The sequence below is a fragment of the Pezoporus wallicus genome, unplaced genomic scaffold (genome assembly GCF_028554395.1).
Source record: "Pezoporus wallicus isolate ANWC-B61680 ecotype Strahan unplaced genomic scaffold, APGP_CSIRO_Pwel_v1 contig_7722, whole genome shotgun sequence".
Lineage (NCBI taxonomy): Eukaryota > Metazoa > Chordata > Aves > Psittaciformes > Psittacidae > Pezoporus > Pezoporus wallicus.
Window position 1 is genome coordinate 1,061,038 of NW_026635420.1, and position 144,179 is coordinate 1,205,216.

The 144,179-nt window shown below is 41.0% G+C and overlaps 3 protein-coding genes across 6 annotated transcripts; all 3 read left to right on the plus strand.

Moving 5' to 3' along the window:
• The first annotated feature begins 858 nt into the window (after positions 1 to 858).
• On the plus strand, positions 859 to 63,055 carry POC1B (POC1 centriolar protein B). Of its 4 annotated transcripts, none has more exons than XR_008974145.1 (12): positions 859 to 979; positions 1,173 to 1,257; positions 9,738 to 9,909; positions 10,304 to 10,483; positions 11,786 to 11,893; positions 12,821 to 12,936; positions 13,287 to 13,420; positions 14,133 to 14,201; positions 17,682 to 17,834; positions 24,126 to 24,209; positions 39,241 to 39,314; positions 47,020 to 47,146. XR_008974145.1 is itself a non-coding variant. In XM_057423802.1 (12 exons), the coding sequence occupies exons 1-12, from the start codon at positions 965 to 967 to the stop codon at positions 62,494 to 62,496; spliced, it is 1,359 nt and encodes a 452-aa protein (XP_057279785.1). In that variant the 5' UTR covers positions 859 to 964; the 3' UTR covers positions 62,497 to 63,055. The 4 variants fall into 4 exon arrangements, 3 of the variants coding, with proteins under 3 accessions (XP_057279785.1, XP_057279794.1, XP_057279775.1); XM_057423802.1 differs by lacking the exon at positions 39,241 to 39,314 and adding an exon at positions 62,437 to 63,055 and having other exon boundaries at positions 47,020 to 47,202; XM_057423792.1 differs by lacking the exon at positions 39,241 to 39,314 and adding an exon at positions 48,411 to 48,653 and having other exon boundaries at positions 866 to 979; positions 47,020 to 47,202.
• On the plus strand, positions 1,747 to 3,626 carry GALNT4 (polypeptide N-acetylgalactosaminyltransferase 4). Its single transcript, XM_057423780.1, has one exon. The coding sequence runs from the start codon at positions 1,766 to 1,768 to the stop codon at positions 3,515 to 3,517; it is 1,752 nt and encodes a 583-aa protein (XP_057279763.1). The 5' UTR covers positions 1,747 to 1,765; the 3' UTR covers positions 3,518 to 3,626.
• Positions 63,056 to 86,232: 23,177 nt separating the features above from the next.
• Positions 86,233 to 91,083, plus strand: DUSP6 (dual specificity phosphatase 6). Its single transcript, XM_057423822.1, has 3 exons — positions 86,233 to 87,162; positions 87,750 to 88,187; positions 89,581 to 91,083. The coding sequence occupies exons 1-3, from the start codon at positions 86,760 to 86,762 to the stop codon at positions 89,886 to 89,888; spliced, it is 1,149 nt and encodes a 382-aa protein (XP_057279805.1). The 5' UTR covers positions 86,233 to 86,759; the 3' UTR covers positions 89,889 to 91,083.
• The last annotated feature ends 53,096 nt before the right edge of the window (positions 91,084 to 144,179 follow it).

Below are 144,179 nucleotides of genomic sequence, written 5' to 3' on the forward strand. Positions count from 1 at the left end.
TGGCAGTTCTGCTATCACAGCCCTCCCTTTTGCTAACTGATGTCAACCCTGGTTCTACTAGCTCAGCTATTGGAGCAGCACTTTTCCAGCAAGATCGGTTCCCTTATCTAGCACGAGTATTCACAGCACTGCTAATGCCAACCTTTCTGTGTTGGACTGGCTTTTTTTTTTTTGTTGCTGTTGTTTGCGGTTTTTGAACAGCTCGTTGTACTTTACTACAGCATTAAAGGAGTGATTACAGACAACTCTGTAGGATACAAATGTGAATGCCGACTTGGAAATCTAGAAAGTATTAATGGGCAAAGAATCAACTGGGAAAAAAAAGACAAAGAGACAAACTACCTAAAGTAATGTAATACAAAATCAGTCTGAGGTGCTAAACAGAGCTATCCTGCATCAATTTCCCAGAACCACAGCATAATTAGGGTCGGAAGAGACCTCTGGAGATCATCTGGTCTAACCGCTGCCAAGGCAGGGCCACCTAGAGCAGGTCACACAGGAACACGTCCAGGCAAGTTTTCAATGTCTCCAGAGAGGGAGATTCCACCAACCGCCGCGGGCAGCCTGTTCCAGCGCTCAAAGTATAGCAGCTCTTCCTCATGGTGAGGTGAAACCTCTTGTGAGTCACAAAACCGAGGTAAGATCTCCACTAGCTCTGAAGGCTTTGCCTCTTCATGTTTGCCTCCGGCTAAACTGCAGTAAGAGGCCTCAGGCACAGCGGCTGCCGCCATGCCCCGAGGGGGTCACTCCGCGGCCCTACGCCTTTAAGAGGGAGCCGAGCACCTACCCCGCGATGTGCGGCCCCGCCCCGCGCGGGGCGCCTGGCGAATGGGCGACTCGAAGGACGCGGCATTGGCGGTGCGGATGAACTCGGGGCTCTGCCGGCCGCGCCTGGAGCGCGGGGTGTTTGACGGGCTGCCGTGCCGCTCCGGCACTGCCGTTCTTGCGGCGCCCCACTCCGCCCATGGCCTCCGCGCTGGTAAGGGCTCTGTCCCGGGCACGGGCGGTCCTCGGGTGTCGCCCGGCGCCCTTCGCCCCGGCGGTGGGAGCTCTGAGGGTGCGGGGCCAGCTCGCCGCCCAGCTTTTGCTGCGTGCGGGACGCTAACGGCTCCCGAGAGGGGGGTGCGGGGGGCGCCCCTCCCGGAGGCTGACGGTACGCACCCTCTCCCCAGGAGGACCCTGTCTTGATTCGGCCCCTCCGAGGCCACGGAGCGGCGGTGACGGGCGTCGCCTTCAACGCAGACGCCGCGGGGCTGGGTGAGTGCTGAGGGCCGGGCGCTGTTTATCTTTCAGAGCGGAGCAGTTCGCTTTCTCCTTCCTCCTTCTCCCCCTCCTTCCAGCCGGGAGGCGCCGGGCAGTTCCGGGCGCAGGTCCGGGGTGGAGGCTGGGCGGGCTCCCCCGCCGGCCGGGCGAGCCGAGGAGTCTCTGCCCCTTCCTTAAGCGACAACTTTTAGAGCAAACCACAAGGCGGGAGGAGGGGTTTGTCCCGCGGCGAGAGAGGAGGAGGAGGAGGAAGTAAGTAAGTGAGGGGAGGGCCGAGGCCGGAGGGGCGGGGGGCTGCTTCGTGCCGCCCCCCCCCGCCGCTGCTGCTGTCCTGCTCCCGCCGCGGTCCCCCGGGAAAGCTGTGGGCCCGGTACCGGAGGAACGGGCTGCGAAGGAGGGAGGAGCCCAGAGCTGCAGCCCGCTCCGTCCTGGGGGCGCGGCGGGGAGCCGGCGCTAGTTCACGGAGCTCCTCTCTGCTAGGAGCTGCTGTTAATCGCCTACCATGAGGATCCGTCTGGCGAGAAGATGGACGTGGGTCCGCAAAAGCTGCGTGTTTCTTGGCTTCTTGATGGTCGCTTACTTTGTGGTCGAGCTGTCGGTTTCTTCCTTCGGTGCTTCTCTCGCCGGGGAGAGCATCACCAAAGGGAAATGGGAGAGGCACTTTTCTGACAGAGCAGAAGAAGCTGTGGATTTGGCTCGCCCAGTTTATGACAAATCCGCGCCTGATCCTTATGCCCCAGGAGAATGGGGCAAGCCCTCTCGCCTGCAGCTGAGTCCTGAGGAAAAGAAACAGGAAGAAGATCTGATTGAGAAGTATGCCATTAATATTTATTTGAGTGATAAAATCTCTCTCCACCGGCACATTGAAGATAATCGGCTGAATGGGTGTAAAACTAAGTCTTACAACTACAGAAAACTTCCCACAACATCTGTTATAATCGCTTTTTACAATGAAGCCTGGTCAACGTTGCTGCGGACAATACATAGTGTTCTTGAAACATCACCTTCAGTGCTTCTAAAAGAGATTATACTGGTAGATGACTTGAGTGATAAGGTGTATTTGAAGACTGAACTTGAAAAATACATAAGCACTCTGAAAAGAGTCCGTTTGATAAGAACCAACAAACGAGAAGGATTGGTTCGTGCACGCTTAATTGGCGCTACCTTTGCAACTGGTGATGTCCTCACGTTTCTAGACTGTCACTGTGAATGTGTGTCTGGCTGGCTGGAACCACTGCTCGAGAGGATCGCTGAGAACGAGACTGTTATTGTTTGTCCTGTCATTGACACCATTGACTGGAAAACATTTGAATACTACATGCAGACAGCAGAGCCCATGATCGGAGGGTTTGACTGGCGTCTGACATTCCAGTGGCACTCAGTGCCTAAACATGAGCGTCTCAGGCGCAAATCTGAAACTGACCCAATCAGATCCCCAACTATGGCTGGTGGCTTGTTTGCTGTCAGCAAGAAGTATTTTGAGTATCTGGGTACCTACGATACAGGAATGGATGTCTGGGGAGGGGAGAACTTAGAACTGTCATTTAGAGTTTGGCAGTGTGGAGGCATGTTGGAAATTCATCCATGCTCCCATGTAGGTCATGTGTTTCCAAAGCGTGCACCCTATGCTAGACCGAATTTCCTTCAGAACACAGCACGTGCTGCTGAGGTGTGGATGGATGAGTACAAAGAACACTTCTACAACAGAAACCCTTCAGCAAGAAAAGAAAACTATGGGGATATTTCTGAAAGAAAGATACTAAGAGAGCGTTTGAAATGCAAGAGTTTTAACTGGTATTTAAAGAACGTATTTGCTGAGTTGCATGTACCAGAAGATCGTCCTGGCTGGCATGGTGCTATCCGCAGCACGGGGATAGCTTCAGAATGCCTTGACTATATCTTACCAGAACATAATCCTACTGGGGCTCACCTTTCTCTCTTTGGATGTCATGGTCAGGGAGGCAATCAATTTTTTGAATACACATCAAATAAGGAGATCAGATTTAACTCTGTAACTGAGCTATGTGCTGAAGTCCCTGAGCATGAAGATTTCATAGGCATGAGAAGCTGCCCAAAAGATGGTTCTCCTGTCCCAGAAATTATTATATGGCATTTCAAAGAAGATGGGACTATTTATCATCCTCATTCAGGGAAGTGCCTTACTGCTTATCGTACGACTGAGGGGCGTGCTGATGTGCAAATGAGAACTTGTAATGCTGCAGATAAAAATCAGATTTGGAAATTTGAGAAATGATCACTGCTGGTAGTACAAATTGAATGGACTGTAATCTCCAGGGGGTTTATGTGTGTGAGCAGATAGCAATTTTGGTTGTATTCCAAGGTATACAGTTATGACTTCATAACTGAACTTCACATCTGAAGACATTACACACTACGTGTTTGTAGTGGTGTAAAAACTATATTTTCTGTGGTGAACTGTATGGAAAGCAGAAGTAAATACTGGGGTTTAGTTTCTAAATCACTGAATACAGATCTAATGCCTTTTGGTTTTGTGAAATTTTGATCTATTGTTTTCTTACTTTGTCTTGATTATGGTAAAACAAGGGCTTTTGAATGGACTGAGGAGGGATTTTAATTCTTAAAAAAAATTACGCACATTACCTTGTAGGTTTAATGTTACATGAAAGTAAAGAATCTTTACTTACCAGAAGTTCAGGTTTTTGAGGTGGAATTAACTGACGTATGTTGCAGGTACATGATAACATATGTGTCTAATACCCCAAGTAATGCTACAGTAGCATGCAATTGAACCAACATTGATGTAGAAAGTTGACCTTTGAGCCTTTTTTGTATCCTGCAGTTTTCTGGGGATTTACATGCTCTTAAGGGTTTCAGAGTGACTGCTAGCTATACTGCAATGAAGAAAAGGAAGGCTTTTTTAGTAGATGGGCTTTGGCACTGCTTTGCAGTCATGCACCTGTTCTGGAAAACATAGAAAAATGTGGTAGCAGTGGAACCAAGGGCATGCTGGTGGTACTACAAATGGGAAGAAATAGGGATGACTGCAAATAAGAATTCTGTCTAAAGTTGACAAAAGAAAACAAGCACAGAACTGCATTAGCTCCTGCTGTTTCTTGGCTATATATTTAACATTTATGTTGCCTTTGTGTAAGCTTTCCCATGTTAAGCCTGGCATCCTAGGGACACATAGCTTATGTGACTAAGATTGGACTGGGCTTTGAGCAACCTGGTCTAGTGGAAGGTGTCCCTGCTCGTGGCAGGGGGTTTGGAACTAGATGTTCTTTAAGGTCCTTTTGAATCCTTAACTATTTTATGATTCTGTGACTATACCATGTATACTCTTTTTGTCTGTTAGTGGGGTAGAGGAAGGAGACAGAAGAAAACTTGGGTGTTTTTGTTTTGCGTTATATATTTTGGCATCAGCTTTAGGTGGAGTTTTGAAATAACACGGCATATGCCACCTCTTTCTAGTTGCAATAGTACCATGGAAGACCTTGAGGGAGGCTGGGAAGCTGAAGGTCCTGAAATGAGGGGAGTTGAAAAGACAAAGGGCAGCTTGGAGCAAACCAAGATTTGTCAGTTTGGTGGTTCAAAGAACAACTTATTTAGAATGTTTTCTGTACACTGTTACACTGACTTTTGAGGAATATTGGTTCTTGAATTGTATCACTAATCTGAGCGTGATTATAGCCCGTAGATGGAATCAGTGTGTTGTGTACTTGGAGAATTAAAAACCTTGTGTTAGCTAGTATCTGTGTGTTTTAGCTTTATGTGATTCAAGTTGAACGCCTTCATATTTTGGGCATTCCAGCTTTTTTGATTACTTTTCACTGAAGTGATTAATGTTCTTCAGTAGCCACAGTGTAATAGCTCTTGACATAGGACTGGTAGGTAGCAACTTGAGCTATTATGCATAAGAATCTGAATACTCAAGGAAGGTAGTAGGTGTGCATTTGCTGCAGGTCTTAGTAGGTAGAAGGGTTAAAAGGGAGAAGTGAGACATGGAATAAATGAAGATTTTCCAAAAAGAGTAAAGCAGCAGTAAATTCAGATGGTTTTAAAGAGTTGAGAGGTTTGGGTGAAAGTAGGGTAAGGTAGAAGGAGAACAAGAAGAAAATTTAGAGGTAGCATTGAATCTTGGTAAAAAATGCTCTCCACTGTGTGGCATGAGCTTTTTAAGTTGATAACTTATTTTTAGGAGGTTACTTGCAGTTTGATTATTTTTTTTTTTAAAGGGAATCTCTTTACCATATAAGGGAGACATTCCTGAAAAATTCCATTCTGCTCTGTAGCAAGGAATTCTTTTGTGGACCTACAAGTTATGAACCATTTATCAAATTTTAAAAGGCAGCCAGTCATTGTGTACTGGGGGCAATGAATTACATAAACTATGTGCTTTTGTGGAAAGCTTGCTGTAGACTGTTGCACTCAATAGACATGACAGGAAAAAGGCCTGGGTTCTCCTACACGGCAGAGCATAAGTTGTATGTGCAGTCCATGTTTCCTCAGATGAAAGTAATTAAATGGTGTGAATATAAACTATGCAATGTTTATACAATTAACTTTTTTAGCACTTGGCAAAGACTACATTTCATATGAAGAGCTACCTTCATGTAACAGCTGACATTCAAAGTGTTCCTTATCTATTTAAGCAATAATTCTAAGTAAATCTGCCTCTTGACCTTAACATTTCAAGTTCCATTAGTTCTGAACCTAGCTGCAGCAATTCTGCAGAAATGCTCCAATCCAGTTGTTTTACATGTGTACATATTTCTAGAAAATCTGAAACTGTGAAAGATTTTCTATTCTGTTAGACTTTGAAAATTTTGGAAACACTTGTATATATTTTAAACTACTGATTTTAAGTGACTTAAAATAAATTGAATATAAACTTAACACTGAATAAATGTGGGAGGGTTTTGGAGTTTCTTTTGAAAAAATAAATAAAATTCAGAATGATAATTAAATGTTGGCTATCATGCTGACTCTTTTCAGTTCTCTTCCACCTGTGTAACTACATTCAGCGTAAAATAGAAATGGCCATGAACTTGAAGTTATAGGAGTTATTAAAAGTTCCTTGTAATTTATCCACTGTGCTTACTATTCCAGATTGGCTCCTTTGATAGAGGTTCAATTAGTAATTGTTTTCCTCCAAGTAGGAAATCTTGCAAATCACTATTAAATGTGTTTGTACTGGGACGTTACACCTTATCACACTGAGATTTGCAGAGTTCCTGTTAAATGTGTGTTTTGGATTGGTGGTGGTGGTTGAATATTTACACACATACATCACTTACACAGTCCTGTACTGCATCTGACCTGTAATTCTTGCGCAGGGTTAATTATATTGGAGTGTCTCAGTATTTTGCTATGGAAAAAGGGTGACCAAGAGGTACATTTAGCTGTTAAAGCCTGGCAGAGTATGTCTCTTCTGATCTGTGTGCAGCTTTCATATAGTCAGTACTGTGTGGCATTGTGAGAAATGGGGGTGTAATGGTAATTCTATATTGTGGCAACTTGTGTCTTCATATGTACATGTGTACATCTGAAAATGTATGCCATCAGTATTCACAACTTATAAATTGAACTTTGTTTCACTGCTAATACCATAATTTTTTTTTTTCATGGCATATACGATAGCCCAGATATCTGTTTAAAGAACCGCAGCAAAGCCATGTACAAACTTGGCCTTTGCATAAGGCTAAGGCTATTCTTTGGTGTTCAATTCTGTTATGACTTATCACCAGAAAAGCAAATTAGCTACTGATGCGTCAACTATACTTGGGTGTGTACAGAAAACCCTGACTAAGAAAGAGGGGCAGGGGGGTGGGGAGAAAGGCACTGAATTTATAAAATAGATTACATTTTAAATTGGAGTCAGCTCAGACTTTTCAGCTTGCTTTCTAGTTATGTTTTGCAGTTGATCAAATATTTTCATTACTAGAGGTGAAAGACAATTTGTCTTTGCTGTAAACTTGATTCTGGTTATGTCGTGGTTTCTCCGAGGAGCAAGTGCAACAGACCCATTTGTGGTATGGCCCATCCTAAAGAAATTCTTCTGAACCTGTTTCTTTTGTTTCAATTCCAGTACTTTAAATTAGCCCTGAAGATCTGTTGTGGACCATTTACTGGTGGTCTGGTAATTGAAAGTTGGACTGTAGGTTGGTGGCGTACTTAGCAGGCACTGGCAGCTCATCAACTGGATCTGATCTGCATTGCTGTAAGATCTCATGTGAAATCTGCCCTGGATGGTCCTTGTTCTACTCCTTCTGAACATTTAAATGCATAGACAATGTGAACTCGAGAAAAATGCAGAAAGGATTGAGGAGCAATCCTTAAGGTACTGTGCTTGAGAAAACTGGGGAAGCAAGCATTGCTGGAAGTAGGGAAAAGCTCTTAAAATGGAATAAAAAGAGAAACAGAGAAGTTTATTTAATAATAGTAATAGTGTATTTTTCATGAATACAACTGTTTTTAAGATCAGTATTGATAATGGAAATGACCGCTGGCAGCATTATTGTCCCATATAATCTAGTGCCTACGGTTAGCTAAGATAAAATATTTGCTGTTACAGTACAATACTTGGGCATTAGCCATATGCATCAAAATGGATTTCAGCCTACTTGAAGGGGGTATGGCTTGTCTTGGCTGAGGCTTGTTAAGGGTAAAGGGTCCTTGTTTCCCTGGCAGGATAGGGCAAAAGTTGAATATAGATTCAGAGTTTTGTTTTAGACTTTCTTTGTCTGGATTAACAACATGAGAGAGGGGTACAGATACAGTCATATCAGCCCATGTGCCTCAGGAAAATAATTCCGCAACAGGTCTGTCAGTTATTCCCCCTTTCCTGTGCAGCACCCTTCTGTCTTCCGTCACCCCTGGACTGGGGTCAGTGGGACTGGAACTGCAGTATCGGAGATACTAGTCTTTGAGTGTCACTGAGCAGGTGGTTTCAAGAAAGAAACCTGCCTAAGGATGGAAAAGGAATGCTGCATGAGCCTAGGCAACAGGGAGCCCAGAGGGAGAACAAGGAAGATGTTTTCCTCTAGTTTTTGGAACTGAAAGCAAAGAGGGTTAGTATTACATTGCCTTCATGCAGTTCATAAGGTACCACAGGTACTTGGAAGTTCATGCATCATTTGTTTTGGAAACCATTAATCTTGTGCGTTCCACATTTCCAACCTGATGCCTTCAAATTCTCTTTAGCTTACATTTCACTTCTTCCTTTCTGTTTTATGCAACTCTAGGTCATGTTTTTGTGAATCAAAGGGGAGAAAGAAATCATTCAAGTACAATTAGAAGGAGCCTGCTGTAAAATAGAGTTCTGAAAAGTTGGAGGGGAGAAATATCCTGTATTTCTGTGTCAAATTTAGCCTTACTGGTGTGGGTCCAGACTCTCTCTATGCCCATATATTTTACCAGAAGCTAGTCTTTGGGGAGTAAAAATAGTATCTCTGTGCCAAATCCCTAAAGAGTTTAATACCTAATATTTCGTTTGAGGCTTGCCTTGACACATATGCTAATAAACAAACTTAATTCCGGTGTGCTGTGTTGGTGCCTGAAAGAGGGTTGGAAGAGAAAAAGCCATCATTTTAATGTCCTCTTCAACTTCCAGGAGGTTACTGTTCTTCCTCTGCATCCGTTTCTGTACTAGAGGTAGGGATTTTATAACAGCGGTGGGAGTGAGAATCCCTTGTTTTTACTTGTCCTGCATGCTAGCACTTAGCACAGATGAAGATAATAGGGGTGTAGAAATATCATGCTCGTCAGTTTAATTGAACTGCTCATTGTTATTGCTGCTTATAGCTTCCTGAAAATGATCGAGCTCTGGTAAAAGCTGTGCCTGCCTTCTCAAATGCAGATAGTATGGTCCACTTGTACAGTGACTGAAAAATTTCTGTTATTAGACTGACAACTTTATATTGTGTTTTGAACTAGACAAATGTTAGTATAAAAAATTGGTACTAAAATAGGATTATAGAATTTGGATATTCACTTCTGTATAGAAATCTGAAGTGTCAGAAATGGTATCTTGAATTTCAGTTGGCTTGTCTTTCCAAAGTTAAACATTTGATGCTTGAAACAAATTCCGTTTTGGAGATCAAACTCAGATTATGAAGAACTTGTCTGTTCTTAATATTTGGTAATGCTAAATCTGAATTCATACTTAATTACATGTGCATGATGTTCTGCTTTGTATTTTTTTGTTCTATATCTTTAAAGTACTTGTAAGCCAGTTTGCCTAACATATGGGAGAGCTACTTGTTAAGGATTGTCCTTTACTCCTCCCTGTCTTCTGATATCCCTCCAAGAGCCTGGTGTTGGCATTGCTGGCTGCCTGGCTGCTACTTTGGCCAAGTATCTATTAAAACACAGTAACTGCTTCCTCCCCTTAATACCCAGTCAGTTCACTGGGTATTCCAAATCTGTAGGCATTAGCCCTGATTTTTCCATAAAGAGTGAGCAGACTTATAGTATCTTTAATTTCTTGCCAGCTACCTCCTCTTTGGATAGGTTTCTTATGGTGTGGAGGCTGAAGGCCCAATGCAGAGCTTACAGATTTGTAGGCCATGCAGAAGCAGTGACCAGCATACAGTACTCGCCGGATGGGCAGCTGCTTGCTTCAGCTTCTCGGGATCGTACTGTCAGACTATGGATTCCTTGCATGTGAGTATAACTAGGCAATGCTGGCTATGTGTTTCATTAATGTGCAATATAAATAATTGACTCTTTACCCCAGAAAAGTTTCTGTCTTCTTCCCGCATCCTTGGGCTTTGACAGAAACAGACATTAGGGAGCATAAACAAGTATGGAAGCTAATGTTGCTAGTGAATTGCACCATTCTCCAAAATTGGTCATACAATTACTTTGATGTCTGTTATTCTAATAATTAATATTCAAATAAGGCAAAAATATTGGCCGAACTAAGATTAAAGCTGTATACATTGGTTTTTCATTTGCATAAGATGCCAAATATATTAACTTTGAGTCTTACGGGGTTTCAGTCAGTTCAATATAATTGTAGTTTGTGTCTTGGTTTTTGTTTTTTTTCCCCCACTAGTCATGGAGAATCATCGGTACTGAAAGGTCATACAGCGTCTGTTCGTAGTGTGAGCTTCTCTCAGGATGGCCACTTTCTAGTTTCAGCATCCAATGATAAATCAATAAAAATATGGAGTGTTTGCCATCCATGCCTTTTGTTTTCCCTATTCCAACACACTCACTGGGTTTGCTGTGCCAAGTAAGTGTTGTTTTTATTGTCTTTGTAAAGAAGCAGAACTACTAGCAAAGGGGGTTTATTTCCCAGGACAGAACTAAGAGAAGAAAAATCTGTGAATGATAAACAATGATTTATCACTAATAATGACATTTAAATAAATCAATTGTATGCACACGTGTTATATATATATATACCTATCTCCTGGTTGAAGTCCGAAAGCTTGCTCTATGTGTTAATATGTCTACAGGTTAAATCTGTTGCTGGGTGTTGATTCTTTAACTTTAAAGGACAAATAAGGTCTTCTGTATTCATTTTTAGTCTGTATCCTGTCTTTCTGCAGTCTTGTATGCTTCTGTGCTGTATTAACTCATTTCACAGATTCACTTGTTTTTAGATGTATTATGTGCAGTAGGGGTTTTCCCAACTATTCTTGGAACATAGCAGTATAAAGGAATGGTCATGAGTCAAAATGAGTTAAGTACGTAACTGGAAAAGGTAAAGTAAATGGCCTTTGTACTGCAAGTTAAGATTTGCACTCTATTTAAAGGCAGGGCAGCTCTTCAAAGACAAGAAAAGATTGTTCTTTGAGTTTAATTATTTTTCCCCCTCGATATTAGTGGAAAATCTGCAGCTAGGAGAGGCCTGATTTAAACATCTTGAGAAAGAAATGTAACACTAGTGAAGTGCAAAACCCTACAAAGTTCTGAAGTATCTGATTGTTTAAAATTAAAAGCACTAGGAAATTGGATGTAAAAGTTCTTGAACTGTGTTCTAATGTCCTTGTGCAGTTGCTCTCTATAAGAAATAATAATGGTTGGTGGAGTTAACACAAATTGATTTTCTTGTTTAAAGACCTAGTCTGCTAGTCTAGGAATAATCATGAATGTTTTGCTGATAGTTTGTAGGTCCAGAGAGAACTCACAGGGGAATGTATATGTAGGTTAAAATTGGAACACAAGGTTTTACTGTGTCCTCATTGTCTTTTTGCTTATGGTTTTCTATAACAATCTCTTTGCAGTTGAAGTGAGAACCTTAGGCTGCTGTTACCCACCCCTCTCTACAGCCCACCCCACCCTCTCTGCTTAGGGCTCTGTTTTTATCTGTAGTTGATTGTGAAATGAAGGGGGGAGGAGTAGGGGAGAGAAGCTTTTGTTTTCAGTTTTGTTACTCCATGAGAAATATGAGAAATTCAAATGTCCTTTAAATGTTACACATTTTTATTCCAAATGGGCTTTCTTGATTCTGGTGTTTTGGAACTTATGTCTCTAATTCTAATCTAGGTAGTATCAGTTGTGTAGTAACGTACACACTTGTATGCTCCAGATTTTCACCTGATGGAAGACTAATAGCATCTTGCAGTGAGGATAAATCTGTTAAGATCTGGGATACAAGAAATAAAACTTGTATTGAGAGCCTCTTGGATTATGAAGGGTAAGTGTTACTAGCAAAAAAGGAGAAATGAAAGGGTGTAATTTTCATGAGATTTAGTTCATGCTTTGTGATGTCAACATCTATATATGTTATGTCTGAAAATAGATCAACCTTCTGACACCCATGTAAACTAAAATAATTCATATCACATTTTCTAAAGAGTTTAACTAGCTGTTTTCCAATAGTCAAGAAATAAGCCAGAGAGAAGTCAGATTGTTCTTGGGTTTTTGAAGGTTTTCATGTTTTTGCTTTGTTTTCATAATGCTTTTTGATACTGGGTGCTTCAAGAGGAAGAGAAGTTTAAGAATTCTTCACTTGATGGAGACAGTGTTAGGTTAGCTTCAGTGACCTGCCTTATTTAGGTTTAGAAAACAATTGCTTTTACTTATCTGTAGTTTTCTTAAGCATCTTAGAGCCAGAGTTTTAATTAACAAAGGCAACAGAATATAAGTCTTTTATATTTACTTCTCTATTTTCATGGCTGCCCTCTCATGAGCAAAGAGCTGCAGAAAACTATCTTTTTTCTAGTCTAAAAGATTGTTATAGCTAGATATTCTGTTCTTAGGCAAAATTATTTTACTTTTTGCTTACAAACTCTTTGCAGCACTTCCTTCTAGGAAATTTGTACTCCAATACGACCTGTGAAAATTTGAGTCAGAATGATTATACTAGCTTTTTAACAAAAGCCAGGTTATACAGTCTGATTTATCATGCACATCTTGTTTCCTTATGCTAATTTCAGTTGCTTAAAATACCTTATTTGATTTCACACAAATCTGTGGCAAGTCAGTGTTAATACTGTGGGGGGTGTGTGTGTGTATATAAAAAAAATTATATATATGTGTGTGTGCATATGTATACACACTGCCCCCCCCCAATATTTCAATGGAAACATGCAATTAATCTGTTTTTGTTAATTGTATTTAGATTTGCAAATTTTGTGGATTTCAATCCAAGTGGTACGTGTATAGCTTCTGCTGGTTCCAATCATGCAGTGAGACTGTGGGATATTCGAATGAACAAGCTACTGCAGCATTACAAAGGTAAAAACAGTGGAGCTCTGTGCAATTAAATGTGATTTATTTAGATTATATGATCTTATTCCTTAATGGGGAAAATAGAGAAACAAGTCATATTGTAAATAATCTTTCTGTAGTCTGGCAACCCTAAAAATCCAGTTTAAATTGTGATTATTCCTTTGTAGCGATTTTCTTAATTCTTAGAACAGAACTAATCAATTACTTTGGAGAGTGCTATGCCCCAGCACTTTGGTTGTTTTTCTCTTAAGTTATCTAGTTTCTTCGTTGGGAAGTAGAAAAGAGCAAAGAAATAAAGTCTACATTTCCTGTTAGTAGGTATCTACAGTCTTTGAATATTGTCTTCTGTAAATTAGTTCACAGAGCAGGAGTTAACTGTATATCATTCCATCCTTCTGGTAACTATCTCATCACTGCTTCTGATGATGGTACCCTTAAGATTTTGGACGTGTTAGAAGGAAGGCTTATTTACACTCTTCATGGACACAAGGTATACTCAATAATCCTATTTAAATGGAGAACTTAATAGATTATTTGGTATCTTTTCAAAGGGAAGGTAACACCTATGCCATTGTGTCTTGTATCCTGCACTTTGCAGACAGCTTCAGTGGACAGCATAGAGTTGTATTTATACACTTTAATCACAAGTGCATAAAGAAATGCATCGGTTTTACCTATGACTGTGCAGTTAATCTGTCAATATTTTATGCATGCTTAATGTTAAGTAATATATTGCATTCTGAATTAATTCTTGATTGTCAAAATCAATTATTTTTCACAGTAGTCGTCTATTGAAAAATAGCACTAAGAACAAGGAGGCTTATGGAAAAGAAGTTTTATGAAGAATAGCAGATGTTTTCTCCCTTACTTTTTAATGCAAAACCCTACTTTTGATAATGAATCCCTGAAACACGTTGATAACTCATTGCAGAGTTAAAGCATAAAATCTAAGGAAAATGCCACTGTTTTCTTAGTATTGGTTGTAGTAATTGTAATACAGCATCTTTCAAAGGTAGGCAGTAGCAACTCTTCGGTCAAGTTGTTTTGTGAAAAGTTCACTCCAGTTAGATTGTTCCTTTATTAAAATTGAAAAATTTATTTATATTAGATAATGGCATAAGTCTTTTTTCTCATTACATCAAAATACCATGATTACAGGAATAGCATACCTTTACTGTATACATATTTTTTTTTTCTTTCAGGGACCTGTACTTTCTGTGGCTTTTTCAAAAAAAGGTGAAAAATTTGCCTCAGGTGGAGCAGATGCTCAGGTCTGTGGTATTGTCTCTTTAATTGTTGTAATGTTTGTTACAGTGGGTGGGAGTTAAATGTAGTATGTCACAGTACCGTGCTAATTACAGCATGCTGACCTGTATTTTGTCTGTCAGTGTTTTATATAGACTTCCAACTGGACGTTATGATGAGATGACCTTAATACTGAATACTTCTGTTCTATATATTAAAATAAAGGAGTGGTTTTAAAACAGAAATATTTTAAGTGTCACAATTCAGTGTCAACAAAGTATTGCAACTAGCATTAAAGCCTACTCTCTCTGTTAGGTTTTTACTTCTTTTAAAGTCACTACTCTGTGAGTATTAAGTTGTACTACTGGGAAAACTTTGCTAAAATTCAGGAAATTGTTGGCTTTGTGATTTCACTAATACAAATTAGCAAAGTATTAGATTTCATACAGGGAAGAGTTGTTTGAGCATTTAAAACAAAACAAGTTAAACAGCAAATCATACAATTAATCTTCATCTGCTGTGATAAATCTCATAATTACAAAAATACTATCAAGCTCGAAGTCATCTCAGGTCTTTACATTCCCCAAAGAGAAAAAACTTTTGTAGCCAAAGGCTTAGAGTTTCAGTCTGAATGTTTTTTAATATTAGTTGTCTTTTTCATTGTTTCCTGTTACGAAAAGCTAAAAGCCACACCGTAGAAATGAAAATCTTCTGAATTTACTATAGGTCATATTTATATTGTTTTGTGGAGTTTGAAATATGTTTCAGCTACTGACAGAGTCAGTCTTGAGATATAATAAATACTTTTCAATTAAAAACCTTATTATCATTACAATACAGTCTGTTTCTGGTTTTTTACTTGTCATTTCAGGCAGCACACTTTCTAGAATGAATTGAAAGCACTCAAAATAAAGAAAATAAAATTGCTTTCTATCACAAAGTGTTAGTAAGAAGCAGTGCAAGACTTGCAGTTATTGAAAAAGTGAAAACATTAGCAAACTTTCAATATTAATTTTACAAGCAGAAAAAAATACCAAGAATGGAGGAAAGGTATTTACTCCTTGAGCCGCTAGTCTGATCTTTTATTTTCTGTACCAAAGGGTTTGGCTTTTGGTTGTTTTTTTAGTGGGTTTTTTGTTTTTAATGAGAATTTTTCAGTTTCAGAAAGAAGCTTTGATTCCTAAGTAATTCTGAATTGCTTGCCTTACTTCTCATGAATACTCACTTTTGAGTTTTATGACAATTAGTATTATGACAATTATACTTGGGAGGAAGTGAAGTGCATGTATTACACTAGGCCACATGACAGAAGATCCATTTGAGAAGCCATGATGATGGAAGGGACCTACAGTATTAAACCTGACTCAATCTCTGAAATAAATGCCAACATACCCTAGGAGTGCCTGTCTTACTGCAAGGTTCCTTTGTATTTGGGATCCCCTGAATAACATGCATATTCAGTGGAGTCATGTCATTGCCTTTCTCCTGCTCTGAATCCATGCTGTAAAGCTGGTATGTGGGATCTTGGGGTGAGTGAGCATTATATTCCAAAATCTGTAAGATGACTCACATTTCTCAGCAGTTCAGTGTAGTGGTTTCATGCTGAATGCATGATAGGGAAGATCCAGTTTCATCAGGAAGTGCTTTATTAAAGCAAATGATGAATTAAAAAAGTAGCCAGGTCTTAGAAGGTCTAATAGTGGATCCTGGGTTTATTTACCTTACAGAAAGGCATGTTTTTATCTGTTGAAGTTTTGCCTCATTTTCCTGTGAACACTCCGGTGGGAGAGGGCTGCTTATTTTGGTGTCACTTTTGTCGTAATTTTGTATTGTAAGTTTTAAAATGTGCAGTGCTAACAATTATGTGGTAACTATCTATGTATATATTTTTATATATAGTAAACATAAGAACTTTATTCCTCAGCATCAATTTTCTATTGGTGTATGCACACGTGTACTCCACAAACATACTTTTTTTGCTGACCCATCCACAGTCCTCTCCCAGGCCTGACAGGAAAATAGTTGTGGGACTTTCTCTCAAATCGCTGTGATAGAATTGAGCTATTATTTGAAGACTATTACATTTTCAAACAACAGATAAAATCTGTTATTACTCATTAAAGAAGGAAAACCAGTATCTCTGCTTCTAGTTTCAAGTTTCTTTCTGGTTGGTGCAGAGCCAGCTGAAGGCTTTGCTCAGAAGCATGTTAAGTATTTGAAACAAGCACTGTTTCTTCCTGTTTCTTTCCTCAATCAGAAAAAACTCAAGCATGTAGAGCTCTGAAGTTCATGTTCATCACACTTCTTGGCTTGAGCAGCTCAAATGTTCCCCACTGATGAAAGGTCCTACCTGCCTATAGCTGCCTATACCCTTGTTTACAGTCAGCGCTGAGGAAAGTTCTAATTGCTAAATCAGCCAAAAGTTAGCCTGAAAAAATGGGGTAAATCCACATCAAAATGTGAATAACTTTATGGTGGACTGGGTGATGGAGGTAGTGGAACTACACAGTTAAGGAATGAGCTGTGAGTGAGCACAGTGAGCTGCTGTGAATGAACTAACCTAACACCTACCTGTTCCAGGCTCTGAGGCAGGTTTGAATAGTTTGTACTGAGATCCATGCATCCTACTTTCACTGGTGCTAATGTCTGAGATAGTTTGGGCCCATTTTTATAGGTGCACTGTGTCTCCCAGTGTGTATTTAGGGTCCTCCACTCAAGAGTCATGAAAATGTTGAACCTGAAATGAACTTGTAACAATGAAACTACTTAGGAATATATTAAGAATATGATTTAGTCACTTGGAATTTCTGTGACAAATCTGTGATTTCTGTTGCTTATGTCTAGTTTATTAATTTCTGGAAAATATTTGTAATGATTGTCAAAAATATTTTTGGCTGGACAGTTTTAAGTCTCATTGTGATCTCACATTTGTCCCCTCTAATTTAGAGAGTAGCTGTAAAAATCAATATTTTTGGAAACTGCCATCTTTTGGGCGTTTTGAACTGCACTGGGTGTATCTGACTGTTGTATGTTGTTTCTACCTTGAATGTAATTGAACAAAATTGAGAAAACGGATTCCTTTTGCTAAAACGCTGGAACAAAGTGCTTTAGAGTTGTATGGAACTCTATAATTTCTCTTATGCCCTCAAACTTTCTTGTTTGACCTGCAAGTTTTTAAAGTGGAAAGAAAATTGATAGTCTATGATCCCTTGATTTGGCAGAAAAAATAACTGTACAGTTCAGTGGGACAGAAATTTGCTTTGTTTCATGAGCATTGAGACATCTTTTAGATATATATATGTTTAAATAGATTAAACTAAATTTGTTAGGCTTGAAGCACAGGATACTTTGGGGAGCTGCCTGTGTTGTAGTAAAGATAGACTAAATGGTGATAGCAGGCTCATTCTGATGTTGTGATCTATCAGTAATAACAGACTTTGCTGAATAGTTACGGTTTGGTCACTGAATAAGTTTCAAGTAGTTACTAATATGACAGCTCCTTACAGGTATTACTATGGAAAACCAACTTTGATTCTTGGGATCATAAAGAAGTTCTTAAACACCATATTAGAAGAACAAATCTTGATGATCCTCCTCATCTTCTTGATATTTACCCAAGGTCACCTCATCTCCATGGTGAAAAAATTCAGTCAGTTGAGGTAAGTGCAATAAGGACTCAAATACAGGAAACCAGAAGCTTTGTAAACACTATCTAAATAAACATATTTATAGTTAAATATGTTCTGTGTATACCAGAGAGCTTTTTGTTGTTATGGTTGCCTCCAAAGTATTGCACATAACCTTAATGTGGATACATAAGTTACTAGGCTGTCTGATGCTGTCAGATTTATCCTGATGAATTCCTTTCATACTTCTTGTGTAAGTCTGTACTCTAATTTAAATGAAATGTAGCTGATAGTCTGGTTCCTGAAGTAACATGCCAACTGTTGCAGAAGGTACCTGAATTTTTGAGCTTTAAGATACTACTTGAAATATTTCATAAGCAGGACAAGGTGGCATTATTACTGAAAGTCAAATACTTGATTTTCAGAAGTTTGCCCTCTTTCCAAGACCTTTATAGTCTTGAGAAGATCTTGATATCTGTCTAAAAGTTTAGGAGGCCTTTCTTGGCTAGTAGTGTATGTTATGTCACTGTGTAGTCTGATTTCCTTATAATTTAATTCTTTGGCTACTTTACTGTCAAACCTTCTACCAGTAACCCTTGAAAGTATTGGGAATTGGGAAACTAAAGTGAAATGTCAAATATTCTGTGTCAATATTTGGAAAATCCTGTGTTTGTTGTGAAAGCTGTACTAAGTAGGTAAACAGTACTGTGCCTTAGATAATACCATTGTTCGTGCTAAAACCCCAGGGATGAACTTGTGACTGTTCTTAGTAGATCTGGCTAGCTTCTGCATGGTGATTACCTATGCTTTTACCTCTTCTTTGATATTCTCCAGGTGCCTCTGATGTTCAAGAGCTCTGTCTGATATAAATCTAGGAACTTTTTGGGTTTTGTCATACACCAAGAAAGTACTACAGACATTCACCATTACCTGGATTTGTTCATATAAAATGCAGATATTTGTGCAATGGCATTTTGTTTCCTGCTCAGACTTAAAAAATTGAGATTTGAGGATACTGAGCTTTTTTCTGTATTTCTTGTCTGTGTGCAGTATGAATATATGCAGTATGAGTATTATAAAGTTTGAAAATATTTTTGTGGAGGAGGGGAACCCTGATAGAATCCATCACTTAACTATTCTCATGTGTCTGATTCTGTTGTCAAGTTGGATGTGAAGCTTTCTGATGATTAACGTTTTGGTCAGAAGAAGAGCAGGACAACTGCATGTGTGACAAACTTCATAAACTTCTGTGTCAGACCATTGTAAGGACAATGAATGAAGTTTACTGATTAGTAGCCTTCAGTATAGGTGGTCAGTGCTGGAACAGACTCAATCTGCCAGCAGATTTAAACTACTCTTGCTGCATCAATAGCTTGTTTCAAGGCATGTTCAAACTGCAGCCACTTATAAAACATGCTAAAAAATGACAGTAGTTTTTGGCTGCAGGGGTTGTTGCTTTCTTTTCAGATCAGCTTTTCCAGACTTCTTCTGTTCAGATGCTTGGCAAAGATACGAATGTTTTCTAAGCAATTTTCCAGATATTTTCTGTTCTTGTCCCTGGTCTCAGGTTAATTGAGAAGCTCTGGAAAAGCGTTAATGAATTCCGGCTAAAATTAAACTAAGGCTAGGAAGCACCTCATTACCAATACTGAAAGGGCACATAAAGAAAACTTGATAGTTGAAGGTCAAGAAATTATTTATCAATTAGCTTTAACAGATTTCACTTTAATGTCTCTGTTTCTTCATGGCTGTAACCTTTGTAGCAGTTCACAGGCTTCAGAGTTAGCTGCTGTAGTAGTGAAAGGGCTTCATGGTTTTGTCACTTGTCATAGCAATGTTTTGGACACTTGTGGTATATTTTCAAGTCTGATTTCAGGATTTTTTTAAAAAAGGCTGCTGTGTTTAGTTTTCTGTTAACATCACATTTCCTGTAGGGTATCTTGGTCTCAAATAAGCATGTCTAGTTAGGGTGCCTTGAAGAGGGATGCAGATCCCCCAGTCACTCTGGGTGATCTATTCCATTACAGTGCAGCAACTGAAATGACACAGTTTTCCCTGTTATCTTCTCTACACTTCAGAGAAAATGCAGGACTGCTTGCTTTCTGTTTATTTTCATTTTCGTGATGAGCAAGGGAAGATGATTGATCTTAACTAAACTGAAGTAACTGTTTTAAGAGACTTGGTAACATATGCAAGAGTTACAGGCAGGCAGAGGAGGCAGTTCAGATATGGCATACTTAAAAGTATACGTGACCTTTTAAAGTTTGCTACGAGCCATTACAATGTCATCAAGACACTTGAGGTTTGTTATAATACATTGCCCTGAGTTATGCTAAGCTGATTAAGTTCAGTCACCTTTATAGCAGGAATGAAGATGGATTGCCTTAGGAAAAAATTCAAAGTGGTGGAATGCAAGAGGTTCAGCAGATGTACAGGCAAAACTCGAGGGAAGTGATTCTGTCTATGCTTTTTTAATTCCTAATGTTTCATGCCTCTCCAGGTTTCTTACGGCTTTTGGATAGTTACTGATTCTCTACCCCTGCTTGCCTAAATGTGGTAAGGTCCCTACTAGTCCAGGTCTTGATTCTGGGAAAATAGTATACACAAAATGGAGCTGGCTTTGCTCAGAATTTATTCAGCTAGGTTCAGAGAGATGGTTGTAGTGCTTTCACATACTGCCAATTGGAAATGTTGCTTTGAACAAAACAGCTTGCAAAAGGGCAGTAAGAATTACAGATGTCACCTGGTATTTTGTCTTCAGGGTAGTGACTGAAGCATGGAGCTTCAGTGTACTCTCACCTTTTCTCAAAACTTCTCCTGTTCACTCTTTGAAGTTATACACAGATCCATCTTCTCTATTTTTTTTGTCTCTCCCTGCCTGCATTTTGAAGCATACTTTTATATGAAGCAAACTTTTATAAGAAATTCCTTATTTGTATCTCCTCCTCTTCAGACCAGCAGTAGCCTGAATTTTAATGCAGTCATGTTCTTGACGTATAAATCTTTACAAATGTTCTCCAACTGCACTGGGCAATGTGATTCTTGAGTATTCAACTAAGTAGAGGTTTAAAGCTTAAAATCATTACAATTATTCAAACAGTTTAGAAATACAAGCAAATGACCCTGAAGGTGCCTACTTTTTTTCATTGACCATAGAAGTAATCTTAGGTGACCAGCTCAAAAAAGGTGTTTGGCAGTATGTCTAAATTTAGCTGAAATAAATCCCAGTCATTGTCTCCCTTTTAAACAGGGAGCTTTAGGAGATATTTGAAAATAATGTATGTATTTACTCAATAATGCAGTTTTAGTGCAGTATACCAAAAAAAATGTGTTCCACTTGATGCCAGCTGTATTTATTTCCTGTGTTTGTACATAATTAATCTTCCATGCACTAGAGACATCTTTAAAGTGGATTGAAGGTAGAAATAAATTTCCTTTAAAAACATAGCATTGAGGTTTGAACATATAAAGATATGTAGAGTTTCCATCTTGAGCACGAAAAGCTACTCTTGATTTAGTTTCATCTTAAAATTGTGATTTCAGCTGTAAATATCTTCTAGAGGAAGGAAACCCAAATATACACTAGGTGGCAGTAGAAATAAGAGTATACGGCTTGCTTGTCTTGAAGGCCCTTGTCTAGCACAGGGAATGGTGTTTAATCAAATTGAAAGCTAAATTTATCTTGGTATGTTTGGGCAGACTATTTCACAGCAAGCTACATCACTTTCCTAGGAGATACTTTATAGGAGTCATTTAAAACTTCATTTTTTAATTTCATTAGTTCTTAGGTTTTTGATCTAACTGAAACATTTTATGAAATGCATTATAAAAGTAAAGTGAAAGGGGTGTGTGAGGTTGGATATACTTTATTAAAATCAATACAGGGATAGCTGTAGGGGCATAAAAGTTTACTTAAAGCCTGTTGCTGAGAATCACATACTTGCTTGGGCCTGCTTCTTTTGTTCCTCCCCTAGTTCTCTGTCCTAAGCAGGGATCCTAATTCCTGCATCTCACTTTTTCTTTAAATGATATATTTTGATTTTGCTCTACTTCAGTCTTTAGAAAGCTGTAATTCCTTACATGAAAGGATCTGTAGAAACCTTTCTTCAGATGTATTTTCTTGTGTGTATCAAAATGTGCTAATTATAGCATCATGTTGGAAGAAGATAACAGAAATATATCAGTTTACCAGGTAATTAAAGGAATGCTTTGAAAGAGTGTTTCTGAAAGCCTTTAATACATGACAGTTCCCTCTACCTTGCCTTTTAGTATTCTATGTTTTCTTTCTTGGTTTTTAAAGTTAAGTTTCCAACTATGTTTGGTGTATGAACCTTAGCATCAGGGATTTTTGTTTGTGGAAGTAGCACTGAAGCTGTTACTGAGTGAGCAGCTTTGGCTGAGCCAGAGTTTTGACGGTCTCCAGGTGAAGTGGCAGGTACCTTCTCTGTGAAAATACAAAATAAAATGGCCCTTGTATCCAGTGAACTTTCAGCAACTAAAATATAGCCCTGTCACTAGGTAAGTGAGTTTGCTTTATTTTTTCACTTTCAAAGTTGGAATTAATGCTGTCTTGTAAGGCTGCTGTTGGATTACTGATAGAAGGTTGAAAAGAGAAAAGTTCATTTCTTTTTACTACACCAGACTTCTTGGTGATTTGAAAGTCATCTAGTACCTCTGTCAATTTTTTCAGTTTGGAAATATTATTCTTGTTATTTTATATACTCAGAAATACTCCTCAAATTCCTCATCATGCTGAGAGGGCAAATGTATTAGGCTGCGATACACCTAGGTAATACTATGGTAGTGATGTACATAAAAAAAAATTATAGGGGTGATATTCTGATACTTAAGTAAAACCATCAGATAAATAAAAGCAGCAGCTTTCTCGAACTTTATTGTCTCCTATGTTAATGTTTCACTTTCAGGAAAGGACATTAACAAAATATGGCTAAAATTAATAGATTAGCTCCTATAACCAGCAATAAATGAGTAGTCCAACTGTGATAGAAGGATTGCCAAATGGCAAATGTTGTGATGACATATTTGTTTGATCAGCCTCTGACTTTAACCCAGTAGAAAGCAGTTTTCCCTGTGTTTTTAGGAACAGCATGATTTTTGTTTGGCCCGTTAACTTATCACAGATTTCAGTACTACCTCCTACCTGTTTTCTGCAACAGAGTTTTTTTTCGAGCTATTTTGGCAATCTGAGCTGGCACATAAGAAATAAGCATGTCAATAATCTGTTTGTGAGAGATGATTTGTGGAACTTCAGTGTGAGTTGGGAATTGATTGATCTGGGCTGCTCAGTGTGTGCTCAGCTCACTTTCAGCTTTGGTGCTGATGATATACCCACACCAGTAAGGCAACTCGGGCTTCTGGGCTGGCTTGGTGCACACCTTCCTATGTATTACTGAGCCAGAGTGACTGCAACCACACTGACCCTAGCTCAGGCTGAATGGTAGTGGGATTTATAAGCTGCAGTATGAGACCATGAGTGAGGATGTGCCCTAAGTAAACTACAACAGGCAGGGGACCACTATAACATAAAGAAAGCAGTGCTGCATAGCTGTATATAGCAGCCTCCACAAGCAGAGGGCTCCTGCTGTCCTTAGACTGTAACAAGCTAATTGAGCATCGTTGCTAGAAGGCAGCTCTCAAGTCGTTACCCAGGGCAGTACATCACTTCTGCTGGGAACAGTCCTGGTGGTTGGAAGGGATAGGAAAGACAGCCTGTAACTATACCCACAAGTTATGGATGCTGGAAAGTAAAACTCAAAGGTGACTTCCAGGAGCCCTTATAGTTGTTGTGCATCTGCAAAAGCTTTCAGAAACATCTGGAAGTGACAGAGTTGGGAATTTGTTTGAATACTTCCTGTTGTTCAGCATTTCAGCAGCATCATTGACCACTCTGTTAATTGCATGGCTTCAGCCTTGGGCAGGTTTTTACTTAGTTGTCTTAGTAAATCCACTTCAAACTGGTATTTGTCACTTCATTTTTATTGATTTGTCATACAACTGAACTTCTTAATGCTCGCACCTCTTGCGGTAGGAATCCCCTGAGTTAGTTTTGGGTGATGGATCCCTATGAAGTATAAATTATATTTCTGTAATAAATGTGCATCTGGATTATCTTTATTATATGGGTATTTTACATAGCTTGAGGGTAGCACCCTACCTTTAGTTTTACAAATTTTAAAACCTGTTTCCAGTCCTTAGTGAACAGTGGTGCTTTAATGTAGGAAGTAGTCCTTTTTATTTCAGTCTTATTTCCCTTTATCTACAAGTGCTGAAATAATAACAATATTTATAACCTGTTTTCAACAGGTCAACCCTACCTTTGTGAGTAATACACAAGCACTTGACCCGCCTGTCATCGAAATTAGTTCCTCTTCATCTTTCAGTACTCCGGTAAGTTGCTTTCTGGAGGAGGGGAAAGATGGTATAGCTTAAACTAAAATGTTATTGGATGTGTGCTCTTTCTGTCTGTATAAACAAAATACATTTTTAAACCATTGACAACTTTTCAGAGCTCAGTATCCTAACTTCTCAGTTTAAGCGTTCCTTCACAGTTCCCAAGGCTGACCAGAAGATGGTGTAATAGCAAAGGTTTCATGTTATACTGGTCATTTTACCCATACACTAAGCAGAAATTCTAATTGTAAACCCATGCTAATTATATCTAGGCATTACTGTTAAAATTTGTGGCTTATTCTCAAACACTTTTTGTAATTCTCTCTCTCTTCCCATTATCTGCGAATAATGAGAAACCTAAAGAGTAGTTGTCTCATTGATAAAATTCCAAAGGTGATGTTTTAATTTTTCTCCTTTTAAGGACAGAAAAAAGAAACATTTTCATCACAGAATCATAGGATTAGATCCTTCTAGTGTTAGCTCTTCATATGACATTGGTATGGCATGTGGGAGGAAAGGAAGGCAATGTTTTAGCGGTAGTTTCGTAGGAGGAGAAATATGTTCTCCTGGTATGAAATCTAAAAGATGCACTGTTCTAGAATTAGGTTAAAATGAGAATTTTTCTTCTAGCTTTGAGTCTGTTCCTGTGAAGATATAAATTGTATCTTGAGCAATTTTAGTTACTATAAACGAGTTTGTGTGGCTGAAGGGTTAATACATATGAATAGGCAGAAGGCATAGTTTCTGCTATTCTATTTTGTCGTGAATGCTTTATGAAAAGGTATGTTGTTAAGGTACTTTATAAAATTCACAAAGATTATGATGTCTATGAGAAACCTTTTCAACACAAATAATTATATAATCACTTTTATTTGAGAGAGAACTTCATGTATTTTAAGGTTTAGCTGTTGTCATGTTGTGTTTTCACAATGAAAATATGGTTCCTTGCAAAGTACTTGTGACAGAATTTATCTTAGACTTACAGAAATCTCTTTAGTAGGCTTGACAGATAGTGGATTGTAGTGGATATAATTTATTGGCTACTTATCATGTTAAAATACTTCCTGATCTTAATACTGATGACAGAATTAAATGTACAGTTATACTGTAATTCTCTATTACATATCTATAAATTTGCCAGTCATTTTTATCTCCTTCATTAATTCTCTTGTTAAGAGAGTAATTTATAAATCTTTGTGTCCAGAACTCATAGTACAAATAACTTGACCCACTAGAGAAAACGTCCTTTTGATGGCTGGCTGGCTTTGAGTTTTCGTTACAAGAATGTTGCTTCAAAATTCATGCCTTTTGACTGTGTCAGTAATCACTACCTCTTTTTTCTTTTCTTTCATTATCTTAGTCTCCTGTTCTCCATTGATTCTTACCTTTCTGCACCTCAACATTCACCATCTGCATCGTTTTCCATCTGGCAACATTTCTGTGTACTTGTTACTCAGACTGCAGCCTTAAGGACTATGGCTCTGTCTGACACGCCACCATTGACACAAATCCAGAAACCATTTGCATGTTTTCTCTGCTACTAGCATCCTTCCTCTCCCATAGTAAAGAGCAGGTACATCAACTTTGCCAACCTATCTGCCAGATTTCCTCTTGATACTGTTGTCCGCACTTTGATGGATACTATGTGCATTATTTGTCTCTGTGTGTGTGTTCTGTTCAATCCTCCTCTAACTTGAGTTTACCAACTTCTAATTCATTTTCCTTCCCCATCCCTCTCCCTGATTCCAGACCCCTTGGGTTGCTCTTTTTATACTGGTTATCAAAGACAGTATCACTCTATGCTTCCCCCTACACCCCTCCCAAATTGTCAAGACCCATCTTAAAGCTGCCTACAACTTTTTGGTCTTATTTCTACTGGAAGAGCACTGTTCACATGATTAAAAATCTTTCTTTAATCAGGTTGCCAGGTTAATTATCTATACCTGCTTACTCTTTTTGAAGTGTTTTGTTCAAGCTGAAGCCGTTCTTCTCCCCTTCTGACATGTACAGAGAAAAAAATGCACTCTACACTTAGGTATCTTTAAGGGTTCTTGTTCTATATCTATTTCTCACGGTTGTGACACAGCAGGGCCCTAAGGGTTATTTACAAAATACTTTGGCAAGTCCCTGGACCACTGGAAGCAGCTAATAAACATGTTTAATTTTTCTTCTGAAGAAGAGAGATACAGCCTTTCTCAGATCACTGTCTCAAGTACTCAAAAGACCAGCTTCTCTGGGACAACTAACTACAGTGAAGCTTTTGAACATCTGTGATGAGTTCCCTAAAGCTCCCTGCAATCTCTTCAGGGAGATTGGAAGTCTGTACAAAACCTTTATAAAGTTTTGTTGAATGACTATCAAAATTCCTAGTGGTAAGTGTGCAAACTCCCATAGATCTCAAGCTACTCTTGGGAATGGGAGAAAGTGTTCTCCCTATTGAGAATATCTTCCTCAGCTATTGAAACTGTGTCCTGTACTACTGGTCATAGGAAATATGCTATTACTGCCCTTAAGATGACTTGTGACAGAGCAGAAAGGTATTCCTTTTCTTCCCTTCTCTAAAGATTTGTTAATAAAAATGATAGAGCAGTATAGATTGAGAGGGATGTCTGGAGTGATTTCATCTAATCCCCCCATTAAAGCAAAGACAACTTGGATCAGGTTCCTAAAGGCCTTGTCAGGTTCATTTGCTAATATGTGTATGAATGGAGATTCTACCACGTCTCTTGGCAGTTTGCTCTAGTGTTTGACTGGTGAAAATGGTTTTTGTTTTTTTTTCATAATATGTAGCTAGAATTTCCCATGTTCCAGCATGCCTGTTGCCTCTAATTCTATCACAGTGGTCCTCTAACAAGTGTCTGGCTCTGTCTTCTCTCTATCCACCCATTAGATGTTTGAGATGCAGTAAAATCTCTCTGTATTCTTCCTTCTTAAGGCTGAATAAACCCGATTCTCTGCTTTTTCTTGTATATCATGTGTTCCAGCCCCCTCACCGTCTTGTTTGCCCTCTGCTGGACTCACTCCAGGATGTCAGTGTCTCCTGCACTGAGAAGCCCAAAACAGGACGCACAACTGCAGATAATTAGGGTGCAGCTCAGTATCACTGTCATCTCTTCGTGATAACAGTCTGCCTGAAGATTTGAAAAACAAATATTTAAACATTCAACAGTCTTGATTCTTTATTGTGAATTCAAAATATATGTTTAGATATTTTCTTAGCAAATCATTTTTATTTTGAGCTTTATCTGTTTGAGGAAATACTGGTATTATCACTTCCTTCCACTCCTCCTTTTCAAGGAATTTTAATTTATTGCTTCATCAAACCCAACAGTCCGTGACAACTTCCACATTTAAAAAGCCTGCTTATGTGAGGTTTTTAAATTTACTTGCATTTTCTTGCTTCAGAGATTAAGCCAAGACATGCAGGTATGGATGTTCTCATAAGGCTTTTGCTAGCAAACCCTTAAATTATTAAACTCCCTGAACTCTAAACACCTTATCTTTCCAGCTTGTGTTCTAACTTAAAGCTGTAAGGCCAGTTCTTTTTGAACATGGTGAAAAAACAATTTTCATGTAATATTCACACTGAGGCACCTTCTTTTGTAAACTTAGTGAAGCAAATGTGGTAAATGGGCTGGTGGAAAAACTTCAGTGTAATTGTCAGTATGGAGCTGCTTTCTTCTGGACTGTAATACATAAACATTAAGAATTACTGTCTGTATTGTTACTGTCAGGAAAATAGCTTTGAACTTGATTCATTTATTTAGTTCTTGTATATGTTACTGAAACCAGTATAAAGACAAGCTATAAATGCTTAACTAACAGGTATTTGTGTAATGTCCTGACTTTTCTAACGGTCAGAGCCTTCATATGTGTTGCAGTTATTAAAAATGAGGTGTATTGTAGCCTTTTACACTCTGAAAATGTTCACTGAATTGGGGTCAAGGTTTGGGGGCTGGGTGTTGTATTTCTTTCTCCTTTCTATTTCGCAGCTGACTCTGAAAGCTTTAGTGCCTCTCTGTGTCAAGCAGCTTAATATTGCCTTTGTTTTCTGAACTATTGAAAAGGAAAAATTGGAACTCTTTGTTTCCCTTTGGGACTATTTCCTCCTGTTTCATTCTCTGATTTTACTTTTAGTTTTGAGGGAGGTTGGGTTTTTTCAAGTCTGTAAGGCAATACATCTGTAACGTCTGGTCCCTGATAAGCTGTTGGTAACAAGGGAAAGTTGATGATGTCTCAGTAGTTTTTACTGACAGCAGCAGGAAATCACTGTAGAGGCTCTCTAATGTTCCATCCCCTGACCTTGCTCATGTAAACAGGATTTGGAAGAAGCAAAGCAATGTACTGTAATCTGGAAGTCAGAATGTCTGCACTTTTTGGGAGATGTTTGCTGTTCTTTCTCTTCCAACGCTAGTTAACACTGAAAAAAAGACATGTTTATTGTTCATTTACAGTGCGATTTCTACAAAGTTAAGACTGGATTAATTATTGGAAGGGGAAAGATAAGGATTGTTCCTGTTTGGAGCCAAAGGACCATGCTATGTTTTAAAACAGAAAAATCTCCTCTCCCCCGCTCAACTTGTAAAATATGGTAAAGCAAATAAGAGCATGTGCAACTTTTATTTCTCAGTGTAATACACTGTTAGTTTACTGCATTTGTAGTGGTGTCTTGATACAAAACAAGTAGACATATCTGTACTCTCAATTTATCCTATACACACTTCTTCACCAGTATGTATTTCAGGGTTTAGGTATTTCTGACACCAGTTTTTCTGCCTTTGAGTACAACCAAAAAACCCCAAAACCCCTAATCTAAAAAGCACCTTATATATTTTGCAAAGACAGCAATTATGAATGCAAAATCTGCATCTGTTCTTCCATTTCTGTATACATGAAGTCTTACACAACTACTGATTTACATCCTTTCTTGGCTCCAGCCTTACATGGAAATAAATACCAACTGTCTTCAGTGAAGTTAAGGGGAGGGGAAAAGGAAGAAAGGAAAGAATAGGAATATTATACACAGATCATCTCCTCTGGGGCCCAAGTCTTAATTCAGAGGGGGAACAGCCAGTAGAATAAAACTCATATGGTACTTCACTGTGCATAATAGCTGCCCTTACTGCTTGTCACAGTTCATCCAAAAGCACAACAGCTTTCTGTAGTTCATGGATATCAGGTTTTCTTGGGACCTCAGACATTTAGCCTTTCACTTCAGCTGTGCTCACTGCATGATATTCATGCATTTTTCTCTACCAAAGGAAAGTTCTGGTGCTATCTCTTTGAGAGGAAGACTGGAATCATTGTCCTCCAAGAAAAAGAGAAAAACGTCCTGCTTGTGTTCCTTGTCCAAAACTCAATTGCCAATTAGAGTGAGCTCTGTATTGAGAAGTGATTGCACCAGTAGAAGGGCTTTGATAAAAATTGACAGGTCCTAGCATCTCCCATCACCTCACCTTCCTTGTTCTCAGATAGAGAAGTAAGAAAGGCCACTCCCTGAATAGCTATAGACTTTTTTCCATATACTGCCGTTGTTCTTATTACAAGTAAACGCATATTTGAATGAACTGCCAATTCCATGAGCTGAACTCCAGATCACAAACATGGAATGAAATTAGGGAATAATGTGTAGGTATCCTGTTTCTCCAAAGTATCCAAGATAAAACTGTCTGTACCTTTTCCATCGATTAGCAAAACTCTCAAACAGGCTCTGAATCTCTGATGCTAGGTCTTGAAAAACACAGAATAAATGCTATAATAGAGGAACTCGGAAGTGTTCAGTGCAGCTGAAGAAAAAGAATTTGTAAACTCTGCTTTTTTGTGTTTACGAATGAATCCTTCTTTCTGTCCGGTCTTGCTCTTGGACAAGCAATTTCTGATGTTATCGTGGCTGACAGCCCCCTCCAAGCAGACCTTCCCCACTTCTTGCAAGCTATGCATGTACAGTGTATGGGGCTGGGGGAAGAAGATAGGCTGCCTTCTCCCCACAGCTCTGCAGGTAAATGTTCAGCTGATCTCAGGGCAGGAAAGCCTCCTATGTTTCCTAAAGGCTACCACTGTCTCTACCACGAAGCAGTAGAGACAGCATTTCTGTTGCCTACTTATGGACCTTCCAAAAAATACATGGTGTATCTGAACAAAATAGCTCATTTTCTGTCACAAGTGCCAAAAGGGCTTTTGGTATATTGAACAGTGGATTTCGAAACTTGTATTTTGACCCTCTATGGAGGTGCAGGCATGTTTAAAAAGATTTGTGTACCTAATCTTAAAAGCAATATGCTTTGACACCACCAGCATCAAATAACGCTTAAAGATCAGATACATGAAGGTGAACACAACATTTATAATAAAAGAAGTATATGATCCAAACGGCCCTTGTGTTTTGCAGTGACGCTATTCTAACGCAGCGTGTAACTGCTGGTTTACAAGGAGAGAACAGGAAATGTGTTGTGCCGCTACATAATTGGGTAATAATACATGTCTTGATGTTCCTTAATAGGCTTCATTATCTTCTTTGAGTGAACTGGAGCTTGAGAGAGAGTCAAGCTTTTCATTGGAGACAGAATTCTGAATTTGGGCACTAGAGAGTGCAAGAATATAATATTTCCTATGCTATTTTTAGCCTGCTTTCCTGAGGAAATGTACCTTATGAGATTGTACTGTTTATTTGTCTGTCTCTATCCTATCTCCCTAATACTATTTTAATCAAATTGCTTGTGGGATTTTTTATTTTCTCTTTTGTAACCAAGTTTGGAAATGAGTTAGTAGAATAAGGAAACGTAGTGCTGCACTAAACAAAAAGCCAGTGGGATTTGACACAGGCTAGTTACTGGTAACTTGTCCTGTAAGAGTGTCAGAGCACATACAGAGGAAGCTTGAGTTGGTATGGGACATGAAACTCAGGAGACGGACCTAACAGGAAACTAAATCTGTGCACACAGAGTGCCAGTTTAGTTATATTGCTTTGGCCTATAGTGACACTGTGGGCAACTATCCTATGAAAACAGGCTGAGAGAGTTGTTCAGCCTGGAGAAGAGAAGGCTCTGGGGAGACATCATAGCAGCTTCCAGTACCTAAGGGGGGCCTACAGGAAAAGTGGAGAGGGACTTTTTACAAGGGCATGTAGTGACGGGACAAGGGCAGATGGCTTTAAACTGTAAGAGAGTAGATTAGTAGATTTTAAATACTATGAAGGTGGTGAGACGCTGGCACAGGTTGGCCAGAGAAGTTGTGGCTGCCCCATCCCTGGCAGTGTTCAAGGCCAGGTTGGATGGGGCTTGGAACAACCTGGTCTAGTGGAAGGTGTCCCTGCCCATGGCAGAGGGTTTAGAACTGGGTGATCTTTAAGGTCCTTTCCAACCAAACCATTCTGTGATTAAATCAACACTATTAACAGATGCCACCCCTAGACTGCTGGTACTGTTTTGTAAGATAACTAGCTCTTGTAGATGACTTTCAGAACTGGCAGTATTTTACTTTGCTAGGGTCTTAGTCATGGCAACAGTGCAGTACTTCAGGAATGCTTTTCAAGTTGATCCGTCTGTATATTTTCCTTTATCAAATCAGCATATTTCTGGGAACTCGAGGGATGGAAGTTCCAGGTATTATTTTTCTTTAAACTTCCTGAGATACTTGTATGAGTACGCTCTGACCTTGTCTGCCCAAGCAGTGTTTTCCCCTGCTCCAGCTGGGAATCTAAGCTGTATTCACAGTTCTCACAGCTGATTCTGTGGCACGCAGAAAATGCCCGACAGCTATCAGCCCACACATCCAATAACAACTGGTTCCTTCCTCTTCCTGGGGAAGAGTAACATCCTCTGAGAAGAAACGTCCCCCGAGGAATGCAGGAACAGCAGCAAGCCTTTCACACAGGAAATTACTAATATAGCACTTGTAGAAAAGTGTTTCTGTCACTTGGATTGTCAGCCTGTAATGAGCTTCCTGCTGACCTAGATGATGATTTACTACTGATCTAAATGCCATTTGTGAGTCATTTAGCTTAATGGAAGTTAATGAAGTTAGCATTCAGTAGCTCTGTTACCCTGTAAGCACCTGCCTTAACTTTTTTCGTGCAGGAGAACAAGTTAAGTTTTGCACTTCTTAGTGTTCACAGAACTTTAATAATAATTATGAGACTGCACATTTTGTGGGACTGAGAAAAAAGGGAATATTTAGTTCATAGTGTGTGACTCTATCAGGGAAGGTTGTAAGCCTTTATTTTTGTTTATCTTAAGTTGGATAATGAAGCTGAGCTACAAATCGAGCATGTCAGAAAACAAGATGCTAAAGCAAAAATACTGCCCTTCAGTTACCCTTTGTTCTTAAATACTACTGGAGCCTAAGTTTAGCACAGCATGCTTGCAACTGTGTGGTAGAGCCCTGAATATAGAGTGAAATATAGATATATATATCTAAGCCATATGTTATTCAAAATGGTTAATGAGAGCTTGTTAGGAAAGCAAACACTTTAATACTGTTTAAATCTTTTCTTATTTTTCCTAAATGACAGTTCTTGAACGAGGACTAGCAAATTCTATTTATCACTTAGATTAAAGTGGTCTCTAAACCCAGAGGGTGCTTTCTGTCTAAAAGCTTGTTTGAGCATTTTCCAAATACATCAACTGTTCTAATACAGCACATCTCTCCTTGCAAATCTTGCTGCATTGCTTTCTAGTTTGCTGTTAGAGATGCAGTTACTTGCTTCATGTGAGATAATGGAAACACTGAGTCAGATCCAAAAATGACATAGGTTGCTTAAAGCAACACTGAGAGACTGAGACTTTTCAAATAAAATTCGGCACCAAGGGCAAAAATGTTCCTTCATCAGATAGATGTTTGATAGAGAAAAACTTGGAAAGCATCTTGCATCATATCTTCCACCAGTGTAGTTTTGAGGAAGAAGTAGAAATTAGGGAGGACAGGATGATTTCACAGTCATTTTAACTTAATGACTGTTCTTGTCTGGTTAATTCCATCCAATTCCCTGATCTGCTCAGCTATCCAAACACTAATTCTAGCACAAAAGAAATAATGAGAAAAAATTATTTGGAGATTAAGTAGGAGATTAGTGGTGGCTGTAACCTAACTGAGGTTGAGCCATGTCCATGGAGCCATCTATCCAATGTGATTGTGCTGTAACATATACAGGTGTGTTACATGCATGACACATCTGAGCATCATTTTTCCTAAGATGCAGTGAAAAAATGTGAGCAAAGGAGGTGGTACTAATGGCTTCTTTTTGTTCAGGCAGTTGGTGTGTTGGATTCAGTTATTTTTTCAACCTAAGAAGGATTCAACTTGCTTTCTTCTGTTTGAATGGCTAAACAGCAGGTAACTGAGACAGGGGCTGAATGCAGGCAGCTCCGTCCTTCATGCTTGAATTTGAAGCACTGTAAAGTAACAGCTTAAAGTGTATGGCATCAGAGGAAAGCAAGTGAGAAGCAGTCTGTGGCTAGTGATTAAAGGTGTTCTTCTGGAAGAGAAACACTGGAGTCCATTGCTGTTATGCATTTTGTAATAAGTAGTATTTGAGGGGAAAAAGAAATAAAAGAAAAAAAGAAGCTTGGGTTAATGGGAGGAAGAGAGGTGGAGAGAGAAACATGAAGAAACGCTAGCTAGATAATTGACTTTCTACTGCATTGCAACCTAAAATATGTTAATAAAAATTGTAGCATACGTATTATGGATTAAAAAAAAGAAAATACTTCTGTTAGGAACAGTTTGACTAAATACTAGGGAGGTCTTTGCTTTGACAATTTCTTTTCTCAGCTGTATTGATTTGCTTGACATTAGGCCTTAAATCTTTGCTATATATGTCCTAAATCAACTTTTCAGTGTTTTTCTCTGACACAATTCTCAAGCTGACTGTGACCTATGACCACACAGTTACCCTGTTTATCCTTCCTAACTACTGATGGAATGTCAGCTTCCCCACTCCCCCTGGTATTTCTCCATTATTCCAGGATATATTAAAAATCAACATCATTAGCTTACTTGTTATTTCAGAACTATTGAGTTCAAACTATGTAAGCTGGGATTTAAAAAATATTTATATGCAGTGTAAATTGTTTAATAGTCTTTTTTGCTATGGTTGGAATAGAAGGTATTTTGCCAGAAATACATTTGCATTTTTATCTTCCAAAATGGAAGATAAAATGGAAGATAAAATGGAAGATAAAAATACTTCATTAACAACTTAAAAAAAATCTGTATCACTTTTTAACACCTCTAGCTAATAAGCATGCCATTGCTAGGACTTTTGTTCATGATACTTGTATAGTACAAATAATGCTCGAGTGACAGGAATTACGTATCCTTGCTTCCTACAGATCCATGTTTCATAGCTGGTTGTAAAGTTTTATTTGAAGCTTTTCCCTTGCTTTGAGGTAATTCTAAGTTGTTTCTCTCATATGCATCCTCTTGTCTCCAGTAATGTGTAAACTGATGTCAGAGCCCTTTTCCCAGTAGGAGTACTTACTAATTTCTCTCCTTGAGCTAGCAATCTATTCTCAGGAAACTTGTATGAAATCAGCTCCATCTAGAATGTCTTTTTGTCCATCAGGCCCCCTTAAATCTGCAACAAGTTCAAAACGTAAAAGTGAAGTGTGGGGACGAGCAGACAGAAATTGCCTCAGCATTGTTTCCTTAGGAATATGGGGTAAAATGTCCACTTTACTGCTTCTTATTCTAATGGCTATAGGGTTTTTGCTGAGGTCTTCAATTATCCTGATCAGCAGTGTTTCACCACTTCTAATTTATGGCCATTTGTATTATTTTGCCTTTTACAGCTGTAAAAAGCAGCAGTGTATTTTATCTGTGAAGGCTTTAAATCCCCAACAAGAATTTGGTATTTAGGACTGGAATGCCAGCTGTTGATCTGGGATTATAGTGCCAACTGCTTTCATTTCTGTTGTCATTTTAACATCAAGTGTGGAGTGTAGCACACAGTAGGGATATGCCTTCCTCCATATCCCAGTGTGTGGCGTTCACTTCTTGAGTAGACCACTGCCTGTCATAACTGATATTGTACAATTGATTGCTTGTTATTTAGCTCTTCTCTGCAGTTGCAAGCACAGAATCAGCCTTAATAAAATGAAACTTATAAAGGAGACATACAGTATGATATTCTGGTTTACATCTTTTAGCATAGTTGCATTCATATTTCTTACCTGTACCACAGTGGATAGTAGTTAATGCAGTTTTCATTAAGGTAATTTAGTGAAATGTGCTTTACTTTCAAAGAAAGTACCATGTGGACATGAGCACAAGGGAACTCGAGCACATTTCAGAATCTGAGCTCCAGTTCTTAGCAGGAGTATCTTATATGCAAGTGTTAATGTGCTTAACTTTATTGGTGTCTAGAAAAGATTTTTGTTAATGTTATTGCCTGTTATTATTAGAAATTGTTTTCCTGAAGATGCAGGGACATAGGTGACATGGGACTACTACTGATGCTGTGTTTTTAGCAGAGTATGGAAAATGGTACATCCTCTTGTACCCTGCATGGGCACACAGCTCCACACATTCTCGCTGTCACTAGGCTGCTGCTGGTGATAATAAATTCTCAAAATAATGTTCCTTTCAGAAGTTTTAAAAGGTCATAATATCAGTACAAATAAGGGACTTTTTTTCTACAAGCAGAAATGTTATAGAAAGGGTGTAACTGTCCTGGCTTAATACAGAGAGATATTTTATTCTTTTCTTTAATTGAATTCTGATTTTAATGAACTGACAGAACTGCAGAACATGTTCTTAAATCAGTAAGGTGTTTATTTTGGTTTTCTCAAAGTTCCAACTGTCACAGCTCAACAGTGGGAAAAAATTATGAAGCATTTCAAAGTAAAGCTATTATTGGCAACCTCAATGCTTTAACTGTAATTTTTAACATTGTGAATTCCTTTTTTTTTTTTTAATACAGCCAAGCAGAACCTTTCTACCTACCAATCTTATGTGCCAACACATTTAGCATTTTAATTGGTGCTGAATAATGTGTGTATTTTGACAGAAGTTTGTAATAGAACACTAATTAAAATAAATGATTTTTCGAGACTATGCCAGGCCACTCCAAAGTTAACAGTTCTTGGATATTTGTATGTGATTCTCAAATTTCTCAAGTTTCTGCAGTTCCCTACTGTGATTTCTATCACAGTAAATCATAAAACTCAACTGAAGTACAAAGTTATGCTAGTGCTGCTAAAGCAATTTTTGAAAATCCCACCTCTGAACTAAGCTCAGCAGCACTCAGTATTGTGTTCACCTGGACAAATTGGACAGCTTGTACTAATGGTGAGCATTGAAATAGCTCAGTGTAGGCTTTTGCTGCTTTTTCCAGGTATTACATGAAACCTAACAAAAGCACATATATTTGATTTTTCAAGTAAAATTTTGAAGCTTCATTTTCTCCTTATGGGATTTTCTGTGACACTGTTGTTCAAACCTTTGTTCATCATCCGCTATAGATGTAACATTTTATTAACAAAAACACTGGTCAAATGCTGAGGAACAGTATTCCTGTATTACATAATAAAATACTTTTTTCCTGGCTATGTTGTGTTTGGTTTTTTTTTTCTCCTCCCTAATAGTAGCATCTGGCTCTCAAGCAAAGTCTTCAAGTAGTTGTGCTGGCCCTGTTGCATACAACTTTAGACTCAGTAGAGCTGGATTGCTAACTTTGTTTCTAATGCTTTTTACTGCATAATATTTTCTTGTAAATAATTTGCATGAGATTGTTTGCTCCATAGAAGCATGAGTAAAACCTCAATCGCATTGTCAATAGCCACCCAGTCAAGCGATTTACCCTCGTGTTGTTACCTCTGCTCTGAAGGGAAGTCAAAGCTGCTAGATCTCAGCTAAAAAGCGAAGATTTCATGGAATCAGAATGGTTTGGGTTGGAAAAGACTTTAAAGATCATCTAGTTCCAGCCTCTTGACACAGGCAGTGGTACTCTCTACTTGATCAGGTTGCTCCAAGCCCCGTCCAACCTGGCCTTGAGCACTGCCAAGGATGGGGCAGCCACAGCTTCTCCGGGCAACCTGTGCCAGTGCCTCACCATCCTCATAATGAAGAACTTTTTCCTAATGTCTAATCTAAACCTACCTTCTTTCAGTTTAAAATTATTCCGCCTTGTCCTGTCACTACAGGCCCTTATAAAAAGTCACTGTCCAAATTTCTTGTACATCCCTTAAGGTATTGGAAGACAGTCTCCCCTGAGCTTTCTTTTCTCCAGGATGAGCAAGTCCAACTCCCTCAGCCTGTCCTTGTAGGAGAGGTGCTACAACCCTCTGATAGTCCTATAGACTTGCTCCAACAGATCCACATCCTTCATATGTTGTGAGCCCCCGAGCTGAAGTATTCCAGGTGAGGTCTCACAAGAGCAGAGGGGCAGGATCACCTCCTTCGACCCGCTGGTCACGCTCCTTTTGGTGCAGCACAGGATATGGTTGGTTTCTGGGCTGCAAGCACACGCTGAAGCCGGCTCATGTTCAGTTTCTTATTGACCAACACCCCCAAGACCTTCTCCATAGGGCTGTTCTCAGTCCATTCGGCCCCCAGTCTGTATTTGTGCTTGGAACTGCCCTGACCCAGGTGCAGGACCTTGCACTTGGCCTTGTTGAAATTCATGGGATTTGCACTTGCTCACCTCTCAGGCCTGTCCAGGTCCCTGTGAATGGCGATGTCACTGTGAAATCCTTGTGTAATGGGAGGCAAGCTAGGTTTGTCTATGTAATAAAGTTTTATTGGCATGAGTTATGTTGGTATGAAGTACCCAAAAAAATAATTCAAACCATAGCACTGACACTGTTACCCTGACAAAACCCATCGGTACAGGTGCGGCTGTGCCAACAGAAACAAGCTTCTCTTGGGTTTGATTATAACTTTTAAAGAAGGTTGTTAGTAGATAATGTATGAGTATATACTTACGTATGGGCTGGCAAACAGATCTTCTGTGCTGCTTTACACCAGGGGGCTCTGCTAACGTAGTATGTGTATGTGCACGAAGGGAGGCTTTGCGGTGTAGAGACTACACCAGTTCTGTGTAGCAGTCTCCCACCCTTGGGGAGCATCAGACCCCTGGGCTGTGGAGACTGGAGCACAGAGACCACAGCTCTTGCTGGCTTAATGCAGGGTTTAGGAGGTGGTTACTCACATTCTTCAATCCTTTTCTTTGTCCTGGCAGAGTCTGTCTTTTCAGGATTTTGTGTTCAGTAGTTTTTTGTTCATTCTTATTGAGATGTGGGGTTTAAGACAAAGTGTGTTCCTTTACCTCTTGTCATTGCATACAGTGTAACTTGGTCAAGATCAGCTTTGCCCCAACAGGTTAAGTAGAAGAGATGCTTGTCTAAAAGAACTCAACCACATATTGTAAAGTATATGATTTTTTTCCCTAGGCGCAAGCATGCCTTCAAGAATGAGAAATTCCTTTGGGTTTGTTGAATGATCTCTTTTCATTGTAAATTCATTTTCAACAATACCAATGAATATACTAGGTGACTTTGTCAGCTCTTTGAAGAAGATAGATGAGGTGCTAACCTTTATATATAATTTAAGACTCTGCATGATAAATCATACTGTTACCAGCTATTGTTTCTTTGTGAAGTTCAGTTAGACTTGCTCAGCTAGCTGTTGGTCTAAAGAAGAGACTTTCACTCAGTTTCTTAAGGAGGGGAAAGAGAACAGAAAGAAGTCAAGAGCAACCAATCCAGAACAGCTGGCATTTGTGTGAGTAGATGTGTTCCTGGTGAGGATGCTCTGCTCTCACTCACACTATGAGGTAACTCTGCCTCCTGCTCTCCATGTTTTTGATGCCCTCTCTAAACCTCCACAATCTACTACTTGGAGGATAGGGAGTTTGCCCACATGCTAGGAAAGTCCTTGGAATTTTTACTTCTCTTTCTATTCATTATCACTTGTAGTATCGAAAATAGCAGAACATTTTATTTATAGTATTAGAAAAGAGGCCTTGTCCATATAGGGTTATTCATTTGCTGTCATTATTTCACTTCTAGTATCTAATTCATTATGTTTCCAGTTAATGCTACAAGTATTCTTCTAGCCCTCCTTCAGCTTTTCCCTGCGCTAGTATGGATAAGAAAATCAAACACAGTATGTAATAAAATTTGTATTCGGACTCTATATAGGTAAAAAGAAGTTCTCACTTGAAACTTTAGTCTTGATTTTATATAAAATGTTCCCCTGGATGTGCACACATGCAATTTAAAGTAATTTATCTAAATTAAAATTGGCTACTTTATTTATTTTGCAATTGTGAATAGTGGGAATGTTCCTGTTCTCATGTTACCTGTCTTCAGCTTTTCAAAGTTTCTTGCTGAAGCTGCACTGAAAATCATTTATCACCTTCCTTTACCTTTACTCCATAGTGTACATATAGTTATTTTTAATGCCTGTGGAGCAAGTATTTCTATAATTTATGAAAGTTTTGAATATGGCTTATCTGAACTGTTATATTTAGAATTGACTTCCTGGCAGGGAAATTCTCACCTGTTGAAATTGAACCTCTAATGATTTCTATCCAGTTTGTGTTGCATGTTCATGACATTTATTTTTTTTTATTTGTTAACATTTCAGCAATATTGCTTGTTTTGTGGGGGAAGTCCTTCGTTTTCTCTGAGGGTAGTGGTTTAATTAGAACATTTGAGGGCTCTGTGTTTTTTCTCTTAACTTACAAGCTGTAGAGCTACTGTATTTAGCTGAAAATGCCTGTTTTGCTGAGGAATGCAGTCTGATAGTTTAGCTTGGTTTGTTGGCTATGAGTTTGTATCCTGATACCACTACTCATGGTCAGGATCTAAACTGAAGTATGTGCTGCCTTCAGCGATGATGCCAGTGCCACAGAGGAGGAGAGCAAGTATTTCCTTGTCAGATTAGATGAGGTGCAGTTACATTAAGTACTTTCAATTTTTGGTTTTAGCTTGGACATTCTTTTAAAAGCTAGAGAAGACTGAGGTGCTTAAGGAGCCATGAAAGACTGAATTAAGTATGAAAATCTGTGTTAGGAGTTGCTCTGAAAGAGGTTTGCTCAAGCTAGAAATGCTTGGTAGAGCTTTGTTTTAGATGCATTGCATAGTTTAACTATTTTACTGCTTGAATGCAAAGCTTTAATTAAACTTTGCAAATAAATTGTACCACAACTACCATGTCAGAGAGCAAGGAGCAGAAGGTTTCAGAGCCTGGCACATGGCAGGTTTTTGCTGTGCTGATTCATGTGTGTGCGAGAGGAGAGGAAATGAAGAATGCTGTCATCAGCTGAAACTACAGGGAAGTTTTCTTCAGTAGAAACCGATAAAACAGATTGTGATTTAACATACTCAGTGTTAGCCTAACAGATCAGAGACATTCTGTTTCATGTGGATCACTTACTGACTAGAAAAAAAAAAAACACGTTTCAAAGCAGTAGAAATGATCTGTGAATAATTATGGCCTAGGAAAAAAAAAAAACAGAGGGGAAAAAAATCTCCCAAACGATTCAATTTAGCTGATCCACAGTGAACCATTTTTGTTTCAGGGTAGGTTCACAAGATGGAGGAAAAAGCAGTGATAATGATAGTACTGTTACTTCTCCCGAGAAACTTCCCATGATTTCATATAGCCAAAACCCACAGGAACTCAAGGTCTGGAAGGGTGGGAGAGTACTCTGTTATGCCTCTGATCTTTGGTCTGTTTGAGCCTAATGCCCTACTTATGACTAATTGTTTGTAGTTGTTTTAATCACAGTATCAGAAATGTTTAGTATTAGTAGGCAAATGTACCATGTGTTCAAAATTTAGAGGATTATTTTTAAAAAGCAGACCATGCCAATTTTTGTGATTCATTAGGAAGCTTACCAATATCACTTTTTCATATAAGCCCATCTTAATTATAAGATCATTAAGATACTCATTTGGAAGTCGTTGTCTAAATTTTCTGAATTCAAAGCCCTTAGAAGACTAAAGACAAATGATTTTCAGTTGAGTGACAGAGACTTGTATTTTTTTTCATATCTTTTGAATATGAACAGGAGATTCTTTTTCTCTATAAATAAAACTGCTCAGGCATCTTTATAAATGGATGCATTTTACTCAGATTCTACTCTTAAACATCACAAAGTGAAGGGATACTAGGGTACAGTGTTTGTTTTTATCTGATCTGTGAATGCTTCATGGAAAAACATTTGGGAATAGGCAGGGGTGATAAGATTATGTGTAAGGATTTTTCACAAATTGATAAAGTACCACCCCCAGAGTTTTGGCTATTTTGCTTGACAGAAAACAAAGATGAACAATTATGGCTTGCTGTTTGTGACATCATTTATAAGCTAAATTTAATTTTCTACTGAACATCCGCTGGTAATGTCATGGTAATAACTTCCTATTGATTAATTAAATCTGTTCCTTCTCCTCCTTATTTGTAACTTGCGTGAAGTTGCCCGAATGTGAGTCCATTTTATTACCAACGGGCTGTGAATGGAAATACTGTACATATTTTAATTTTCTTCTTAGCTTTGCTCAGAAGTAACAATTTAAAATTGATTGCCTTTTTCAAATTTATTTTCTCAAGCTATAGCTCTGAAGTCTCTCAGAAGAGCAGTTTGGTTTTTTTTTTTATTATAAGGCATATTTACTACATTGCTGGCAACATAGAATTGTTGCTTATGAATTGGTAGTATTTAAAATACTTTAGAAAAGGGGCCAATTTGAAGGAAAGGGAACATCTAGTTCTTGAAATGCTGTGTAAAATAGGCTGTGGGGTAGAGTGAGTTTCCTTAAGAAGAACTTTCTTGTAAAAGGTTATGCTGAATGAAAGTGGTGGACATGAACTGATGGGTATCCAAAAGTAAAGGAAATCTAGTGACACTGGTGTCACTCCTTTATAACAAGGATTTGGCATTTGAGCGTTGCAATAGGTTTCAGCAGGTCTGGACTCTTCACTGATCTGGGGAAGACTGTAAATTTAAGTACTAGGGAAAGCAGGCACCTCAATGATATAGCAACATACTTGATGTCTGACAACATTTAAAAATCTCTAGAAACTTCCAGAAGATAAAGTAACAACCATTTTGGCACAACTTAGATTTCAAAATTTGAAACAGTCTCATTTCATTTCTCTCTTACTGATTTTGAAAGTTATTTGCTTATCTGTATTTGATCCTTTCAGATTTGACAAACATCAAGGCGTTTGCCTTATTTATATTATCACTTTCGTGTCATGTTGTCCCTGTAAGTCTTTGAGTATACAACAGAAGAATTTCAGTTTCCTGCTTAACCCACTAAATTACAAGATGACTTTTCCAGTACTCTGACTTGGCAATGTTGGTGGCAGTTTACTGAGCTACAAAGCATTTTTCACAGCCTATTTGTCTGATATATTGAGTTTTGGATCAATTTTACTGTAAGAAAAAAATGTTAGGTGAGATTTTTAGTAACTTAGTGTTTGCTCTGTTTACCTGAGTTGACAGCTTTCCTCCTTGAGCTGGAAGAATCTGTTTAGGTTGGCTTTAATAGCACAATTTGTAATCACTTTGTTGGAGCTTGAACTGAAATCTCAACTTTATTTTCACTGTGAAGTACAGCAGGCTTGTTTAAAAAGGAGCTGAGAAATACCAGCCTCGGAGTAGAATTGTTTTTAGAAGAACCTGTCAATGTCTAATAACCAGAGATTGTTTTCCTCTCTTGCTCGATTAATTTTTTTTAAATCCCAATACTTTAGATCACAGACAGCAACTTTTTAATTTGAGTGCCATTGAATGTTAAATCTATTGTTCATTATTTAAGTACTTGAGAATTAATAGATTATCCTTGGGACACTGAAAACGCCAAGCAGAATGCCTTTAAGCAAAATCAGTATCAGTTGAAGTTTACAGTTACATTCGTTTTGGCTGTGTTATTTAGTTACTTGTGTCATTCAAAGGGCAAGAAAATTAATGTATTTCTCAAAACATTAGTACAAGTATCTTTTCTGATATTAGACAAACTACATTATGTCTGTTTCCACTGAGCTTATTGATAATGGTGTCTAGGAAAACATGGGCTCCAGCCTGGATCTTTCTTGGACTTCTGGAACTCGCGTCCTTATTCCCCTTCAGAGCAAAGGGGTGTGAACTTCCAGAGCAGCGTTAACCTCAGGTGGGAAACTGGCAAATGGTTTCCTGAAGCTGTGAGGACCTTACTTACTTCTGAGACCCCTACCTCTTCATTAGGATTGATTAAAATCAGCAGAGTGCCAACATTTTCAGAGAACACATACAAGTGTCTACAAAGAATAATTACATAAGCTTTACAAGTTGTTCCTGCACCAACTGGCTTTTCATTGACACTTCCCTCATCAGCTGCCTGTGTTTCATAAAGTAGGTGATAAATGGGCAGGTTTACTGCTGCCATGCAGAATATATAACTCCTACCTGTCTTCCCTGCAACGTGTCCCATCTACCCTGCCTCCAATTTTCCTGAAGTTTGTCACAGCTTAATCAGTGAGGCTGCTACCTCACTGTCAGGTTTAGCTAATGCTGGTTGAGGTTTGGAAGCTTCTGGGCAAGCAGTCAAGATCTGCAGACAGAAGCAAGGTTTTATAATCTCACCATCTTTCTATAGAAATCTCATTAAGAAGTCTATTCTAATGGACTCTTCTGTCGTAATTAAATACAAGGATGTTCTTCATAGTATGATTGGGTATAAGGCAGGAATTCTTTAATGTGTTGCAAGACTCTTTAACATTTGAATGCCAAATTGAGCTTAATCTTTTCTGTGTTAATCAGCATTTGAGACTATATCCATCTTGTGATTTACTAAGTGTGCCCAAAAGCTTCCATTAATCCTATTTCACAAGGACCTCAGTTATAACTTGGTAAATCAGAAATAACACAGTGAATCTGAGCTCTTCTAGGATTGAACTAATGGTATCTCATATAATGAAATCTGCAAAGGGAAGATACAGACGGTCTGAAGATGCAGTAATCCTATATACTTCATGCTCATCTAAAAGTACCTAGGATGCATTGTGAGACAGAATATTCTGAGATACTTGGAACACTTTCCTTTGCAGACTTCTAACACTTTAAAGCAAGGAGCTAAAGCAATGTAAAATTAAATGGGTATTTCCTTTTCTGCCTACCTTGTCCCAATATCAAACCATTTGTATTCTATTTCATCTTGTGCTAACATAACAAGTGAGCCCTTCACAATGTACAATTCTTAGGAATAATTTCAAGTTGACATCACAAGATTTTTCATATTGAGAAGAAATTGAAATTCATGGTACTGGAAAGAAAGATGTAATTAAACCATCTAGTTAGGAGTGGGGAAGTTCTGGTTCAAATCCTTTCTCCTATTGAGTTTTTACTGATTTTATCCCCTTATGTATAAAATAAAACACCTCTTTATGGGAACAGGGCTTACCTGCTCCTGACTGAGCATCATACCCACTGAACTAAAGCTGCTTTCTGTTGACCAGTAGCAAAACTCCCAACAGATTGCTGGAGACAGTACCTTTTCTACCACAGTTTCACACCTTTAAAAGGCAACAGCCTGACTGACAAAGCATCACACTGTGAGCCATGAATTTAGATAGCTTTAGACTGAGAAGGCCAGTTCCCTGTAGTCCAATGCAAATGTTGTAACCTTTGGGATATTATGTAGAGCAGCCTCAGTTGTTTAATGTTTGAAATCTGTAGTTTGATGTCTAGCACACTTTTATTTTTTGACACAACCCAGTATGAGTACAAATCACTGATGGATTTCAGTAGTGGTTGCGTCAGCCCTTTATTACTTGACATGCTTAGTTCGTTTGCATAAATCGGTCAGCAAGCACAGAAAAGAGTGCTGAAAGGGAACTGGAGGTTTCTTCTAGTTCATTTAGCTGTTTCTTTCATCATAGTGAAATTAATGAAAGTGACATATCTTGGGAAGGATTTCATGTGGTTTTGTAGTGTTATAAGTTTAGTATAGTATAGAAGTATATGCATGGGTACCTTCCCCTATCCCTATCAGTCCCATACTCTGCACACCATGGGTTCTTGCTTGGAGGCTGACTCCTGTCTTTGAAGAAATGCACAATGGTGCGTTTAACCTAGAGAGGTTGGTGAGTCTTTCTTCTTTGCCCTCCTCTTCCTAAGATACAAAATCCTCTTACCCCACCACAATCTCTTCTGTCAGCTATTCTCATCCCTAAACCCATGGTCTTCTACTGCCTCTGTGTGTGTGGCATTTGTGGTTTGCTCTTGTGCTTTGCTTTTGAAATGGGAAGCCCTTTCAAGACAGATGGTGGACACCACTTGTCTCTTACTTAGTTGTCTCTCATTGACATAGATACCACAACCCCAGCACTTAGGGAAGAAAATATTTTGGAGAATCAGCAACAGTGAGTTCAGAGAACAGAGCTTGTTAATTGGTCAGGACTGTGCAGAATGGCACTGAAGACACAGGGATAGTATTGTGAATAATCCAGGACTACGAGTTCCTGATAATATCGATATAATTTAGAATTACTTATATTTAAAATCATTACATTATTGTAGTAGTAGTATTTCACCCACTATTCTATGATCCCACCTGATTCAAAGGCAGGGTCAACTACACATAAATCTTTCCTGACAGAAGCTCGTCAACGTGCCTAGGTAATCTTGTAAAGGTTTGTCACTAATTCTGCCTAGCACTTTACATTCTGCAAGGTTATTTTATAGACTTAGGAGATTTATTTTTTTTAATTGCCAACAATGATTTTAAGACTTTTTAAAATCTGTTCAGCTTTACAACAAAAATATATTCCAGGTACATCATAAAAATTGTGTATTTTAAATATGTCAGATAAGACTGAAACTTCCCCTTTGCATAGCTTAATGGATATTCTCATCACTTGTCATTAAGTTTCAGAGAAGCAGTTAAATTGTAACCATTTATAAGTTTCATAAATGTGGATATTGGAATTATAATTAGAGATAATAAAACTTGACTACCTCAGTTCATTTTAGTATAAAATTATCTAAAGGTATAAGAAGTTTTCAGATATATCTGAAAAAGTCATTAAGTCAGGCAAAGTTGTTATAAAGGACCTTCTAATGAATTAGTGATTATTTAACCTTTCGTGACTCAAAAGGTCCAGTAAGAACTTCAAGGCACAAACAGAACCCGAAGTGATTGGGAAGATTGTGCTCTCTCACTTACCCATGAGCAAAGTTTATACATCAAAGTTATTTCCCTCTTAACTTTGCATTGTGTGGGTCTTTTCTGTTGTTTTCTCCTCACTTTTTATGAAGGAATCAGTTTCTCAAAAAGTAATGTCACTGAGTAAACAACTAAAAACTACTTAATTCTTTTATGCTGAATGAGGAAGTTAATTCATACTAAACAAAGGTTTCATATTATGAAGCTGGATGGAACCCTCGTGATCTAGTCATATATGGATTTTTCATCCATATGACTGCTGTGAATGAATTCCTTTGTGAACTAAAGTTACCTTTTTGAAGAAAACGCCAGTCACCAGTAGTACTCATTGTAGCTTTAATTCAAGCTCTAGTAGTACAGCATGTAGTTCCTCAACCACATGTACCTGAAACATGTACCTAAAGACTGCTGAGATTTCTCTTGTTGCCTCGTCCACCACAGCTGAAATTCTCTCTTAGGTCCAAATGAAGTGCTAAGAATTAGATCTGGTACAAGACGCAAATCTGAAAACCCTTGTGTGTGTGCATCTATGTGTAAATAGATTATTTTTTTCTTTTTTTTTTAACTAAAAGCCAGACTTTCCTATCTTGTTGTATGATTCCAATTAAATGAAGACAAAGGAAACTAAATCTTCAAATGGTGTTTCTGTATTCAAGGATTATGTCATCAGTGAAGATGCGCAGAATCCCTCTGATTCAGTCTTGGCAACAAGTTCAAAAAGGAAGTCAGAGAATGAGAGTGAATCAGCTGTGCCTAATGTGGGCAAGCAAACAGGCATCTCCCCCTCTCTGGGTAACACTTTGGAGCACATTGTGGAGCAGCTGGATGTTTTAACTCTAGTAAGTATGCAATAACAGATAACACTTGCAGTGGGAAATGGTAATGCTGTCAATAGGCAAAAAATCCCATGAACCATGTTCCTAAACCAGAATATTAAAGGCTATGGGGTTATTTTGAATAGTTGTGTAGTCAGGTGACTGTTCTGTTTTTTTCCTTTCAGCAAATATTGATCACATTGTGTTTGCTACAGTAAGAGCTTCCTGCTACATAATCATAAATATTATTATTGTATTTCTAGCTCAGGAAGAAAAGACTCACTGTTTTTTAGTCGTGAGATCTAACATTGATTTGTCAGAAGCCAGTTCTTTAGCAGATTCCAGCTTGAACAGTCATGTGTTAGCAGGGCATGAACAAAACAAATTTGTAATGTACCATGAAATACTTTTTCAAACTTAGTGTTCAAGGTGTTGGATAGGAATCTAAGCAGTGGAATAATTCCTAGTGTCAATGAAACTGCCCAAATACTGGTCTCCAGCAATGACTCTGAGTCACTTGTTTGCAAATGCTCAATACTTCTTTTTTAGTAGTCCAGATTTAGCCAATCTGTGTTTTAAGATAATACTCTGTGGTCTGTCATATATTAACATTAAACCAAATGAAAAGGGAGTGACTATTGCAGAACTGTGTTGTTTTGCAATACAGAATAAGAAATACAGGGTAAGAAATAAGTTTTGGGAAGTACAAACTCAAGTCGTCAGTTGAAAATCATTTGTGTTGTAAATTGGATTAAAAAGAAACTGCCAGCCTGTGTCTAGAAACCTTTTCTGATGAGGGCAATCTCTTGGAGAATGCCTTTTAATAGTATATTTTTTTTTTCCTTACTTCCTGTTTTGGGGGCTACATTAGAAGTTTCTTTTAGGTTTTTGGAAGATATCATTTGGGGTCAACCCTGATGGCTGTTTTTCTGTTGAAATATGGATGCAACTTTCACTTAGTATTTCAGAGTAATTTATATAAGCACAGATATATTGCACGCTCTCCGAGAAAATATTTTGTGAGCACAATTTTAAACCTTTACACAATCTCCAGAGATACAAACCCATTATTTTTAAACAGAGTTGTAAAAGTGGAGTAGCTAAGGAAAAGCCATTTTAGGATATTTTTTCCTGTTGAGTTAGAATGATTCTTCTTATGTTACTGTGTTGCACGCTTGTAATAATGTGTGAGTAATACCAAACCCATTGAAATTCTTGCCCTCTTCATGCAGACTGTTTCAATCCTGGAACAACGTCTGACTTTGACCGAAGATAAATTGAAAGAATGTTTAGAAAATCAGCAAAAAATGTTACTTGAAGAAAGACAGGAAGCATGAAAGATGAAAACGAGCTGTACTGATTAATATGTTTCATATATTCACAAGGAAATAACAACTGTTACTTTGCTGGATTTTGCTCTAAGAAAAAATATATAAATCCTCCTTTTCTAACAAGTTAATGTAATAACTGACAGAAAAAAAAAGCACAACACATTTTAAACACTGGTTGCAAGCAGATAGTCTGTTTGTATATTTAATAAAGTGCAGCCTAGCCAAAACTTGTGTTTTCCAAAATCATTCCCATTGAGCATTGCAAGACTCTTATTTCAACTTAATAGGATCTTTGTGTACAACTAAGCAACAAACTACGTATTTTTAGATGAATAGCAATTATTATGGAAGTGCACTATGCTGTTTTTTTAGCTCAGGTAAGGATTGTCAAAATAATGCTCCTTGTGCTAAGGCAGCGTTACTCAAGCACCTAAATTAAATAAGACCTAATTAGCCCTAATTCCAAGAATGCCAGAGGTTTACTTTGTCCCTTACATACTCTCAAATATTTTACCAAAAGGTAGTGACAGTTACTCTCTATCTTCTAAATGTTTTAGTGACGATTGCAAGATGTGGTGTAAAAACTTTGAGTTACAACTATGAAAATGAAATCAAACTTTGAAACTATAACTGCATTTGTGAATTCAGCTGCAAGACTGATGGAGTCAAACACCTCCACTTATCTCACCCCATCAAAATTCATGTTTCATATTTACAAAAATAAAAAACAGCTTCATACTTCTGAATAATGTATTTGAACCAAACACAAAATGATGCAAAATCTATATCATAAATACAAAAGACTCTCATCTCTAAAGGACTTTAACAGGTGCTCAAATCATTAATCAGGAAAGACTTTCCAATGTATGATGATTTTGGTTTTATTTTTAATAAAAATGCAATTTTTAGAAAGACAATTGTAGGTCTTCTTTTTTAATAGAAAACATCTATGCTTCTTTATGTCTACCTATTATTATTTAAATGACAACTGCAGAAAACCACAAAAATCCACAGTCGAAACTAGGTAGTCATCCATTGCTGCAACTTCACATTTAGTATGTTGAAAAATAGGACACTTGAAATGGGGGGAGCACTTTAATCCAATTCTGCAACTGACCGTATATAGATAAAGCCCATTTCCCAGGCTGAACCTCATTAACATCAATAGAGTTCAGCTTAAGTCCAGAAGCAAACTGTGCAAATACTACAGTGGTTCGAGCCAAAGTAATGAGCAATCCATTTTTCTTTTATAGCTTTTCATTTTCTGTCACAGTAATCACCTTCAGGTAGCCAGACATCATCTCCCTTGGTAAATTCTGGGTTTTACGAGTGAGTACTACATAGTTGCAGCTCAGTCTGAAGTAGACCTATTTGTCACAGTGAAGAAGTCTCCTCTTACAAAAATTTTAGATGCAACTCTTTAGATGCAACCTTCTAGCCACAGATTTTTATTTCTATATAATCCAGTGTAAACAGCCTGACCTTTGATTATGCAATTGTTTATAATGGTATATAAGGCATAGTTATGTAAATACTGTCTTTTAGGTCAGATGTACTTTGCTTTATGTATTTGCAAATTCTGGTCTTTGCCTTTTCTTGGCTCTATTAGATGGCATAAAACCATGTACCTTTTGAAATCTTCTTCCTTGTTTCTTGCTTTCTCCGAGTGAACACACATATATATATATATATATATATATATGCTTTAAACCTGTACAGAGGTTTTTTGTTGTTGTCATTCTTAAGCTTTTCAGGATTATTTATCAACAAGATTTGGAAATTTCCTTCTGGGTTGTTTTTTTTTATTAAAATCTCTGCTGAAATTTTCCTTTCTGCCTTAGCTCCTACCACTAATCCTTCCTTTTCAGCACCTATTATCTGGAGCATTTACTACTTAATCCAGTTTATTCCTCTGCTGTTTGCAAATCTGGTGAACTAACATAACATTTCCAAATCAAGATATGTTCTTCTCATTCTATCAGGTGATTTCTTTATATTGAAATTCCACATGCATGACTCTTGGGGTGTGTGTAAAAATGGTTGTTTCAGATCAAGACGGAGGCATTTTCCTCAAGCTAAATGTCTTTTAGCTAAATTTTTGTCTTAAAGCCAATTATTTTTCCAATTCTAAAACTTAAATTTTTGGCTCTCCTAAACCACAACCAGCTTACATTATATTTCTTTTAAAGGAACAATGATGTGGGCTAGTTATCTAATTCTCTTGATTCATATAATCACTATAATATAATCATATAAGCTTCCTTTAAAAGCTCCTGAAGAGACTGGTTAAACTCAGAAGCATTTACTCTAGGCTTTGTGCTCTGGCAGATAACTGGTGACTTGACTGATTTGAATTATGTTATAGAGCTGGAGGAAAATAACCACTGTTAGCCTTAGTTGTGCTTCTGCAGCATGTGGAAACGTAACTGTACAGGTCTTTAAATGACTATGAAAAGTGTATCTGTATTGCGGGCTGCAGTGAGGTATTGAAAACCCATATGTGTTCTAAACAAGCTGAACCAGGTAATTGATGCAGTGCAGCTTTCCTCAAGCCGTTATCCCTCTGATAGTAAATGTAAATAGGCCACGCTGATAAAGAAAGAGTGCTTTCAGTGCCCAGGCCAGCTACTGCAAAGCTGGCTCAATTACTTATTAAAAGTAGTAACACCAATGTCTGAATGATGTGCAGTAGATCCTCCTGGGGTTTGGGTGGGGAGAGAAGGTGGCATCTGGAATAACCTCTCCTGCTGGCATCACTGGCATATCGTTTCTGGAGGAGCCCAACTACAGATTTTGGAGGTGTCAAAGTGTTATGCAGTACTTCAGCCACTTGTTGTACATTCTCCTGCAAGTATTTCAAACCAGAAATGCTCTTCCAAAGGAAAGAAATTATGCCAGTTACTACTGTGCCTTGAATTTTATTTGTAATTCCCATTAAAGTTTTGTGGAATTTTAATGGCATTTTTATCTTGGCCATTACCTAAAGCATGATATTGAGGTAATAAGGGTATTTTTCTCAGTTTTTCATTTTGGATGTCAATATGCACTTGCTTTAGGAGCACTCTTAGAGATTCCTAATTATCACCATGGGGGCAGACACTGAATGGCTACACCTTGCAGTGTTGAACTGTAAGGCATTTCACTTCTTTTCTTTTGATCAGAACTCTGAGATTTTCAAATACCATGGCAAAAGCTGACTGAGACATCAGTTTATGCCAATAACCCATTGTGCTTTATGGACCAACCTGACAACTCAAACTGTATTCTGAGATTTTTTCTATTTCTGGGGAGTTGTTTCATTCATTTTATTATTTTTATTTTTTTAACACACCACTACGTTCTCCACATTCTCTATTACTTTTTACTACTGCTGATACATTCTTTATAAAATTATGGGTTTGGAAAACTAGTTCCTGGGGAGGAATGCATCTGAACATCTCCCTTGTCTCTGAGGGATTATTTCCTGCTTTTACATATGTAAGATTATAATTTATTGCTTCATTATCTTTGTGGCAAGAAACTTAAACTGTACTTTAAAATTTTGATTCAACTAATCTGGCTGGAGAAATTGTAGCCCCAAAGGTTCTCCTCATGGCCTGAACAGATGGGTGTGGCATGAGGGATTTAAGAAATACAACTTCCCACCTTTACTTGTGTTTATTTAAATGAATAAATCTGCTGTACTATTTTTAGGATAAGCAGGGTGTTTTGTTTTTTTCTTCTTCCTTAAAGTCATATTACAGTGTTGCTGAATTATTTTCACTGCCATATCACAGCACAAAACCACTCTTGAGTCTTCACTGAGTGACAGTAGCTGGGATGTGAATGTTTTTCCAGGGATGTAGCTTTATATAACCTGTTTACCTTGTAAGACTTGTAAAAATCATAAACTCTGTGCTCCTTGCCCCAAACAATTAATGAATATGTATGTTCACGTTAGATCCAGGAACAGTATGTTCTTGTCAGAGTGCCCCCTCAGGGACTTTTGCATGCTTCGGATGCATAATACAATTGAAGCCGTTTCTTTGTGAGAAAATAGGTTAATGACTTGCCAAAAGGCAGAGATGTTAATTGGAAAAAGTGCATACAAGTCCTTTTCTTTACAATGTATATGGGTTGCATTTGTTATGACTTGCATCCAAGAACAGGTGCAATTTCAGTTGACTCAGCTAACAGGATGTGCTGAGTACACTCTTCACCAATTTCACCGAAAATTTTACACCCAAGAGAAAAAATACAGTTTCTAACCCAGTCAGTGACCAATAAACTGCATTTATTACCTGTTACAGAACATATTTATAACTCAGGGCTGTACTTAACATTTTCATAATAAGAAAATACGTTGAGTATTTGTTGGTATTGAAGAATTTTACTAGTACCTTATACAAGACAAAATGTGTCATCCCAAAATATTTCTTTTGGGAGAGAGTCAGCAGTTCTAGACAAGGTACCACCAGTGTATTTGTAAATGCAACCCAGAGCAGGAAAATTGCTTATTTTCACTAACGTGTTTCCTGCCGCAAAGCTACGCAATCAAATTCAGGTCTTCACCTTGCATCTCTTAATTTTCCCTGTCATCAGAAGTAAAAACTAATAAAAAAGTGAAAAAAAAAACCAAACCCACATCTTGGTGTATCAGGGTCAGAAGAGCTGTTTGATGGTTTAATAGTTTGATTCTAAAGATCTTTTGAGAGTTTCTAGGCTACTTATGAGTCCACTGGAGCATACCAGTGGGAGATTTCAGTTTGGATCCCTATGTCTAACCTAACCTCATCTTTCGAAAGTCCCTCTCTCTCACATGAAAAGGGCTGAGTGTATAATTCAGCTGTCTGGGAAGCAGCAGTTGTCTACACCAGTGTAGGAACATCTAGTTCAGGAACCCTCTGGGAGTTCTGACATTAATGGGGGTACTGAGTTGGCTGGCGACTGGGGTTACATGATTTTCCCACGTGTATAGCAGGGACCTGAGCTTCAGAGGGCTCTGTGCACTTGCAGAGGCAGGATGAGAAGGAATTCTGAGGGTCTCAATGCCACCTGAATAGAGGATTCTGCAACTCAGAGTAGCAGTTAAAGTTCCTTTATGCCTTGTGTCCTTACAGACCTGGCACAGAGGGACCCAACTGCTCTTCAAAGCCGCCAAAGAGGAAGCAATTGTCAGAAGAGAAGAAGAAAAATCAGCCATTAGCTATCATCTTTTTCATCCTTTTGTGCTTTGTATTGTAATGAAATAGTACGTCTGTCTCAAGATTTTTTTCCTCCTCCTAATCCCCAGAGGAAATCCCTGCTCCTTTTACAGAGATAAAACCTTAGGACAAAGTGAAAGTAGCAAGAACTGTAAGTCTGTGCTGGAGGCTGCTTGCTCACTGGAGCCTTGCCTGGCCACAGTGGTTGATGTCAAAGGCTTACAGTGCTTATTCCAACACCTGTATTGAACATCAGTTCTCTCATAAGATTCAGAATGAATTTTATAAGATTCATGAGCAAAGCATGCTTGCAGCAGTTTGCTGTTTACAGGGACTTTATGAACATGTGTCATAGAGACAGTAGTCTGGGAAGGACAAAGCAGCAAAATCCTTTCTCTGATTTCCTCTAAGGAAGATGTAGGTGAGCCAAGTGCAATGGATTGTGCTGCTTCATGCTACTTTCATCTTGCACATCTCATAAAGAAACATCTAAGATGTGTTGCATTTGGGTGACGAAAAGGACAGGATGCTCCCAGCAACAGTTCTTCCTCATGAGAGCACTTGCTGAACATTTTTAAATCATTCTTTTTATTAATATTTTCACCCTGTGATATGTGCTGGGAGCACAAGACCCAGAATGTTTGCTAAAAAGAGCAATTTGAAAGAGAAAGATGATATGGTTGGTGATGGTTTCTGACTATGTCCAAGTTGTGCACTGATTACTGGGGGTATTCTGTTAAAATTAAGTGATGCTACACCTAAAACTCAATTTTGTGAGGAAAAGCAAGGCTTAGCTCTTAATCTGTAAGACCTGAAAACTTTTCTATTCCATAAAACCAGCTTTCCCTTCTCAGAAAATTTCATAAATGTAATAAAATGCCATTAACTTTTCAGTTAAGCAGTGAGTGTAATCAGGCAAAGTGTAGTAGATTATAATATTTGATTGTATGTAACTGTGCTGAGTGGTTTCGGTCTGCACTGATGTTTCTCTACAGCTTCATTGCTGAAACACTGTCAGCTTTTGTGCAGCTTCTGCAATCTATTCAGTATAGACTTAGCCTATAAATAGCTGCATTATTGAAAGACTGTGAGAGGTTCATTAGAGCAGTTGTGACAGCCTCACTCGAGCCAGGGCTGATACAGTACCACTCCAAGTTACCAAAGAGCTTCAGCATGAAGCATGAAGCTGAGCTTTTGGCCGTGCAGCAGAGTTGATGCCCCTCCAGTTGTCCCCTCAATCGCCCCGGCTGCGGACTCTCACAGAGTACATGGCACTTCTTTCTGGCTCCTGGGACTCCTTTCCAAATGAAAGCACAGCATAGGGGAGCCTGTGTTCATGCCAACCTTATCCCAGCACAGAGCCAGGATGCCGCCAGGGCGTATGCCGGGGGCTGGGGCCGCAGGACATCCTGCCCAATGCACCTACCCAGCAGTGCAGACGCAGCCAGGGAGATTAGTCATCTTAAAATCACACGCAGGCATAAGTACTTTGCTGACTCAATAGGAAGTCGCTGGCTGAAACCAGTGGGACTTCTCACGTGACTGAAGTTACATTCTGAAAAATGTCTTAATTTTGTGCACTGTATTCCCATGACTGGAGGGCAAAGAAAGAAAATCTGAACAGCAGCTGTTGGTTGTTTCCCTTTAAAGGTACATGGAAAACAAATATAGTTATTGTAACTTGAGTTTCTAGCTAGTTTAAATGGGCACTTTGCTATTTCACAGATACCTGAATTAAAACCTCCCACTTCTGGCTCTGGCAGTCAGGTAAATGAAGAGTACTCAGGACTAGTCCCCAGTTTGTATGCAGGCCACATCCTACAGCCTTTTGGGTACTCTGTGGAAGGGATGGTAGAATTAGAGATGTTTCCAGTATCATTCAAAACCATAAAAAAGGAAATATCCTTCTTACAAAGAAAGAAGCTCTCTTCAGCTATCCCAAGCTGTGTCTCTGTGTTTTCCACATTTTTCTTTCTCTAAACGCTCAAGTTAGTAATTTCAAACGAGAGAGTTATGCCCTTGTTACATAATCTGAGTACTGGGAGGAAATTATCTCTATTTTTCTGTCTAATGGATTTGGAAGGAAAAGGGAGGAACAACAGTCTGTAATATCTGCAAAATGCTATTCGGAATGAAAACAAAAATGATGGGTACAATAAAATTGCCCTGTCCCCATCCAGCATCTCACCATTACTTTTACATTTGTGTACACTGCAGGGTAACAAAGCTGAGCCTTCAGCACTCCATCGTAAAGAACCAGACTGAATGCTTGAGGTCTCCTTTTCAAGATGTCACTTAGGAAGCAGTGTGTGATGTAGCCCATTAACGTTAGCTGTGACACACCCAGTTTCTTTTATTATTATTATTATTATTATTAAGGGATGGTTATGCCATAAGAAGCACTGGCTGGGAGATTTCCAACAGCACAGGTTTTTGTCAGAGAATGCCGATTTGTCATGAGCAAAATGTTTCGCAGAAGCGTCTCTGTTTGGATGAACTTCCGATGAAACACAGGCAGGTTTCCATCACAAGCCTGCCTGATTTCCTGCCAGCCTGCCTGGCAGCTCTCCAGGCTCCATGGCTCCGGGACGGCTCTGGACTGAACCTGGGATTCTTCCTGACTTTTTTTTTTGATTTTTTTTTTTTTTTTCCTTAATTACAGGGAAAAGGTCTTGGGAGAAACACACATTGGCTACTTCTGCTTGTTCAGATTTGGCTATTTTGATAATAAGGACGTCACACAGCCCAGTCCCTTGGTTTGTGAGATGGGAGACCCAGATCAGCCTTTCCTCCCTCCCAGAGAAGCTGCTCAGGTTAAACTGCCCTGCAATTGAAATACTTTTCATACCACATAAAGCTTCATTCTGGGTGTTTTCAGCAGCCCTCCTGGTGCCAATACTGTCTGCTCCTTTCTACTTTCTAAAACACCTAATTGCACTGCAGTTTCTCTGTACTAGCCGTGCCCTTCAGCACTGGCTCCTTCACCCACTTCTCCCAGGCCAGTTTCTGGTACAGAGGCTGCATCAACCCCTTTAGTGTCTTCTAGGTATTTGTGGCTGCTGGAATTGTGGATTTGCAGTAGTTTATTGGGACCTTAGGCACAGCCTCGGTGGGCAGCTGCTTGTGCTTTGACTGCTGCTCCCTGCTTTATCGGCTCCATCTGCCCTTGGAGCCAGAGATACTTCTCTGTACTTCAGTCTGATTCACCTGGGGGTGCTGGTTATTTAATTTTTCTTCTTTAATGTGGGGTTATCTGAGGGCAGGACCTTGTGCAGGCATCTGCCCAGGATCCTGGGGGCTCAGTAGGTGAAGCAAGCTGGGGAAGACAGATAGATAACTTCTCTTTCACCTCAGGGCTTATGCTGTAGGCAGTCGACTTTATCTGCCTTTGTACTCCAGATTCTCAACCTCAAACAACCCCCTATGCGGGTTTTTTTCCCTTTGGCCCATCAGTTGCATCAGTATGTTAATTGTGTCTGTGTACTGGGTTAACTTGGCTTTGAAAAGAATCTGGCTGAGAAGAAGCATTTGGCCAATATCAAGATCTGGTAATTTAAACTCTGACTTGATCTTGGTGTTACCAAACAACAGAATCCAGCCGCATGCATCACTTTAATATTCTCTTTAAGCATTAGAGTATCTCATTTTTTCCTCTCAGTTATGATGACATTTTCCCAAAACCCATTACATCTGAAAGTGGGTTGTCCAAGAGGCTAACGCAGCCCACAGGATCAGACTATTGCTGTCACAGCAAGGCCAGAAGCTAAAGAAAGAATGGCAAAAGAAAGGTGTGTGCCCCAGTGTAATTTTCTTGGTGATGTTATAAGCCCTGACAGACCCTGAAACCTCCAAAGAGAAGAGGCTTGAAGTGGAAGAGGCAATGCCAGCAGAAGCTGAATGCAGGCAGAGAGGTAGATAGAGGACAAACATGAACTCTGTTCTGCTTAAGTACAGCCTCTGATAATTAGGCCAAACAGTCTTCCCAATTGTACCCACAGTCTCTGCCTCCTTCAGCACTAATCCTTTATCCAGCCTATATTGTCTGTCCTACTGTAGCCCATCAGTTCTTTGCTTATCTCTTCCTGTGTTTTCACCCTCTCTTCTCTCCCATCCTTTTCCTCTGAAAAAATATTTTGTAGGCTACAATTAGTTCGCTTGGCTGAAGTCTTGTTGGGCATAGCAGGAAGTTTTCTGGATCACTCATGGGTGGAGTTTCCCAAAATCATCAATTTGTTATTAATGTATAAACAATGGGCCTGCCAAACCCTGAATAGCATGAGGCAACCTCAAAATGTGGTACCTCCTCACAGATTTCTCTCATGGGTTACCTAACACAGCACAGACACCAAGACCTCCCCAGTCACACAGCAAAAATGAGCATGGGCATAACCTCAGCACATGCTGGGCGGAATCTGCCTCATGTTCACTTGTTTCTTTTGCTTGGCCTGAAGCACTGGTACTGATACTGTCTGGTAGATGCCTGTTCAAGTAGCCATGAGGAGCCATGATGGATACACAGAAGTGCAGGTGCATTTTCAGTTGCTCATTTCTGCCAGCTGTCACGGGATAAGGAGCTGTGTAACAACAACATTGTTTGCAGCAGCTATGGGATCAAGTTTGAATCAGTACATTGTCTGCAAGAGGATTTTAAGTAAATAATACAGTTGATCAGCACTAATATGGCTTGATATACAGAATCACCTCACTCATTTGGGAGCCCTTGCTCCTGGTTAGGAAGGCGGTGGGCAAGAGTTCCTACAATTATTTCAACCACAGAGTAGGAGTGCCACAAACAGCCCTCATTTCCTGCATTTCTTTTTCAAAGAGGCCATTCCCACAAATTTCATATCTGAATGGAATTGTCCATGCTAGGTATCCTTCCAGGATCTGAAGAAACAGATAAAATGTGACCTCCTCCCCGCTGCCCTTTGGATGTTTGCTGGAGACCTTCTGGCACCAGAAAGCATACAGACAGCTGATGGGAGCAAACCAGTGTAGGAGACATTTCTTCTGAAAACATAGGCGGGCCACTCAGTGAAAGCTATAACAGAGAATGACCCAGGCCAGAAGAAATGTGGATGCAGCGGGATCAAGACTAGCTCAGCATGGGCACTGAGGCTGGGGTGAGAGAAGAGAACCACTGAGTGGATGGGGATGGTATAAGACAACAAGGAGTTTGAAGCAAGACTGAAGAGATTTGTAATGCTGGGAAAAGTCAAGCTTGGGACAGCAGGAAGAAATTACCCTTGTCCATTAGGCCCTGTTTCCTACTAGTTTGCGGAACAGCCTCTTGCTCAATTAAATGACTGTTGAGCCACTTGCTCGGCATCTTCCCCAACTGTGCACTTTCCCTATGGCACAAGTGGTAACACCCTGCTAGTGCAGTTGGTTGCTTCACCTGCTCCAGAGGCAAACATCAATGTGGTTAACTTGTAAAACACCAAGGAAATGCACAGAGAAAACTATCTGGAGGTCTGAGTTAAAATCATTTTACTAAGGCAGCTCTTGAGAATTGAATTTTATCTCTGCATCTGTATCATCAGCCTGGCAGCTGTACTCTGTGTAGGAAGCAGTGGGATGGAGATCTGAAAAAGGCTGGCAAGGAGGGGGTGTAAAACCCAAAACCTGGAGACTGTGAAGTTATAAGCAAATGGTTTGAATTCTTGGTTGAGATGTGAGAGATGCTACAGGGGAGAAAGCAACAGAATTAGAAGCAAGAGACAGTGAAAAGCAGTGCTATGGTTATAGATCCAGTCAATAGCTTTTGTGTCAATAGGAAGATGAAGAGGTGAGGGAAGAGCCTTTAGAGGGAAGGAATTAGTTCTGCATTAAAACTGTGAGAAGCAGAAATGTGAAAAGCTGCAGATGAGGTTGCATGCTATCCTGCCTGGGAAAAGGGTTCTGCTGTCTATCTAACCATGGGTTTATGAACCATAGCTCATGTTTATTTGTTGCTCTTCCTATTCGATTTTATGATGGTGAGTGCATCCTTTTGCATTTTTTAAATCAATGTGATGCTTGCAGATTGATTTGCCACACTAACATCCTCTCTTGATCCATTCAGCCTCTAATGAACAGCTCATGCTGACTTCCTCTCATGTGTTCATGACCCCGCTGACTCCAAGGCATTTTCCAGCCTCCTGAATACCCTGCGGCACTTTTCCCTTGCTCCCTTCTTGCTGGTGGCACTGAGCAGGTATCACTTTGGCTGATGTGCCTGCTGCTCTGCCTGTTGAAAGCAGGAAGTCCCACTCTCCAGCTAGATGCTTCCCCACATGTATCCATCAAGCACTGGAGGCTCTGTGCCATGGAAAGGCAGCGAGCTAGGCACAGCATCATCAGGGAGCCCAAAACGTTTGATCTCCGACAAAGCCCAGCACTGCCACTGAGAACACTTTACTTCAAGCTGTGTCTGCTGCTTCCCCAGTTTGTCTTCACCTGAAATCCCTGGCTGTATGGCGAGGGGAGACCGGGTTTGCTTTGCAGGGTACAGCAAGGGTTTGGAGCAGCAGCCTCAGGTAGGTGCAGGGGCAGAAATAAAGGAAACCTGCTCAGTGAACTAGAAATTCCCACACTCTGTTGTCAAACATGCTTGTTCACTGGTGTGGAAAAGGGAAGCTGAGGAGAAAAGAAATGAATTAGAAAGCATTTTAATTGGGATTACAGGCATATGGTGTGCTGCCATTTGTTTTCCCCTTCCTGCTCTGCAGTGGGGCTCTACCTTCACACATTTGCCTTTATTTGTCATGTCAAAAGGGGAGACAGCAAGCGTCTTTTTCCTCCCTCCTCTCTGGGGCCATGCTAGCAGCACTCCTTTCACCCCGAGCTTTGCCAAAGGGACAGTTGTGATTCTCAGCAAAGGTGTGGCCAGGTTGCAACAGCAGATTAAGCAGCTCCAATTTATTTTTATCCAACTTTACAGCTGTTGTTGGAGGGCCTTTGCTATTTCCCAGCAGCAGAAAGGGATGGATTCAAGGGGAGAGAGGGGACGTGATGTCCGCAGTACCACAGACACATAATTCACCAGCAGATGGATTGTTAGGTTTTATTGTTATGATAGTATATTTAGTGTTTTGTAAAAAGCTACTTAGGGAGCTGTTTCCCTTGTTGTACAGCAGTTTGTTAGCTGTAAGATTCAGACATAAGCCTTTAATTATGCCTAGCGTCTCCGCAAATGCAATTTCAGTTCTCTCCCCTGCCTCACGCAGCATCTTGGGATGCTCTGCATTTGAATGTGAGCAAGCTATTGTTTAACATGGCTTTAAATCATTACAGAAATGTTGTGTAGCATCCACTGGGAAAGCCTGCTCCCATCTGCCCTCTTCATTTCTCACAGTTGCTTTGGGAACCAGGGCCAGTAATCACAGAAATTCTGTTTAAAGGTCAAGTGCAGAGTAGCGTTATCTTCACACAGTGTGCAAGCTAATAACAGGTGAAGGTGTTGCTCAGAAACATTTAAAGAGGAATGTAAAGCTTAAGTACCTTTCACAGCCTTCACATAAGCGGCTTTCCATTCATTTCCCAAAACTGTATATGACACAGTATAGGCCTTGCATGGGACTTAGAAGTTAATGCCCACTTAAAATAAAATGTCTCTGCATGGTTAAGCCAAACTGAACCTCTCCTGCCTCCCCTGACATAAACCCTCTCGGTAGCCTTCAGTCAGCTCAGTGCCGTGGCATCCCAGCCTGACCTTAACTCTGAGCCTGCAGCTCCTGAATAAAAGTACAGCTTCTATTTTTCTTCTGAGAAATATGTATTTTTTAATATGGCTTAGACTTGCAGGAGTATAAAAGTATATAAAAGTTGCCTAATGTTATGCAGTATATCCTACATTTGATGCTCCTTTTGTCCCAGAGTTTCTGTTTCAAATAATGATGAAAAAAGTTGTATTAAATTTACATCAAAGGAAAGTTGGAGAAGCAGAAACATGAATAACAAACACATGCATAATGTGATTCTGAACAAAGAAACCTGTGCCGTCAGTGCAGGGATAGGCCACGTGGGAACACATGTATGTCATTGCAGCATATTGCTAACACATGTGGGGGTCACACAGATACGTCTGGGGGCAGCTGAGATCCCTGTTTGAAGGTAAATTTGATAGAATCTGGTTCGTAGGTACTGTGGCAATGACTGCATTTTACATCTTTATAGAGTGGTTACCACAGTCCTTTATGTGTTATCGTGTAGAGGTTTCCATAAACAGGGTGTGCCAAAGGGAAGGTATAAATACATAAATAGTCAGTGTAAAGATTCACTGGGATGAAAAATTACAGATGACAATGATGTTCTGAAAGTAGTTCATACACCTCTTTAAAATGAAGGAAAACAACAACAAAATCATGAAATTGTAAGGAATCTTGCCCACCCAGACCTCAGAGCTCCAAAGCAGGTTTTTAGCAGCTTGCTAAATTACCAGCTTCTCCAGTGGAACACAGAGCACAGCCAAGGGGCCATGGCTTTGCATAGAAGTGAGGATGCATTTGCCCAGAGCAAGTGTAAGGCTCTGGATTCAGGATCTTAGTTCAGAGTTCTTCAGCAGGAGCTGAGGACATGCAAGTCTTTTGCAAAGGTAATTCAGACTGTTCTGGAAGTGATTTAGCATTCTATACTCGTTACGCAGAAACAGGCATTCTTGACATTTGTTCGCAATACTCCTGGTTTGGTTTCACCAGGTATTTGTAATCTTGAGCAGACAGTGTCTATTATTCTGAATGCATTCCTGCTTTCCTTATTAGCAGCTCTGGCCGCTGTTCTGCTGTCCTTCATGTCACCCTGGAACTGAGGCAGCACTCCACTGACTGGCTGGTCTTTATCACCAGATTTTCCAAATGCTCAGCACCCGTAACACTGCAGCGGATTTTCAGGAGCAGGCAGCCATCAGCTATGGTAATTATAGTGAGGGCCAAATTCTCAACAGCGCTTAGCATTTTGCCCCAAATCTGGTCCCAGGCGTGGATACACAGTGCTTTCCTGCAGAAATCACAGCCCCAAGTTCGGGAGTCACCTAATTCTGTGCCCCACAGAGGAGTCCCAGCTGGGAAGTGTGTGGTCAGGATGAAGGTGGGAGGTAGGTGCCTTTCACACACGGTAATGCTGGTTTGTGACGCATGGGGTGCCACAGGACAGAAAAAATGAGAATCCAACTATTACAAAATGATAGTTATGAACAGGAGGAATCCGTAAATACAATATGCATTTTATGTTAATAAAATCATGTGACTGGCCCAATGCATATAGGGTTTGATGTGAAATAGCCACTTAAGTTTTGGCACATTATAGCTAAACATACTGGAGCAGGTCTTTAAACCTCGGGCCCCTAAATTGCTCTTAATGAATCTCCAAAAAGTACCTAACGAAACCAAGATTTAGATGCTAAGATCTTAAATTTCCATCTATATTACTACTGAAAGATGCTTAGAGCTGCACAAATTCAAAACAGTTGGGAAAAAAAAAATCACTGAAACAGAATTATAATCAACCTTAAAATAGTAGTTTTCAAGACAGTAATGAATAAAGGCAGTTGTAAAAGTAGGTTTTTTGAACTTCTGCCTCACCAAAGGCAAAGCCAAGGGTAAAATAATGAAATCACTGAATGCAGGATTAGGGTTATCTAAGGGCCTCTGTCCCTTCTAATTGACCCTTGAAAACTATCCTGCCTATTTTGGGAGCAGAGTAAATGAAGGCAGCTCACCAGTTCTGAGACTAATACAAACAAATGTTAAACAGACGAAAAAGAAACCCCAACGGAGCAAACAAAGAAAAAGTCCCCGAGCCAAAACCAAGCAAGCAACCAAAGACCCCTCCCAGTCCCTCAAGGTAGGCAAGGTTGCTCCTGATTGACAGGCAGGTGAAGCTGCTCCAGGTCAGATGTGATGCGGAAAGCCATGACAACACAGTGACGGACCACTCTGGCACGTGGGGCTCGGTTTGAGTACAAGCCCTTACTCCTCAGCTGTATTTCAGTGCTTTGCTAGCATGGCCCAGGCTGCCATCCCCCAGCTGTACAGGAACTGCGCTCGCAGTGTACCTGAATGCTTGCACAGCACCCAACCACATGGCAGTTGCTGGAGCTCTGCCCTGCCAAGGTCAGTGGGAATTTCTGTCACTGACTTTGGAGCAGGCAGGATTTCCCCCCATGGACACACACACCTCCTCCCGGATGCATGTGCATATGAGTGTTTGTGTATATACATAAGCTTTACAGTACAAAGTACTTACAGGAAGGCATCTTCTCTCTTTAAACATTTTACTTCAACTTCACGTTGTGTGAAGTCAGACCCTAACTGTCACAGCTGCATTTTCTCACAGCTTAATGGCATTACAAACCCTTCTTGCTCCGGACTGCTGCAATAACAATCAGGCTGGGAGGAAGGGGAAATGAGCAGTGTAGCACACGCTGTACCTTCCAGCCACCAGCTATTGTTAAGAGCACACTGCTCCAGACAGAGTGGCAGCGAGGCACAGGGTGGGAAGCAGGTGTAACCTGCCAGGAACACCAGTCTATCAACAGTTGACTTAATTCAAACAAGTACCACTACTTCTGAGCTGCCTCTTGCCACCAAGCTGAAAGAGGTTTTACATTCCTGTTGCTCAACACTTGAAAGTTTAACAAATGCCTTTATGGCAAACCAAGAGGTCATTTTCTCATGTCGGCACTTTGGTCATTCATCTGTAGAGTCACCAACCATAACATAGCATTTCACCTGCAACAGTTTGCTCTAGGAGGCATGTTTCCAGATGCTTTGCTATGGTTTGGGTTCTTTACAGAACTGCAATCTCTCCTCCTTGCTTGTCATGCTTGTCCAGCTTGTTCTTCTCCCATTCTCTTCAGAAAGTCCCACTAGCAAAGGCTGCCCAGGCCCGATGGAGTACTTTGCTCAAGCCAGTTCTACACAGGCACAACTGGCCAGGTTTGGACTGCTGCTGAGTGGTCCAAGCCCAATTCAATTACCTCACCCCCTAAATTCAATTACACTGTGGTGCTAGAGAACTAGTCTGCACCTGCTGAGCACCTGTGCTGTTCTGGGACACCCTCTAGGATGGTTTATAAACGTCAGTGTGATAGTCCTTGCCAATGTGCTTGAAGCCAGTAGCTCACGTTCAAACCCCTTCTTTGCCTTAGTGTGAGTTACTGTCCTGCACTGCAATATGAAAGCCTATTTGGATCAGGTTTTAGTTCACGGTGCTCTTGATCTGCAGCCTTTATTAATACCTTGTTTTTAGATACCTACTTCTGTTTGCTGAGCACTCACACACCATGCAGTGCAATATAAATGAGCGTGTTCTGCCCTACTGCCACACCATAAACAAGCATGATCAAAGAACATCACGTCTATGCCTGGTACTATCCATTAGGACATTACCTCTGCTCCTTTTCCTCCACTGAGGCCTGGAAATGAAGCACTGCCTCATATACACCCCACTCATGAAATGCCTTCCCTGGCTAGCTGTTCCCTGTCCAGGATTATCCATCAGCTTAAATTACCTTGCTTGGTAAGGTAATCACTGGACCATAAGAAATCCTGGCATTTTCTGTCCCTTACTAAGCATCTTCTCTACTTGTGCCTTACATTTCTCTTCTTCTTATAGTTATTGGTGCTATTTTACCACCCAATCATTTTAGGGAAAGAGAATCCACCCCTGTCTTCTCCTCCCCCTCATTCAGCCGCTTTCAACTCCAGTTGGACTCTGCTTGGTTTTCTTCAGGAGTTAGCTTCCAGCTTCCTCAGCTGCCCTTGCATCACATCCAAACAGGGTGACGCTGCCCTGTTCCTGGTAACTTGGTTTATTTGGGTGATGCTGGGAAAAAAAAAAATGGAAAATAACCCTCAGAAGTAGTGTTTCCCCCAAGGAAAATTCTCTTCTTTAAATAGTCCATTTGCATTTGGGAGGAAAAATACAATTTTAATCTCATTAACACACGATTCCCCAGTCATCTGCACTTCTGAGCTCTGTAGCTATTTTATCTTCGCTCCTAATACATGTGATTTAACCTGGAGCTATGATGTATAGATTCAGACTAAAAAAAGGAGTGGAAAGTCTGTCTCCACTTCGGCTTTTTTTCACTCAGCAGCAACACTGGACAACAATGACTTGCAAGCAGTTTTGCACTGAACAAAATACATCTGTCCCTGCACTGGAATGGAGACATCTGTCTGTGCCCCGAGAGCTGCTGTTGTCTCCTCATCTATCACTTCCCACTTGTGGCATCACTGCATCTAGTCAACAGTAACTCGCCGTCTGCACTGCCAAGAAACTTTGCAAACGTTCTGAATTTCACACCAGGAAAGGCCATAAGATGCATTTTGTATGTCAAATGCCTCAGAAACTGTTTCTGTGCTACTTTAAACCAAAATACATGCAGATACAGTTCTATGTCATTCGTTGTGTTTCTTTTTTGCTGTGTTGTTTTTGAGTACTGCCATAATGTACCCTAATAAATCATTTCACATTTTGCTTTGCACCTTTCAGCATTGCACTGCTTATGTCTGATTAAGAAATTAAATGGGAAGGGGTAAGAAGCCATATGGGACTGGGCTGGCACAGTCCAGGCCACAGCATGTAAACTCAGTGATGTAAAGTCCAGTCTCCTGTGTACTGTAAGTGTGCTTGTAAGAATAACAAACTTGCCTAATTCTTACAGAGGTATAATGACACCAGCCAGTCTCCCTAAGTCTGTTTCTATCCCAGTGTTGGGTCTGCTGAACCATCTGGGGGACACTGGAACGATGGCTCAAACCAGCTGGGATTCCTGGCTCAGGGGAAGCAAGCGCCACACAGATATGCCTGTATTGCTTCCCCAGAGCCAGATGAAGCAAGAAGTAAAATGGCTGTGTCCCTGCGGAGCTAAGCCCAAACCCATCAGCTCTACACAGAGCTGGCTATGACACAAGTGCCTGACCTTCCAACAGGGAAGCGGCTGGGACATGGGGCAGAGAAACCCAAGCTGTTTCCACTGTGGCTATTTTGGAGCATGAAACCTACATTGAGGGCAAGCTCTTCTTCAAGCCATTGAAGTGTCAGCGCGCTGCACTACCAGCCCAGCTACTGGAGGATTTATTATCTGGAGTGGAGGACCTGCCTGGGTAGCACTCGCTCACTGTCGCTGCAGGCAACACATCCCTTCAGAAACCAGAGTGCTGGGAAGGTAACATGGTGATGCCTTGAACTCTCTGTGAGAATTAGGAAAAGTTGTTCCTGTGTTGTCTGTATTCTTTCCATTACCAGGAGTAGCCAACCTCCAGTGAAGGAAATCCACATCATTTTGTAATGTTAGGAAAACAGACACTTAACTACAATAACCCCTGCACTGCCTACTCCACCATTATGCCCTGCAATTCAGGTATATCTGATCATAGATGACATGTATCACTGGAGAGATGCTTGCCCACAGCTCTCATCTTCACAGTATTTCTTTTTCAACTCCTTGTGCTAAATAGGAAGCTTCAGCACTGGGCTTACTAAAAGCACTCACATCTTTGTTGTGTTCTGTTCCCAGAAGTCAATGATTACTTCAGAGGGAGCAGTGATTCCGGTGCTGACTGTCTCTGGCAGCCCTTCCTCACGGAATATTTTAAGAACCTAAATGGCCAAAAAAATCAAATTTGACTTTTAAAAAATCAAATTATCTAAAATAATAAAAGGAAGTTATCAACTAACATCTTGCTCTGAAGCACTGTTTATAAAGATCAATAAAACATTTACATATTTCACAAATGAATTTCTGATGGGATTTCTAATTTGTAAGAAAATTTGTCACTAGTGTAGCTTGTCTAAATTGAAAGGAAAATGAATTTCAACATACTTAAAATCCCCCCAAAGTGGAAATTCCCGGTTCTAATCTACTCTGAAGAACACTAAGAACATTTCATATTTTTATGGCAGCAGATCAGAATGGCAGCATTCCTTTCTTCCATATGGCACGGATGATGCAAAATAATATCGACTCAGAAGAAAAAATAATCTGTGACTAGTTGGAATACAATGAAAAGAGCTTTGTTGAAATGGTCTTTTCAGAGCATCATCCCTCATAGCTCAGAACCTCACAGCGTGAGTTTGGCATAAACTGTGCTATGCCAAACTTCCGCCTTCAATGCTTCAAACTTCAGGCTTGCTTCTGCACTGCTGTCAGCCAGAGGTGCAGAATTTGCCCCTGGGCAACCTGCTCTGGCTGACCTTGTTCTTAGCAGGGGGCTTGGACTGGATAGTCTCCAGAGGTCCCTGTCAGATTTGGCCTACTGCTTAAACAGCCTCTTTTCCCCAAACCTTAATCACAGCTTACCTCCCCTTTGCTCTCTTCCCCGCTCGCCTTCTCTCCAGAATCCACTTCTCTGCACCTAGCTCAGGGAATGGTGGTGGCCACCAGTGTCCACTGACAGGGATGCCAGCATCAGGCTGCACCCCTCCACGCCCAGCATGACCTTCATGCTGCCTGGCTGGTGCTTGCAAACGGCAGCATCCCCCTGCGGAGGGGGTGGTGGTGTGCAGAGGCTGTGACTGCACTCCCCAAACAGTGAGCTTTTTGCAGCAAAATGGCTGGTTCAAATGGCCTTTTTTGCCAGTGAAGAAGGTCTGTGCTTCCAGGGCTCTGCAGGTGCAAGCGTGGCAGCCACTGAGGGAGCACTACTGAACCAAGCCACAGACCCCACTGGGCAGCACCAGAATAGCCAGTTACTTCATGGCCTATGAAAGAGGGAATGGCCTAAAAGTTACCCTGCACTATTAGCATCAGTCCAAGAGGCTGAGGTGAAAATTCATTCGCAAGAGGATTTTCGCATTAAAATGTCCTGAAATGCAAATGCAAAAGAAAAAAGGCTCATGAGATCCACTGTTCAAATAGTGACAAACAGCAGCCACTGTCTCGGAAGACAGAACTATGTAAAAAAAAATTTGTACAAATCTAAGCAGCTGCCCTGAGCTCACCATTTTTAACACAAATGAGACATCTTTTTGCCATGTTAGACCTCCAGAGATGCTGCTTCTGGTGTGCTCCTTTGTCAATTTGTGAGATGAATCTGGGACCTGGGACATCTCACCCAATCTGTATTCATTTTATGGCTGAGTTTAAAGCGTCTCTTGCTTATAGAGAAGGAACTAACTTCGTATTTTTCTCCCAATGATGTATTTAAGTACCCTGCACACCTATTTTACAATCTTTTTTAAATCAAGCTGTCACTGCCTTGACATGGCTACTTAGAATTAATTTTTCTTAGAACAATATAAACGGCATCATGTCTTTGCTTGTCCAAGGAGGGCAAGAACATCTTGTAAGCATAAAATTCCCAAGATCCTCCCACAGACATGGTTATCTACACCCTACAAGCAGTTTTTTGTGTTCTGCATTCACAGTGGGTTTGGAAGTTTATAGAGGCAAACCAAAGTGTGCAGCGATAGCGGTTTGTCTCCCTATGAGCATGCATGTGAGGATCAGATAATTAGGTAACCAGTGGACTAAGCATCTGGTATTTCTATCCATCTTGATGATATAAAGAAATAATTCAGTTTGAATTCCATTTCTGGGAAATTGGAGACTTCTCTGATCATAGAGTCCACTATGTAGTTCGTACTCTCAGGTTTTACAGTGCTGAAGGGTGCTGCAGGCCACGGAGAAGTATTTGATTTATGGGGCAATTACATACTTAAACAGTAGGAAATCACCTTGCATTTATACTAAAGCAAAGAAAAAATGCCATATGCATTATGCAATAAAAAAGTGAATGAATAAAAGCCCATACCCAAAGTACTGGGCTCCCTGAGAAGGCTGTTTCAAAACCGAGTGGTGCAAGTAAACTGATCACAAATCAAAGCTGCTGACTGGGAAGTGTTTTGCTTCAGATGCAGGGACTGAAAAGGCGTGCAGGGGTAGCTGTCACCCCTGTGACCGGCTGCAGAGCTGGGCCCCCAGTCTGAGATGTACAGCTTCAGGGCAGCACTCAGCACTCCCAGCACCCATCCTGCTCCTGCGCTAAGCTGTACTTTGTCAACCTTGAAGCAATACCCAGAAGAGGGTGGAGACTAATGTCTTTTCCATTACCTGAAGAGCTCACAAACACATCTTCCTTCCCTCCTCTCCCACACTCAGCAAGGCTGGAGGCTCTCTGGAAGGCAGCCTTGTATGGAGGGACATGGCAGCACTCCCAGGCCAGGGCTGGTAAACACCCACAGAGAGATGAAGGAGCGCCGGCGCACCGGATGTGCATCACTGGGGATTTAGGGTTGCATCCAGGGTAGGTGATCCAAGAGCCTCTGTAACTCCCATCAGTGCCTGTAAGGCCATGGGTGTTTATCTGAACAGCAGCGCTTTCCACAGGACCCACCAAAACAGAAAAGTTGTGCTCTTTGGGCTAGGGCAGGAGCCATCACTGCTGTGGCAGAACTAACTGTGAAGAGCAGTCTGGTGCGCTGGGGAAAGCAACATCCATGCCAAAAGCCCCAGCATGAAGCCAAACCACTGACACCAACCCAAACCATCCGCCTGCTATTTGCGCGGGGCCAGGCCCTACATCTGAGAGGATGAATCTTTTACAGTCAGTGAATTTTATGGCCTGCTGAATCGTTTCTGACCACATGTGAACACAAGTTGCACTACGTTGTTATTTCAGCTCTGAGGAAGTGTTTGACTTTGAAGCAGCACCGAGGAGAAATCTGCTGTGAAGGGTTTTACTGTCCCTGCACCTGGTGCTGCACACATATCCCACCACGTTTATCACTACAGGTGATTGACAATATGCGGGTTGCAATGGGAAACTCACATGCTATTTGAGGCTGCAAATTCTGCCAACACGTAGAAGTTCTCAGTGTGATCAAGCCCAAGTACCAGTATCCTTAATCCTCAAAACAGTACTCGATTTTAAAATTCACCATCCAAAAAATATCAATAACAAGGGGTATGGTCTACACGTTATGGTAAACTGCCTTTATGATTTTGAGATTTTCTTTTTTAGGCACAAAGGCTATAAAGACTGGTTTCAGATCCTTGAAAACCGAGATTGCCATGCAATTGCAAGCCTTGAGTTGCTAGGGGTTTAGCAGAAAACAACCTATGTCATGAGATTCACACTAAAGTTGGAAGTGAGCCAAACTGCAGTGTCACTGCAGCACAGGTGTGCAGAACTGCAGTAGCTTCATCATCATAAAACTAGTTATGCAGTAGAAATGTCTCATAAGCCTGTATTGTATTCCTTGCAAGTCAGAAAGGACATTCCATTACAGCCACAGAAGCCAGCCAACAAAACCTGTGGAGCCCATGCTACCCTCCCAAACTCTCCATACTACCAGTACAAAGGCCCACGGGAAGTAGCAGACAAGTGCCACTCAACGCTGCATAGAGCCTATGTTTTCGCAGGGAGTTTGTCCTGGGGATATTAAGAAATTTTTCCCTTCAGTTTCCATATCAGGTTTTCAGATCAGCGTTCTTCCCAGCCTCTCCTCCTCCGGGCTGCTCGCAGTGTGGAGTGCTCTTTTCCTGTTTACCCTCACATCCCTTTTTATTACCAGGCAGAGCTTTTTTTTCTCTAAAGCACACTCAGGCGCCTGCTTGTTTTTTCTGAAGCTCTACAGGGATTTGTTGGCGTCTTTTGCAGCAGGTCATCCTGTTTTCAGACAAAGTTCCTGTCCTGTTAAAAACAATCATTTCTGGATGTCTCTGTATACAGCTCCTGCTTTTAATCACCCTGAGTCCTTGAGCCATGCAATCTGCACTCCAAATATTTAGGTTTTGCTTGTTTGTGGCTAAAAAAGAGAAGCAAAGAATAGCCCACAGAACATTTTCAAGCTGCCACCCTTGTGCAGGACAGGGGACCTCTGTGCACTGCAGGTAACACACAGAGGCCAGCGGTGCACAGCCTGTGGCACACTCAGGACGAAGTCTATGACAAAGACAGCAGGAAAGACAAGCTCCAGCACCACCACCCAAAATACCCTTGCTGCTTTAGGTAGAACAAGCTGGCTTCAGGCTCCCGAGTCCTGAATAAGCACTGGCCAGCACAGCTCCCTGCAGCCACACTCAGCCTTGGGACCAGGGGCAGACCCACAGGGCACAGAGAGATGGGACAGGCCAAAGTACATCTTTTGGGCATAGTCTGCATTCTGAGCACATAGCAAAATAAAGAAGAGTAACACTGCCTTGTACAACAGCAATAATTTTGAGAGCAGATCAAAGCTCTGCATGGCTTTCAAACCCATAGATGGACAGTAATGGTGTAACGCTACATAACTTGTTGGGGTTTACTTTTATGTTGAGAGAAAAACTTAGACAGCCACATGTCATATTTCTTCTATTTTAATTCAGTAGAAGCCCCCTACTACTGCAGCAAGGGCAACTACTCAAAAGGCAGACCCATGCTGACAACACCTCCCGTGATGAGGGGACCAGTATCAGTTTAATTCCACTGAGACTAGGACAGATACTTTCCACAGCTTCATTTGGAGCAGAGGCAGGAGATTACTCTCCATGGCTCCTCATATAGCCAGCAGAAGAAGGCATTCTCTGTTAGGGAGCAGCTAGCACCCCTGAATTAGGATCCCCTCCTGAGCTCTGCTCTGTGCTGTGTCTCCTCATTACCCTAACGAGCAGAGCCAGTCTCCTGCCTTTAAAAGACAGAGGATGTGAATAAACCCTCAGTAATTGGTGATATAAGATGGCAAAGTGTTTAGCAAGTGTATTTAGTACCCTTTGCATATAAATAGATAGGTGAAGTCGGTTCACAGAAGGTGAATGTCACACCTTAAGCTGGGACAAGAAGTCAAGTCTCTTATATAGCCTCAGAAGAAGGGCTGGAGCTACCTGCCAGGCTGTGCTGTTGTATGCAGTGCTGCAAGGAGGACGGATGGGAGCACCAGACTGAATCTTGAGCTCCTGAGCTCGCACTTACCTATTGGGAAATGCTGTTATTACAATGGGGAGGGGCAAAAGACAAATTCTCTTTATTGGTTTCCAATTTGCACTACAGCAAGCTGCACCTCAGAGGATCTTGGGTCACCTCCTTGGAGCCAAGGGAGAGCTCACTTTCAAGTGCACCTCCAGGGTTTTGTGTTTTGTTATGTTCCAGGAGGTGATGAAATGTGTTTCAAAATATGTATGTTTAAAGGTGCCACAGCCTGCAGCTCCATTAAGAGAAAGGGACTATTGTGTGCTTCCTGATGCTGAACACTCTTGCAAAATGATCTTCAATCAAAGTTGCAGGCTTTGGTAAATTTACCCCTGACAGTTCTTATAGGAAGATGTTACACAATCCCTAACCCAAATGCTTTGATCTCCTAAGTCAAAGTCAATATGTCCAGCTGGATAAATAGCATTAAGCCCAGCACTGCTTCCTGTGGAAGTGTTAAAAAATTGATAAAATCCTGACTTTCAGAAGCACGGGTGCTTTAAATCAATGGAGTACAGTTCACCAAAGCTATCAATACCACCCCTGGAAGTCCTGACTGGAAGCAAAAAGCTTTGAAATTTTGATGCTCCTTAGTTCAGAAATGGAGTTTAAATTAGTCCTCTTCAGGCAGCTACATCCACTGAGCCATAGTGTGGGCCAGTATCAATCAGAACTGTGCCATTTGCTTAACTGACCAGAGTCCCAGAGCTGAGGTTCAGCCCCGTGCACCCCGTTCAGCCTTCCTGCAGCAGAATGGGATTAGCTTCCAAGGATGTGCGCTCAGAAACAGTTTTAGAGCCTTGTCCCTCATCCCTGTCCTAACCAGTCCTCTCTCCACATGCATTAGATGCATCATCCCCTTCTTATTCAGGGTCCTATCATTTTTAAAACCCCATTTAAGTCTCCTTGGACTTCCCGCTGATCATGTTGTGAATCCTTCCTCTTCCTCCTCCTCATATTATCACAGGTCCACAGCCCCTCTTTCTGTGCAATAGCAGGGCTGGCAGGGTTAAGACAGGTTTCCTTCCCTCTGGCTTACATGCTTCCCAGCATTAATAATCTATTACAGATCCTGTTTTACTGCCCATTCCCCTCCTCCCCCAATAATAATGCCATTCTTGAAAGCTCGAGATAAATATCCTGTTACAAAACAGATGATCGGGATGAATATTACTTTCATCCTCTAAGTCACTACTTGTGGGGGAGTGGAGATAGTCTGTTTAGCCATATGGATGGTTTTCCATCATTCATGAACGTCACTGACAGCAGGGAATAAAAAAAAAAGCCCCCAAAATTATGTGATCTTTGGTTTGCTTCAGCTGAAGTTGATTCTTGGAAGGTAAAATTCCCCCTGGTCCACGGGCCACTCTGTAACAAATATAGCCCACATGTTCTTATGAAAGCCCTAAAAACATATGGGAAATTTCAGAACAGGGACCTTGTGCTAAGAAAACCCTTGGAGGGAATCTCTGACATACAGATCTTTCTTAGGAATTCATTTTGATTCCTCTGAAGTGATAAACCCATCATCTCTCTTCCAGGTATATAGTGACAGTAGGTTCCTAGAAGCTCCATATCTTCTAAAACATGAAAAAGAAGAACTAATTGCTTCCTAGAAACCCTTCTTTGGACCTGAGGGAAGGAAAGGAGGAAGAGACCAAAGTCATTCCTGCCACTTCTTGAGCATTTCAGACTTCCTCCAAAAATGAACTAGACTATGCCCATGGAGAAGTGCGAGGTGCCCTCTCATACAGCAGTGAAAAGGAAAACAGACACCCTGAGTTCCAGCAAATGCCCTTGCTGGGCATATTATGAAGAGCTAAAGAAAACAGTCTCTATCAAAGAATATGTGGGCTAAGGCATGGGCTTACCCCATGCTTGTAAGAGGAGCTCGGACGGAAACCAGACTACATGTGCAGCCAGCTCTCAGGGAGACCATGTTTCATGGGGAGCTGTTATCTCAGGTTCAGTGGCCCCATTTTGTCTATACCTTGCTTCTTGCTGCCTGACCTCAGCCATACTTCCTAACTCCACCCCAAACGACCAAAAAGTCTCCTGGCTGCTCCCAGACAAGCTCTTGCTCTAAGGGGTGGCCTTAGGCAAAAACAACCTCAGCAAATGCTTAGTTCCCTTAGTTGCTGGCCCATGTTACCCCTTCAGCAGTGTGCCTCATGACAGTGCAAGTAAGACACATTTCTGGTGCCCAGGAACTGCTCTCAGGCAAACTCTTCAACCCACAGTGCATGGAGACCCAAGTAGGAAGGTCAGGTGGGATTCTGGGAGGAAAGCTGACAAGGGGCCAAAAGGCTGAAGCTGCACATATCCACAGGGTTGCTGTTGGCATATGGGAGGTTTTGGGGTCACCTTCACTTACTTGTAATCCCTGGTTGGAGCTCACCTTGCCACAGCTGAACCTTATCCTTCTGGAATGTTTTTCCCACATGTACTATTTCTGTAGTAAGAAGTTATTTTTTCCCTTCTTTATAAAGGCAATGTGCTGAATCCAGCTTAATGGATGATCAAAGTGACTGATCAGTTCCAAACCCCAAGAATAAAAAGCTCTTGGTTAATTTCTCTGCAATTGTGGCCTCATTTGCCTTCTAAAATAATATGCAATATATTTTTGCAGGGACTCGGATGCAAAATTAATATGGGCTATGCTTATAAGAGCAAAAAGACATTTAGCATCATGGGTCCTATTCCAGTCACTGTTTTTGCCTTAATATGTCAGCTAACCCAGCCTGAAAAACTGCCATGACACCACTCATTAAGGAAGTCAGGCGCTACACCTAAAATGGTTTTCACAGCACAGGCTGCTGCTATTCTAATGGCTATGAATTTTCCTATTATTTCTTGCTACTATTTTAATGTTACAGTTGCTATTTGTTGTAGAACATACTGATGAAGAGAACTGGGTCCATTTACTTACTGTTGCCTTGCCACTAAAACTAGAAAACCTCCTGCTCTATTATTTGTTTTCAGTCCAGTCTCTAGCTCAGGAACACCGACCATCTTACTTAGATGAGATAAATAGCATCAAAATGACTGAATCAAACAATACTGCCTCAATAGAGGGACAGTTGTTCATCTAACAATTAGCAAACTGTAATCAGTCTTTTCCCATAGCAACATACCTCTTAGCTTTACTAACTAATAAATGTTCATACACTTACTTTTGTAGGTTTTCTGGAAAAAAAACCAAAACCCAAACCCAAAACACAACCCTTCAAAGGAAATATCCTGTTGTATGTTTCTGAGTTTCCCTGAAGCTGAATGCTGTGGGTAGGCGACCTCTCCCTACCTCTACGTAACAGTTCTTGTCCACCTGACATAGCAGAGGCATCACGTGTGTTGTTCATGAGTTTCAAAGGCGCAACTGTTTTTAAATAATTAGTCTGTGTCTAAATCTAAGAGAGATTAATTTTTATCAGTGAGCTTAGAGAGCTCTTGCCATGCAAGAACTCATGGTTCTTTGCCTCCAGTTTTCTCTTAGTAACAACTTACATGAATCCACATGGGTTGTGATTGAAAGCACTGGGCTGGAGTGAAGAGTGCTCTCATCCTGAGCACTCAGTGCAGAAGATTTGGTTCCTTTATCTACTTTGCATAAATTCTGGGGAGGAAATATGAGGCACTGAGAGTCCCTTTGTTTTTGCTCGCTGGATTTAAGCAATTCCTCTTGTACACACCCGAACAATGAATCCCTTCAGTCCACCAGGCTGTCAGTGATATAAAGCCTTGGATTCACACTGTAGATCTCCACAATTTTCTAAGTTCTGAAGAAGCAACTGGATGATTGCAGTGGCTTCAGATTCAAACTTAGCATTTGCTGTTTTCAGAGACAAAGAATAAAATGTAACCCCTTATTCTAAGAGTCTGAGCTGGCATAATGTACATATCATTAAGCCAGAACATCCAGGTTGAAGTGTCCTCACTAACTGGGAAAATTCCTGGCCAAAAATATATTGGTTGGAGCCCAAAGAACACAGGTTATCTCAGTAATTCCTCACCACATACTACCACTGGTAGAGTCTTTATCTTCCATACTTCCAGTCTTGGTAAGGACTTGCTAATACAGGCAACACACTGTGTGTGGATGAGCATTCACACAGCTGGTAGGTTCAGTTCTCCCTCTGAACCCACAGAGCACGTAACAAAGCCCTTTTCTCTGACTGACTTCAGAAAATATGTTTTTTTTTTTAGGTGAAAAACATCCTACAGCCATTTGTTGACTCTCCAAGATCCATGGACAAACACTGTTTTGCATGTCAGCTGGATGCCTCACACCATTCAGAGTTGTAACCAGGATCATTAATTGATGCATGTAGAAGAAGAGACAGTGTATCAAGATTGTGATCATTTGAAGTATTTCATACTTATCTAGATTAAAAAAAAATCCATTGGCTAGTTTGACTGGAGGGTTTGGTTCCGAAGGCACAACTTGGATCCAATAAGAAAGAAAACAGTTATCAGTTTTTGCTTCTTTCATATTTAATCTTTAGAGAGAAATCTCTCTGAAAACGCCATTTGGACACTGACCTAGTCTGACTAATTTTGGTATCTTGCTCTTGGGAGACAAACCAATTCTTCCTCTTTCCCTCTGTCATACATGTAGAAAAGCAGTTGCCTTGTAATTTTATCCACCATACTTTAGTGGAGTACCAAACCTACTCACTTTGAATACAGGCCATAAGGCATTTCAAGTGTCAGTGTGGAGGTTGCGTTACCATTCTGCAGCCCAAAAACTATACAGGCAAAAAAAGTCAAGCAAACTAAAGCTAAAAACTAAAAAAAAAAAAAAAAAGAGAAAAGGTGTTGAGGGTGGGTGTGATGATGAAAATGCTGACGGGCCCTTGCATTCAGTGGCAGTAATTAGCTTTACCATAGTAAATTCCAGGCATATGGCATAGCAACTTTCACACCCTCTTATATGATTTAAAACAGTTCTCACAAATGTTCGCCTCGCTGTAACTGTGAAAAATCTCCTGTTTTCTGAAGAGTAAAACTGCTCCAGTATCTTGCCGTGGCAACTGACACTTAAAAAAGAGCGCCTCCCAAATCCAGTTAAGGCAATGATGTGTGTTTAATGCAGGAGAACAACAATTAGTGTATTTTTGACGAAAAGAACTCAGTTAAGCTGCCAGAAATGTCAAAAGTTGCTCGCTACCCTGACACTTACGTAATTGTTCTGCGAACACCCACACGCCGGAATAGACCTACTCCACCAAAAACTGCAGGGCTGACTCACTGAGCGTTCCTCTACGTCTCTGAAGACCTAACCATCTAGGATACATCATCTACAGCGTAATTCTAATGTGATTCCCCTGATTCAATAAAGTCACACTTCACTCAGGGAAAAGGGGGGAAAAAAAAGATAATCTGCATCTTCAGGATCCTGCCCACCCATCATGGGGGAAGCAGCCAAAATTGACAACGCTGAAGAGCATATCTGCTCTTCAAAACTCTGCCTGAGCCCCATACAAGGGCAAACCTGGGATTAGATGTGGCTGGCTATGGTCTTCTGGATTCTCCTTGCTGAAACAAGATACAGAAGCAACTGCACCTACAAGCTACACAGTTTTGACCTCCATGCTGTGCAATATTTGCCTTCCAAGGAGAAGCAAGGACCAGGATGCAGGACAGTGCACCCCTCCATACAGCTCATCCTAACCCTATGCTGAGGCAGGCTGGAAATGGAGCAGGGCACTGCTGCATCCTTGTCCTTGCTTCCTGCACACTTCTGTCTTACTCCCATTCAAATTCTGTTGTGATCCAGAAATGTTTAACTTCTCTGATCTGACGGGACTGCCACATGAAATGAAGCAGATCGGTGTGAAACAGGACTAGAAGTAAAACCAAAATAACAAACCAACACTTAAAACAATTATGAAGAAAACCTCTAAGAAAGAGCAGGGAGCCTCCATTGTGTCACTAGGAAGCATAGGAGCATAGATATCTCTACAACAACCTCTTGTGAACAAAGATTTATGTGCATAGTTTAGCCAGAATAGGAAACTTTGTGAAAATGGTTTATACTTTACAGCTATATTACAAAACTTCTCAGAGAAAGTAATAATTCAATGTAATTTACTTCTGCGGTATGCTAGTGGCACCAATATACTAAATGAGTAACATAAACTGTGACCGTGAACAGTACTGTAATCATCCTGCCATTGTGCTCTGACATACTGAGTAATGACCTGGTGTTTGAATGGGACAGTTCTACCATTTAGTCCTCATAAATATCTAAGCATACTAAAGCCAGGATAAACTTAACAGCAGTAATTCTCTTGTCAACATTTGCAGAAATTACACCTAAACACACCCAGTCCTCAGGGCACGTTGCACACCAGGAACATGCACAGCCCAATACTGCCCCAGACATTTTGAATACTGCTCCATGTTTAGGGCATTATCTTTTCCCCATATATTCTATTTACATCAAATTCTTTCTACTGGTTTTCCTTTCCCACCACCCACAGTCTCTTTAGCTTCCAAATGAAAAGAAACCACTAGGTTAAACTGTGGGATGTAGCAGTTGTGGTGACTGACCCCTTAAGACCACTGTAGTTTGGCAGTTTTCTTTTAATGTTCTGTTTTGGGTTTGCTTGTAGGTTCTTTGAGGGTGAAGGGGGTGGGGATGTCAAAATAAACCAGAAAGTCAGGCCCTTGCACTGCAGGACATGAAGACCTATGTCACATGCTGTCTGTCCCTGGAAGCTAGCAACATCACTGGTGCTTCAAATTCAGCATGTGATTTGAGTCCCTTTTCTCTTTTAACACGGTAGGACATTCTAGCACCTAGGTCGGGCCATCAGTTTGGTGCATTTCCCTTGATAAGCTTTTCTGAAACGATGTTTGACAACAGCAGGTCACCAGGGAAACCTCCAGACTCAGTAATAAGGAAACTCTTGCCTCTGTCAATGCACTTACTCATTTGGTGCAGGTCCTTCCTGACCCAGGAGAGGTCCCCATGCAGGACTTTTCATCTGTGAAAAGTAAAACAGATGTGCTAAATGGGAGTTGCAGGTGTCAGGGCATATATCTGTCCCTGTCTCTTGCCCTGTGACTTCCTGGAGCCAAACTGTGTGCTTGGCTCCATGGGGTCCCCAGACAACATTCCAGTGGCCATATAAAAAACAGACAGCGGAAATTGAATTGTCCATGCCTGGGCGGGACTCCTAGTTGCCTCTCTTTGGAACCAGAATATAAGATATCTGTGCAGCATTTCTTTCCCTGAATATGCCTGTCCCAGGATGAAGGTCTTTTTCTTATATGACTTGATGTCCCTGGTTTGGTCTCTGCACAGCTGATTCACCCTGCACTGTGCAAACACAGTCCTTCTTTACTCTTCTCACGGTCTAGAACAAGCCTTCAGTCATCCCAGGGGCAGGCTTTTTTCCATGGGCAGAACAAGAGAGAGATTTGGGAGCAGGGGACCTCATAAACATAGAGAAAAATACATCTTTAGCATTGGGAAGAGAAGGCTGCTTTCCACACCTGCTTGATGCTACCAGGCTTGTTTCCTTGTAGAACAAGTGAACGGGATGAAAATGGGACAGTGCTATTGAAGGAACATACTTTAGCAATAGCACTAATTCCTCCCCAGGTAAGCCCACATGTTAGTGCCTAGTAAGCTCTTCCAAGCACATCAAAATGTGCAGCACTAAAGAGATTATAGCATTTTCTCAGCAGCCTCATCTGGTGTGATGTATGTGCCCAGTACAGTGTGATAGAGGCTGTGCCTGAATAGCAGGCAACAGCAGAGAGAAACACATTAGCATGCAAAACATGATAACATGCTTTGGGCACTACTGAACTCTTTGATATTGGCAAAGAAATAATACAAGCACATTGTTTTCCCCGTACAAACAGCACGATATTCCTGCAAGATGGATCAGGACTTTTGAACAGGAGCTGCTGCTTTCCTCAGCTAACGTTAACAGACCCATATGAATCTGGATTCCAAACAGTAAGCTAATTTATTAATTTAATCACTGCTACCAAAGTTAAGGGAATATCAGTATTTTTATGTGATCATGGCCTCAGTACCACTTCAAAAATTTATTTTGCTTCTCTCTTTTGTCTCTATTATACAGTCCATTTTTTATTTGAATGCTTTCAAATTACTATGTAATTAATGATATGTATGCACACATATACCCTTCTGTTCTCATCACGTTTATTATTTTTTAAGACAGAGCTGCCCACCTACGCTATGTTTCTGTTGCCAGCAGAATGTAATCCACTGTGAAGTGATACACAGGTCAGTGACACCAAAACTGCCTTTACCAATGACAGTACCTGGTAAGGGGGGGGGGGGGGGGGGGGGGGAAGGTAAAAATGAAAGAAGAAAATAACGATTAGAGTGCTGGCCTGTGTGGTTGGCCAATACACTGTGAGCCTGGCTAAATGTGTGCCTTTCACTGCCCTCCTCCAAGCTTAGTTTTATCCCCTAAGAAAGGAGAACCCTACAGCCATTAGCGATCTGCTGTTAAACAAAACCACTCATCTTTGCACACCCAGAGGAACCATTTGGAGAACTCCAGTATGAGCTACATTCAGGAGGGAACTTAGTTTATACTACAAGAAGTCAAAAGAAAACAAAACCTTTTGAATAAATACATGCCTGTAGTAGCTGTTAAGTGTTTTAAATCGTCATTCCTAAGTAATTGCTAATTACACTGCTGTATTACAACGTGCAATTAAATATGTGCTTGAGGTCATCCAGCTATTTGCTGTTTCAAGGAAAGCACTTGAGTCAAAAGGATTTCCTAAATGGAGTCATTCAGTGTTTTTATTTCTCCAACTTCAGGCATTATTTTAGATATGAATAATTGGACATTGAATAATCAGTTAAAATGTCATTTCCATAAATTGTTTGTACTTTACATAAAACAAATAAAATGCTTTATAGGGCACTTTTGTTCTCCCTTTGAGGCACCCTGCACTAACCACTTTTACACTGAAGGCACTGTACTCTGTGGCCAGTTTGGTCTAGGATGATTTGTGTTTCTATTTTCAAACAGATCATTCATACAAACCAACAAAGACAGACCATTAATTCTCACTTTTACGGAAATTAAAAGGAACTGTGGGGAGGACATATTGATTAACCTAGAGAGAGAACCTGTGAGAATCACAGACTGTCAGGTAAGCACCTAAAAGTAAGGGCTGGTTACACTAGACACCATTTAGAGACAGTGAAGGGAACTGAGCAGCTCCAGAGTGTAGTTTGTACTCTCTGAAGGCCCCCCGAAAGTGAATATTAAGAGAAATAACTAGCTAAAACGTGAACATTTAATTTCTTCTATCTAAACCTGGATGACTGCCTAGCTGAATCACAGGCATCTGCTGGTTCAAAGTTGACAGTCAGGATCCTCAAAATTCATGCCCCAGTGTGAGCTGTCAGTGGAGAAACCTGTCTTCACTACATTTCCCAAGCTCTTGCATTTCCAGAGTTGAGTTGACATCTCAACCAAAATCCTGATGCCAGCATGTTTCATGCTCTCTGGCCTTCCCCAGCAGGCAATCCCACAGTGTACTGCACTCGCCCAACATTAAATAGTGCAGAGGCAGAAGATGTCTCTGCCACTTTGATTCAGGTCATCAGTGGGATGTGGAAAATCAAGGCTGGAGTCCTCACTTTCCTAAATACATAGAAAGACAGGCTCCTATCAAACTCTGCTCCATATAAAGTAGAAGAGAAGCACGAACCTGCATCTTTACAGGAAGAAAGCACTTCTATAAAGAAAAAACTTTCCCATCCCTGATGTCTAATACAAGAAGAAACTTCATCAGTACATAGCCTCTCGAGGATGCCTCTGCACTGCTGCCTCAGTATCCCAACCTATGAAACACCTCTCTCAGTGGCCCAGTTGGCCTGGTTTCAAAACGTCATAGATACCTGCCTTTTTGGTACATCTATCTCCCATTACACTATGTAGATAGCCCATTTGCCTAATTCAGGGCCAGGGCTTCTATTACAGGGAGAGTTGTGAAGGAATTGGGCAAAGCAACACTGAGCACTAATCTCCAAAGTCCACACAAGGCTTTTATCCTCTGTGTCTACATCTCTGGCCAAGACAAGCTCAGATTATAAGCATTCATGGAGATCTATTTGGGGCTCTACACATACTAAGAATGAGCAAGAGGCTTATGGCCCAAAAGACAGCAAATAGGCTTTTTGTGATGAATAAGCTTTGAGCTGGGCTGAAGAGGTTTCATTCACAGCCAGGGAGGTATAAAACCAAAACAAAATAAACCAAACCCCACCCAGAAATAAACATTTCAGGGTTCAAAAGCTAACTCTGCCAGTGACTGGATGAATGAGGCGATCATGCTTAACAGGAATAGGCTCCTCTTACAGCCTACGTACTATAAAAACTTCTGGAAGTTGAATGATAAGTGGCCTCCTGGTGAGGCTTGGGTTGTATATCTGGTCTCTGACAAAGCATCAAACGGTAGTGTGGTTAACTGAATCCACTCCTGCATCCCTCAGTGACTGACAGGACAGCATGCTGTCAGATGGAGAGAGGAAAAGTAAGTGCATACTTGCATGCAAACACAAAGATAACAATGTTCCAGTAGTTTTTATTATACTTTAGACTTCTTCAGCTGATGCATGCTAAGGGAGGTACTACTACAAATTCAGAAGGTGTCATGTGCATTTTACTTGTTTAACTCTGCTGCAGACAGTGCAAAATCTCCTGCCTGGCTCACAATGCGCCAAAGACCACCCCCAGACTGTGGCTATGCAATGAGCTGGCTATAGCCATCATCATTACATGTCTCTGCCCCCAGCTCCACTTGGGAAATATAACCCTCTTGAGTGTGCTTTGTTTAACATTTTATTGCCTTCATACACTTAACCTTAATGCTCATAACATTTTGACCAGATCTGACATGACTAATGATAAAAATCTGCTTAAATGCTACCATTATTTATTGATGCATTACTACTAGGCAGGTATCTCAATGGGTTTGATAAACCGCTTGCATAACATGTAGCTTTCGTTAAAACGTTGAATGACTAAGATTTTTATTTTAAACCACTGCCATAAAACGTCACGGAAAATGCCCTGAAGATGATAATCAGAACACATTTTCTTCCCAAAATATTTTAGTCATCAGAGAGTCAGGCAAGTTTACCTTATATGAATATGTAAGTGTGTGATAGACATAATCTGGGGCTTGTTCTGTTTTCTTTGAATCCTAATTCTGCAACGTGCTGATGGTTTTGTGTGCATCTTCATTTTTTAAAATACAATCAAAATACACTGTAACCTCAAAGAACCATGTTAATTAATAATAACAAGGATTACAAGGAACAAATTGTATTTATCATTGTGTCAAGCTTGCTGGGAATTGTCACAGTGTTATGCTGAAATTGTCCGTGTCTTTAACTTTCAGGTCTCATTCACTGTGGTTTAATATGAGTCCTTCTGCTTGTTTCTAAGTTGATCCCTTAGGTGATAACTGATCATTTGAGGGTTCTTCTGGCTGTGGCTCCTGTTGGGATGAAGGTTAACTGAGAAAATACAGCTTATTATTGCAATAAGTGAGTAATAAAAAAATGTTTGAGATGGCTTTAAGACAAGCATCACATTATACTGCACCTTGAGAGATAACTACAGCTGAGGCAGTTTGAGAATTTCTATTCCAGTTGCTCATGCTTTGCAGAACTTCTGATTTCAGAACTTTCATTACTTAAGCCTGAAATTCATGCTTAGTAAGGCTGAGGTTTGGGCTATATTAGGTTGTAAAATCTGAACAAAAGTTGATCTCCTCCACTTGAGAAAGATAAATAATAAACCAATTTTAAGGACGGAGGGAAGGCGGTGGAAAAGAGTAGTTCTTAAATTATGACCCGATTACTCATTTTACCAGGACTGTGATATTTGTCATACTAATGCAGAGCAACCAACAGTCTCAGCCCCAAAGAATTTGCTGTCCTGTCTAAGCCCTGACATAGGTGAAACGAAAACTCTTAACAGAGGAGGGGGAAATACCAGCAAATAAATGAATAAAAATCAAAGGCTCCTGCTTTGCTCTGTCTCTGCTCTGAACATTTAAACTCCATACCCTGGCTACAGAGCTGAACAGAGAGTGAGGTACCTGATAAGAACAGCTTAGAAACTCTTTAGTAAGAGAGAGCAGGACCACCGTGGCAAGCTGGACTGGCCAGCTTGCCCCCATGGAGCAGTGGGATGATGTACGTGGTGCGTGTCCAGCGAGTCTTACATTAACCTGGCCAAATGCCCCTGCTTAGGAGCAGGGCAAATTTTGTGCAACACCTCAGCCCGGCTTTCAAGCCTTTGAAAAAGGTAGCAAGCAGGGATCCTCTCAAAATCCCTGCTGAGGAGCACGTTGATAATGCTATCTGGGTGTCAGGCTGGTTTGAAACTGCAGCGACTGATGTGCCAACTTTAATTAACATCACGCGTGTTTTCTGTGCAGGAAATACAGGACTGCCCATGCCACTATCTGTTTCCAAGGTCAACCCTCTCCGGCCACATGCTACCTAAGGAACCTCCTTCAGCTGGGGTTAACAATAACGACCCCAAAGAACAGCAGCAGTGTAAACGAGATTAGCCTCTTCTGAACAATTTTACTTCCCAGGAGAGGTTGGTGACAGGATTAGTACTTAGGCCAGGCTTCTCTCAATTTGTTTGAGTTCTTGGTTTTCGCTTATCATTTGCTAACCCGCACCTGGGAACAACCCCGCCCGGCTCAGCCTCTGGCCCCGCTCCACCGGCGCCGCTTCCCCCGGTCCCTGCTCCTCCGGCGCCGCTCCGCCGGGCCCCGCAACCTCCCCTCCCGTCTCCCGGTGCGGTGGAGCCCGTAGTGCCCTTCCGCCCGCCAGGGCCGGGGGGGAAGCGCCGGACGCCGGCGACGGGTCCGCACCCGCAGGCCGCCCGCGGGAGCAGCCGGAGCGGCGGCCCGGGCCGCCAGGTGCGAGGGGCGCCGCCGGGGGCCTGTGGGCTCCGCGTTGGCGGTGGACCCGCGGTGCAGCCGGGCGAGGGGCGGTTCAGTTACCGCTATCTGGCGGGGCCGCTTTCCCTTGTCACGTTTTTGGGATGGCCGCAGGCTCTGAAGCAGCGCCAGCTCCCTCGCTGGGCTTGGTGCAGCGGGTAAAGCCGGGCCGCGTAGGAAGGGATTAGCTCTGGGTTTACCCTTCACCCGCGTAGAGATCAGCTGAGGACAGAGGCTGCTCGGCCTCCCGAAAAACGAGATTCCCGGAGCGCCCTCATGAAAAGCCGGGCCGCGACCAGCTCTGAGGAACTGGAAGGGGGAAAGAGAAGGCAGCCAGCTCCAGATTTAGGGAGAAAAAACATGGAGGGAGGGATAAAGGTAAAAAGGTGCTTTTTGTTCCGCCGGTGCCAGCACCCGCGGGAGGGAAGGAGGAAGGCTGTTGGGGGGGGGGGGGGGGGGGGGGGGGGCCGTGCCGCGCCCCCTCACCTGCCCCCGGCGGCCGCGGCGCGGCTGCCGCTTGTTTGCACTCGGCTTATCCGGAGCGGAAATTCCTTTCCGTTTTTGTGAATGACAAACTCATTAACGATTCATCAACACAACCTGTTCCAGCCGGCCCGTCGCCGCGGCAACAGCCCCTTCCGCGCGCCCCCATTGGCTGCGCTGGAGAATGTATCCATTGAGGCGTCCCGTGGTTGTATCCATTGAGGAGCCGCCGGGCGCCGGGACGCGACCGAGGGGCACCGCGGGGGACACGGGCACCGGCAGCACCGGCACCGCCGCGGTGATTCCGCGCTGAGCGGGGTAGCCCCGCTCGGCGTGCACGTTAATTGGATTTCATTCACTCGCGGTGGAGGAAAAGCCCAAGGGCTCAGGCTGCAGCGGCGATTAGGCAGGTTCATTCAGGGATTCATTGACAAAAAGCAGACAGGAGAGCGGGCAGCCTGCGCGCTCGCACGCTCACACTCACTCGCTCACAGTTAGCCGCACTCGCACACATTTACACGCCGGGGCTGCTTCTCCCTCGCCGTGACTCTGCCACCGCCCCGCGCGGGGGGGGGGGGCTGCGTGATTCATTTTCCTGGGGCGGAGGGAGATAAGTTGTGAGGAGTTGGAGGGGTGCAGCCCGCCCGCCGAGCCAGCCTGCCGAGCCAGCCGCATGCCTCTGTGAGAGCGAGAGGCGCTTCCTAGAGCACGCTCCGCTCCCCACGTCCTTCCTCATGCTAGATACGTTCAGACCCGTCCCTTTCGCGTCGGAAATGGCGATTAGTAAATCTGTGGCGTGGCTGAACGAGCAGCTGGAGATGGGCAACGACCGGCTGCTGCTGATGGACTGCCGGCCGCAGGAGTTGTACGAGTCGTCCCACATCGAGTCGGCCATCAACGTGGCTATCCCCGGCATCATGCTGCGGCGGCTGCAGAAGGGCAACCTGCCCCTGCGCTCCCTCGTCGCCAGCAGCGAGGAGGACCGGGAGCGCTTCGCCCGCCGGTGCGGCACAGACACAGTGGTGCTGTACGACGAGCACAGCCGCGACTGGAACGAGAATACGGGCGGCGAGTCCGTGCTGGGGCTGCTCCTCAAGCGCCTCAAAGATGAAGGCTGCAAAGCGTTTTATCTGGAAGGTGAGAAGAGCCGCCCGGGGTTGGCTTGCTTCCCTCCCTGCTTGCCTGGGGCTGCGGGTAGCAGGAGCCGAGACCCGGGGCTCGGCGGTTGCGGCGCTGCCCGGGGAGTGGTGGTAGTGGTGGGGGGCCCCAGCCATTGCACACTGACACTCCGGGCCTTTACCCCATGCCTGTTCCCACCCCCCCCCCCCCCCCCCCGCCCAGCATCCGCTATCCTCGCTTTGTTTAAAGGACCCTCGGGGATTGGAATCCATTGGGGAAGACAGTGGTAATGGGGGTGCCGGCATGAGCCGGGGAGGGCAGGAGGAATCGTTGGCGAGACATCTCTCGGGGGTCCCCGCAGGGCGCAGCGGCACAGAGCTTTAATCCGGAATGTGCTGAGCCGCAGTGGACGATTTTCTTAAGCCGTCTTTAGGTTACTCCATCTGCATGAGAGTGTGTGACATATTTGTTTTCTTTCTTTTCCCGGGGCTCGAGAGGGTGGGAAGCAGATGCCCTTTTGCAGACTGTATCAGGGAAATAAGCTGGTTTGCCATCATATATCATGTTACATGTTTTCCCCCCCACCGCCCCGCTTTTCTCTCCAGGTGGTTTCAGCAAGTTCCAGGCCGAGTTCGCTCTGCACTGCGAAACTAACCTAGACAGTTCGTGTAGCAGCAGCTCTCCTCCTTTGCCAGTCCTGGGCTTGGGAGGCCTCCGAATCAGCTCTGATTCCTCTTCAGACATCGAGTCTGACATTGACAGAGACCCCAACAGTGCCACCGACTCCGATGGCAGCCCTCTATCCACCAACCAGCCTTCCTTCCCGGTGGAGATTTTACCCTACCTCTACTTAGGCTGTGCCAAGGACTCCACTAATCTGGACGTTTTAGAAGAGTTTGGTATTAAATACATCTTGAATGTTACCCCCAACCTGCCTAATCTCTTTGAAAATGCCGGCGAATTCAAGTACAAGCAAATCCCCATCTCTGACCACTGGAGCCAAAATCTGTCTCAGTTCTTTCCTGAGGCCATCTCCTTTATAGGTGAGACCCGATTGTTTGCTAACAGCTATCTGACAAGCGGTAGTACTCAGTTTCTTTGGCAGAATTCGGGAGATTTTGGGCGAGAAACCGTAGCAGCCTTTCTCGGGGCTGCTCTGCTTTCTGGCTTTAAAGCCGGTTTAAATTGAGGGGCTGGTGGAAGCTGCTTGGGGGGGGGGGGGGGGGGGGTGATTGAGGAACCCCGGTGAATTGTAAGCGACGTTTGCAGCTTGCACAGGCAACCCTGGTTTGGCTGGCTGCGGGATTCCTGCCTGAGCCGTTCGTGTAGGAGCTGAGGACTGAGCAATGCGCAGGATGGGGGATCTTTTTAAATCCCTTCCTGATGGGGAGGGGGGGAGGTAAATGAGTCTGGGGTTGGATGGCTTATTTGTCCTTTTTTTTTTTTTCCTCTTGAGGTTATTGAAGTGCAGAATAATAAAAAGAAATGATCTGGGAAGCTAAGTTTAGCTTTTAAATGCAAGTTATTCATAAGCGGTATCCCTGGCAAATGTATAGTCAGAGCTTTAATTAAATCTCGTGGTAATAATGATATACCTCTCGGGCTCGGTGCCTGGGTTAGCCAGCCCTTAGACATTATCCATCAGCTTTGAAAACACGTCCCCTTGGGCTCAGGGAGTTCTGCTTAAAATATGCACTCTCCTTCGTTTCGGGGAGGACTGTGATCAGCCCATCGGGGTGCGGTGGGGTGGGCATCGCATTATCTGTTGGGAAGCTGTGCTGTAATCCGGTTGAATGATACCGGTAATAGTGGAGAATGTAGGTAATCTGAGCCCAGCAGGAAGAAATGTGGGCTGGAAGCCACAAAGAAACTAATCTCCAGGCATTGTAACGCATTTCCTATTACAAAGGAACCCATTTTCAGCCAGTGTTGACATCCTGTTCCTCCTAATGGGCTGTCCCCTGTGACTTCCCTCATTCTTTTAAAATGCCTGAATACCTCCATTGTTAGCTGCACAACAGTTGGAGAATAATTTAATAGACCTTTGCAGTCTGCTGGTCTGTATAAAAGGCATTCAGTGACATATTGCAGGATTTCCATGCTGGGGCAAGAGGACTGTAAGAATTTAAGGCAGATCTCCAGGAGAAAGCATGTCTTTCAAAACTGACTTTATTTTAAAACAGTGTCATGCTGTGTCTCCTGCTCCCTTTGTCTCATTCTTAGTTTTCTCAGCTGTTGGACACGGGTACGTATATTTAGGGAGGTGGATTCTCCCCTTGTCGTGGTTTTAAGCCGATGAAGTTAACTCTTGCGTTGCACTGCTGGCAACTGGGATCAGAATTGTTCTTCTTTCCTGTTTGATATGAATCTAACCTGTGTTGAGGGATCAGTTAACCAGCCCCCTGTCTTATATGTCCTTCTTTGCTCTTTGTACAGATGAAGCACGGGGGAAGAACTGTGGCGTCCTGGTGCATTGCTTAGCTGGGATCAGCCGCTCGGTCACAGTGACAGTGGCCTACCTCATGCAGAAGCTCAACTTGTCCATGAATGATGCCTACGATATTGTCAAGATGAAGAAGTCCAACATTTCACCCAACTTCAACTTCATGGGTCAGCTGCTGGACTTCGAACGGACTCTGGGGCTGAGCAGCCCCTGTGACAATCGAGTGCCGAACCAGCAGCTGTACTTCACCACCCCTTCCAATCAGAATGTCTTCCAGGTGGATTCCCTGCAGTCCACGTGAACTCCCACCACCTCCCTTCTCCTGTCCATTTCATGGGATCACTCCTCAATGGGTTCTTTTTGGCAGTGATAAAGAAAATGTAGCTTTCTCTTTTCCTGGCTTCTGCTATCACAAAGCAGCTGCCAGAGCAGGCTAGGAAAGGTTTACACAGTGTGGAATCGGCTTTTACGAAGGGAGGGAAAGTGGAGCTCTCTGGGAAGGACTGTGGTGACCAGGCAGCAGGTGGGCAGCGTGCTCATCCCTGCTTGTGCAGTGGCTTGTGTCCGAGGACTTCCGCGGGGTAGGGTAAGGCTGGACAGGCTGAGCACGTGCTCTCTATAGAGACTGGGACTGTCCTGCTTCCCTCTCTGCTTTTGGATCTGTGACACACATCTTTGTCTTCAGTGAAGACTGGTTATTTTTGTTTGTTTTAATTTAGAGGAGCCAAAGAAAGAGATTTCAGCTTAGTGTATTTGGAGTACTTGTTTGCCGGAAGCTCGGTAGTATCCTACTTGATCAATGTAAATATTAATCCTAAACTGATTTGCAATTTTTTTTGATTTCACATATATTCAAGAAATCAATCCAAGGAACACCTGTGTTTTTGTTCTCTTCATAAGTTCTGCTTTTCTTGTTTGTTCTTTTTTATTGCAAAGAATATATTTGCAGCATGCTTGATTTTATTGTTCAAATGAAGCAAGCTTTCCATGAGGTAGAAATGGCAATGGTTGAGAAGTTTGCAAATCATGTTTTGTGAGCAAGTAGTCTCTTCTTTCATATATCTTTCTTTTCCTTGTGGTGATTTTGTTTTCCTCATGCTTTTGATGTAGTTTCCCCATGATATATATATATATTTTAAATTAATTTTTTTGCCTTACCTTTTGTAAATACATGATCTGGGAGGAGGTTTGTCTTTGAATGCAGAAGACTTCTGATCACTTTTTAAAACTTTCAGATGTGCTAAACAGTGCATTACCTCTGTACAAATTCTTCAGGGAGCTTCACCTCAAATGCAATATTTTGAGTCTTTTTTTTTTTTTGTATAAAACTGGAAGTATGTGCGAGCATTTGGACCTGTGTGTATGCACAGTGAACCTGCACATGGTTGCCAATAAGGGAGAGTCTAATTCATGGTGTAAAAGTTTTAAGATGGAATTTATTATAAGAATGTAAAATCTTAAATTATTAATAAATAACTATTTTTGGCTATTGAGAAGCTGGCTGGTTTATTCCTCCTTTTCCCTCTGTGTGGGTGTGGTTAATTGCACATACACATATGGTTATGTTTAAAGGTAATGATTGCTTTCAATAGGTTTTGTACAGCTCCTAAGACAATAAAGCCTTGATTTCCCTTTGGTATGCTGGTGCCTAAATGAATAAACAGCACATGTGCTGGGTTCTCATCTTGGTTTGGTGAGGGAATGCTTCTGAAGGCCTTAAGTTTAATTGCAAAATATTCCAGCATCCCTTTGCTCCCCCAGGGATGCACCTGACCCTGAGCCATAAGGATTTTTATTATTATTTTTATTTAAGAGAAAGGAGCTGCTGTTTTCTGGGTTTGTTTACAAATTTTGGCTACTTTATTACAGATGCCAGGAGCTGGGTTTCTGATCTCCTTATCTGTTTGGCAGGAGCTCATTTCACGGAGATCCATCAACAGTCTGCAGCCTGTGAATGGCTTTTTTTTTCTGTTGCTATTCAGCTGTGTTGCAATTTAGCAGGTAAAGGCAAGGAGGAAATGTCTCTATATACTCTTAATTACCTCATTTCCTCTTTGGACCTTTCTACTCCTGTCTCTGCAGAAGGAAAAAGGGGGATTATGGGGATTGCAGAACTGCTGCTGCAGCTCATTTTCATAACATCCTGCCTGATATGAAGTGGCCTGAGGTAGGGTGGTGCCAGAATCTGGGTGCAGCACCACGGTGATGGGCTGATGCTGCAGCTGGGGCTGCCGGCTGGGGTTCTGCAGAACTCCTGGCAGCCGGAGCACATGTCAAGTAATTTTAGAAACTGCAAGTGTGTGAAACGAAAAGCAAACAAAACATGGGAAAAAAGTGAGTCAGTGTCTCATGCAGTAGTGGCCTAGATTGAGTGCATAAACTGTGAAAGTAGAAGTGGGTTGCAGTTAAACTTGGCTTGTGCTAATCCAGTTTTGAACGGTTTCCGCTCTTGGCATTCCCTATGCTGCTCTGTTCAAAGTGGAGATTTGCAAGCAGCTCTAGCAATTTCCTGTCCAGCTGCAGCTCAAGTGACTCCCTTGGCTTTTTTTTTTTTTTTTTTTGGCTTTTTTTTTTTTGGCTTTTTTTCTTTTTTTTAATATGGTCTGTGGATAATTTTAGCCAGTTTCCTCTTTGTGGATTATTAATCTGCTTTCCTTGTAGAACCTACATAGCTGCGTCCCTACTGTTCTGCTGAAGTCAACAGATGGCCTCCCCACCACTTCCTCTCGTTTCGCTGTGGGTTTGTTGTCAGGCCACTTCTGAAATTAATAGTGTTTTCTGGCCGGCCGCCACAGGCCATTACCACAAAGGGGAAGTAACACATCTGAATAGCAGGAAGCCGGGCAGGGTCACAGCGTGAACTGAACCTGTTGAGTGCAATCCGCCTCTCCCAGTCCAGCAAGTGTAGGGCTTCTCTTCCCTCCCCCTTTTTAATATGCCTTGCACAGAGAAAGGGCTGACGCTGAATGCCTCAGCTGTTTGCACCAGGCAAATATTTCCGGCTGAATGAGTTGCAAATGTTAATTGTGACTAGGTGCCCGTTAAGGTGAGGTGGTAAAGAGCAGCGTGCCTCCTAAGGGAGGAATCCCTTGGCTTTCTTTGCAAGCTGCTTTGAAAAGTTAGTGCTCAACAAGGGCTTCCTGCTTTGCTTAATGACTAACACAAAATGGGTACTTCTGCAATCCATCAGTAGCCAGGATGAGCAAGCAAAGGGGACCAGCTTTGCTCACACACAGCAGAGATGGGCAGAAAGCTTGTTGCATGTTTTTTCCTCGAGTGAGGCCTCAACCAGAATTGTTAGTCAGAAAGCTTGGCTGAACTTGAGCCAGGATGGGGCGAGAACAACTTTGGTCACAGGCAAACCAAGACTAGAACTGGAGCCAAACCAAAACCTGGTTCAACTTCTGATACTGCTGGGGCTGTTCACACTTGCTCATGTGCTGGCTCTGAATTACACGTGGTTTGGAGGGAAGGGCGGGGAGAGCTCTCTCCAGTAATGTTCACCCTCCCTCCCCACACAGACTCCTGGATAACTCTGCCCCAGCACAGTGAAGGGAATGGCTCATGCTACTTGAGCACTTGCCAGCTCTTCTGAGGCCAGGCTCTGCTTGCTCCTGCAGGCCACCGCCAGCACTTGTGTCAAAATAACTTGCTTCCTCTTTCCCCTCCCTTGCTTCAGTCCTTGCTGGGATGTGGCAGAGGTCTCCAGCTTCTGGGGGGTTTGGCAGCTATTGCGTTTCTTCAGCTGGTAAAGTCATTTATTATGGGAAGAATAAATCCTTTGTGCCTGTAGGGACAGGCTTGATGGGTATACGGGAATGTAGCCCCTTTGCAGCTAAAAAAAATCGCAAACTCCTTCGTGTTATAGTGTAAGAGTGTGAGGTACTGAATGCCTTCAGAAGCTATGGAAATATTAGGAATGAAAACTGTACCCTCAGGACCCATCTGTGTCTTTAACACAAAGGGTGAAGTTGTGTCCCACAGCATCCACGCTCCCTTTGCTCTGGTAATGCCAAGGTTCCCCTCAGCGTTTGAGTGCATATTAGCACTTTGCTTTCCATCTTGTGTGCAGTAACATCATGTAGCTCATTATGCTGATTCCCCTTCTTGCATTTCCTCATTCCCACTCACCTACTTTCAAACCACCCTATAGCCACCTTCAAAATGTCTTACAACTCTTTCTGGTTTTTGTTGTTGTTGTAATTTTCTCTTTCTCCATTTTCTCTATTCTCTTTCTTATCCTTTTTTAATGCTGCTCTTCCTTCTATACCTTCCGTTCTTCCACGGACCTTTTCCTAAGCTTCTTTCATACTTCTTATTTTCTTACCCTTTCTCTTTTCCCTGTTACTCCTTTGCTGTTTGTCTCATGTTCCCTAAATTAGCTCCACTTTCTCAGCCTTAAGCCTCCCTTCTCCTCTTAATTTTCACAGTGAAAAACAGGATGATTCTAAATGGACTCAGTCATTTGTAGGGAGCTATAGGAAAGGTGTGTATGAGAGGAAGAAGTAAGGAAATAACACCGTTGTCTTCTTGATGCTTCCTAGTAGATGACCTTATTCCCCATCTCCACTCCCTGTTGCTGTGTAGACTTGGCTCTGCATGGCTTCTCTGAGTCTTCTCTATATAGCACTTTGCTGCTGCTAAAAGAGAAGGCCATCTGAGGAAGCAGTCTTTCCTTGGGGCCCATCCAGCATCACAGGGCACTGAGCCCTCTCCGAGGAGAGAGGTGTGGTGAGGAAAGTGGGGAGAGACTGAAAACATGGCCGCAAAAGGCAGCTCTACTAGCAAAACTGAAGCCTGGCTTAACAATTGTGTGTCTTGAGAGCATTTCTTCAGCTTCTCTGAAAACCTTATCCAGAAATTTTTCCCTGCTGAGAAGCGTGATGACACTTTTTTCAGAGCTCCAGGAAAAAAACCTGCATGTGAACGTTTAAACAAGGCTGCATCTTAGGCCCTCTCTCCACAGCACTATAAATCACCAAAAGCTTTGCCTGAGCGAGGATGGTGGAACAGATTGCGAAGCTCAGTTCTGTGCCCCCCTAGACTTTGTATGAGAGTGTTCAGCATTGCTGTTACCCCAGGAACACAAGTAAGGGGCCAGGAGCCACCATCACACAGCAGCACATGTGGGTGACTCCTGGGATGCCAGGGAGAGGTTGCATTCAAGGAGGGTGGTTGAGTTTGCTCCAAACTCTTCATAGCTGAAAGAGAAATAAAGGCTATCTACTGGTGTTGTTTCATGGCATGTGGTGACATGGTGACATCAAGATATATGAACTGTGCCCTTTCCTCCCTTGTCAATCCCAGCCAGAAACAGATGGTACTGCATCATGCGTCTCCTTTCTTCATTGCCAAATTTGAGAGATAAGCATGTGCTGTAACTTAGATAGCACAGGCAGAAAGCTGGTATGGGAGCTGCTCTCTTTTAAGTAAAGTGCTTGTCTCTGTAAGGGAAGGAAAAAAGTGTGTTAGATGCTTTCTGTTGTTTGTTATCATAGGGATCTGCAAGTGCTGAGGGAATTTTGGAGTGCTCACAGCCATAGCTTTTCCTCATAAGGCAAAGATGAAGGATGTTGACTTACCACAAACACAAGGAGATGATTATCAGATGGAAAGTGGGGGTATGGAATCTGTTTAGGAAATATTTCTTAATGACAGAAGTTGCATTCAGGACTATATTTGAGCGATGCAACAGAAAGTGGGCCCTGCTCTACTTCACAGCTGCGATCCCCAGGACGCAGGAAGCACACAGAAAAGCTGGCGCACTCCCATCCCTAAGCTGTTCCAGCACTACAGATACCAGCGACATAAAATGATGCTACATGGGAGGTCTCTTTACCATAACGTGGAGACCATGGTGAAGCACTTTGCCAGAGGCACAAGTGTTTTGGAAAGTCCCGCTACCAAGATCTTCCACCTTCCCAAATGGCTAATGTCCTTACTTAACTCCAGGACTTCTATTTCAATGAACTTCTCTGTTTTTCTCTTGAAGCCATGTTTTGGGACATTACGGAAGTTTCTTTTTTTCATCTTTTTTTCCTGCTGACCTCAACTGTGTAGGAAGTAAATTCCCATCTGCAAGTGAAGCCATCTGAAAAACATTTGTGGCTGACACTCGGTATACTTGGAGCAAAAGTTCTTGATAGTTTAAAGGTGGTGTTTTTTCCCTTTGCTGGGAAGTGACATCCTTGCAAAGACAGTCTGGGGACACTAGTATTTAGTATTTATGAAAATGCATTAGCTGTTCAGTGGGAGGTTGAACACCGAAAGGATGTAAATCAGTATAAGAGACTCTGCCACGGACTGGTGGATGCAATACTCTTGAACCCCTTGAAGGCATTATCTGCCTCTGTGTAGAGACCATTAGGGACATTAGTGATTTCTGTAGATCTTTTTCCCTGCATACAGTAATATTACGGGATTCTGAGCTAGACATAAAGCTAGAGAGCCAAAATGTCTCAAGGCAGTGAGATAACTTTTTATTTTAAACCCTGATAATCTTAGGGACCTTAACACATTAAAAAAATAAATAAAGGGTCAGTAAGACTTCAGCTATTGCTTGGTCAATCAGGATTTCTTGTGCTATCAGTGATCTAAATTGCATTTGCTGTGTCAGCATTTCTACAACATTCATTCATTTGAGGGGTTTCTAGGCCAACCCTGGTGTCTGTGATGAAAGATAGCGCAGCACGTCTCATCTGGGCTGAAATTCAACCCCTTGCGGAAGCCCGGCACTGAGCTGCTGTTCAATTTAAGCATTAGGAATTGAGTAATGCCCAGATTCTGTGCTGGATGTTTTTGCTATAAAAAGAGATAAAATGTGTCTGATTTCTGGGAGTACAATCAGGAATAACAAATTAGTCTTTCACAAACACCTTTACAATCCCTCATCCAGGTTTTTTGTTTTAAGTGAAATTTTGCAGGTTATTGTATGTGAACAAAATCTTTTTTATATTTACAAATTACCATCATAGCAGACAGCAGACAATGTCTATTATTAAGGCGGACCAATGCTTCCTCTTAAAAGGGGACTGTTCAGATGTTTACAGCTTTGATACTAGGCTTTGTTTAGACTTGAATATAATGCTGATCTATGAAGATGAAAAGAAATGAATATCCCTCTGAAAATGTCATCCTAAAAGACTTGGCCTTTTTTTTTTTTTTTTTTTTTTTTTTTAATTTCCAAAGAAAATGCCTCTTGTTTTGTCTGTGTAACAAAATCTGTTACTGTTTCCTCAAACATCTTCGGCACCTTGTACCTGGAAGAAGGGGCGTGAAATCTGGCAGGGTGTATTGGGAATGCGCTTGGCACTGCTTCCCTGAAAAGCAGCTTTTGCCCAAGATTTGAACAGTTGGAATATGGTGATCTGCACATGCCAAGCAACCACATCTTGAACTTTGTAAGTCAGCAGTGATAAAATTTAGCTGAGCTGTCTCCTGGTGTTGACCTGCCAGCCCCACTGAGCAGCAGCAGCACAGACCCTGTCAGGAGGAAGGGGACAGAATCTTAGAATGGTTTTGGTTGCATCAGTGCATTAGAGAATGGTGCAGTGAGTCTGCACTAAAACTGGTAATTTGGATTGCACAGCTATGCTGCTGCTGTACCTGAGCAGTACTGATTAGAGCTGTCTTGAGTGTCTCTGCACTGTGCAGTATATATACTCTTTACATCCTTGTTTTCCCTGGGCAAAATACAGATGAGATCAGTCATCTAAGAACAGTTTTGGTGTTAGCCAGAGGAGAACATGCACGTCAGCTGACAGAAAGCAGGGCATCTCGGTGATATTGCTGGAAAGGCAAGAAATGAGAAAGTGTAGCTGCTCCTGGGGTTCATCGGGAGTTAAATGTACTCTTAGAGGTGTCTCAGGTGGCAGCTAGGTGCACAAGTTCTGTAAGCTTCAAAGTGCTTGACATTGCAACCTCAGTATTGTTATTCTAGTAGTGTTTTTACTTCACGGCAACAATAGATATTTCAGCCTCTCTGTTGAGGTCTAAATTAATGGCATTCCTACGAGTTTACACAAGAGTAGCAGAGAACACACTTAAGCCTTCAGTTTGCTATTACAATGTTAAGGTTTTAAAAGACCTTGTCAATTATGGTGGAATAAAATTAACAGGATTCTCATTTTTTTTTATGCTTCAGAAATGTATGTAAGCTTCCTTTGGCAGGGATTTAATCATCCGATATGTACCTTGGCTAATGAGAGCTGGTTAGAGCTATGGGACATTATTGTGATGTTAATAATAATGCAATGATTATCTGAGGTCAAACAAAAATTTCCCTTTTTCCTGAGTCCTGCACAGTACAGTGAGTAGCTTGACTTAAATAATGTGCATGTTGCTGTATTCCAGAATGACAGTTCTTATCTATATCGTTGGATTGCTCAGTGTTATTACAGAGTTCAGTGAGCTTATTCCTGTCAGTAGGTATTCACATGCTTAACTATTGGCAAAATCAGACACTGGGGCATTGTTCTGGCTGTGAAAACACATTGCACGCTGCAGGCTGTGTAATAATTGATAATATCGACTAACTATTGAAGAAGCTAGGAATTCTTGGGCAGGGCAATTTCTCACATTACTAGAATTTTCTGAATTAACAACTGAACTAAATGCCCTTGTGTTTTAGCTGCTCAGCATAAAGGAGGCAGAAGCAGTTTGTTTAGGAAATACAAAGCCCTCACACCCTGAGGAGCAGGTACCACAGAGGAGTGAGGGAACTTAGGCAACTCAGTCCTAAGTCATGAGCTGCTTAAAAGTCCATCCTACCTTTTTGCTTTTGAGAGCATCACAGACAGGACTCATAGGCTGTCTTGTTGCAGTGCTGTAAATGTAGTTTCTGAAATAAAGCTGGAGTAATACAGCGATGAATCAGGCCCAGGAGCCATGCGTGTGAGTGCCGTTACTTAGGGGAAAAAGGAAGAATAGACTTTCTAATGTATTCTTATAAATGTGAGTTACTGTTATTCAGGAAACATAGGAAGGAGACTGTATTGTTCCAAAGTGAATGTCAGATGATTCTGTTCCTTGAGCTTTCCTTCTACCTACGATGATGATGGGGATTGATTCATTCCCTGTAGAAGTTTCTAGCTGTTTTTGTATCTTGGGCGTCTGCCTAGAAGTCACAATTTTTGTCAGACAAGTTTTTGATCTGTTGGTAATAACAGACCTGGCTAAAGACAGTGGGTTTGTTTCTTTTTGACTCAATACCGGAGAGTTTAATGAATGCCTTTTTATACAAAGATGGTAGGAAGCAGACGTGTTATGGCCCAAGGCAAGGAGTGCGTGATAGTGCTTGAGCAATGCTAAAATACTTGGTCCGTGTGTGCAAGAACAAGAATACAATGGGCAAGCTGTTGTTTGTACAGAAAAGAAAAAGACTGTAAGAAGGGAAGCAGTTGTGGTCATCACACTGAGACGGAGCAGACAGTCAGGGTGCAGGGTACAGTCTGATGTTAGGCCAGGCAATCAGATGAAAAGGCATCCATTCCCTTTCTCCATCTCAGTTTTCAGTTGTGTCCTCTTGTTTCTTCCTTTGCTATCGTAAGCTCTTGCCTGTCTGCAATGCTCTGCAAGCCTTATCAATACTTTTTCTGGTTATCTAGCCCTAATATAACACACCATGAGGTCAGAAAAGCATCAGACACAGCGCAGTGTCGGGAATAGGAGGATGCAATTAGTGGCAATAGAGGGACAGACAGAACTGAATCTTTCGATACTAGCTTGAGCTGAGATTGGCTTAGCTATAAAGTCCAACTATGGCCCCAGTGTCTGGGCATAGAATTAATTGGAAAGACAGGCTGGGGGGGTGGTTCTGGGCAAGAAAAGTACTTCCTGATGTCTGCTTCTGTTGAGTACATGGAAAAAATCTTCAGGAATCAATATGAGACGGTACAGAGGGCACACCTTTTCCTAAAGGAAACAAACCTACAAAACCCCCAGAATGGCTTGCTAGCTGCCCAACAGGGTACAACACCCACATATGAAATTACAAGTTCCTCACAAAAGAAGGCCAGTTTTTGATTTTGCACCATCATTTTCTGTCTATTTTTTTCTTCTCATTGTGAACAGACCTTTGTATAACAACCACGATGTGCTTATAAATTATATTTTAAACCCAAAAGCTGTTCTAATTGAAGTATCAGGTGGTATTTTGATGGGCAGTTTTCACTGGTAGCCACAAAATGCCATTTTACAGAGTTAAACCAGAAAAGAGTATGGGTAAAAGTGTTTGAATTAAGAGAGAGGTTTAAATTTCAGTCTGAGAGGTATCTGACTGAAGACCAGTTTGTCACATTCACACATACAGAGCTGCTTCACAATATAGTTACACTGTTTAGTTTAATCTACGTGATTAATGCCTCTAGTGAGGCATTTAAAACAGGCAAAAACAGACTAGTTTGGTGTTTCTGCTAGTGCAGCAGAGAGCAGTTACTTCTAAACTGAACCTTGAAGAAACATATCCCACTGTCTGTTGTACCATGAACACTGCTCCTGTGTGAGGTTTCAGAAAGAAAGGCAGCTTTCACTTTGGTGGATTTTAGCATCGTTGTTGTGCCATCTATCTGGGGTAATTCACATGGCTGTAATTAACATAAAAATACGCTTGTCATCTTCTAACTTCATGTCAGAAAAATCCTTCAAAGGAATGAGAAATGCTTTGTGTCCATGATTAGTCATCACCACTAATTTATTTTACTCTGACATAATTAAAAGAAAATACATGCAAAACCTACAGATCACAAAAGAAAGCTATTACTGATGAGACCTGTTTCATTTAGCTCATGTATAGAGAAAGTTTACATTTTCATGAAGGTAATGCCAGCCTGGGGTCCTTAAAACCTCTGGGAAATGCCAGCAAAATGTCGGGTAGCTAAAGAAGACTAGATATTGCCATTTTTAATGGACAGACTGGAAAGTCTTCTCCTGTCCACAGCCCCCGGGGGAGCTCCCTGGGAGGAAGAGGTGGGGCTGGACACATCTTTCCCTGTGCCTCAAATGTACCACTACAGAGCTGAGAGTTGGTTTTGCCACCACTGGTGTGGTACAAAGCATTCTTTCTGCCATAATAGTACCTGTATCATCTGCTCTGGGAGCCTTAAACTTTGCAGAGGACCCGTGAGGGGATCCTTCTGATAGCTCAGTTTGGAAGAAGAAAGACATCTGCTTTATTGTGCTTGGCTTAATCCCACTGGCAATTGCAGCACCATTTAATATGCCTGTACCCTGAGAATTGAACTGGAGGTGGCCAAGGTGTTACGGCAGAGCCCAGCAGAGCCTGGCATGGGACATGGCTGGCCTCAGCATTTCTGCTCTTCTGCTCCCATATAGGGACTCAAAATCCTCTGAGCAGCAGGCAAAAACCTGCTTGCAGTGATGGGGGAGAACAAAGTACCGCAGGTCCTGTTGGAGCTGTCAGCTTTGATAGTGGCAGGGGGGTAGCGGCGTATTTGTTATCCTCGACGGCAGCTAGCAGAATTAATTTTGGAGCGAGTCCATGCTGTGGAATGAGGGCTGCCCTGCTCTGTGATGGATTTCCAGGCAGAATCATTGTTCTTGCTTTCCATGTTTAAAGGTTTCCAGTGGCTGGGCTCCAACCCCTTGAAAAATCTGGAATCTCTCCTCGACCTATGCCATATGTAGGCAGTGGAGGTATGAAAAACAGCCCAGTAGTGCTATATCCAGAGTATGGGCACCACTCTTTTCTGGAGCATGTTTCCTCCATGTACGTGTGAGTCTGAGCCTGTTTATTCTTACAGCCACCCAGCAAGTCCCCTTTGTCCTCAGGACTCTTAAGAGCAGAAACCTCTCAATTTCTAATGAATTTCACACTGAGGCTTTTGAGAAAAAGAATATATTTAAAAAATAGCTTATTTAATTTAATAAATCAAACAGCTTTAGGAAACAGGGTGGCCCAAATACAAGGTGCCATAAAAATAAGATGTTTTACTTTGTCTTACTGTATAAAGAGACTAAAAATAAATTCCCAAATGAAAGTAAGTCAATAGATCCTTTACTGCTATGTTTTCACCTTTTGAAAGAAGTGCTCTAGCCTTCCTTTCACATCTTGCGTTCAGCTAGTTTCAAGAGGAAAAGCAGTCAATTCTGCATTATCTCAGTAGGGCAGTTTTAATTTTAACACTATCTGCCCTGATCTCTCTTTGTCCAGTTAACATTTCCTTGACCCAGAGTTCAACCCTTTTACAAAGTAACCTCAGGCTTTGATGGCAGTAATTCTACCTTCACCCCAACAGGATTCTGAATACACAACCTCCAGGCCCAAAGGAGAAGATTAGCAGACTTTACCCTAATTACTTGTTATTGTGTAGTTGTTAAAAAAGATTTTGGCTCCAGAAAATGAGGCTGTAGCCAGACAGAAGTTAGCCTGGGGTTCAAAAGTCTAGCAATCTTTGGCTCCACAGGCCTATAAAAGCAAAGTGTTGACTGAATGCAAACAGCCTGCATGGTGAGAGGCCCCCTCGGAGGGGGTGACAGCAGGCCATCAGTCATGGGAGGCAGCAGGGGTCGGAGGAGTCCTTCTAATGACTCCTTGCTGGCTTGTTAATGGATAGCTCCATTTGATTCCTTCTTTGGTGGGAACGCCAGGCTTGGCCATGGCTGCAACACAGAGCGCTTCACGTGCATGCTCTGTTTGGGGATCTTTGAAAGGATTAGCCATGTTTGACACACAGCTGGGAAAAGTTCCCCCAGTACAGTAGGTGCCTGCAACATACTAACCCGCCCTGGATGCTTGGTTTAGCTTGGTGTAATGAGTACCTATCAACAATTCATGAGGGTTACTGCATGGGGGGAAGGATCGGGAGTGCCTTTAGTGAAGTGAGAAGCAGTCAGTCAACTCCTCACCTTCAAGCATTAAATGTCGTGAGAGGTCAAAAGGTTTTGTGAGGAATGCAAAGTTTGGAATATTTTTAATTAAGCTACATCCTTTGAAATTCTTTCAAGTCAGTCTTCAAACAAATCAGGTCTTAAATCAACACCCTTTAAAAGCACATACACCTCTGGTAAGTGCCTTCATGCACACTCCACTGGATATCACAGAAAGCAGTTAATTTAATTTTATGTGAGTCATTAAAAACCTCCACTTATTTTTGTGTTCATTCACCATAGGATGTATTCATATTCCTTTTCTCTGAAAACCCAAATTCCTTATCTTATGTAAAGCTAGTGTGTTTGTGTCTGAATGGGTTTATTCTCTGAATTTACCAATGTCTTAAATATAAGGCTTACGAGGAGAGTTTGGAATATCAATGTTTTTGTTATCCTAAACCATGCCTGCTTCTTTGTTTGCTTTTAATAATCTATTTTTATGAAATGCTTGTCTCTTAGAGAGTTACTGATTGGGGGATATTTTCATCATCCTATAAATAGAAGCTGCAGTTGACATACAAATAACTGTACTCGTCACTGGAGTTTAAGGCCATTTTGGAAAGTTTTACTTGCATGAGAAGATTCAGCAGCTGGCTAAATCCCACAGCAAATTACATAAAGCAGTGAAATCAAACTTGATCCAAACATTTGAAAGACGCTAAATGCCATTAGAAGGCAGTGACTGCTTTGGTTTACATCCTGGCTGTCATTTTCAGATCTGTACACCTTCTGTGTTATTTTTGTGACCGGCATACACGGGATTCAAAAGACACTCTGCTAACAAAGACCTTTGATCCCTGGATTAACTCTTCTAACACTCTCCTTAAGCAACTAGGAAAATAAAATTATTACCTCATTATCTATTTTGAGAGAATACTTTAACAGGCCGCTGAGGAGAAGGGCTGGAGGGGCCACCCTAGTCTCCCTCCCTAGTGAAAGCTGATGGCAAGGGGTGGCACCTATCAGTGTGAATAGTTCAAATTCCAGTCATAAGCCTGGAAGCAAAGTCCTTCTGTTGGGAGCTCCAGTGTCTGCCCTGGTTTCTCTTAGGCCATGTCTGTGCTACCAGGGCAGCTGCCCCAGGGGTAGTCTCTGACCCCAGGCCAAGCGATGCAAGATGACTCCTGCCCACATTGCTTAGGAGTTACTACTTTCTTTAGGGCAGTGTGGCCAGGTTTGGGATAGGTCTCCTCTGACCCAATATGGCCCTAAGAACTTATTATGAGGCATTTGTGATTTACTAATTCAGAGTATGTATTGCCTGCTTGTGGCTTGCTATGACAGCACATAGGGGATTTAAGGACACAAGGCTATTGGAATAACATCAGACAACTGTCGTGGGCTGAGGGAGTTAAACTTGCTGCAGTCCAAGTCCATTTTGTCTGTCTGGAGCAGAGCCTGGAGCAAACTATTCTGTCAACTGTGTCCAGGCTTCCTCTCCAAGGAAACTAGTCATTTTGCTTCAGAAGGGGGCCTGGGAGTGAGCGAGCATATATGCAGCATGAATGATGAGAGGATCAGATGCTGGCAGCGAACAGGGAGTTTAAGTATGTGACAGCAAAGACGTCTGTTGATCTTTGACAGGGGCCTGTTTCATCTGCAGAAAGGGTATCGTTTATGCTTGAAAATAACCCACATTCAGTACTTGAAGCAGCCAATGTTTCCTTAGTTTAAACTCAGATACTCAGTTTTCAGGAGTGTAACTACTCAGCAGGGGACTTTATTGAAAGCTTAGCTGCAAGTCCCTTTTCACTCTGAATACAGTTACTGCACTGGTGCAGCTACATCTCTTGTCAAATTTGGCCTAATCTGGAAGGAATGAAGACAGTATCTAATGAAAATATAGTTTAGCTCTACTGTGAAGATCTGCATTTTTGCCATATAGTGAGCTGGTTCTGTTCTAAATATGTCACATAACCCGTTTCAAGAGAAGCAGAACAAGGAACCCCAGCTTCCTATGGATTTTCATCTAGCCTTCCCACGATAATCATAGGTTCTCTCAAAAGTCCCTAAGATTTCCCCAATCCCCTCATGTCTGGTACACATCCTCACATTAATCCTAACTAATTTCTATTATTTCCTCTATTTCTGTATTTTTTTCTTCATCTCATCCCACCCTCATGTCCTTTAACTACATGTTAAAGAAGCACAGTGTTGCAGATGCTGTGGCCCATATACATGCTGATCGGTAAGCAGACACGTGGTGTTTGTCCAGCCATGAGGTCTCGTGGAGCTTACATTGAAACTTTTCTGTTTCTCTTGTCTCTGATTTGCCTTAGCTGCTTTCCTCTACTCACCTGTCAATTTTCACAAGGCTTGTAGGGACTCATCTCCCATCAGGAATTCTCCCTTTTTGTCTGACATGATTGTCAGCAGCTGTCAGATTTAAAATCTACCCCGGTAGGAGGTGAATGACAGACAAACTGATATACAAATGGAAAGACAGCATGTATAGAGAAGCTCAAGTTCCTCAGGAAATGAGGCTAAAGAGAAGGTGATGGTGAGATCACCTTGGTGCTCTGCCGGCAGTACAGAGAACCCAGCTGCCAACCAAGGCAAAGCTGTTCCTCAAAGCAGGTTCCTGCCAGTTCTTCTCAAAACATAGTGTGACCAGGATGAAAAGGAAGTTCCTGTAAATGTGATCTCTTTATGCCTTCTGGCCAGGTGGGTGTATTCACAGAGTGTCACTGCAGTGTCTGGGTGACACCAATACCACAATATCACCAGTACCAACAAACACAGTTCAAACTGAAGGCAAGAGTCTCTTTGGGTATGGAGTAGTGCAGTGTTGCACATTATTTACCACTCTAGCTTCACTTACAACTTCAATACTTAAGTAACTTACGGTGAGTTAACCAATGACAATGCATATAAAGCAAAACTATTTAGATGCACATGGTGAAGTTCTGTTCTCAGTTACATGTCTCTGAAATCAGCAGGATCCAAAATATGACAGTGCATATCCAGAGTAACAGCCTCCAGTGCATTTGCACTTTTGATGAGTACTTTTGTGTGAACAAAGCTGACAATTCATGCTTATTTTTGATTTTGGATTTGCAGCTATCACATGTGACTGGACCAAGGGCTATATATGACAGAGATTTTAATCCTAAAGTGGGAACAAAGTGTTTCTGAGGAGCCTAAACCCAAAATCATGGTAGAAAACCCTGCTGGTAGAAAAAGCTACTAATCTCAGTATATGCTTACCTCTTTTTAACCTGAAATTTTCCTGGTGCCTAGAGTTATACATCTATGCTTTGTCACAGAGATCTCTTTTGAGCAAATGGGCACGCAGGTCTCATCTGAGACCAGCAGTAGCTGTTCCATCATTTAAGTTCCTTGGGAGATACCTCATCAAATACACTGGTAACGTAAAGTTTCTTGAGAAAAGCAGTGCTCAGTGCCGGCTGCTTTCTTTTGAAAAGATACAGACTTAGGAGTCTAGCTTTTCTGTAATGGTTTATATTTCTTCTCTAGAAGATCTGGAGCCCTTCTCATCATGAGATGTTTCAAACCCAACTCTCAGGAAGACCTATCTCTTTTGTCAGTGGTGCCACACTGTTCAGTAAGGGGCCTTTAGTATGCTTAAGTAGCAGTTGCTTTGCAGAGCTCATCTTATAAGTGACAGGCTGACTACTAGCACCATGGAATCATTCCTTCTCTTTCTTACCAGGCTTTACCCCTTTGCTTCATACTTTAACAGAGGAAGGGAAGATGCTCCTCATTTCCAGGCTAATCAATAACCTGCCTATCCCTGTAATCCCACTTTGCAGGGGAAATGTGGCTCTTACCTTCTGAAAACTGAAGACACTACAACCACTAGGCTGTAATAGAAAAGGTTGGCTCCTTCTCTAGGGATACCATGGGGAATACAACTAGGGGTATACCACCAAGGAAAAAAGTGTATATTCACCCTGTCCAGAGGTGAGAATCTGGGGTTTTGGAGCTCAAGGAAATTGCTAGATCTTTCCTTGCAGGTGTATCTCAGACAGCTTAACTGTAAAAGAAAAAGGGATTTCAAACACAACCCTAATCTCGATGTTTTTTACTAACTAACTCTAAATGACTGCTAAGCAAGTGGGATGTTAAGCTTACCTGTCTGAGGTGTGTAACTAGCAGGTGGTACTGCTAGCAGGTGTCTGATAGGGTTGTGTTCCTAAAAGTAAAGCAGCATGAGTATAATTTTACCCCATATTTCTATTAGGTGCTTATGCCTGAACAGTGGACATAAGCCAAAATTTGAGTAGCCACAGAGAAGATCTCACTGGAAAAACTTCTTGGTGGCTTCTACAGGGAAAATAGGCAAAGCAGATAACTCAAAAACATAGTCAGACCATTCACTCTACAAATCAACACAGCCCAAGTCACTCATCAGAGAGGAACATGAGGTCTATAAACAACAGCTCCTTGCATGGACAAGCTAAATCAATTATAAAGATCTGAAACACACAGTGCATCAGAGGTTTCCTTCTTTAAGCTTCCTTGTGTATTTGCCTGTCTCTGTTCTTACACAGCCCCTTTTACAACAGAAACAGAATGCCTCTTTTTTTTGCAGGACAGCACAACACTGTGTTCGGAGAGCCAAAATTAACGGTCTTGAGTGCCAAGAGTCCTTCTGTAGCCGCATCTCTTATATGCTGTAGGAAGTATTGATGGTTTTTTGTTCGTCATTTCAGCTGCAGAGACTAGAAATATATGTGGCTTCACTGTGTACTTTCTATTCCAGGCATGAATCCCATTGGCCTTTCACATGCAGAAACCCCTGGTAACCTCAGCTGAAGTTTTCCAGGGTGAAAGAGAACAGTTATTCAATGGCTGGAATGCTACTCCCAGCCTCGGGAGATGTTGCTTGTAATTTCTTCACAGTGTTTCTCTACTTTTTTCAATAAGTCATTTAGTCTGCCTTTTCTCCATGCATAAAACAAAGGTAACAGCACTTCAAACAACGCTGTGAAAGTTAGCACATGACGTTCCTTCAGCAAAAGGGAAGACTGGTATTTGAATCCTTCCAACAACCTGTGACAGTTCCTGCTTTTACAATTAAGGTCCATGGATACCAAGCAGAACTATAGATCTGAACAGAAATCTTGGAGATACCAAGAAGTGTTTATTGAAGAAACACTATTATTGCTGTAGTTTTTACCTATGGAAAACTTTTTTAATGTTCACAGAAAATAATCCTAGGTTCAACTGTTAGCAGGAATAACTCAAGAACGTAAATTACCCTGCTTCTCTCCTTTGGGAATACTTACGCATCAATCAATGTAATGGGCTACATTTATGAAGGTAAGTATGGAATGAAGGGGAATGGAATGGAAAAATAATTTTTTTCAATCTCTTCAATGCACTTCATACTGTGTGGTGCCCCAGAAAGGGGAAATATTCTGGCAGAGATTCCATCTATCCTACCTCTGGCTCACGGTCTGATTGCTAATCTATTCTTGAGCTTGCTGCAAATCAATCAGTCTCAAGGGCTGGTGGAAAAACTACAGCTGGGCCCCTCAATGACCCAACTTCAGCAATCTACTCATCAAAAACAGACCAGGAGATTTTAAGTGAACACTGAAATGAATGTATATAAAACTATAGCATGGAAGTGCAAATCTTTTCTATCTCATGTGTTCACAATATATTTGTGGAATTAAAAACTTATGAAATTCCATTGCAAAAATATGGCCCCACAATTGTAGGAGAAGAGCTGTTCCAGGTCATAACATTCTGATGGTTACAAAATTTTTCCTAATTCCTAGGTTATGTTCACCCATGGCCAGTTTATACTTGGCTTTAATCATCCTGACATTGTCCTCTAGCTTTACTGTTTTTTTACGTCTCCTCTGTTTTACTCCTGAGGTGCAGCAAAAATATTACCTCACAGTTCTTGTTCTGCTAGACACTTAAGTGCTTTCAGTTGCTTGTCATTATTTTGTTCACTGTATTTTTTTCAGCTTGCATTCATCTTTCTTAAACACAAGCAATCAGAACTATATACAGAGGAGGTTTCACAAGTACAGTGACATTAATAGTTTCTTATCTCTTCTGGAAAAAAGGATTAATGGGGATTGCACTTGCCTTCTTCACAGTTAGATCGTGCTGATGGATCATGATCATCCTGTGAGCAAGTGATGCTCTCAGTTATTTCTCCCTCTCATTTATTTCCAAGTAGCGTGTTGTAACAAAAGGTCTTATTAGTAGTTGAAAGATATAGCAATCATAATGTTGCATTTTGTGCCATTTCTGTTACTCTAGGCTGCAAAGTTGTCCAGCTCTTCCTTTCAAAACATCCTGCTCTCTCACTGTGATGACAGATACTTTCAAGAATTGTCACCACCTTTCATTAGCTCGTTTCTATTTCTGTGCCAATTCTCTGAAGGCAGTATTAAACAAGATGGGCCCTGACTGATCCTTTAGAAATTCCTTTGCTGGTCTTCATCCAGCTAGAAGCCCCCCTTTCAACACTACGCAGTGTCTCTCTGTTGAATTAATAATTTCGCAGTAACACTCCTCAAATGATTTACCCACCTTTCATTTGCTCTGAAAGATGGTTATGACAGAAAAATATTTGGAGAGCCTGGCATGGTAAATACACGTTGCACTTTATTTGATTTCTCCATTTTTTCCTCACATCTCCAACTGATATTTTTACAAAATGCTATTTAGACACTATTACTGATTTATCAAAAACCACAAGAAGTGTTGGTATTGGGTTCTGGACAAAGGTGGATTATCTAGAATTGGAATCTGTTTTTAACTCTCTAAGTTGGGAGGCAGTACAAAACAGAGAGGTAACCTTTTTCCTGCATTGGCTTCCCTGCATCTACTCTACCTGGGAGACTTTATTTTATGATCTATGTAAATGTCACCCTTCGAAAAATATTTCTTTCAGAAAGAAGGGCAGTACTTTCTTCAGGTGTCATAATTAAGCACTACGAAAAAGATCTCAGAATATGACAGCTTGTTTGTTTTCTGCTCTGATCCCGTGCGTTTTAGTGACACTTATTTTAGGTACTTATCATTAAGAATTTATGGGGTGCTCTTTTCAAGAGCCCCAATGGCAGTGAATAAATGAGATATTTGTCTAGATATCAGTGCTCAAATTAGCACTTACAATGTATTCTACTGCATAGGGCCATGAATTACAGGAAATAAACTTCCAGGTTCTGTATGGTTCCTTTACAAAACAGTTGTAAAATCCACCCCCAGCAGAGCTTTGCATGCAACTAAACAATGATCTGTTAATTGATCTTTAGGGATCCATTGAAATTAATGGAAAGGTTCCCATCTATTTTGCTGAGAGCTAGGTCATGCCCCTAGTGAGAAAGGAGATTAGGCCACGAATATCCATGGCAATTGATAGTAACTAAAACTAATCTAAAAAAAGCACTCTATAAGAAACACTCATGCAAAAAGACCGTGTAACTCACCTCGCTTTAGAGGCACTGTGATCAAAGTGTGTGATAACCGTATCATCTGGGCAGAAATTGGTTTAACTAAGGAAAGATCTTATTATGAAGCTCCTAATTTCCCTGTTTAGCAATTGCAAAGTGGATGTTTTGAAAATCAAACAAGCAAAAATTGCACATATCAAATATTATCCACTGGCTGAATGTTGTGTATAAGCAAGGATGATGATTTGTCATCGTTATACCAGGGCCTTGAGCTGCTACAGTTAGAATTAAGGAGGCAAATCTCTATGGCGAGAATGTGCAATATGGTTAACTTCTGGGTTTTGTTACAAAGAGGGATTTGTACCACTCATTCACCAGAAAGTTAAACAATCTAATCAGAAGTTTGTAGTGTCCAGTTTGCATAAGCCTACTGAAATCTGAAATAAACATTACGTATGTGGGAAGCAGCAGGAAGTAGAATATCCTTTAGAAGCCAGATGCCTGTTTACTGCCCAGCTTATAATGAAACGGTTTTTAACTTGGGTGTCACTTGTATTCTTAGCTACTCAGCTAATATTGTATACATGTGATATAGCCATTAACGTAAAGGTGTTTTTTATGCCTTTGGTGTTTTTACATTTACACATATGTCTATTGGTGGTGATTCTCCCCTTCTTGAGAAATAATTGACATGAACAACCATAATAAGCCAAATACCATGAAGTTCGGAAAGGAATGAAGATCAAGAACCAGTAGTTCTGGCTATGATCAGATGATGAGCAGAGGCAAGTATGTGATAATCAATAGAAGGTGCAAATATTTAATTTAAGATGAATCAAATGATGAAGACAAAAATACAGATTTTTGAATCTTATTTATATTTTTCATAAACTATAAAAATAATGTTTCCAGCATGGGAGATATCATCTGGATCTGGCACTCACACAAGACAATCCATGCCAATCAAGTCCCACACCAGATATCCTTATAGCCTTTGGTAAGGCTGTGGGTCATTTTCAGTGTATTTACCCACAATGTGTAACTTCTGACTCAGAAAGCTCATTTTGCAACTTTGCTGAGAACATATGGGGAGTGCCTGGGTGTGGGATTGCCTTTCTGTCAAGAAAACCACCAAACCCAAACTTATAGCAAGGAGTGTTCAGAGCATGTATTCTGTGTGAATGAATATCCTGCATGGGCTGCAGGCCAGTTACGTCCTTTGCTCGTTGTTGGCTAAGGTGCTGTGCATTTATTTTGCATCTCTACAAACAGAAAGTGGAAGTCCAACCTAGCTGGCCTAGTTCAATAGGTAGGTCACTGGTTTGATAAGTCTGGCCAATTAATTTTTTCAACAGAAGTATGCATATCTGCTTGGTGAAATTCCACCTGACTACCTAACCATTGCTGGTTACAACTGGACACAGGACAGGCTGTTTCTGAGGTGCTTGGACCTTCTGTGGACCAAACTGAAAGGCACAACATAAAGGGCTGTAATGGTCTGTCGTGGTTTAAACCTAGCCAGACGACATGGTCCCAGTGGTGTATGTGACAGACACCCAGTGCAGTTGTTTCTGTGCATCCTAACGATGCTCATGAAAGATGAGGGGAAAAATATCCACATACTACAAGAAGGCAGGATGGCCAGAATAATCTGGCTTCATAATTGCTTGTTTATTTTACCAAATGCTATGTCCACTTTCTTGGGTCAGAAGGTACGCCAACGTGGCTACTCATAGCGAGCTGCATGCTGTGTTACACATGTTCCTGGGGAGATGCTTGTGGGGCAAATGGCAGTCAGGCTTCCCAGGTTAGGCTCTGCTGGGTGAGACACTTGGCCTTTTCAGCAGGCCAGCATGGCCATGGGCCAACAGTGCTTGACAAGGGGGAATGGGCATAGTGGTGCAAAAGCAGAAGCAAAGACCTGAGGCTCAGGGTCTTTCTCCACACCACATAAAGAAGGAAGACTTGAAGGTATGAAAGCCAGAAAGATATGATCGATAGGCTGTAGCCAGTGCTTTTCCATTTTGCTCTAGGAAGAGGATAGTATAGGACATACTAAGTGACCTTACCATCCCAGGATCAGCAGCAACATGGCTATAGTCCACAACATCCCTGGCACGGCAGGGACACGTGCAGAATGTCCTCCTTAAAACCACTCAGAATTTGCAGGCTGACATTTTACATAAACCAGCCCTAATACTGGCTGGAAATCCAGGCTGGAATCTGTGGTGGTTCAGCTGTGCCAGGTTCAGGGCACTGGTATCCATCGGGAGGGTGGTACATGTGCCTAGCTGGGGGGTAGCCATGTCAGCCACCTGTGTTTTACCTCCTGAAACAAATCTGTCATGAACCTAATTTTCAAAATTTTAATTGGAGAGCCTTTAAGGTTTCAGATTTTTGACTGGCATTTTAATGAGTATTAAAACTTTTAATAAATTGTTGATATTATTATTTCAATTGTATCATTTGGATAAGGAACTTAACCCAATGTCTAAAACTGAGTGCATTTGTTGAGTCTATTTTTAGTCTTTAAACATGAAATCTAAATATGTTTCTAGACAGTCAGAAAGGTGATTATCTCTGTTTTCTCCATCTAAGGCAATGTGCTTTCCTAATAATGTTATTTATAGCTAAAGGCTGTTAAAGTCTAGTGCAGACAGTCTGCCTACATGTCATGTAAAACTGCTTGCTGGAGTAATTACACATTTTTCTTAAGCAATGTGGTAACAGAAAGATGGCTGAGTACTAAATAGTTGCTTGCCTGGCTGCTTACCTGAATATCCCAAAAGTGCAGATCAGCTCCAGATGTATTGGATCTGATGGATCTTGCCATGTTGCGCTGTGCTGTGCTCTCGTTTCACAAATTTTTCCTACATGACCCTGATGCATAGCTTACAGCTCTAAGTCTCCTCTGACAGAGTAAGCTGCAAAGCAACCCCACACTTTTCAGACTTTAAAGACATTGTAGGAAGTCCAAAAGTGAGCCACAGATATGGTGAGAGGATGTGCTTGAAACCTAAGCATTGGTCCCCAAGTGAGATACTTTGTGGGTCTGCTTGAGGTGTTCCTAGATGCCTTTTGGAAACGATTAGTCACCTCATTTCAGATAAAGGAAGATCAAATAGATGAGAATTTGAGTCTAAAAAGGAGCTGAGGCCTCTGGAAGAAGTTCAAATATCATATATGGTGATGGAAAATAAAATTTGGAACCATTGTCTCACTATCTGTAGCAATTTGGAAACGAGAGCACACCCAATTAAGTGACTGGGTTTAAAACACACACAAAAAAGGAATTGTTTTCACACAACTTATACATACATATGTAATGGAACTCATTGCCACAGGATATTCTGGAAGCCAAACGTTTACATGTGTTCAAAAAGGGATCAGGCAAATTCTTGCAAGAACAGCCCTTGCCAATATTTTGGATTGAGCCTGCGGCTCAGGACATCTGTAAACTGACTGTCAGAAGCAGGTTGGAGACCTTGGAGAAAGATCACTGAATTGGTTATGTATGCTTCTGCTATTCCTTAAACAGCTTTTGCTAGCCATTATCAAGATTGGTAGATTGGGCTAGGTAGACTTTTGATCAACCAAAGTACATCAGTTCTTACGCTTTCGTATTCTGTGCCTTGTCTGTCAAAGAAGCAACCTCAACTGGGCACTGTTTCTATAGAAAAAAGGTAGAAAAATGACAGATTGAAAAAACGAAAGATAATAATATAAATAAAGAAGAAGCTTATGACAAACTAGGAAATAAGTGTCATTTGAACTGATATCATGATGAATTGTTTAACAGTTACATAAATAAATATCAAAGCCAGCAGGAAAGTTAAAATATGGACCTTGATCAAGAGTATCCAAGTAAATAAAAATTACAGTGGATAATCTCAGGCAAGGAAATTCCTAACTTAATAGTGTTAACCATTTTGTTCAAGGACGGGGAAATAAAGATGAAAGAGAATTCTAAAAGCAGCAGAACTAGCTAGGGAGAGAAGGAAACTGAGAGGACCTATTTCCAGCAGCCAGGGGAGAGAAGGATGAATAATTTGAGATGAATTTAAAAAAGGTAGCAAGATTTAAAAAAAAAAAAAAAGGCAAGAATAATATTTTCTTGTTTTCACTCCGTGTTCTAAGTGCACGGTTCCTTTGCTGAAAATTGTTACTAATGACAGATTTGAATGTTGGTTTTCAGATTGCTGTAATCATAATTAAGGTCCCAGATGTCAAAGGATAAAGGAAAACACTGGAACTCGAGTGACCTTGAAGATAGGAAATGGGAAAGGGAAAAAGAAGCAACAGCACAATGAAAGCATGATCTATGGATTAAGGTTTTGAGTATGCTTTGAGTGGACATTTCTGAGTAGCCACAGCCAAGTTTGCACTGTGTTTGGCTTTAGTACCCCATGTGTGTGGTCTGTTTGCACTTCTTGAGGCAGGATCAGTCTCTCCTTCCAGCAGTCAGTCTAAGCAGAGTGTCACTTTAGCAGTGACATAGTGGCATAGCTGTAAACTAGGTGGTACTAACAGAAAGCAAGACTGCAGAGAAATCAATAACACATCAGTCATTTTTATTATAGAAAAAACAGGAAACATCTGAAAGAGGCTATCAGACTTCCAAAAGGTGGCAATTTGTTTGCAAAACCATTGTTAACATTACTGTAATTTTCACCATATAAGGTGAAGAAAAAGATCAGATATAGGAAAGATATTTTTTTTCCTCCATAGGAAGCAGAATTACTCAAAGAAATTGAGATGTTACCAGGAGCAAGCTGAAAATAGCAGAAACTAGGATAAATAATAGAGCTCCTGTGCCAGGAAGACTTCTTGTTGTTCTTCCCATGCAAAGAAATGAGTTCAAATACTTTAAGTGTCCTTTGGAAAGAAGGATATTTCAGCACTCTCCAGAAGTTAATCTTGCTTTCATCATGTGAGTTGCTTCTATGGAATAGCCAGGAAACTATTGACTTGAGTAACTATCCTATCTACAGAAAGCAAAGCTGTTCACGTAGATCACCGTTAAAGCACAGGATAAATTATGATTTAATTATAGCTATTAAATATGAAGTCATGCATGACTATGGGAGGAATTGCCAGAAAGAATTTTAAAGGGAAGCCAAGTACTTCATAATCCTGGACTTCTGAAAAGTTTTCTGTGGAGTGTGAATGCACAAATGACACTATAGATTTCTCTAGACAGCACAGGTACATGAGCTAGCTCTGTGTGTGAGTTACTTGGGGACCCCTGTGGCAGCAGAGCTGTTAGCACAGTGCTCTGCCCCTAAACTGGGGCTAATTAACCCAATGGGAGGAGTGCAGTGGTATAACAGCATAATGCTGCTTCCAGTTTGGGAGACACGTTGTTTAGCACCCACTTTGTCTGGATATCTCTGTCACTGCAGTGAAGTCAAATAATCCTCTGAGGTTAGAAAAGAAATACGTTCAAATAGTGTGAAAAAGTGTTTGAATAATCTCCATTTAAGGTGAAATACCAGCCTTCATGTAGAAGATATCCCAAAGGTATTTTCTAAAAGATGAAGTTGCTCAGATTTGAAAAAGGTGTGATTATGGAGCATTTTTAGCCAGATATGCTCTTGCTGCAGCATAAGTATCTGTCTTGTTTGTTTCTTTCAGAAGACGCATGTTGAAGTCTATTGAAATCACTGCCATTAATCACTGCCATGGGGTAGACAGGGTTTTTTTGATGCACTTAGAAGCCCTCTTCTTCCCTTGTGAAGCCTTGCCAATTCTAGAGTCAGCTTTAGGGATTTTTTCAGACTAGGATGAAGAAACAGGGCATTTTTCCAACAGAATTAGCTCAAGCTACCGAGCATAATTTGATGGAAAAATACCATCACATTCGCAATAGCTCAGTATCCCCTGCTCGGTTCTAGTCAACTGGGAAGATGAATAAGAAAAGACTGGTTTTTAAATCACAGAAGACCTTTCTGATGTTTCCATGCAGACCACTTGCTGGACTTGCACTTCATCTAGTTATTCACATTATTCTGAGATAGTCAGGCTTCAGACCACTAGTGGTGTGGCAATCAGAGAGTACAGCAGATAAATGGGGACTACATTTTAAACAAGCAAGTTTGCTGTTACAAGATGTACTAAGACAGTTGAAGGAAGGAAAGAAGGAATGGCTGGACTGGGTTGACTAGCTGTAAAAGTAAAGAGAAACCCTGAGTAGCTGATGAGGCTTAACCTTTCAGTCAGTCAAATTAAATCAAATTCCTCTATTCATGGCCAGCGTGACTGTGTATGTGTGTGTGTGGCTATGTGTGTGTGTATTTTACCTCAGTGTGATTGAGGCAAAACCATAGTCACACTCATAGCTGTGACTATGTTCGCTAAATCATTCCTCCAAATTTTTCAAATAGATATAAACCTTCATAGGTTTAAAATTAAAGGGCTGCCACAAGTTATTAAAGTAGAGGTGGTTAACTTATATCTGTGGCAACAGAGAAGATTCAGTAGGGTGCTCCAAGAGTGATACAGAAAAAGCAACCTATTAAAAAAGAGTAGGGGGAGGAGATCTGTATTCTCTGGGAAAAGCAAAAGAATGGGAGGCCAGCATTTTGAAATGAAGAATAAGGAAGATGTTACAAGGCTGTTGGGAGTCATGTTAGAGGGAAATAAGAAAGGGGAGTCATCCTGTTAAGACGGTGCTTCTTTAAACAAAGATCTTAAAAATATGCACTATAAATAGAGAATGAAAAAATCTGGGAAGATAAAAAACACAGTTGGAGGAAAAAGTCACCCTAGGTCAGGCTTGCTGGCATATCATCATGAGCTGTAACCTTCTAGATTACAATAACAAATAAACAAATAAAATTTGAGTAGCTGTGTGAGGGGGATAATCTCCCAAAACCATGTTGGGGACATCAGCAACATTAAAGTTATGGTAATGCATTAATTCATGATTTAAAGAGCTATCATAATGTATTTCCATGAGCCAGTACCAAAAGTGATATTTGTTTTTATATAGAACCAATAGCTACAAAACCAACACAAACTGACAGACCAATAGCTTAGGGATACTCGTTGCAAAGGTACATGCCAAGACACAGTAGTTTGGGAAAAGGCAGGTTTTACCTTTTAGTATGTGTCATCATTTGGAGCTTGTCTGACGTTTGTTTCCTGGCACCTCATGTCTTGGAGTTGCTACAACAAAATATTTGTCCTCAGATATCACTACACTGATTGTTTCTCATCATGTCATACAGCAGAGAAGAAAAGGGGAATCTCAGGTTTTACTTCTCTTTTTGTTTCCATGGACACAGTTTTCTAATTCTGTAAGGAATCAAGATCTGCTGCCTTCATTAACTTCTTTCTTGGAATTAACTTCCTTATTAGCTTTTACAAGGCAGTGAAATAATGTGGAAAAAAAAAAAAGTAAACAAACACAAGACTGAAAATCCCCCACAAACTAATTCCAAGTAAACAGGAAGTCGTAGGATAAGGCTGAATAGAAAACATAATTTAATAAATTGTTTTAGATGGAATTTTATGACTATGTAACACTACATTTTAATATAAAAGCTCTCTTCTGTTTTTTTTTTTTTTTAAGATGTAATATATGTTTGTGTGTCTTGCTAGGAATCTGTGGCAATAAGATAGCTGTGTTTATTTATATATGTATATATATATTTTAAGATATTCAGGCATTTTCACCTGGAATGACTTCTACCTGACACCTTGTTAAAGTAACTCTTGGCAATTTCCCATTATTTCACTGTTTCTAAGGGTTACTTCTTCATCTGGGCAGAAGCCATTGCTCCTCATGACAGACTGAACCTGTGGCAAGTCTGACATTTAAGAAAGCAGACTCTTAGTGTCTAGTTGTGTAATGAGTTGTTGACCAGCCTTGGGTTTGCAGAAGCCACAGAGAGAGCTACACGGGGCTAAGGAAAGGATTTGTTCATTGAATGGCAGGGCCAAGTGAACACAATAGGGTCAGGCTCCATCTGCACCATTTGCTGCAGAGTTTCCTTCCTTCCCTATGCTGCGCATCTGCTGGGAACTGATGCTTGCCAGCTGCCAGTTCCCCCTTCTGCCAAAAACCAGCTGAGGTAGGTGGGATCTGTTGGAAAACTGAGGTCTGGGAAAAAGGAAGGACTGCACTGAGCCAGAAATATCAGGGATCAGGGAGAGGTGAATGAAAAGGTGTGTGATTTGGTATCCATCAGAGAGTCCAAGCTCCCTATTGCAAAGGGTGTCTTGGCTGAGACTAGAGGACAGGAAACAGAAGGATCTGTGAGGAAGAATTTAGAGATAGGAGCAAATAGTATTTAGAACAATGACATTAACATTAAATAAATTTTTAATTTTATAAATATATTAACAATACATTTCTATCCAGTGCTGCAGTTCAGTCATAAGAGTTAATGCCAGACAGTGTCTGAACAATTTTTATGCTGCATTACCACTACTGCTTACTTGGCTGCTGGAAGATTCTACATAAGGAAACCTAAACCAGTTCCTTAAAGAGACACATTTGCCACCAATCTTGTGGGTAGTGAGTGTGCTAAACATTTCAGATCTGCAGGATTTGTTTCTTTTTTTGTAAACTTTATACTCAGGTGATTAAATCTATGATTGTAGTGTCTTTTGAGGCTAGTAAATATTTTTAGAAGCAGATTAAACGTCTGTTCTTTGGGTATCTTAAAGTAGACTTCATCAAAATTTTAGAAGTGCTTGCCTTTGACTAAAGAGCATGAAGTTGTGGCCCACAGGTTAATTTTTCTGCAAGTGGCATTGCAGTGCATGAGAGACTTAGAGCAAAACCAGCTCTTCAATTAAAATAAGGGCTTCTTCCCATCAAAATGTACACTGCAAATAAGCATCAGTCCAGCACAGCAAAATTCCCTTAATGGAAGATTGGCCTTGCTCCACAGAGGTGTATTCCCCTTCTCATTGCATTTCAGATACCCAAAGATTTATTGAGCTTGCTCCAAATTGCTGCTCCACTTTGAACACACCTTACTCACACCCTGGTCTAGTTGTCAAAACCATCCTAACCTCACAGAGGCTTGGAGTCCAATTCTAATAAACCTGTGCAACGCAGCTAACCTTAAAAGTCAGAAGTTTCGCACTGCAAGAGGCAGATAACATCAGCACCTCTTGAATCCCTAGGAAATGTGACTCGCTTTTATCTCTGTGCCATCTCCTGAGCCAGCAGACCTTCACTTCCTCCTGGGCAGGAGAGTAAGAACCAGCTAAAATGTCTGCAGCAGCTGGTGGTGCTCATGCCTCCACTCCAGAGGACCTGAGCTGCTGCTGACAGCTGCACTCTGCATTTTGCAACCCTCTCTCCCCTGAATCATCTTGCAAACACCAGCAGAGGCCACAACCACAACTTGAGCAAAAATAATGCACACACATATGTCAAGCAGATATTAGAAGTCCTGTTTTGGAACCTACTTGTCTGCAGAGGTATGAATAAGAATGCATGCATGCTTAGTGTTCTTAAAAGCGCAGGCTACTTACAGTTTCTGTATGGGTAAGCATGTGTGTGCATGTATACAGCTATGTGAATGAATGGGAATATTAAACTTACAGCATCCAGTTCATATAATAGGTTTAAATGTTGCTTAGGAGAGAGTTTGGTGGTCAACATGTACTGCCTTCCATACAAAATGGTTGTGTGTTGCCACCACCACATCTATGACTATGACTTTTTCTCGCCAAGTCCTGGAAACCCAAGATCCCAAGTTCTCTGGGCAGCCTTGCTCTACTGCCCTTCTTGTGAAGATGTTTTTCCTAAAGTCCAGTCTTAACTTCTATCTGTTGCCTGTGATATTTTCAGGCAAAATAATTAGACATGAAGTAGGATTTACAAAGCCTTTTGTGCTCCAGGTTGCATAGGAATCTGTACTTTAACACAAATTATGCTACCAAGCTGGGTACTAAAGCTTGCCTGAGTATATGATTGTATGCACAGATCAGGCACCAGCCCTCCTCCTGGCTGCTCCATAAATGACTGAAAACACCGTGTGTGCTCTAATTGTGTATGTGCTCCTCTAACCACCTGGGATTTTGAAAAAACAGGTTTGAAAGTGTGAACATGCGATATCTGTTTCCTTTAAGATCATAATTGTTCCTGGCTTCAGTTTATTGTGCCAAATGCAGCAGGAAGCGAATGTCAATAAAGGGTTTTAACTGGATGTAGACACTGCTGAGGTATACAAACATTTATTAGAGGTAGTCATGGTAACTAGAACAATGTGTTACACAGACTTACAATGCAATTCTTATAAATGTAGTATTCCACTCTCCAAAGGTGAAAGAAACTTGACTATTCCAAGTTCTCAACTTCAAAATTGGTATCAAATACACTACCGGGAATAAACTTTTAAAATTCAAAGAAGAGTTAAAACTAGTTTCAGGATTGCTGAAATTCAAAAATCAATTTAAAATTACACTTCAGAGAGTGGAAACTATTTCATTCTTCATCAGAAAATGATAACCTGAGTTGAAAGCCTCACAGGCATGTTATAAAAATTTTTGCAGGATCAGATTATCTTGGATTTATAATATTTATCTTCCTTCAAGCCAGAAATTCCTCTCTGCTGGGAACAATAGCCTGACTTAAACTCGTTACTTCATTGATTTGTGCATTCAAATTTCACAATGAATTGACATCAACACTCGCTGTGAAAACTGCCTGCAGATGTGGAGCTGGGTGTTTGTCCCTGAACTTCCACGAACGGACTGTACAAATATTTCTCTGTCAAAGGATCTCTCCTGTGTGACAAATAACAGCTCCATTCTAGTGACAAGGCTTTAATTAAGTCTCTCTTCTGTGATCACCAGAACCTGTTCTGCCTGACATGAGAATCTTCTGTCATCTGCTTTTGCCTCTGGTCATCATTAGGAGAATGAAAGCCTCAAAATCAGTCAAAGCAAAGAAAAAGGAAAAGGTGAAAGTACTTTTCAGAATGTTTAAAACAATTTTCACTTTAATATCATGAAAAAAAACACTGGTTCCTCTATGGATTTTATTTTGTCCAATATCACATACGAATGCTGACTTGTTACTACCAGCTGCTAAAGAAGTCAACAGATTTGTCATTAATCATAGAGAAACAGTAACACAAGCATATTCTCTTAGAGGAAAATCTCCTCCATTCCAATCACACTCACCCATTTTTTTCAATACCTTATGCATATATAGAAATAGAGGCCAATTTCACATCTCTCAATCTAGAGTCTGCCTGTTTAATCTCTTTAATCTGAAATTAGACCAATGAGATGTGTGATGTGTGGGTGTAAATGTGCATGTCAGGACATAACCCTGCAATTCCCTTCATCTTTCTTCAGCGCTGAACACTGAATTATGCACAGCTTCTAATCTTCAAATGATTCAGATGTTCAAATCCTTATTAGTATCGCTATCTCAGCCTGCTTTTAGAAAGAGCTAGATTAGCAAAGCAGGTATTCAGCATTCCGCACGTCTCCACAATGATTCATAACTCTGGTTTCTCTGTGTTTGCTATTGTTGGTAACCCTAGAGAGGAACTGAAGTATTACAGAAAATTGCATTGAAGCTGAAATTGAGGAGAGATTGGCAGAGAACCCTCAAGAATCAGACTGAGGAAAAGGGACACTGGGGAGGTACAGACAAAGGACATGATGGGCAGAGGGACTGTACAAAGAGAAGGGAGATCTGTAAAGATGAGCTCTGGCAAGCATAGACCCAGATTCACTTTAGTGGCACCGAAGACTGAGTATGATTTTCCTTGTGCTGGTCTCTATTGCAGCTCTATGTTCTGTGCTTGCAAAAGGGCTTTTGGGAAGGATTTTAATCTTTTTAGGGGTGCATAGCAAAAAGAGGTTTTTCCTCTGAGTCCCTGGTGCATCAGTATACAGTCATCTGATGTCTCTCCACTATCACCCTGTCTTCTGAGACCAAATAGCCACCAAAGCATGTGCTTACAAGTGGTGCCTGCGTTTTCAGTCCTTCTGGATGCAGCCATATGAATAAAGTTCAGCTGCTTTTTCCCCTCCTTTCTTCTCCATTTGAACTAGCAATCTGAGATCTGACAGAGCAGTTAGACTAAGTGTGGTGGAGGTTGACTGAGGTTTCTTTAGCAGTAATCAACGAAAATCTCCTTGATGATCGACACAAATCTCTTGTTTACAATCAGTGCACCATGCAGCTCATGTTTTGGCATGCAGCTGGCCAGTGAGGACTTGCTTGGTGCCTTTGACAGTACAGAGTGCAGAGTGAATTACCCCATCTTCTGAAAAGACTCTATGGTAGAGGCTGTTTCCAAATCACGAAGAAGGTGGCTTATGGTTGCACAAAACCATTTCAAGTCACGACGAAAGCCTTTCCTGATTCATCCAGGACAGAATATAGCACTTTCAGGTCATGGTAAATTATTGGCACTACTTAGAGTGTAACACCTACTGTTTCTGCTATGATCATCTCATCTACAATGCAGGAGCTAACTGTGCCTAAGGGAGCTCCTCTGCGATGAGCATCACGCAGTGTGTTGGTCAGCAGGGTGCTCACCGCCTCCTGCAATGCTTCAGAAAACACTGGCTTCTATAAAATTAGTTTCCCTGAGGTCCTTGTTGTAACTGGCATGACAGCCTGAGCTACTCTGGGACTCTTCTAGGCCTAGGAGAAGAAAGTGTAAGATTTGAAGAGCAAACCTTAAAGCAAATGTATCGCTGTTGTTTTCCTTATTCTGGAGATAGAATGAGGACAAATACTGAATGCTCATGAAAGTGCAAAATTAGAAAACAAGATTTAGACCCAGGAAAAAAAGACCCGAAAGTTTCCTAATTACTACAAAAAGAAGGTGAATTACTGTGTTTTTGATTGTAACTACTGTGAATGGAGGTTTTAACAACATGGTTCAGCAGGCCCTTAGAATGATGCCATCAGCTGGTACTACTGGGCACGTATAAATGTGTGAGAAATACAGAATTGTGTAAAAGCTTCATTATGGTAGGAGATTCCCAGCCTTCTTCAAGAAGAAGGTAAGATGCAAGCAGGCCAATCCATGGTCAGTTTCACTCTGTATAATTGCATCAAATCATATGGATAATTATTAATCATATTAAAGCCACTGTATTACATATATTGTTAAAAAGTTGCAAATATTATGTGGTAGGAATATATAATTTCAGTTGAAAAGCAAGTTTTGGTGGCATGATAAGCTTGAAATGGTGTTTCTATAGATTCCAGGCTGCAAGGTTTCTGATTTTATCTGAATGTTTGAGAAGATGTATGTGGTTCAGGCCTGCCTGAACACAGGTGTACATGTCATTCTGCAAATGCTGCAGCTACCTATGCACAGATAGATAGACATATTTATATGGGCAGATACATAGGTAGGTGTGCATATTTATAAATTTAAAGGATGGCATTGACTCTATGACTCAAATATATTGCAGATCTATGTGGGAAATCATCATTGAAACAAGAGAAATGTAGTGCCTAAGTCATCTCCTCAAACATATTACAGGAGTATCCCTTTTCCTATTTTATACTGAAAAAACCCAGACCTTTAAATGGGCAATTTCTTGCGGATCCAGATAATGAAAAATGATATCTTTATTATTCATTGCAACTGTTGTCCAATCAGCAGCTGCAGTCATGGAGACTGTATATGTTTACCAATATCATAATGGGCATAACAGGCAAAATCCTTTCCATGTTCCTCATTCTACCAAAAGACTGATGTCTTTGACTTTTCACTTTTGAACAATCATTCTCTGCAAGCCAAGCGTGAAGAACTCAGGCTATGATTTCACTCACCTTCATTTTACATCGTTTGCAGTGTACAATGGAGAATCAGACTGAATAGCTCTATGAAGTTTGTTAAACCATTCAGGATTTCACTACATGTCATTCTGATTACCTAAAGAAAGTGTGTATATTTTTGGGAACTAGATTTATAGAAAAAAGAAAATAATAGTCCCAAAAGGAAGATATATTTATGACTAGAAAAGATTAGTTTCTTGCGCACTGTGATTCATTCTGTGTATATTTATTCATCTATCAGCTTGGACAATATGTGCATAAATATGTATTATAATTCAAATAGAGCAGAATGTGCTCCGTCTTTTTTAATGATGCAGTATAAAATGATATGCATAAGAGATTTTATACTGAGTTTCCTTTTATGTTAAGCTAGGAAGAAATGAAAAAACCTGCAACAATCTTTCATAAACTGGGAAGATTTTGAGTATTTTTAGCTTGATCTAGAAGCAACAAAGATGTATTCTTGCAGTACTTAGATTTTATGACAACCTGGATAAATCCTCCCAAATCTGCCACTAGTACCTATTAGATGCAAAACAAAGAGCCAAATTCAGTGGTTGCCCTCCAACTGGTTATAGCGTAGGGGAATGCTAATTAAATCCCCAGATTGCCATCTTGCTGTCAAGAGGTCAAGTGACCTGGGTTAACAAAGTTACAGGGCAAAACCCTTGGATTTTGTGACTTTGATGGTCTCTTGGTCCCCACAGGTCTGTCTCCAACAGAGTTGGCAGGAGCAACCCTATATCTGCTTTCTTCTCCAGGCACCTGGACCATCCAACCTTGTAGATACAGCCCCAGCAATGTCCTCATCACACCTCCCTAGGAGCACAAGTATCACAGCTCATTTTGTGTGAGCCTTTTGGGGGTCTAGAGGAGAAAAAAGAGCTGAGGAGAGTGGTGAGGTTTCAGCTGTGGCAGAGTAGGAGAGACCAATGTTCCAGCTTCCCACTTCCTAGGCAAAAGCCTGTGGGATGAGGGAACTTCATCTCACGCTCCTGCAGGGAGACAGATAAAACCAGCAATTTTTCCCCCTCTCTTTAATAGAGAGCTGTAGGAGAAAAGATGTGGGCTCCAGATCCCAAGGGGCAGGAGGCGCTTGCTGTTAGCTCTGAAGTGGGAACTCAACTTCTGAAAAGGGAGTTGAGACACTTTTCTGTGCAATATCTAATAGGTTGTATTTATGTCAGTGCCTAATCAGAGCTGGGATTTATCTTAATGAATGTCAGCTGCTTAGGAGAGGTAAATGTCTAACTCTGGGTTTGGGATTTCCCTCTAGGAACCAGGCGTGTAAAACACAGCACAGGCATTACAATACCCAACAATGAGCCTTGGCACTTTGTGAGTTAAATCTTCTAGGTATTTAGCTAAGGTTCTCTGCAAATATTAAATAAATACTAATATGAACGACCTGGCTTCAGTACTCCCTGCTCCGTTTCTTTTGTTTACTTGAATCCTCACATACAGGGTGTTCTAAAAAATAATGAGCAAATTATTCTTAGCTGAATTAGGAAAATCTTTGTATCTGCAGTGTAATTCTTAAATTTACATTGCTATGTGTGTGGAACAAAAATGATACACATAACTTCTGTAACCAATGACAAGGACATAATAGCATTCACATTTCAGTATTTTCAAGAACTTGTTCAGAGATGACCTTAGTTTGGTCCTTCTGCTGATGTCTCTTTGAAGGTTAAATGGTGAAATGTCTGCTGAGATCAGTTTGCCTTTATTTGTGGAAACCCTTGTAAACAATGTGAACAAGGGGCAGAATCAGATCCCAGCAATCAACAGAAAGGCTAGCCCGCAAAATACTGTGCTGATCCCTTCCCTTGAGAAAGGCATTTGCTCTTCACCAGCAGAAAGTTAGGATTTGTCAAGCAAACCATTCATTATCCTTGTTCACCAAGAGGTGTGTGACAGATACACCAGAGCTGTGAGCACAAGGGGAGTACAATGTGAAAAGCATTAGATAATAATTCTTATTGTTACAAGAATAATATAGTTGTTATGAGCACTACAAACCATTAATCTTAGTAGCAAAGCACTAAAAGCTGAAATCCATCTTTGTTTTCCTTTCCTAAGGCACTAAAAGAAATGAACTTTGAGCTCTACAGACCCCACAGAGACGTCACATTTTCATTTCCTCCGTCTCCTTCAGAGATAACAATAGATCCCCAAAGGCTGTTCCTCTTGTCTAGTTAAGGCTAATGACTTATGCTTGATGACATTAAAACCTGCTTCTGCCACTGTTTCGTCTGCTTTGATGGGTGACTGACAGCCCATCAGAGCATGGGGGAAAAATTAAAACCCGCTACAGTCTGCCTCACCTGTAAATCTCAAAGCTGAGCTCTGGCAGCTGGATACGAGGGAGCAGAACTGCAGCTGTGCTGCCTGACCTTGCACGTGCTTCACTCCCTTGGCATGGTCAAGCAGGTGGAGGGACCAAGCCTGTGGGAACTGCTGCAGGCAGGTGGAACAAGATGCTTGGTGCTGGAAAAACAGCTGGGAGAATGGCAGGACACCAGGAGCCCAATGCTCACTGCATAGGAGCAAAAGGCATGGTCATTTGCCTTTGTGCTGGTTTCAGTCGCTTTCAGGGAATGTGAGAAAAGAACTGTATTCTTCTGGTCACTTCCAGTGATGTTAAAACTTCATCGGAGGGGAGCACGTGGAGGTCTCTGTAACCTTGACAGAGTTCTTCCAAACACTGTTAAAGGTGTGTTCTCCTAGCTCCTTGTTTTTCCTAGATTGGGGTTGGAAAAAGAGCAATCATTCACACAGACCTTTGTTGGATATAATTTTCTTACATCTAGATCCTTAAAGATTAGAATGTCACAGACATCTCTGTTACCTAGCAACGAGGAGAAAACCAAGAAAAAGGCCTAAATATCAATTCTTTATGAGTAATATAAACACTAACATACTAAGCTTTAAACTCTTGGGGAGTCTTCCTATTATTACTAATGAAACTATCATACCTTTCCCTAGCATAATAAGGAAATTGTTGTCTTAATGAACTCTGCTGCCACTGATCCATGCCTATTTTTGAAGCAGCCTCTGTACTCTTCAAATGTTTTGTTGGCATAGCTTTCTACCGTAAATCTTTCATGTTAGCCACGGAACATCAAAATTACGTTGGTGACATCTGGTGTGATGAAAGTAAGCAATATAATTCCTTATCTAGAGGCACCTGAAAGAAAACCTCGTCTTTGAACGATCCCAGACATTGAGACAACTTGTAAACGTGATCTGTACCTCTCATTTTGCCTCTGACCCCCTTGTAAAGGGCAATGCTGTTCTGAGAAACTGCAGATCAGAAGTGGTACCACAGGTCCTCTTTGCTGTGTTTGTTCATAAAGCTATTCAGTGCAATTAACAAACAATGTTTCAATTTGAGCTGCTCCAATAGTCACTACTTATGGAAAAGGACTGCTTGTTATAATGGTGATAGGAGCCAAGTCCCTATCAGAGTCCAGAAAAAATGCACTCCCTTGGGGACTGCAAAGCACCAGCAGAACTTGTAGCAGACTTCACAGTAATCTTTCAGGGGGTGATAATGGTCGCAAATTCCCATTCCCAGAGGCCAGACATGACCTTCTGATTCAGGTAGCTTGCAGGCAGAGCTTGTGAGAAACAGTTTTACACAGATACTATCAAAACCAGAATTTGACCCAAAGACTCCTCTGTATTTGTATTCATAGAATGAAAGAGTTATTTAGATTGGAAAAGACCCTTAATAGCCTTGAGTCCAACTATTAACCTAACACGGCCAAGTCCAGTACTAAACCATGTCCCTAAACACCATATGTACACATTTTTTAAATACCTCCAGGGATGGTGACTCAACCACTTTCCTGGGCACCCTGTGGTACTGCCTGACAACTATTCCGGTGAAGATTTTTTTCCTAATATCCAATCTAAACCTCCCCTTTAGGCCTTTCCATCTTACCCTGTCATTTATAAACATGAAGTAAGTTGCAAGTGTATCCCTGATCTAGACAGGCATGCCACCACTCATGGCTTCCTTCCTCTCAGTTTGGTTGGTAAATCCCTTAACACTTGTTTTGTTTGATTGGATTAGTCCATTAGTCTCATGGAGCAGTTATTCAACTTCTGGGTCAGGCCAAGATTATCTAGACGTGATGCCATTCAGGGTCTTTAATTGTTGGGGCTTAGTTCTTGCATTTGCAAAGTGGTCTGCTGGAGCATTTATAGAAAGTGGATTTCTACAGGTAGGCCCTGATATACATGCATAAAAGCTAATTTTCCTGGCCCCATGGCCCCATTCCCAACAGATCAGGGGTTGTAGCAGGATTGTTCCAAGTTCATCACCCTGGGCTTTGGCTCAGTGCAATGTTACAACAGCCACTTGTAATGATGCAATTCATCTGGGCCCTGCCAAGAGAACATGGATTCCTCACCCCATTCTTGATAATGAACCCATGTTGCCCATCTAATAGATAGAGTCCATAAGGTCGAGTGGCATCTTCTAGAAGGGAGAGAAAAAATTCCAGGCCTAGATTTAAATCTTCTGCCCCTCTCACAAGTAGACACTCATCCTCCTCCATCACACCAAGTTGGTACAACCATTCAACTCCTGATTCCCTAGGTTATTCTTTACACATTATCTGAATTTTTCACAGATCATCTGTATTAAAACCATTAATTTTCATGGTATCTTGTCTCTGCAGTTCATCTCCAAGTGAGTCATTTGTAGTGACTTCTTGCTTAATCAGGGGCCATGTTGGTACAGAGTTGCTTACTTTACTTACCTCCTCCTCAGACCCATCTAGCCTATTCCAAATAGGTCTCCATCCAATTCACTATCATACAAACTTTTATGAGGTCTAGATCACTACCTTGTAATTTCACAGTGTTTTCCTGCTTTCTTTATACCCCATGGCACTGTTTTTCCCAGATGTGGGAAAGATGTGCTCTTTTCCCAGACTCACTGCCAGCCTTTGATTTAGGTTTAATTCTCAACTGTTTGTTGAAAATTCACTCTTCCACTAATTTCTTATTCCCAATGCTCAGCCCATTAGTTCTTGATTTTCCATAATGCAACTAACAGCCAGCACATCCCTTCTTCCCTCTGTCTTTATTTTACACATACTTTTCCAATTACCAGATTAATTATACATAGCTTTCCCAAGAGGAGCATCCTACATTCTGGCAGAATGCTCATGTCCCTGTGAGGTTCCTGGTGGGTGCCCCTGTTCCATTGAAATGCCTGATGCATGCCTATGTCCTGGTGAGGTGTGTGGTGGTTGCTCCCCATGTTCGTGTAAGGTGTCAATGGCCAGTGCCTGCCCATGGCCCACTGGGTTCCTTCAGCCTTAGGAGCTCCAAGGCTGGTGCAAGCGGCAAGCATTGCATAAGGAAGAGGGGCAGGTGTTAGGAAGTGGGTGGATAATGATTTCAGCCATAGCATTTTCATCCAGCTAACAGTGAATTCTCTTCAGGGTGACAGCCAGCTGGTGCATCATGACATGCCTCAGCCCACTGAAGGCTCCTGGGGTGAGGGCACCTCCACTGCCTACAACCTCTTCTGCTGGCTGGCATTATCATCCCAGTATTCATCTGTTTACTCTATAGGTGCCAGCAAAGCTTGCCAAAGACAGCTGGAAAAACATTTTTTTGAGTAAAATAAACTGATATGAGAGAAGACTGTGAATTTGATTGTAGACTCCACTGTGTCCTGTGTAATCAATTGCTATTGCAGTACTGAGTTTAAACATTTTAAGCCAAATTCTGCCTTGTTCATTCTTATGATTCCACCAATCTCAAATGTTTTCCATTGCTCACATTATTGCTTCATGGAGTTTTCCCTAGTTAAGGATGATTCTAGTTTAATTATGTAATAATTACTTTGAATTTTCCAGCACAAGCTACATAAAATCTCTTCAGGATCTCAACTTCTTAAAAACAACTCCTTTTGTCACTGTTATTTTAATCCTTTTCTGATCCTCCTTCTGGCCTGTCTTAGAAATATAATGTCCTGGTTTCAGGAAAAAGCTGAAAGTCAAACTTGTGAATGTAAGAGTCCTGGAAAAGGATAGAATGATTTCATAATACTTACTTAAGCCTGACTAGATTTAATCTTCCCTGCTCCCATAGGCATATACTATATAGTTGAAATGCATTTCAGAACACCAAACTGTCTGATTATCATCTTTCCCTAAACATATTTTCACGAACAAGACGGCTTTAACAAAGAACCTCAGTCTGAGTGGCCATGCCTGTAACATGTTAAGCACAGTACCTGACTTGCTGTCCATGGGTTAGAAATTGGGAATATCTTGATTTTATTTCCAGCTCAAGGATACCTTGCACACCATCTTAGGCTGGAAATGTCTACTCTGCACCCATATTTAGGGAATAAGAAATAAGGGAAGAAGAGACCTGCAGCTACTCATGTTTCACATGATCTGCAATACATTTAATTTTGAGCAGGAGAGTGTGAGTCTTTTTCAATTTTCTCCAGAATTCTTTCTGGAATTGCCATTTGAAAATGCAATTGATCAATAAACCGTTTCGATGTATGTAGAGATTTAAGTCCCTTTGAAACAATGCACTTGTTGCACTTAATTGTCTTCTTGTTGTTCTTGGTTTTGTTCATGTTCTTCTTATATTGTCTTGTTTAATTACTTGGGACATAAGGGAAAGAATGGATCTAGTAACACTTGCATGGAAAAGGAAGAGCAGTTCTTTACAAAACCATTAGAGCCTTTCCTATTCAGCTGTCTTCTGTTATTTGTTTGACAACATTTGTTTTACCTGATGATTTAACTGGAAAATTTGAGCTTTAACTAGTTTTGGACTTCTCTGTGAAAGCAGAGAAAGTAGAATGTGGTGTTTAGGGATAGTGTTTTCAGGCCATTATTCTAAACGTTTTTCATGGGAACATCTTCTGGGAGTTGAAGTGAAGTCCTCCTACAGTTTTGAAACTACTGTCTCACTTTGTGAAGGGAGGGCGGGTTTCCTGCAGATTATAGCTCAGGGCAGAATCCACACTTTTTTCCCCACATGTATGTAGGAAGTTATGAATCAGCAAGCATAAATCCAGAATGCCTTCTTAAGGCTGGCTATTTCTCATCCTTATGAGTCAGTAGCACCTTTTCCATACAGCTTGACTGTCTCCCCACTTACTCTTCTGGAAAATAAAAATAATGTGGAAAAAAAAAGAAAGAAGGAATTCAAAGGATTTAATTTAAAACCCCCACAATACTCCCACACAAAGGTTGTCCTTGCCAATTTTGACGTACAGTCATACAGGAGAAAACTCTGAATAAGGCAAAGACTTGCATGCTGTTGTTACAATAGACTTGTTGGCTACTTTGGAGAAGTCTGATATTGCTACAACAGTCACATGCTGGCTTTCTCTTGAAGCCTGTCTGTGTCCTTCCTCTAGCTCGAAAATGAGAACTTTGCCTGTTCTCAGATTTGGAAACTGTGACAGAGACAAAGACAGGCTTAAGCAATATACAAAGCAAGAAGGCCTGAGCAAACTGGGAAAACGGTGAATACACCTCCCTTAAGCTCCACAGGCACTGCCATCTCTGAGGCTGGAATCACATCTACACAGAAGTGATTATAGTAGGAGTCGATGATGTGGAGGTCTACTGGGCTGTGATGAAATAAAGCATCTGTACTGCCCATTGCAAACCTGTTCAGCATCCCTTCAGATACCATTATCCCATAGTGCTTGATGTAAATGAAGATGGATTACTTACGTGACTTGAAAAATACATGCTCAGTACTTTGCCACGCACTGAGTGTGGTCAGGAGAAAACTTTGCCACCAAAGGTGCATGAACCATATAAACTATGTGGGTCAGATAAAATGGAGTGGACAGTATGAGAGCTAGGATGCTCTGGAATAAGAGGAGCTGCTTTAGATGTTTTGGTATTTTAAATTAGAACAGAAAAAAAATACAAAGGATAAGGGCAAGGGAAAGAAAACACATCTTTGAGGCATGGTGTGAGGTACATGCTGTATAGTGGAACTCATAAGGTATATATTAGTCCAATATTACATTCTAGAACCTTGAAGATTCATTGAAATCGTGCTTAATTAAAAGAAAGAAATAAAGATGTGCATAAATTATACAAACCTCAGGTATAATTTTGCATTCTTCTGCATTTGGTTCTATGAAGAATGAAATAAAGGATCAGACGGACAGCAAAATCGAGTATTTGTGAGAGCAGACACAGCAGAATTCAGGTTGCATATGGAACGATGAGATATTTAATTACACAATAATTTCTTTTTTTTTTCAGTATCTCTGCCCCAAACAGCATACAATACTGCGGTCTTCTCTAGGAACAGATCAGGAGCTTGAAGTGGGCAATCTGCTCTCTCATATCCCTGCCTCAGTGGTGGAGAAATTTAAGTGTGCAGTGAATGAAGCTGAGAACATCAGAAAGAGCAAGGATGGTCTCATAGCTGAGATACATACAACATGGCCATGCTTGAGTATTCAAACTTTTCCTTGCAGAATGGAATTCTACTCCTCCTGCCTCTACCAGAGACTTTACATATGATGGTAGGCCAAAATTTGACAGGATGCTCCAAACTTATGTTCCCCATCCACATGAGCCTGCTGAGCATTCACAGATACAGTGAAGGGGAGCTGGGTTTTACATCAGCAGTTAAGTAAACTAAAAAGTCAGGCTGCAGATGCCTCAGATTAAGATAGTTTTTAACCTTAGTTTGAGTTACAATTCTGAAGTAAATAGGGGAAAATGAACTCTCTCCACATCTCCTTCCACATATCAGCATAGGGAAAGGTGACACCTTGTTTCTACAGGGACGACAGCCATGAAAAACTATGAGGCAATTAATTATTCTGTCCTCAGAGATGGTGAGTAGTAAGCATTAAATAAGGCTTGGGGAAATAACTATAGGAAAACTAAAATGTTGAACACCTACTGTTGAAATGTTATTGATAGTTTAGGCAAGGATAGAGGAGGCATCTCATGCATCTAATGGTGATGCATAATCACCTAATTCCTGGCTATCTTAATATGCATGGTTTCTCAAGAAAATAATCTGGACCTTCTTAACTCTGAGTATGCTGTTCTGCATTCTTCATGTTCTTGAAATACAGCTTTTTTTTATTTCATAGTTTTTGAGAAAATGACAAGGTGAAATCCTGTCATCTAATATTGTACTGGCTTCTACAACAGGAAGGTTAACAAATTTGTTCTAGTGGCAGATGTCTGTGGAGCCTCTGGAGCTAATAGATTAAACGATACCAGACAGTTAGGGTATGAAATAGGTAGTTTTCTCTGCAAATTAGCTTTGGGAAGGTTGAAACATGTGCTTTAAAATTGTGTTTCTGTTGACAACAGGGGAAAGGTGCCTTTTTAAGCTTTGGAACAGAGGACAAGCCTGTTAACAAAGTCCCTCCTGTCCTCTGTTTTCCAGACTGAATCCCAGTCCCTATGACCCTTTCTGCTCTTTCATTCTCCATGACACTTATAAGTTCATCTTCTTACTTCTAGATCCCTTTTTTAACTTCCTCCTTCTCATCCAGTCTCAGACTCCACTCTTCTCCTGTCCTGTGCTCAAATAGTCCAAATTTCCCTTTCTCTCTCTTTGTCCTGATCTTATGGCCACCTGTCCTGGGTTCAGCAATAGCAGTCATGTTTCTCCTTCTTGGTAGCTGGTGTAGTGCAGTGTTTTGACTTTCAGCTCGGGAACAGAGCTGATAACAAGGATGTTTTGGTTTGGCCAAGGACTTTGTGAGCCTCATGCTCTGCCAGGGAGGAGGGGAAGCCGGGAGGAAGCAGAGACAGGACACCTGACCCAAACTGACCAAAGAGGTATTCCATACCACAGCACGTCATGCCCAGGAGGTAACTGGGAGTTAGCCGGAAGGGCTGGGGGACTGCAGGGTTGGAGGAGGTATGGGTCGGTGCTTGGTCGGGGCTGGGGGGGCAAGTTATCGGTTGGCTGGTGCTGAGGTGTTGTATTCTCTTCCCTTGTTATTTCCTTTATCATTATTATCATTGGTGGTAGCAGCAGTGATTTGTGTTGTGCGTTAGTTACTAAACTGTTCTTATCTCAACCAGTGGGAGTTGCATTCTTTTCGATTCTCCTCTCCGTCCCTCCGGGAGTAGGGGGAGGGAAAGAAGGGGGGGAGTGAGTGAACGAGTTACCTGACTCGGTTTAAACCACGACACCACCCTCTTGCCACTTCCTTCAGTGACTCATATTTGGTGAAGTGTTTCAAAACCATCTATTAAAACTGAAAGTGTTCAGCATTCTTTCATTTGGAGGCATGGCAAATTTCACTTGTGCCACTCTTATGTTGAATGCGTGGTGGCAACTGGCAAGTCTCAGAGTTTCACCTCTGAGCTATTTCAGCCCAGCCACTTGAAGTCATGTCTGACTGTGCTCCTCTCAGCTCTAGTCAAGAGGCCTGGAGAAGGACAATTAAAAGTGAATAATTTCAAATTGGCAGGTACTCCTGGAACCTCATGACCAGCCTTCACAGCTCTGTCCTCCCATAGGCATGGAAATACTCATCATATAGATCACACAGTGATGATTGTGTATACATGAAAAGGACCTCAAAAGCATAATTTTTTTATAGATGCAGAATCTCCTTTTTGCTTTGTGGAGGCCTAGCATACACTGGCGCATGCATAAGAAACAATATAAGGAGAGTAGTAGAACAAATCAAGATCCATTAGCATCACTGTTGTAAGCTCTACATTGCAGGGGCATAGACTACTCATCTGAGAGCCAAGACTCGGCACAGAAAATATCAGAGTGGAAACCACTGCTGTATAAAATGTGTAAATTTAAACATCTCTCCAAATTTTTAGCCTGTGAAGAGAAATATTGATATTGCAGACACTGCAGAGAAGTTTCAGTCTGAGAAAACTCTTGTCATTCACTTGGCAATAGTTAGCAACAAAGATTTACCTACATCACCTTAGAGGGAAAATGTTTGTTGCATGTACAACGTTATTAAGACTCCCTTAATGTGGGTATTACTCTTTCTTTTGTGAACTGGTAAGTTCACCTTGGGAGAAATGTGCTTCCTCTACCTCTTAAGAGATCAAAATGTCCTGCCAGCTCTCATGGGAAATAAAATGAGATCCTATGATATTAGTATGGATGCCACAGTTCTCTTCTAGAGGATGTAAAATGTTAATTTTACATCATAGATGTGCTAGCCTGTACCGTAAAATAAAACAACGAAATACAGACTTCCTTAGAAAAATAGTGTTTAAAAATGGCTGTAGCCACTGTCAAGAATGATTTCTCAGTGAGTCATTCATCACCGTAAAAAATAAGTTTAGCTTACCAAGAAAATGTTTGTTTCCTGCTATAACTAGAATTCAGTATATCAGCAAGAAAACTGAATCATCTCTCTTGGCTGTAATGAACAGCTGAATTATACTGAAGTCATAACTAAGTACAGCAATCGAGTACCTTGGCAAACTAGAAGTGTTGTTTAAGGTGAGCAACTGAAGCTATTAACTCCTGAAGGAAAAATGGATTTGATTTAGCCAAAACCATACACAAGTGACCACAACAAGAAATTGCCAAGTCACAGTGTGGGTAATACACGGGGTAGTAATATAGAAAAAACAGCTCCAAGGAAATTAGAGGAGCTGTATCCTTACCAGAGCTTCCGTAATTGAATGGTATCTTAGCCAATGGTTTTGTTCAAGTCATGCTAAGGTCTTAAGGATCAAAGTTGACAAAAGAACAAAAAAAGCAATCCCCATAGAGAATCCGAGGATGAAAATATACAGGAACACAGAGTGTCATCAATCTATTGCCACTCTTTAAAGCACTCATTCCTCACACTTATAACCTAAGCATTGCATAGAACAAAACAAAACATAACAAAAAAAAGAAAAAATCCAAAAGAGAAAAAAAGAAAAAATCCAAAAGGGAAAATGCAGAGACTGGAATGTCAATACTCGATATTAATTTTTCTTCTTGTGATGACCTTCTCTGGTAAGCTTGTCAATCAACAGTGAAAGCAAGAAAAGGGCTACAGGTGTGAACAATGGTGGCAGGGAAAGAGAGCAATTACTGAAATCAAATAAAATCAGGGTGCAGCAGCAGGTGAAAGTGCCTGAGCAAAATAGATGACTTTTTCTTACAGCATTTGTGAGTTTCCTTAGGCCAGAGAAATGATCTGAAGGGCATTGTTAGAAGAAACAAGAATAGCTGCCTTCAAAAAAGAAATGTCCTGTTACCTCCCATCTTTCCAGAAGAGAGATGTTGCTCAGATGTGACAGTACTGTACACAGTATAAATGTCTGCTTAAGGATAGGACGAACAGTAGGCAGGAGCAAGACAGCACAAGGAAAATTCAGGTGTTTGGCAGTAATGATGTGTCTGTGATGCTGTATGATGTTCTCTGTGTGCAGTCTTCTATTACATAGTTGGGTGTTTCCACTTGCTTAACTAGCTCAACCACACACAGCACATTAAAGTATCTAATACTGTACTAGCCAGAATAATGCAATGACACGTTCAAGGAAAAAGAAGGAGTTGGATGCCACAGTAGTGGTGAGAACCTACAATGACATGGAAGAAATGGAGACCAAAGCTCTGCTTTTCACTCTGTCTCTGTGGAGCTGGATATTTAAAACATTGCTTTTTCTGAACTGCATGAGAAAAAACACCTTTAACAACCCTCCTGTCACTGTTGACCTTCCTTGGTGGCTTGGTGGCAGCTCTTTCTTCTACCTCTGATGTTCAGACTTAGTCCTGGTACTCTTTGTACTTAGCCCTACCCAATGCTCCAGCCTTGTGGTTTGTGAGCAATCTGACTGCCCACCCAGAGAACATCCCTGCTAGATGGAAAAATCTGGAGGGAGTGGAAAGAGAAATACAGAAGCATAATTGGAGGTGTATAGATAAGAATGGATCATGACAGACAAGACAGGGGTAAGTGTGGACTTGAAGAGGAATGAACAGAATGTGGACAAGTTGCACAATATGCAGGCAAGTAAGAGGAAAGGGCTCATTCTTGCTGTTTGCATGAAGACTATCTCAAACATCATTATTGTCCTGCTATGTCATCCTTTGGGAGAGACCAAGAAATTCTCCATCCCCTCTACAGCAAGGTTTGCAAAATCTCAGTTAACAGAAGTGTTCCAGACAGCAGAGTGACTAATCTCCCCACACCACCTCAAATCTGTCTCATAACCAAGTTCCTCTTTTCGAAGAGAGTTCTCATCCCACTGCACGGACAAGATCTCCCATATCTGTGGTGCTTTCTCTGGAACAACAGAAACAGAAACAAAGGATGATGACCTGGACAGAGCCTAACCGTGTGATCAGTTGTTCTGAAAGCACAAGGGTAAATCTGAATCATGTACATAAAAAATTGAGCACCCTGCCCTTCAGTCCTAGCCAGTGACACAACAGTGAGACTGCTAATGCTGTCCTCAAGAAGATATAGAGGTTAATCAAACTGAAATACATCATAGTTCAATCAGTGTTAAGAAACCTTATTTCATTCCAAAACTTCACGGTTTATTTTTTTCCCCTAACCTTCCCTTCCTGAGCAATGTTACTTCAGATCAGCAGTGCTCCATCTCCAGCAATACCCAGGCTATTGCAGAGTTGTAATTCTGGCTTCTCCCAAATAGTGATCAGGCCTGCATGTGACATAGCAGATTAGATTAAAACATTATTTGGAGAAAGCATGGAGAAGTGTTCACATTGGAACAATCACACGTACAGGTGAATGATTCATTTCCAGTTTTTTTAATAAAACTGCAACAACACATGGTTTGCCCCATGGAGGACACCTGTTCTCATGCTGATTTTTACAAGGATAATTTTTTTTGCCTGGAATATATGTGTGGCAGAGGAGGAAAGGATAAATAAGATGGTTATTGCAGAAGACACTGAAATCTGTACCTCATCATGTCTATGAGCTGGGCTCTCTGGGTAAATCAGATTGGAAAATGTGACAGGTTTTGTCCTATTTCTCAATAGACACTGCTGATTGATCATTTGGTTGTCTTACTGTTTTATCACCTACTTTTGCATGTCCAAAAAAAGGGGGGGGGGGGGAGGTTTTCTTTTCTGGTTTTTGAGTATTTTTAATAGATGTGGATTTCTTGCCGCCACTGTTACGTTACATGTAGAATAATGTAAATATCTTGTGATGGTATCTAATAGCAGATACCTGAACTGACTTTGAACTACAGAAGCAGAACACGGAGGATGGCAGAATTTGCTTATCCAGCCAAGGCAGCTTTTCTGTGTCACCATATGAGAGTGGCAGCATCAACCTACTCTGTGCTACGCTCTATCATGTGCACTCACTGGCTTCACCAGAACCACCTCAGGGATCTGAGTCTGATAGGAAGTACACAGTCTGTGTATGGCAAGGATGTCTACACTCTTCCCAGCTATAACAAGGCAAATGAAATTGAGATGATGGTGAAGCTGATGAAGGCTTAGAGTCAGTCTGAGATGCTTACACAGGTTGTTCAGTGCCAAGGTTTGTGCTTCAATATTTTGACCATCGAGAAATTGTATAAACATGAACACTGGCAGCAGTAATATGCTCTCCAGGAACAATATCTCTTGGTGTAATTTCTACAACCAGAATACCCAGTTACATTATAAAAGAACAATCACATTTCAGACGGTAATGAAAATAAATCAAGAATCAGGAGTACTGAGCCCTGCTTTTATGGACTCATTCATACTTTTAAATAGTGCATGTATAACCCTACAAAACCTGAAACGCTAAGCCGCTTCCAGGCAATTGGATTTGACAGCCACTCAGCATAGGTATGGCTGAAAATACCCTTTGTTACTGGTCTATAGGCAAATTTTCTCTGAGTTATAGACGTAGAACCATGTGCTTTTTAGTTCTTATTTCTGATGTGTCCTACAGGGTGTGCCTTACAGTAGCATTATATAAGACCAGATCTAAAGTAAGCTAACAGCCTGTGACACTTTAGTTGACTTAACCTGAAAAAATGCCCTAAATTCTTGGGATTATTAAGTAATTGCGGAACTTGCATGAAGTTGAAACATTTCCTATTTTAATAGCTGGGCTCTTTGGTAGTGATACTTCCTTTGGTGAGCAATGCTAGTCAAATAAGATATACATTGCATACTTGCTGGGGAGTTAACTTGGACCCTGTGTTAGTCTCTATGCCCCATCTTAGTTTATATATATATCTGCTTGCAGTGGAGAGAACTCTGCTTTTACTGAAGGGAGAGTAAATCTAAGGTTTTGCCTTCTTTCACTGGAGTTATCCAACAGAATCTACAGAAATTTATGTGGGGGATTCTTTCTAGATGCTGTCATTTTTTCCTTTAGAGAGCACAGGACTGGAAGGGGCCTCATGGCTTGCCTCTTCCAGTCTCTTTCCTATTTTCAGTTACTCTTCCCATCTCATACACTCTCAGGCTTTGCTCAGAGTGATTATGGGAAGCAAATTCTGTCCTGTGCTGTAGAAAAGTGCACAGCACTGGAGCTCTTGGAGAAGGTGGCTTTTCTCTCTGTGTATCATCAGTGAAATGGGAGGAGGCACATATTTTGCCAAAAGCTTCTGTGAGCAGGACAGGAACACTGAGTTTGAAAACACTTATTTCTTTTGCACCCTGTTGAGGAGGCTTCCTGATGCATGATTCTGCTGGGCCAAAAATGAGAGTCAGTGGGAGCAGCAGCTACTTATGCTTCTCTTCTCTTTGGGAGCAGTCATTACAGAGCTGTTACCTTTTTGCCTTTTTTGGCTTTGTAGGAAATGGATTACACACAGATTGGGTATGTGAACCTGGAGTTTGTTCATCAAAAGGAAGAAGATTTGCTATTTATTTTTTCTGAAACTACTAAGCAAATCAACTGACAATACCTAAAATGGGTTTTGTCAGTCTTATAAGGCAGCCAAATCTGGAAAAAGGAGGTGTTACAAGGGTGGATTTGCCACAGGTTTGTCTTATATTATTTTAAATCCCTTTTGCAAACCACTGGGAATTTAAAGCCAGTTAAGGGGTAGGTAAGAAGGAGTAGAGACAGGAAAAGGAACTTGGTGCCTCGAAGGTAAGTTCTTCAGGCATTTAGAAATTTATACATGAGCAGGAAGGATGCTTCATCTAGTTGCTAGTACTAAGGAGAATCCATAACTGCAAATATGCTAAATAATTCTCTTATTTATGAGGAAGACATTCTGCAAAGAAGAGCAATGTTCCTGCCTGACATGGAAAAATATTACATTCTGACTCCAGATAGGTTTACAGGTTATATCCTGAATCTGATAGCCATACAAGTAGTATAGGAACTGAATGCTGCCACATACCTCAGTTCTCCTTGTCTAAATCCAAACTCTAGCTGTGGCAAACTTAGAATGCTCAGAGGAAGGCTTTCTTCTCCTTTTCCATACCAAGATGGGCACCAAATGTGGGCATGACTGGAGTTTCGTTTATGGCCCTTCCAAACTACCAGAGGACTACTGGTAATAAGAACATACTGGATGCTCGCAGGCTCAGGTCACAAGCACTAAACTTCCAGGGGTCATGAGACTATTATTTCCTTGTGTGTTTTCTAGTCTGTTTGCTCTCTTAACTTTAGAAGTGCTTAATAATATTCTGGAGCCTGACAGTGCCTTGATGGAAATTTAACAAAAGAAAGGGCAACTTATCTCAATCTCAGAATCTGCCAGGACTGTGCTGCCCCATGATCATCTGACTGTCTGTGCACGTCTTATATTTCTTTACATTGATCTACATGCTCTATTGTTTAGCTTGACTTTAGGCTTCCCTTTTCCCTCTGGATTTTCTTTGACTTCAGACACATTTTTTTATATTCTTTTTTTGCTGTAAGCTTGCCATTCTTTTCCTCTTTGAAATTGAGTCTGGCTTTGAAATTCTATTTCTTTCTGGCTTTACTCAGGGATCCCTTGTGAGGGAAGAGATCACAGATTCAAGCTTGTAGACCATAGTTACTGCTCCAACTGTAATCTTCCAAGGTATGACAATGGCTGTGAATAGCAATCTTAAAGCTTCTGTTTTAGCTCAGTGGAAAGTGCTATGTAAGGGACTAAACCCTCCAGCCACTTGGAAGGTTAAATTAGTGCAGTGGATGCAGAAGCCAATGTTTTGAGCAGGGCAGATTAGTAAAAGTCTTTTAACATTTTTTGCACTGCAGTGAGTAGCTCACCTTCAGGTTAAATTCCAGCCACCTTCAAGTCATAAATCTCCCAGGGCTCATCAATGGCTGCTTATGTTTCATCCCCACTGTTTCATCCACTGACATCAATTTGTCTACTTTTTCAAAAGTGAAGGTCAGGGGAGCCAGGGACAGGCCATGTTTTAGCGGTGAATCTTCAGAATTGGAAAAGCAATTAGGCTTGCCCACATTTATAACTTCTTTGAGGCACCCTTTTTTGTGGACTTCTCTATAACTGCAAGTTCTGAAATCTTCACAACTGGTCTTAAAATGTAGATTTCTCTCATCCTCTATTTTTATATAAGGTCTTGTAATGTTAATGAAAAGCATACTGTTATTGTTTGTATTTCCATAACCCAAACCAGCTTCCAAACCCCTTATCTTCATCAGTAAATGTCTTATGAGTATTCCATATAATATCTCCACAGTTATATGTGATCCTGGCAGTTACTTCCTGTTTTGTGGAAGCTGCTTCCAGACTGCAGGACAAATCCCGCAGTCTTCAAACACTAATATTTGTAATGCATTTGGTAATACTTTTACTTCTATAAAATCCTTGAAGGAAATTGAAGTCCACAAAGCTACATTAAAATTATATGAGCAATAAACTTAATCCTGCAGAAGCTAGGAAATTGCGTAGTAAATTGTCCTGGGCTGAAATACATGGTTAGGGTGTTTAGATATTGCTAAATAATGGGACATACTACAATGCTACAGGAAGTCCCCTGATCTCTTCATACTTACATGCCAATTGTAGGACAGTACATACACCAATCACTTTTCTTAACATTAAAAATCACTGACCATCATTGTTTACCACCTTTACCTGTGTGAGACACATGATTCTGGAGCAAAGTTAAATTAAAAATGGGTACCATATATATTTTTATTCTAGAGACTGGGCTTATGTATTTCTTGACTCATAGGAAGCAAGATATTAAATAGATAACTAAAGCATGTCAGTTTTTTTTTTTTCTCGTGTAGTATATTTTTACAGAAACTTTATAGCAATGCTTTTAAATAATAAATTTAACAGCTTGTGACAGTCTGATACCCTGAGTCATGTTGGGTGAGTGTACACAGCAGTCTGAATATAGACTTTTTAGAGTCAAGCTTGTGCCCCATCCCAGGCTTGTCTCTTGCTGTCCTGTGTTTGCACAGATCTCTGCTCTGGGTGAATTCCTGCTCTGCATGGGGAGTACCAACCTTTCACTACTGAGTGGAAAAGAAGCCAATAGCAAATAAACTCCTGATTTGGCACTCTGTTAAGTGCCTGTAGTTACGTAGTCTGTATCTTGTTTATGCTACCAGTTCTATATGATCTCTTCTTGATTTGAGCAACCATAGGGCAAGATTTCACTTATTTTCATATAAAGTTTTAGACTTCTCTTAGCCTGGCATTTTATATTTAGTAGCTATTAGACAATGTACAGAACTGGACTGGGAATTGACTGAGAGTCCAGCATTCACATGCAGAATGCCCCTTTCACAGAGTTACAGAGTCACATCCCAGGTGGTTTCTCTCATGTGCAGATCATATACCTCAGATTCTGTGCTACATACAGTGCTCTCAGCCAGTGACCCTCTAGTCCTGAATTGAGGGACTATGGTGGGAATGGTGTATACTAAAAAGAAACTTTCAGTGTTGGAATATCTGTATTTCTGGTGCCTAGCCTTAAATTATCCAAGTTACAGTGCTGCATGGAGATTGGTGCCCCAGAGGATGACCCAGAACATCTATTTACTGCCAGCTTGGAGTTTGGGACATAAGCTCAGGGATTTTGGTACAGGAGCCTTTCTACAGTGTTAATGAGTTTATAGAGTAGGGTGCTTTTGTTTCAAAAGAATTGACAATGAGATTTGAGCTCATCTCATTGATGATTTATTCAAGTAAGATCCTTTTCTTTGCTTCCTATGTTTGCTTTCGTGCATTTAATCTACCCTTAGTGCAGACAGATATTGCCTGATAATAATCTGTCCCTAGGGACAGAGAATTTGTTGTTGGCCTGCAAATTTAGTTCATATTATATTTGAGAACTCGTAAGATGATAACTTCCTGAAAATGATATCTACAGATTAAAAATCAAAACCCAAAAACCCAAATTGAGGAAACTCAGAGCCAAGGCTGTAGGGCTGTTCAAAGAGCAATTCTAATCAGGAATGAAAAACCTTTAGCTCGGTGCTGGGAGACAGCTTCTCTATACTTCAAGTACTCAATATGGATGTGGCAGCAAGGGCATCTTCCCTATTACTTTATGAACTGGTTTACAGTTCTCCAGGTGTTTCTCACAGCAAATATTCTATGGGACATACAAAGCTAAGGAGTCATTATTGCTCCTTAAAGACTGAAATTAGGGCAGATTAACTAGATAGCATGGGCATTAAGGCAAAACCTGTAAGCTACTTGTGTCTCATAAATCCATCCACAGGGAGACCAGAAAGATTTTTGACAGCTAATATGCAATCATTCAAGTCCTACCATTTAGGGAGAAAGAAGGTCTGGGATAGTTTGTTTTGCATTTTAATTTTCCTTGGAGCAGAAAAACAAATTAAAAAAAAATACCAAAGCAGCAGCACATGGTTTCATGCAGAATAATTGAAAACATCTGTAAGTAATTCTGCTTTACTAGTCCTTCCAAGGGCATGTATCTGGTTAATTTAGTATGGCAGCCTCAATTAAACAATCCCTGGTAGCATGTTGTGGCTAATTGCTTACTGTTTACCAGAGCCTATTTTTCCCTTTGAAAAAGGATCCTTCCTTTCTCCAAAGCATGCCTGTTTTAGATTGAAGCTAGTGCTTTGAATCTGATTATTTAAATTTAAGATGTCCAAAGCAATAAAAAAAAAAGAAAGTCAAATACATGAATTTACACTCCTTACCATCTGTTTAGCAGGTGAGGGAGTACATATGTTATTTTCTTAGTTTATTAGAGAATTACAGTGTGTTAGTGATTTAAAGTGCGCTGTAACAAAGTTAGCAATCGTTATCAATAGCTCGTAGAGTTTGTATCCAGGATAGCAAAAAGAAATTTGTCCACCTGGAGTGTTCACAGTAGACTTTGTGTTTGGTGTGCTTTATCATGTTTGTTAGGAAAAATACCCTATTTTTTCCCCCTTTTCTCTTGCTTCCCTGATACAGACAGTTTATCTATCTGTTTAGCTCAACAGCAAAAAACGTCTTACATAAATTTTTATTTTTTACCCAAAATTAAAGATTTATCAAAAATAAAACCCATTTTTTTGTGGACAAAAAATTATGTGGGAGACAAAAATTATGTATCTAGAATAATAGAATCATAGAATAGTTAGGGTTGGAAAGGACCTTAAGATCATCTAGTTCCAACCCCCCAGCCATGGGCA

Coding starts and splice junctions, on each gene's coding strand:
- DUSP6 (XM_057423822.1), top strand. CDS start 86,760: ATGCTAGATACGTTCAGACCCGTCCCTTTCGCGTCGGAAATGGCGATT. Junction 87,163..87,749: donor CAAAGCGTTTTATCTGGAAG/GTGAGAAGAGCC, acceptor TTTTCTCTCCAG/GTGGTTTCAGCAAGTTCCAG. Junction 88,188..89,580: donor TGAGGCCATCTCCTTTATAG/GTGAGACCCGAT, acceptor CTCTTTGTACAG/ATGAAGCACGGGGGAAGAAC.
- POC1B (XM_057423792.1), top strand. Junction 12,937..13,286: donor GCTACTGCAGCATTACAAAG/GTAAAAACAGTG, acceptor TCTGTAAATTAG/TTCACAGAGCAGGAGTTAAC. Junction 17,835..24,125: donor AAAAAATTCAGTCAGTTGAG/GTAAGTGCAATA, acceptor TGTTTTCAACAG/GTCAACCCTACCTTTGTGAG.
- GALNT4 (XM_057423780.1), top strand. CDS start 1,766: ATGAGGATCCGTCTGGCGAGAAGATGGACGTGGGTCCGCAAAAGCTGC.